Source organism: Perca flavescens, chromosome 5 (genome assembly GCF_004354835.1).
Source record: "Perca flavescens isolate YP-PL-M2 chromosome 5, PFLA_1.0, whole genome shotgun sequence".
In the NCBI taxonomy this organism is placed as follows: domain Eukaryota; kingdom Metazoa; phylum Chordata; class Actinopteri; order Perciformes; family Percidae; genus Perca; species Perca flavescens.
In genome coordinates this window covers 27620056-27740168 of record NC_041335.1, presented here as the reverse complement: position 1 = coordinate 27740168, position 120113 = coordinate 27620056, and the positions used below count along the sequence as shown (strand labels likewise).

At 39.8% G+C, this 120113-nt stretch overlaps 3 protein-coding genes across 12 annotated transcripts; 2 read left to right on the top strand and 1 right to left on the bottom strand.

The window, feature by feature from the left end:
- Window positions 1-5104: 5104 nt before the first annotated feature.
- LOC114555708 (uncharacterized) lies at window positions 5105-15104 on the bottom strand. 3 transcript variants are annotated; one of them, XM_028578305.1, is made up of 12 exons: window positions 14761-15104; window positions 14566-14679; window positions 13710-13904; window positions 13431-13608; window positions 11699-11882; window positions 11394-11491; window positions 10818-11213; window positions 10444-10620; window positions 9847-10034; window positions 8390-8613; window positions 6267-6783; window positions 5105-5768 (listed from the first exon to the last, which is right to left on the bottom strand). In XM_028578305.1, exons 1-12 carry the CDS (start codon window positions 14842-14844, stop codon window positions 5754-5756), a joined length of 2370 nt encoding a protein of 789 aa, XP_028434106.1. In that variant the 5' UTR covers window positions 14845-15104; the 3' UTR covers window positions 5105-5753. The 3 variants fall into 3 exon arrangements, with proteins under 3 accessions (XP_028434106.1, XP_028434105.1, XP_028434104.1); XM_028578304.1 differs by lacking the exon at window positions 5105-5768 and having other exon boundaries at window positions 6022-6783; window positions 14761-14853; window positions 14979-15104; XM_028578303.1 differs by lacking the exon at window positions 5105-5768 and having other exon boundaries at window positions 6022-6783.
- A 14814-nt stretch (window positions 15105-29918) lies between these two features.
- On the top strand, window positions 29919-48613 carry LOC114555124 (kelch-like protein 20). Of its 2 annotated transcripts, none has more exons than XM_028577274.1 (8): window positions 29919-30112; window positions 37755-37912; window positions 40971-41154; window positions 43310-43453; window positions 43765-43898; window positions 44938-45149; window positions 46122-46228; window positions 46939-48613. In XM_028577274.1, exons 2-8 carry the CDS (start codon window positions 37786-37788, stop codon window positions 46994-46996), a joined length of 966 nt encoding a protein of 321 aa, XP_028433075.1. In that variant the 5' UTR covers window positions 29919-30112; window positions 37755-37785; the 3' UTR covers window positions 46997-48613. The 2 variants fall into 2 exon arrangements, with proteins under 2 accessions (XP_028433075.1, XP_028433074.1); XM_028577273.1 differs by lacking the exon at window positions 29919-30112 and adding an exon at window positions 32108-32345.
- Window positions 48364-118105, top strand: kcnt1b (potassium sodium-activated channel subfamily T member 1b). Of its 7 annotated transcripts, none has more exons than XM_028577265.1 (34): window positions 48364-48436; window positions 51911-52043; window positions 52971-53138; window positions 87151-87230; window positions 88714-88819; window positions 89190-89240; window positions 89352-89400; window positions 89615-89674; window positions 91744-91818; window positions 92115-92198; window positions 93592-93686; window positions 95191-95371; window positions 95898-96062; window positions 96397-96533; window positions 97695-97758; window positions 98042-98150; window positions 98249-98357; window positions 99766-99915; window positions 100037-100272; window positions 100570-100590; window positions 101164-101377; window positions 104201-104306; window positions 104484-104656; window positions 105754-105825; window positions 106177-106311; window positions 106672-106783; window positions 107295-107396; window positions 107716-107799; window positions 107895-108023; window positions 108739-108759; window positions 109073-109370; window positions 111622-111684; window positions 115578-115662; window positions 116604-118105. In XM_028577265.1, exons 1-34 carry the CDS (start codon window positions 48370-48372, stop codon window positions 116722-116724), a joined length of 3855 nt encoding a protein of 1284 aa, XP_028433066.1. In that variant the 5' UTR covers window positions 48364-48369; the 3' UTR covers window positions 116725-118105. The 7 variants fall into 7 exon arrangements, with proteins under 7 accessions (XP_028433066.1, XP_028433068.1, XP_028433070.1 ...); XM_028577268.1 differs by lacking the exon at window positions 48364-48436 and adding an exon at window positions 49509-49964; XM_028577267.1 differs by lacking the exon at window positions 100570-100590.
- The last annotated feature ends 2008 nt before the right edge of the window (window positions 118106-120113 follow it).

Below are 120113 nucleotides of genomic sequence, written 5' to 3'. Positions count from 1 at the left end.
TGAAAATAGCACATGTATCCTTTCATGTCATTCTCTAGTGATGGGAACTCTTGTCTGATAAACACAGAGTCTTTTGTTCTACTCCCATGTCGTAGGGAATTGGGGCCAGCTGAATGTAGATCCTCTAACCGGGCACAGCTGGCTCCAATAAAAGAGCATGCCCCGGTGCTATGTTTACCCATTCCGTACATTACAACAGGATATTTAGGTAAAAGTTCTGTTCATTCTTGTTAGGTATAGTCCAAGTTAGAAAGATAGTATCTCTCTGTTTTTAATATACTGCCTCCTCAGGATGGAACTTCTAATTAGGGGATTGTTTTGAATATGTGTAATGGTTATTGGACCGTTACTGTTCTCAAATGGACAAACTATGAACTTAAATGAAAAAATAAATAAGAGCTGAAACAAAAGTTGATTAAATATCAATGGGAACCATTTAAATAGTTAAGTTGTAATTGTTTAAAGGTCCCATGACATGCTGCTTTTTGGATGCTTGTATAGAGGCCTTAGTGGTCCCCTAATACTGTATCTGTAGTCTTTTTCCCGAAATTCAGCCTTGGTGCAGAATTACAGCTACTAGATTTACTACATACTACATTTATGTGTCTGTAGCTTTAAATGCTATTGAAGAGGAGAGTTGGGGGCAAGGAGAAGGGTGGGGGTGTGGCCTTGACCAACTGCCACTTTGCTTGTTTGTAAGCCATGATGTCTCTTTCTCATGGGTGGGCCAAATTCTCTGGGTGCGCAAAGCAGAGAAAGGGGAGGTAACCTTGTTCCTTATGACGTCATAAGGAGCAAGATTCCAGATCGGCCCATCTGAGCTTCATTTTCTCAAAGGTAGAGCAGGATACCCAGGGCTCGGTTTACACCTCTCGCCATTTCTAGCTACTGGGGGACCATAGGCAGGATGGGGGAACTCATATTAATGTTAAACAACCTCATAAAGTGACATTTTCATGCCATGGGACCTTCAAGTATTTTTCCACCAACAAATGAACTGCTTTTCTTTGTTTCATATCGTCTAAAAGTAAATGTATTTGGGATTTGGACTACAAGATTTAAATTACAAGTTTAATATTAACAGTACAAGTTTAATATTAAATATTATTATTGAAGTCTGTGAAATAGTGAGGGTAATTTCTCACTATTTCCTGATGTTTAGAGACCAAACAATGAATCAGTTATTTAAGAAAACAATTAGAAAACTAATTGATAATCAAGATAATCATGAATTGCTGTCCAAAAATAAATACAATATATAGACTGAATGTTTTATATACTGTAAAAAGAAATGTTTTAAGCTGCTTTAATAGTGTTGGTTAAGTCTCACCACTCGCACCTTTACTGTCACTACAACAGGCAACTCATTTTAGTGAAAAGTCTGATAAAGAATCATATTTTCCTCAGGAGTTGGTGGAGAAGGACGAAAACAGAGTTAAAAAGAGAGTGAAAATTAGACTAACATAAGTTTGCTCAATGTGTGAATAGGCATATCAACTTCATAAGGTAAAGTCAATGTGTTAATTTGTGTTAACAGCTAAGTGTGCTTTCCTATGTTACCAAATAAAATCAATAAACGCAGGTTCAAAGACTTGAAAGAAAGAAAAAAACATTGCCTTTACATTATCTACTTCAAGGTTAGTTTCTGCCTTTAAAGCACAAAGGCAGAAAGCTTTTTTATGGCACAAAACATAAAAAAAAAAGAAAGCGCTGCTTTTTCAGTGCAAAAAGAAAAGTTTTACAGCTCAAGTCAAGGATTCATGAGGGTCTTGCCCATTCAAATAATGAGTGATGACATATTAGGAACATGTTTTGGGGTCAAGCTGCATGTTAAGTAAACGCATTCAATATTTTCTTTGTGGCCACAGGTTTGTTACATTCATCAGTAATCTGAGGCACCATTTTATGCTGCAGCAGTTGACACATTTCCTGCATTAAGCATCTGTACAACTTATTTACAACACATCATAAGTCAGAGCATAGATCACAGTACTGTAGTGATGTGGTAAAACAAGATTCTTATATCTTTCCTTACTTCTCCATAAAATGGTCCTGATAATAATTTGAGAAGCAAAAGCGCTTGAACAGTGAACACAAAGTCTGAATCTTTCTGAAAGCCACATTAGATGTGGTAATTATTGCCAGTTCCTTACCCCGCGGAGCTGCAGAAAGACAGACGCTGCTGCCAAGGCAGAGGCATTGTTGTGGTGACATTTGAGTGGAGGATCAAACCGCTGATGAATAATCCATATTGAAAAGCTGCTCTTTCTGCCAAATGTCAAACAGCAGCAGGAGCCATTGTTCAAATAGCGGACTCTACAACTTTCCATTCATCATCAATTTACAATGCTGTGTCAAACACTGTAGTGAATGTGGCAATACAGGGCACACTGGACACACAGTTGTTTTATAATCTGAAGAGTTCAGCATTACACTCACATAGCCTTCTGTTAGTCACGTAATTATATATATAATGGACTTTCCTCACTTTTTTTTGACTAGCTATAATTTTAAAGGCAATGTGATGTATCCCAAACTTTACGTTACCATACAGTTGTCAGAAATAATTCCTCTGCCTTTAAAGAATGTCATAAATTAATTTTTAGTCACAATTGCACTTTAATTATAGTTATTTAGGTGCATCCCCCTCATTATGGGCATCTACATCTGGAAATTAGCGGTCCCCAAACTTTTTGACTTTTGTGCACTTAAAATAAAGCCACTTGTAACCCTTTATAGGATGAATATGTTTACAAGTAATTTTTTTTATGAGTGAACTTTAATAATTTTTAGAGGCCTTTAAAAATATGTTTTTAATTATTCCCTGTCCCATTATTAATCCCCTGATGATCCCTCATATTTAGCTTGTGACCCATTTTGTGGTTTGGAACCAGTGGTTTTACTGCTGTTGGCTGTCCCACCAATATAAGAAGAAAATACAACTGTAACTGTACTACCAATGTAACTGTAGCTTCACATGCGTCATCATCACAGCAGTATGCAGTCTATAAATTGCTCTACTATTCTGGACAATAAAAGGGGATCTGTTATGGAGAGGCCCCACAAAGAGATCTTGCTGCAGCGCCATAGCTCACAAATCTAGAAATCTTCACTCTCATCCTCAGCCAAGCCTTCACCCATTCATCAAGTATGAGCCAACATCAACTTCCTGCTAACCTCTCACTGTTTACTGCAACAGTTGAGAAGAGATTAGAAGATCTTAATACTGCTGTAAATCAAGACCACATCATAGTCCTCTGTGAGCGCAGTTACCTGATAAGCTTTTCATTGACATAAACTTGCAGAGTGACTCTCTTTAGCAAGCCATAAAACTAGGTCATGTTTCAGGGCATGCAGCAAAAAATATGTTTGAATTTAAAATGGCCCTTAAAGACATCTGATTTTGACAGACTAGACAATACAAATTAGCGAGTGCATGTGGTCAGTACAGAGCGGACTTAAATGGTCTCAACAGAGGGTTTGCTGTTCCGACAGAGCTCCACCGCCCCCGAGCTTCCGTAAACACATAAACACCAGCTGGCGTTCCAAATGTGGGCTTAAAACAGGTCCATAGTACACAGACATTCACCCCTGCTGCTCATCCATTCCCTCATGTCTTACACTGGCTGGCTCAGACTGTTCTCATCATGGCACATGGATATAGTCAGTCCCATCACACTTCAGTGTTCATTTTGGTGGTGGTGGAAATGACTCAGTATGGAAGCCTCAGTGCTGATGGAAATGCATTAAAATACAACCTTGTCTATAACTAAAGGTTTTTGTCCCATGAAGTAGCTTTACAGTAATTATACATGCTATGCACATATACAGATGTTTCTTCAGAAGTGCTTGTCAAATGGTCGAATCCATCCAATAATAATGTAATATACATTTCAGCATAAACCACAAATATCAACCTCAATGTGGGACAAGAGGAAAAGAGGAAAAGAGGGGATCACCAAGGTCATCAGGCTTAATGAATGACTGTACAAAATGTAATAGTAATCCATCAAATAGTTGTTGAAATATTACAGTCTGGACCAAAATGGTGGACCGATCAACCGACAGACTAAAAACTCACTTAAAAGTTAAAAAAAGGTTTAACCTACCTGTGTGTATCCATGATAACAAAGACATCAAAAGTGAATGGCTCCACAAACAGATACTGAGCCTCCATAGGCTGTAAGTGGAGATAAATTGCATCACCCTGCCGGGGAAACTAAAGGAAGTCTGAATCACCGAACCTCCCATGAGGGTAACCAACCATTGTTCAATTCATTCACTTTGTTTTGTTTTTGCCCTTTAATCACATTCAACAAACAAAATTCCCAAGACTTGCCTCTCTCCACTTTCCCCCTAGCACAGCATTATTATGTTCGAAACTTGACCCCTGTGTATCAGATTATCAGATGTATCGATGCACCATTTAGCTGTAAAAAGGAGTAATTCCTTGTTTTACAAAGATTAAGATAAGTAACAGTTCACCTATTAGTCGTATAGTTCTTATCAGCAAAATGTTGACGAATTAATCTAATTATTTCTGGGCTCTACAACAGTGGATAGTGCAGCCCTGGTAACCCTCACTGTGCAGCTAAAGCACCAGGAGATACGAGACAGTGACCTACAAGGGCCTGAAAGGGGAAACTTTTTCCCGAGCAAACCTGTAAATTCCTAACAGATTGAGCTTCTGTGATTGAAGGCCGTGTTTTTGGAAGAGCAGTTGAAAGAAGCTGGTAACACTGCAGGATTTGTTTCAGGCCAAACACAGAAAACATTAACAGACGGACAATGTGGTCACTGATCAGAGTTTTACCTGTAACAGAGAAGCATGAAGACCTTAGCGAAGGAGTCGGTGAATTACAGTGCGGCTCTTGTTTGCCAGCTTATGCTCAGCCAGGTATGATGGTGTACCACTTAGTTTTGTGTTCAACCTACTACAAATGTGGCTTTTGAGATCTTAGCGGATCAACCGTCAAAAAGAAAAGAAACTTGGACTCTTTTTTTATTGCTGATAACTAAATCTTACCCGTCTCATCTTGCAAGACTTTAGACACACAGAATCGAGCTGGACAAAATAAGACAACCCCACACTAGACATCTTTTCTTTGCTGTACAGAGTTTTGAATGTACGCCACAACAGAAGCTTATTCAGTCTGATACAGCGGAACAAGACAACGTCTGCAGATGTAATCTTCAGGTGCGCCAGTCTCGTTTATCTGTCATCCTCCCGGGGGTTTCGGAGAGCGTCTTTATCGGGATTCCACAGACAGAAATTCGCAAAGACTGCAGATGAAATATGGAGGGATTGGTTTCAGCAGAGTCACTACTGGCAGCCCTGACAGGAGGAGATAATTACCACTTTGACAAGCTTTGATCACAGGTACAGTTATTCTCAGAATGTCTGTGTTGATAGAACAATGAGATGACGGCCTCGAAATTCACACACCACGCTTAGAGTCTGAATAGATGCTTTGTCTAGCACACGAAGAGAGACAAGAATGACAGAATAAGGGTAGTTGACGTGGCATAGCTTAGATGTCCATAAGTCTCTTTTTTGTAAGAGTGGAGGAACGGGGGTCTCAAGGTGGCTACTAAAATGTTCTGGGAGGGGTGGAAAGTTGTGGGTAAGTCATCCATGACCTGTAAATACTGTGGGTGGAATGAATCACTTTGGTTTCTTTTTAGTCAGGAAGCAGCAAATTATTCAATAAGATGACACTGGAATCAGTTTTAGCAGAGTAGGAGGTGTGGAGTCAGGAGTGGTAATGCTGGTGGGAAGAAGAAAAACCTCGAGGTTAAGATGAAACCCCACCACAAAGAAGAAAGGTTCATTTCATTGAGATCTCTTTGAAAATCCATCCAGACCACAGTGCAGTCCTAAAGCAAACATACCTCCTACACTACCTGCCTGGGCTAAACTAAGATGCAGCATTTGTTAGCAGGGCTACCCACTCACAGGAAGGAAGAGAGATATGTGTGTGTGTGTGTGTGTGTGTGTGTGTGTGTGTGTGTGTGTGTGTGTGTGTGTGTGTGTGTGTGTGTGTTTGATGGTAAAAAAAAAACAACAAAGTCTCTCTGACCTCAAAATGTAAACAAGGAATATTATGAGTTCTCAAAGTCAGTGCATTGTGTATGTTACATAGATTCTCATTCTTTGTATTCTTCCACTCCTGCAGGATTCATTTATATTTGACCTCTTCCTGTATCCTACTCATAAGTCCTGCACTGATGTTGTTCTCCTGAAGGCTCAGATGCGTCAACGGTACCTGCGTCCTGCAAAGCAACGCGCCCATGATGTCGTTTCCTCCCACGTCGCTGATGCCGTTCCTGTCCAGATCCACCTTCCGCAGACTCACGTTCTCTTTCAGCATGTCAGCCAGCAGCCTGACCCCAGGGTCTCCCAAGTTGTTCTCGTCTAGGATGACCTGAGTCAGCGAGCGGTTTCCTTTGAGGCTGTCGAAAAGTTCCTTCCACGCCGCCAGATCGGCGCCGCTATTCTGCGCCAGCCCTAAGTACTGAAGATAAGAGTGGTGCCTCATGTATGATGCTAACACCTTCACCCCTTCGCTGCTCAAGCCGTTTCCCCCAAGATCTAGTTCCAAAAGTGCAAAAACACTGAAAGAGCTCCACCCGGTGGGGAGCTGCAGAAGCATATTCTGCTCCGATGGGAAAAGCATGGCCTGTTGGATGGCAGCAGCAGCTCTCGCTGTTTGCTCCTGCAGCTCAGCTATTCCATTCAACAGGGTCAGCAGTCCATGGTCACGCAGTTTGTTTCCAAACAAGCTGTAGAGAGAGAGAAAAAAAAGGGGTAACCATGGAGATTTATTCTGATTCCTCCAGGAACCGCTCACTTCAAAGGGTATACCCTCGCACCCTGATATTAAGTTTAACCTTGCGTGATGTAAAAAATCACAAGCGCCAAAAAGTTTTTTTTTCACACTGTCAATTTTATATAAATGTTTCTGCTTCGAAGCCATTACATCTAATGGAGAGATTCTCCGTGTCTTATGAATGGTGTGTATACATATTTCCCTGTTATTGAGTCGGATATATTTGTTATCTTTATTCAAAAGGAAGTCTAAGGATTTGAACAATTGCACACGTTTGAAATTATGCATCCAGGGGTTATTGTTAAAATGTATACGTGGATTTTTAACATAATTTGATAAATACTTCTGCTGTACACATTACTGCATCTCTGTGTGGTTTGCTGCGTGTTCCGCTGCAGACAAAAACGGCTCTGCAGAGAATTATCAAGATTGCAGAAAAAAATCATTGGTTGCCCACTCCCCTCCCTGTCTGATATTGCACTCAGCCGCACTCTCTCAAGAGCCAAAAACATCATCAAGGACAATAGTCATCCTGGCCACCACCTGTTTCAATTGTTACCCTCTGGTAGGCGTTATAGGTCTTTGCAATCCAGCACCACCAGATTTAAAAATAGCATCTTCCCAAATGCAATAGTGTCCCTAAACAAATGTAGTTGGACAAACCCAGTCACTCACTGTCACCTCCTGCACTTCGATACTTGCACTTATCTGATCATTGCTCTTTTATTGTTTTTATTCTGTTTTATATGTCCTGTAAGGATTATTTATTGTATTTATTGTATGCATCCAGTGGAGTAGCGCTCCTAATTTCGCTGTATTGTAAAGTACAATGACAAAAAAGTCATTCAAATTCAAATCAAAATTCAAATAAATGAATAGTACATTTCTCGTTTGTTTAATCCATACAAAAACTGTGTGTAAACTACAGTTGGGGTTATGCGCCAGAATTTTTCTTGCCTGAGACCAGTAACTTCCCAGAGTATTTGCTGGTTGTCCTGACAGCGGTGCTAAACTAAACTAATCCAGCTTCTGGCTGTATAATTAATGGACAGAAAACAAAGTGGTATTAATCTATTCCATTAAACTATTAAATCATTCCTTTAAGCCCCACACTATTCTATTGATCTGTATGTAATGCCCAGCTGTGCTTGTGCTGTATCTCACATATGTCAGCATGCACTGTAAGTCTCTGCATCTGTCAAAGTATCAATGGCACAAAGACAAACTCTTGCACTTGCTGTATTTCGTGGGGGAGAAGAAAATAACTCACAGAGGTAAGGCACTGGAGGCATTTCTTATTCACATAAAAGAGATGGATTGTATAATTCAACAGTAAAGGGCTATGATTTTATTCTGCAACGAGGAGGCTGTCCTTAGATTAGCTGCGTCTTTTTACTGTCTCTTCAGTTTTAGTATGTTGTTTTCCAAAGTCCTATTCGAACACTTTTAAAAAGCTGATGTTCCTGGAACTGCTTGTTATTCCGTGTCTTTTCCCAATTCCGGATTGTCATCCTTTTCCAGATTTTGATTACCATGCATCAGTGGAGCCTGGGACTTACTGTAAGCCTCTGATCTGAGGCTTCACTCTCAGAACGTCCAGCAGGATGTGGGCTCCATACGGGCCAATGAGGTTGAGGTTGAGGTTGAGCAGTGTGACCTTGGACAGGCTGCTCTTCAAGGCCTCCGCCAGGCTCAGCAGAAGGTCGTCTGTCAGGTCCGTGTTCCTCAGAACCAGCTGCTCCACCTCATCGGATGTGCTCAGCACCGTCATCATGGCGTGGAGCTACAGTAACAAACCATGAGAAAGTCATAGAGGTATGTGATGTTAGTTTTTGATTTGGTCTGCCTAAGTGCAAGATGTCAGAAACTTTCCATTTTAGAGTTAAGACATATCTCCAAAAGGTTATCTTATCACAAAAAAAAAAATAAAAAAAATAAATGATGGTGATGCATTTTAGAGTGTACTACCCACTGGGCTTCGGAAAGTCCACAAGGCCAAGGGATTATGAACAAATTGTGGGAAATGGTCTCCCACAGGAGAATGCAAGACTGTACAAAAAAATGATGCAAGTATATCATCTAACAACCTCTTAACCTCAACAGCACGTTTTCCTGAAATACACAAATCCGATTTTGTTGCACACATAATTTTTTCCCTCTTATCGAAATACATTTTGCATCACAGCCTCGAGAATATTGTATTAAGTATTTCACTGTTTGTGTGTGAGAGCAGGATAGCTCCAAAATGTGGCTGGGAATGAGATGTGAGCGGTACAGGTGCTGGAGGTTTTATAAACACAGAGACTGGGTGAGAGTCCATAAAGACATATGGTCTGGCTGTCGGCCACATCCACTGTGCCACTTTGCTAGACCTTGAGGAATTTTTCAGGCGCTGTTGGAAGCTTTTTCATCATGATGGCTGCGACCGAGTCTGTCCCAGATAATACTCAGTGACCATTTGTTACAATCATGTGTATTAACCTCCCAATAATGGTCCTTTATGTTAGAATGGATTTTTTTGTAAATGAATCAACTTTTTATTAGTCAAATACAGGTTGCATACCAATGAGATAATGCCCTTTCCCTGTTATTGAAGTACTTTTGATGTTTTTGAGTTTTATATATAACATTGAGATGTTGATGAAATTATGTAGTATACATTTTCATTTATATTACATTGTTTCTGCTTGTGGAAATCTTGTAATATATATAATCTTCCAAGTAAGGCTGAAAACTAAACAATGATGATTATGAACTAAAAGGAATAATACTGTAACTGCTTGAAATTGAGGGGAAATGTATCACTTTAAAGGACAAATAGTTTTTTATAATAACAATATTAACATTGTTTTTATATCATTTATAGCAATGAAATAACAATTTATAACACAAATGAATGCTGCTGTGTAAGGCAGGGATGTGGTTATTTCAATGGCTTTAATGCCAGTGTTTTAATGCCAAGAATGTTTCTGGCAAAAACATTGATTCACCACAGTAATTTGTGTTGGACACACACCTGCGCCTGCAGGTCTTGTTCTTTAACAGGCTCTTCTTTGCCAGCACTCTGGCTGGCAGTGTCCTCTACTTCCTCTGGCTCTCCATCAGGCTGCAGGACTGTATCACTTTCTGCACTGGGCTCCACATCCGAGCCTGGAGATTTGGGGCACGATGACAGCCTCTTCTGGAGCCGGCATCTCTCCAGGACTTGGCATACAAAGGGAAAACAAAACAACTTAGGTGCAATAAAACTGTTTCTCCCAAAGCCAAGTGCACCCAGTGATATTGATGCCCACTGTTGATGTGAGAATTTCATAATAAAATCTAAAATTCAGTTTGAGCATTTGGGTTCGGTAGAGAAAACTGATCTGCTGCGGTGAGATTTATGCATGCATGTGTGTTTGTGTATGTGTGTGTATGTGTGTGTGTGTGTGTCTGTGTGAACAATGTATGCGTAACCTGTCCCACATGTCATCCATCTTCCTTCAAGCAGACATTGCTCAATGCGTCACTTTTTAGCAAATTCAAGCTTTTGTGCTAAAGTGTATTATGTAAATCAGTTACAGCACTCCAGGGGGATTCCAGTACGTCCCTGCTGTGCTGTTTCTTTACTCACTGTTTGCCTTGAACCAGTTGTGTTTGTTTAGGCCCTGCTCCAACACCGTGCTCATTTCCACACATTCTTCATAGAAGTCCTTCAGTCTTTCCCCATCTCTGCTTTTCCCATTTGATCCCAGCTCCTTCTGTTTCTCTCTGTTCTGCTTAGTCACTGTTTCCTCATCCTGCAATGAATCTTTAAAAAGAAAAACTCTTTCCCATTTGTTTCCCCCCACAGAGGATATTAAATGGACATACCGCATGCAGATGAACTAAAGGTCAGCTGTATCTCCACTTGAAAGTGTGGAAGGTTTTTATTCCCCCATATTTCTCAATCTTCTCTTACAGGAATGAAAGCAGCTATAAAAAAAAACAAAAAAAAACAGTGCTCACCGAGAACTTTGCTTGTCATGTTTGATCGCGGCTGCTCTTTCTGCGGCTCTGTGACATTGCTGGTTGGTTTCTGCTGCTTATGTTCTCGTCTGTCAGACGATGCTTGGTTTTCACATTTTTCAGTCACTGTTGACCTGTGCGTGCCCTCCAAGCCCTTGCTGTCCTGTCCCTCTTCCCTCTTATTTCCAGCTGTTTTGCCTTTGCTCTCTTTCTGTTTAGTTTGACCCTTGCGTCGTTTCTTCTTGGAAGTCTCTTTAATCCCAGCTACAGCAGGGTCTTCGCTGTCTGTAGATCCCCTACTGCCTTCCTTGATATGTTTTCTTGTTCTCCTCCCTGATTTCCTTTCGGGTTTGGCTGGGATAAAGAGAGGGGATGATGGACACGACTCGATGGTGCCTGCATTGGAGACATTAGACACAAAAGGAGAAGAGAGAGTATAAAAAAATGCTTTGTGGGACATTTTGTCTTCAAACTAGTCCATTGAAATCACGGACTGGGCCTAATGTCAAAGAAATGTTGATGAATAAGCTTTAGGAAGTAATGGAAAATTGAGATACTCATTTCCAGGCTTTGTACCATTGCCAGGGCTCTTGTCTAGAGGGAGAATTAAGTTGTCCTTTGTGCTGTTGTTCAGCTGCTGGCAGGAGCTGTATTTGTTTCGGAGACTTGTGCATCTGAAAAAGATGAAAAGTGTTTCATCGTGACTCACATTTCCTCCGCGGTACCACCACCAACACCCAACACCATTCCCTGATGTCAAGCAATATGCATCCTTTTCCCTCCTGTGTCTAGCCACGGTACATCATATCTTCAGAGAAATGGGTTTACCCAATCAGTTTTGACATGGTACTAATTTCACATTTTCAGGATTGAAATCTGACCTGTAACAGGGTAGGCCACCTGCCTGCCAAGCCAATCTGAAGCAGCTCTTCCTGCCCTGCTGGAAGCCGGGAGCGTAGCGGTACTCGCAGCACGAACTGATTCTGGCCACCATGATGCCGTTAACGTACAAGGTGGCACTGAAGGGGAAACCTCTGTGTCTCTGAGAGACAAACTGAAACTGCTCTGAAAAGTACAAGGAGAAAATATTAAGTAATGCTTGAAGGTTGAAGATGATTTGATAGATGTAACAGATTGACCGTGGTTATTTGACTTTGTTTGGATCGTTCAGGTTTTCCTTGTAATCTAAGCTCATGGTGCTGTGAGACATTTGGGTTGGCAGCATCCGCGAAATAGCATACAGCAGTGGGTTCTAATGTTTTTGACTTGTGACCCTTGATAGCCATGTGCAACCCATTGTAACAGGTTGCATATTAGAGGTTGAAATCACTTTGTGAATTTGAGTTTGCTTAATTCCGTTCACTTCATTGCTTTCGTCTTCCGTTTAGTTGTAAATTGAGTGTGCTGCTGGTTAAAACTGCCTGTACACACACACTGATGATATGGTTAATAGCTCAGCAATCCCCTATATACAACAGGAGTTATCACATCCAGATTGTTTGTGCGGTTTTCGATGGTAAACTCAATGTACTGTACATCACTGTTAAACTGACAAAATTAAGTCACGAGTGAGCGGAGCTCCGATGCTAAAGTAAAAATGATGATTCAGAATTGTCAGTTCAGCTTGACGATTTAGTGTTAAAGATGTGTCCATACATGTACTGAACACCTGTTATGTCTATGAGCTATAAGCACTACAGTACACTTGAAGAGTGATGTTTCCTACTAAGATTGGTATATTTCAATTTCAGGCTTGAAGAGGTAAAAAAAAAGAACACATTATTTTTTCTGTTTTTATCACGTTATTTTTTTTAAAAGGAACCAAATCGAGACCAAAATCCAGCTTTCTCTAGTCCCATTTCCATCTAATATTTGATATCCATCTCAGATTTCTGTTTCCACCGTTATGAAGGTGAATGAAATTGTGTTTGTGGAGCTCACAGCATTGAGCAATGACTCTGGATAATCTACAGAACACACTCTTTCCAAGCGAATATTTCTTCTTTAATGATTGAGGAAAACTGTTCTCAATAACCATCCTTCACAGCAAAGTCACATACAGTACCAATGTAGCCAATATATGTATGTAGTGTAGAGTACACTATATATAGTGTCAAATCAAAGCAATAAAAGTCAATTAAAAACTAAATATAAAGTCATAACAAATATAACTTTGCTGAATCCTATATAGACTTTTTTGAATGTGTTATTGTGTCTTTTGTTTTATTCCTTCAACTTATAGAGCTACAGAATATTTTGTAAACACAGAAATCCATATCCTCTTTCTTGTACATCTGCCCGACATTGTGATTCTCTCTCTCCCTGACAGCTGTACAGTGTGAATCATCAGGTACCGGCCGCAAAGACAAAATAACTTGTCTTGTCTACTGACTTTTTGAGTAATTGAACGTGTGAAAAGACAGAGAAGCGTTTACACCTAATCACAATCGCCTACTATTCTACTATTCTTTTTTAATGGGGGAAAACACCTTATTGTTCCCTATAGATTAAAATAAAAATGAAAAGACATTTAAAGGCAGAATTAAATTATAAGGGCTAACTTCTCTTTTGTGCATATTCTAGCAAAACAGCTGCAAATTTCACAGCTCCTACCTCCTGGAGTCACCACGCCTTTGAAGACACAGATATTCTCCCCTCCATTGATTTGCTGGAGTACTTTCAGCTCGTCCTGACCTGACCCCAACCCTGACCCCCGACGGCCTTGTCCTAGGTAGGTCATTGTCACGGTGACGTTGGATTTCTTTGCCTCTCTTTGTGCCTTTAGGTGACTCTGATATGTAGCGAGAGAACGGTGGAAAAAGCAAAAAAGGTTTGACTTTGAAAAGAAGTTTTAAAACTGTTACACTGGAAGATAAACAGATGTGAGATTACCTGTTTTTTAGGGTGACCTCCAGTTCTCTGAGAGGCAACTGAGGAGAAAGATCCTCTTCTTTTGTCGTACAGGTAAGGGCAGGAATGACTCAGAGACCCTCCCATTGAGTTTAGACTTGATGCCTTCGTTGTGATGGCTGGGAGGTAAACATCGTCTTTACCACTTCTGCTAGGATGGACTGTTGCATCATCCAGCTGTGTTGGGTAAATGCAATACTTAAATAGGTGAATCCATATTACATCACATTCAACCCTAATGTAAACCCCAATAACCCTCTTTAACAGCGCACAAAGTTTATTCGTTATGAGTGCCACATGTAAAAAAGGATGTAGAAGAGAGAAAAATCTGCCCTTTTTGAAATTCTTAAAGTGCTCGTATTATGCCTTTTTGGCTTTTTCCTTTTCCATTATTATGTTATATATATTTTTTGTGCATTTTATAGGTTTACAAAGTGAAAAAGCCCAAAGTCCACCCCAAAGGTACTTTGTAGTCCAGCCTTTACTTCCGTGACAAACGTGCGTCACTTTGTAACACACGTTATAATGCTCGCCTAGCTGCTAGCATGGCACGCCCTCATACTCTGGTTCTGACTGGGTAGTAGTCCTTACCTAGCTACTGCGCATGTGCGAGTCCCAACAAAGATGGAATTGAAGTGAGATGTCTCACTCTATAGCTAAAACAGAGAGCTCAACACACAGCCTAACCTATAAATACAATTAGGAACCTGAAAATGAGCATAATATGAGCACTTTAACTTTTTTATATTAAATAATAGCTCCCAGCCTGTAATAAAGTGAATCCATCCCTCCCTGTAATAATAATAATAATACACTGTTCAAAAAGTTGAAAGCTGACCTTGTAGATCTCCACAGTGTCAGGATTCTCCAGGACGAGGAGTTTGCTCTTTGCTCTGATCAGGCTGGCGATTGAGTGGATCATTTTAGCATCTCTATCAGGCTGAGCTGGAATCTGTAAGTTAAGCAACCGTTAATTAAGGTTTGTAGCTGAAAAGTGAGACATGGCTCATAAACACGCTAATTAGAAACGTACAGGAGTATCTCTGTCTCCTCCGTGGACCCCCCTGTAAAAGAGATCCTGGAGGAGAGCCTGGCTGTTTCTCCTGATTCTTCTCATTGAGTCCTCCTGATAAAGAAAGAGAAGAAAACATACAGCAAAGATTTTAACATGTACAGTCCTTTTTTTGTATTTTAGTTTAGGATTTCATTTGATGTTTTTATACAGAGTTGCCTGAGTGAAGAAATGCTTACATATAGATCCCACAATTACAGGGTAAGCAAATGGCAGTGCTCTGCTGATATTTTTGTGAGGGGGAAGATTGATACCACTTCAGAGTGGTATCAATCTTCTCATCTTACGCTTGACAAGCAAAAATTTTGTATTTTCCAAAATGTCAATCTCTTTAAATCACTTAAAGTGATGGTTCGGAGTAATTTACCCTAGGGTCCTTTGCACCATGACCTAGAGCCAAACACCCCCCCAGAAGCTTTTTTCACCTAGGTCTAACATTGGGCGAGTTAGCGTAGAGTAGCGTTAGCAGCTGAATAGCTTAGCGCAGGGGCTAATGGACCCACGTTTGTATCGTAAATGACTCCACTAATAATGCCCGAAATGATACCAAACTTCTACACTAGTACAAATAGGTTATGCACTCATAAAACGATGGATTGGAAAGTTTGTAAGTACACCAGAAGTTTATGAACACTTTCCTGCCCTCTTCTGCTCTCTGTTGCTGCTGCTGCTGCTGCTACCTGCAGTTAGACGAGTGATTAGGGCTGTCTACAAATTACTACACCGAAAAGAGATACAACAAAAATATTTATTAATTTAATGATTAAATAAGTTAATGTCTCCAAACTTACCTCAATTATTACTTGTCACCTGCTAGTTATATTACAGCACTTACTTTAAAAAATAAGTTAAATTAAAAAATATTTTTGTTGCATCTCTTTTTGGTGTTGTAATTTGTAGACGTCCCTAAGCACTCGTCTCACAGCAGCAACAACAGCAGAGAGCAGAAGCCAGCAGGCAAGTATTATTTACATAAACTTCTGGTGTACTTACAAACTTTACAATCCATTGTTTTATGAGTGCATAACCTATATATACTAGTGTAGACCTTTGGTATCATTTCGGGCATTATTAGTGGGGTCATTTAAGAGATACAAACGTGGGTCCATTAGCCCCTGCGCTAAGCTATTCAGCTGCTAACGCTACTCTACGCTAACTCGCCCAATGTTAGACCCAGGTGAAAAAAGCTTCTGGGGGGGTGTTTGACTCGAGCTCATGGTGCAAAGGACCCTAGGGTAAATTACTCCGAACCATCACTTTAAATTAGACCATGTGGGCTTTGGCCCAGCCATCTTAATAATAACACTGAAAAAGATCTTGGTTTCATTTTTGCAGTAGGGCAATAAAATAGTAAAACATGTTGGCAATAATGACAAAAAAAAACATTTCATGGTATATGGAGCTGAACATGTTAGCATTGGCATGGTAATAAATTGCTAACAAAATGCTAACATGTGGAAAAACATGCTTTTACATTACCAAGGCAATCCCTTATCCTGCTAATTATTAAAGTGATTGTGATTCAAAGGTCTAGAATCAGGTTAATATTAACCCATAATCATCTTATTACTGAGCTATAATGTAAAGTGCTAGTGGATAATAGAGTAGCTTTCTTTTATCAGATTTAGTAGAGCATGTCAGATATAATTCAGTCTGGCAAGGATGATGTAAAATACTGAGATTAAAGTGTACAGGTGAAATTAGATTAGGTCTTCTACTTTTCATTGGAGTTGTATACGGTCATTCAATAAGGCACATCTGCCTTGGTTGGGGTTTGAATTCCCAGCTGGGACTCACGTGTTAAAAATAAAATAAATCCCACTTGGTGAAACTGAAGATGACAGTAATCTTTTCTTTTTCCACTGTAAACTAACAAGCCTCCATTGTTCCTTTCACAGTCTGTCAGTGACTTACAGTATCTGTAACCTAATCACTTTATCCATGGCCATGTCATCTGCTGGGTTCAGTACTTCTGGGAGAGGAGGCAGCCGGCAGACAGCCATGGCCTGAGATTAGTAGCCTATGTATGCATGAGTGCACCTCAGCCTCAGAAGGTAAATAGCAAGAAATATGGGACTTGGGTGGTAAAGAAGTGTTTGAAGTTTGTTGTAACTCCCGAAAACTTGCATTTTAAGCACTTTACTGCAGTTACCATACTCTTTCTTGCACCCTTTAGTGGCTGGAAAGAGAACTAACTTTTCTACCAGTAAGCTAAATAGACCAACGTGTGTTTGTGATAAACCCTGAGCCGCAATCTAGTCTCTCTTCAGTTTTAAAGCTATAATCTTAAAACTGCTTAAAGGGTAACAACGGTTTTTTTTTAACCTGTATCGTATTTTCCTATGTTTTCCATGTGACTGATGGGTAGGGCTGCCACCTCTTAGTCGATTGGTCGACTAATCGGTCGTTTTGGTCTTAGTCGACTAAGATTTCTTTAGTCGATTAGTCATTTTTTATGCTTATTCATGCTTAATTACTTATTTCCAAGAAACGTCTGAGCACATTTATGGTAAACACAAGATTTAAAGTGGTGCTTTTGCAGGATTAATTGTGGAGAAACTCAGTTTTACAGATGGTTAATTAACTACATTTATATTGTGCTTTTCTAGTCTTAACCACCTCTCAAAGCGCACAGCTCTGTCAATTAAATCAACTAATCGATTAGTCGTCAAAACTGTATAAGTGTTAGTCGACTAAGAATTTCTTTAGTTGAGGACAGCCCTACTGATGGGAACAACAATCTTTGAAATTAGTCCAGTATTAAAGCAAGATCGCTGCAGTCGGCAGCGGCGAAACAAGCTACAATGTAAGTTAATAGGGCAATTGTCCAACTTGTATTTACCTTCACAAAAGTGCTTGTTTTGCCACTGACAGGCTCAGATGTGTCTGACAACACAAGGATTTCGATAAAGAGTAAGATCCTTTTTTTAAACATAAAAACATCCACGAAATTGCGTTCGCTAAACCCACCAGACTCCATGTCAATAAACAGAAATTTTAGCATCGTAAAATACACTTACTTACTTAACTATTTAACAACTGAATAAAAACAGATATAACTGTATATTACTTGTGCTCATTAATCACTAGCAAAGTAACTGTAAATGAGCCAGAGTTAGCTCAGCAGGCTAATATTCACTTGCTGTCACTGGCCAGTTTTAAAATGGCAACCTAAAAAATGTAATACAAAAAAATTACTTAATACAGTCAGCACGTAAAAGCAACACACACAGACCAACATTCAAACAGACACAAGGCAACAAGTAACAAACACAACACATCAGACAGCCCTTCAGCAAGTTTACAGGAGTCAGTCATATTGTCCCTTACTGCTTTTTTGCTGTTAACAGTGCTTAGTAATTCTTTCTAGTGATTATCTGCTATAAGATGTTTAAACTCCTCTGTCTATTTTCGCCCCTCACTAATTTTCCATCAAAGCCTCACAGGACGGATGTCTTACCTGAGGTCTTGTCCGGGTACGGAGCTGAATGTGTCTTTCCACCAGGTGATCTGATACCTCCACAGCTGTTGATCTCCTGTTCTCTGCTCTCTCTTCACACGGCCAGCCGGTGACACCTGAGCAGCCGACAAGCCGACACCTTTGACACTGAACCCCCCACATCTTGGCGCTGGTTCCTCATCCATCTTTAAATGTCCCTGACCTTCGCTCTCTCAGCTCTGGCCACGATGTTATGTCGTTTATGAAGCTTTTTCCAATTTAAAAAACGTTAGGGATTCATCATTTCATTGAAAAGATTGATAAGAATGCCTTTTGTGTCAGTATCTTAATTTCAGCTTTGTATTTACTGTTGTTTGGGAGGCTGATGCTGATGCCAACACTGTGCCAGTTTTCTACAGTTTAATTTCACCACTTTCATGCCAAAAATTGAGGGATTCATCACACTCGGGAAACACAATCAGGAAAAGAGAGTGTAAACCTTTGAGGATGCAGGGCCCACTGTTTTGCAGGTCATGGATTAATCCAAAAAATAATAAAGACTGTAAGTATGGATGATACCCATTTGATTTTTCAACAGGTGAAGCCTCAAATTAACTTCCGATAATTGGAATGTATTTTTGCACAGAGCAAGAACTGTGGATTTTGTTCCTCATCACGTTAAGATCTCTAAACTGCCAGTATAAACAGCAGGAATGATTACAGCAAGCAAAATGAAATATAATTTTAAGACAGACTTCAAAAATTGGGAACCTGTCCTTTAAACAAATCATTTGTATTAAACAAAAAAAACAAATACACAAAAAGTAAAAACTAAAATAATAGTTTTCAAAAGTGTATTAAAGTGCTCATATTATGCTCATTTTCAGGTTCATAATTGTATTTAGAGGTTGTACCAGAATAGGTTTACATGGTTTAATTTTCAAAAAACACCCTATTTTTGTTGTACTGCACCTGCGTGAGCAGAGGGCGCGCACCGCTCTATTTTTTTCAACGGCGCGCGACAAAGCGCAAACAGGAGGCCTAAACGAGTTCACCGACAACCAAATGCCAGGACTCTCAGAGTGACTGCAAATCTCTCTTGTAAACTTACTGGGTTAAGATGAGTTCTCTTATGGTGAATGAAAGGCTTGATCCAAAGAAGTAGGTCATTGAATCGTGCAGACATTCTGAAGTATTCAAAATGTTTCTCTTCGTCTATCATCCTCTTTGGTTTCACGAGGATATTGAACTCACCATATTTATGTCTGGCGTTATTCAAAGGACGAACATTCCACCTTCTTTTTCTTTGTTTCTTTGAAAGCAGGCTCAAAAGCAGCTGTTCTTCCTGATACAGTGAATCCAACATCATCATAGTAGCTGTGGACATCAACGTCAATGCTGCTGCCAGTTCTGCCATTGTTTACCTTTTTCTTCTTCTGGTCCGTAGAAATAGCAAAGTCGGTAGCCTTTTCCTCAGTTGCGACACCTCTGTTCAGGAGAAGACTGCAACTAGTGTCGCGAGCACCAGCGCGGGTATAAATAGTCACAGCGATCCCATGACGTCACATTTGCGCGCACCAGCTGGGCTGCGTCTAGTATATAAGAGCCTTTAGTCCCTTTGGGGTGGACTTTGGGCTTTTTCACTTTGTAAACCTATTACATGCACAAAAAAAGATATATAACACAATAATGGAAAAGGAAAAAGCCAAAAAGCATAATATGAACATGCACTTTAAACAACAAAGGTGCTGAAAAAAATGTTGGCAAAACAATCTCAACTCAGGGTCCACTTACAAGCTTTTTACTGAGATATCAGCCATATCACACATGGCATAGCACATGCCTTGATTACATGGACAAGAACTCCAATAAAACTGCCACAGATAAAAGCGGAACAGCTGAGCTCGGGTGTCAACAGATCCATGACCAGACTGTGTGATACGGATGAAAGCTCTGGAAAAAGATAGTAAATGGAGTTGGGATTGTTTTGTCACATTAAATTGTGACAAAAGAACTATTTCCAAGGCAGATAATGAACTTTGATAGCAAAAACTGGTTATATTTCTGTTGTCAGAAGGGAACATGACTGTTGAATGTTTTGAACTGGCTACAATCCGACTATTGGTCAGATATATTGACAAATTATTACGATAATTAGTTTTAACTGTACACGGCTGGTTGACAGACACACTGAGGAAACACCGGAAATCATCTGATGGATTAAGAAAAAGTCGGACATGTAATCACCATCGTTATTTTCACCAGTGAATAGAAAACATATGAAAACAATCTCATTCTTTTGAAAAAAATGTTTTATTCTATAAATAGAGACCATCAACGTGCATCGCTCTTCAGCTACAAAGAGCCTTTGCAGTCCTTACCATCATATGGTGTTATTGTTATGTAACAGCCATTTTCCTGCTGTTGCCCCAAGAAGACCTGCTCATTCTCTCTTCATCTCTCCTCTGTGAGCTGTCTGAATAGTTGTACTGTGCGCACGCCTCAGCTCTCTCAAAAAGCCTAACCCTCCGTGCATGAACACACTGGCTCCATGCAGTTTCTTATGTGCCATGGCACATCCAAAAGGCCACTGGAGGCCAATGGACTCAGTGTGCCTGCTGGATCCATTACATCTATAAATTGATAGGGGCTCTGAGTGTATTTGGCTTGGCAGTCCAGCATTTGCTTCCATGTTCACTGAAGCAATGTGTCAGTTCATGGGCCCGCCACAAACCTCCACCCTCCAGTGTCCATGATGTGACGCATTATGTGAGAGGTGCTTTCGCATGAGCTGTGAGTTGTCATTTTCCTCTGCTCAGCATCTTTTGAGGGCCAACATTTGTAAAAGTCATCAATGATTAATATGGAAATATAAGTGGCTGCAGTGGATATTTGGATGAAAGGCCAAATTGATTGTTGATGTTGGAGTTTATAAGTTGTGTTAAAGCCATATATCACTTCGTTTTATAGACAGCTTATGTAATATCCTGCTGTCAGGGGACAGTTTAGATTACTGACCATTCATCCCGCCTCTCTTTGTGAATACAAAAGAATCAGAAAATATAAAATTTCCTCCCATTCTTCTTATCATATGATTTGTTACTAATATAAAGCAGTGGTCTATAGCAGTGATTCATAAACTTTTTGGCAGATGGGATGGCCTTCAGGGAATTTGTTTGACAGTTATTCAAGGCGAGAAAACACATGTGACTGTGAATCCATGATTCAGTGGGTTTTGTTTCTTTTTTTTGAGTAGGTTTTGTTGAGTTTGGATTCGTTCTATGACCACTTGGAGTGGCAGAAGTTAAGGAATTCCGAACCATTCAATCTGTTACTTTTAGCTATCCGTTAAGATTTTTCTGCTAGGTTGCTAACTAGTTTTTCTAAACCCTCAATTGCAGCACTTGGCATTGTTACATTGCTTTTTTTTAATCTCTTTTTTCCCCCCAAAATCAATACACAACTTCTACTTTTTTACTTTTTTTTTTGTTTAGCTGCAGAAGTAAACAAGTACCCCAGGTTGGAAATTATTGGCCTGAAGGTTAAAAAAGCAAGATCGTGACCAGAAAGTTCATTCTCCTGACCAGAAGGACAAATCTGGGTGAGGAAAGTAAAAGAGCAGTGTTTTTCCTGCCACATCATCACCATGGAGGTGCCCTTCAGCAAGGTCTTTAACCCCCAAGGAAGAAAGTGGAGCGGCTCAGGGGCCAATAGTTTACCTAGGCAGCCTCCAAGTATGAATAATTGTGTCAGTGTAAACAGAACTTTCCTGAAAAAGAAAGCATTGCTCACAAATATCATATACAGTACAGCATATCAAACACAAGGTTTGGCCCTGAATCAAATGTCACTTATTTAGAAACTAACAATCTTTAGTTGCACAGTTGAGAACTGGTGTTCTTCCTCGGGCCACTGAGGTTAAAAAACACTCAAGAGGAAAACAGATTGTGTGAGCTGAAGTGAAAACAGAGTCCTCTTTTCTTTAGAGTTAATTTACCATGAAGTGGCTCCCCATAGCCCTAAAATATATTGCTGTTCATGCGGAATGGTTTAATTTTAAGGTGAAAATTTAGAATTTCTGTGTCAATATATATGCTGGGTATATTACAAAACACACAGTAAATGCATAGCAGAGCTCTGCCTCTCATTGGCATAATGAAGAAACGCCAGCTGCCATGTCTTCTCTCATATCCTGTCATGTCAACATTTTACCACTTGAGGGTGCAAGAAGACCAATCACATTATCCTCCTCTCTGTCATATTACTTCACTGAATATACTGTGGGAGAGAGGGCTGGCAGCTCTTCTTGAAGCTCTCGCGGTGGTCTCTTGTTTCTCTGTGGCTAATTACCTCTCTGCCTGAAATGCTGCATCATCTCTTCCTGCTGTCACATACATTAACTCAGGGCTGCAAAACAAACTGGCAGATATAGTGGCGTTTCCACAAAATACTGGACCTGCAGAAAACATTACTGTTGTCGCCAGGCAGTCTGGGGATGAAACAATGTGGTGCCTGGTTGCAACACTGTATCAAATTTCATGTTTAGGTTTAATTAATTTAATATCAAAAATAAGCAGTACACAGGGGGGACCATATTATCTAAAAACTGGGAATTGGCAGACAGGAGAAGCAACATTTACTGCACACTGATTTCACACATTAGGAATTAGGAACATTAGGAATAGCATTCCAGCACACACAAGCATACACGTACATGCACGCATGCACGCACGCAGGCACACAAACACACACACACACACACACACACACACACATACATGTATAAATCTATAAACATGCTCTGTCAGCAATCTTGCAATGCTGCACTTTGTCAGGTTCCACTGTGTTTTTCACATTAAGAATTGATTGCTTACAAGTGACCTTTACCCTGTTGCTACAGCCTTTTAACCTCTGGGAGAACATTAGGCTAATATACATTGGTAATACAGATTTATATCCCAGCATAAATCAACACCTGAACAAATGGAGAAGTTTATAATGACTTCATTGTGCTGTAACTGATTCAGAATCAACACATTTGGATCACTGCATAGCAGCAAAACATGGGCCCAAGATGAATTTTTAACCACTAGACTATATTTAGCACTACATACGTATCCAGAATTTAATTAAGAATATTGGATTATTTGCTAATACCTTATGTATTTAAAGCATCAGTGACACATGGCCTTTATTTTATTTTCCCAAATGATCACAACTACTCTGTAAATCACAATTGCAGCTATAATGCCCCTTTTGTCAACTGTTCAGGTCAGGATATCATATCACCAAATGTAAACTTTTCATATGTTAAGCTAATTAGCTTACTGTGAGATCCCTATCCCATAAAGGAACACTTAATTTCTTTCAGTTTAAATTTGTTTTTAAATCAACAAATTAAAAAAAAAACATTTTAACCGGACAATGCAGTATTTCATCATGGGAAGAGACATTACACCCTCGTTATGCATCATTGTTCCACTTCAACTTCACTTCACTTCACTTCAAGCTCCTCACTGGGTGCATATTTTAGGAATTTCTGCTAGTATGTGAGCTCACCGTACGTAAGGTTTAACAATGGTACCTTATGTAATACCACCGGTCTGGGATTTTAAGTCCCATCTGTGTAGAGTAGCAGGGGTGCCGGAGCTGGTCCCAGCTGGAGACTGGCAGAGCCATGTGACAAGCTGGTACCTCTTTGTCTGGGTCATGGTGCAGGTTGTGTACAAAGGAGCAGCTAAAAAAGGAAATAATGCAGCCTGAATGTTGTCTAACCCCCAAAATGATGTTCCATTACTAATTAGACATAAGCAACAACAAAAAATTTAGAGTGAAGTGAAAATGATGTGAAGTTGGTGTATTAGAGTCTATTATAATGGCTATGGAAAACTGTGAAAAACACCCAGTAGTGGTCATGTACCTCCCACCAATGAGACAAAATGTTCATGCATTACATTCACAGAAATATTGCACCTTATTTACTGCATACACGGCAGATGTATTTTCAATGCATGCATGTGTTGCTGCCTGGTTATGCATGTAATTTAGTTTAGTTTTTCCGTCTGCCGGTGAGAAATAAACAACAAACTAACTTTCGGCAAAGATCTTGATCTCCTGCAAATACTGTACATAGGGGCAGCACTCAGGGCTCTGACTGTGTGGTAGAAATTTGCATGTGAGAAGTTTGCATTTTCTCCCTGTGTTGGGTTTGCTCTGATTTACTCTCACAGTTCAGATGAATAGTTATGTTCTTATATATGAATGTACAAGTCTAGCTGTGTGTTAGCCCTGCACAGGCAACTAGTCCTGTGTGTTTGTGTGCTTCTTGCTTTTTGCATGTTGGGATAAGCTCCTGCCCCCCATGAGCCTGAACAGGAAAATATGCTTTATATGGATTAATCCAAATTTCCTGTGGGGTCCCATCGGTTATCTGGGGTTCAATCCCCCAGCGCTTCCTGTCCACATGGTGAGGTGTCCTTTACACTGACACTAAACCCCAAGTTGCTCCTGATAGCCAGGCCAGTTCCTTGCAGTGTGTGGGGGGTTAATAAGAGCCACATTGCAAAACGCTTTGACATATTAGTCCTATATAAATGCAGTCCATCTTATATTAATACATAAATGTTGTGGAATATTTAAATGGGTATTAATTGCTGTATGTCATGAACTATTTCTTCATTTGCATTTTTATAACCATGAAGAAAATTACGTTTATGATTTCAATATATCACATTCTAAATCTGAGTTGGAGTTAGTAACACTGCATTGTACAGTACCCTGGAGAGAGAATGATTGATGTCCAGGCTGCAAGTAGAATGGAAGTGTGATTATGTTACTGCTGGTTTGACCTAAGATTCCAAGACACCTGAGAAACCACCATGGTAATAGCTTACCATCCGCCGGCCTTTTAGACAACAGGACAATAAGAGAGCTAATCACAAAAGAGTCGAAAAAAAGGACTACAAGGTTAAGGGTTAAATCAACATTAAAGGTCACTATGTATCAGTGGACAATTATTGCTTATTAACTTGAGCTATGAATACAATGACATGTGGCATAAGTATATATATTCTCCTAAAAAAAATATATCCTTATAATAGTTAAACAGTAGCCCCCTTTGGAATTTCCCACATTCAAATCCTTACATTACATTAAATTATTTTTAGCACTCAATTCCAGAATAAGATGGTAAAGGTGAGAGTATAAGACCAAAAGGTAAAACCAGGACAGGCGCCTTTAAACCGTTCTCAGCTCTCAGATGATTACTGTCTGATGTGAGGTGAAGTGAAGTCATCAGTAAATCCCACGCCGGCAGGAGTGTTACTGACAGGAGATTAGTGTGTCTGACATGAAGGTGCGCCTTTGCGGGTCTGTATCTCCATTTATCACATAACAGTGTCCTTACTGAAAGAATATATTCTTTCTTTTTTCCAAACAGGCTGAGTGACAGAGAGAGAAAGATCTGGCTATCATGGATACAATAATCTTCTCCAATAGTGATTAAAAACTGTGAGAAAAAAATAGCTTCTAGCTTTTAAGTATCTTGCATTTCAAAGATTATTTAGTTTGGTGGTGATTTTCATTCATTCTTTATCAAAATGTATTCAATTATAATATATTTTGCTATCGAGTATCGATTATCCGTTGATACTAAGGAAATTGCTGACTGAAGGAGAACATGTATTTAGGGGGGAGAGGAGACACATCAAAAAGTCTTCATCATCAGCAGTCTGCATTATAATTTGATGATACAGTATGTAACAGTGTAAAAGCATCAGCGTGATGCTTTCTCCTCTAATCTCTTATTATACCCCGGTATAATGTAAGATGTAGTAACACAAAGCCTTGTGCAGGTTTACAGGGGTGTGTGGGCTGGATGCTGTATATGGCTCTTCTGAGACCTGTCTGGGAAGCCAATCACGATGTGAATCTGATTACTAAACCCTAGCAGGAATACATTAATGATCTGGCTTGCTGTGCAGCATCAGAGCTGCCCACTCTGGACTGTCAACAGGCTGTCTCTCCGTAATTTATTTACAGTATTTGTATAGTAATATGTAATGGTTATCCTTGACGGCTGTTTGTTGATTGATTAGCAATAATGTGGTTATAATAAGCGATCCATATGTGCATGCAGAAGAGTTCCGGGTATTTATGATATTTTAATGAGGAGGTTATGGTTAGGTTATGGTGGTTGGTGAATGAAACAGGTCAGGGTTTGCAGTGATATTTGCTTTGAAAATACTTTATGATTTTGTGTGATTTGTGTCTATATTTTCTTGTTGCACAGGTCTAGGAGAAGGGTTATCTACATGGACTGCTGTGTTGTTTGCTGAATCAATAACGTATTATTTTATTAGTGGGGCTTCCTTTCATTCCATGGCTTAGAGTTATCTGTCTTTTTGTGCTTTGGGAGTACTGTTGTTGATTACAATCTCCCTGCTACCTGTCAAAAAAAACATCAGAGCAAACTAAGGAATCATTGCACCAATAAACTTGCCTTACTCACTTCCAATACATTTTTTTCAGTTCTCAAATAGTTTGAGACTTAATCTGCAACCAATTTCCAACAAGGCAACATTTTAAGTGGCTACACTGCACAATAGTGTTTTCTGCGATCAAGTTTGACTGAAACGTTGCTAGAAATAACACACAGTGTCATTTAGTATGTATGTCCAATTATCCAAATTATTTATTTTTTAAATGATAGCAGAAAAAAAAGGATACCCTAAATCAGAACTTGTTATGGTAGGGTATACTGTTACATGGCTCTTCTTTGCATCAAACATTGTACAGTGTTATAATAGCGTTTTATATTGTAAATTACTTTGTTTTATTATCTTGTACATGGTGGCCATAGAAACAAGAATTAGCAATACACATGCTGAATATCTAGGCTTGTGAGTAACTTTACTATGAACGGTTTTTAGGTGATGAAAGTCCAAATATTTACAGATACGTTTTAAGATTCCTTGTGTTCGCTTTACTTTTACCTCCTTAAATATCCAGCTGGAACCTGATCTTCTGTAGAAAGTGACACCAAATTAAGCTGGGCAGCTGTTAACTTTATAGTGTCCTCTTATTGAGGTCCATTTCACGACCTCTATATCACTTTCCCCTCAACTGGGTTTTTGTGTCAACTGCAGCACTTTTTTTTTTACAACTGCAAAATGACATGCGACAACTCCACAACCTTTAAAGATCATACTTGGCATGCAGGGACATGGTCACCACACCACTGGCTTAGTGGCTCTTTAAACTGAGGATAACTTACTTATGCTCATTTTAGAGGAAGAGGGACTATAAATAAAATATGTACCATATATGATCACTAAATTATTTTTAATTTTCTATCACACAGCAACACAATTATTTCCATTAGCAAGCACTGTGTCTCAGGAATCCATGTCGGATAATACACAATGACATAATGGCCATTCTCCCTTTACTAACCTCGCCGGTTTTTGCATTGGCACTGCAGGAGAGTTTTTGTCTGCCTCCCCAACCACTTTACATGTGAGGTTACATCAAGGAAGATATTTTTAGTACCCAGTACTCGCAGCCGTTATCTTAGTCATCACTTACTTTTCAGTACATGGTGTACAGGGTGTTAGTTAAGGTAATCTAAGGATGAATTTATACCGTACCTTAGACATGTACATATCTAAGACCTCACTAACTGGACCCAAATCTGACATGATTTAAATAAGATGATGACCATTTGCACACCAACTGGCAAATAAACTATGTATGTCTATGATGCAAGTTCAAGTTGTATGTTATACGTTTGTAAATTTTAATAGTTTGGTCATAAAACCATATTATATATATGATTTAAAATATTTACACAATACCAAAAAATGGATACCAAAAAAGTACACAGATTAGAGTATGGGTTATGTATTGCATATGCAAATATATAGAATTTAAAAATAAATAAATACAATATAAATACCAGAAGTTATGTATAAATTTGACATTTGACGATATAATTATGATAACAACAAAAATGTTTGAACTTGCTATAATATAGACTTAAATGAAAGTTGTATGGTCTTTTTCCATTCCCTTTAATTACAAGTATACAGTATATTCATGTGGCTGCAACTTTATTAAATATATTTATCTAATCCCTTCCTTTTTCTATGAAACATCTTAAAACCTTACTTAGCAACACAAATACCCAAGCCGCAATCCTCTTCCAATGCCTCAGACACATTCCAGAGTATATCTTCTCCCACCGTAAGGGGAGATGACGTGTTAAGGATCACTAAAACGCCGTATTGTTATGACTTGTGATTGGCAGGAAAGTCTCCAGAGACAGCTGCAGGAGAGCTAGTGTGTCATCGGCTGGACAGGCCCTCTGGCATGTGAGCGTTCCAAAGACTCAGGAGAGTCAGCTGCCTGAGGTCTTCCCTCACGCAAGACCACCGCACTGTACTGTGAAGTACGTCACTCTTGTCTGACTGAAATGATGGAGGGTCACCTTCGATGCCTAATGCATACGATGAGTATGTTTCATGCACATTTTCTAAACTTTCCTGAGGTCCCTCAACCAAAAAACTGAAGGTGAGGACATTTGTTGCATTAACACCCATAAAATAAGGTCACAGGCTTATGATCAAATGGCAGGACTTCCATTTATACATGTACTCTGGCAAACTTTCTGAGGCTGACTTAAAGGAACACTCGAACATTCTAGGAATTATACATGTTTCAAACTCACAGCAGCAAAGTTCAAAGACAGCCGAGTCGTGTCACCTAGGCATTTGAAGAGCCACCTGGCTTTTGTTCAGATTTATGAGTGTGTGTTCAGGACTTTTTTAAATGCTGCATGCATTCACTAGACCCAGCTAGAGGTAGAGAAATAGCATGTATACATAAGTTACATAACCTTTTTTTTAAATAACATCTTATCTTCTGATGTGTTAAATGCACACAAACAAAAAAGGACAGTTATGAAGCTGTTGGAAGTGGAAGTGGTGACTGAGGATAATTGTTCCGCTTGCTCCCAGGCCTTCAGGTATCACTGTAGAGTACTGACAGCGAAAAGATGGAATTGATATCAATACTCTTATTAGAATCTGGGTAAGATTGTAAATATGCTTTCCCTAAAAGAGCACATGTAGTCTGAGATCATCTTTTCATCACTATCATGACATAGATACTGACAAGATTGCAGAACAAACTCGGGCTCACCACCTGTTCCTCTGTAAAATGTCCATTGGCTGCTGCACAAGATAAACAGTTTAGTTTGCCATCCATATATACTTTGTCACTTTTATTTGACATTAGGGTTTTTACCACAAAGGGATATTGGACCATAAATTATCAGATGTTGACCATAGATCAACATGATTTGTCTTTGACGTCTGCAGCGGGTTGTGAATATCCAGTAACCCACATCCACTGATATATTTTACTTTTAATTCTATTATATTGATTATATTGAGGTTTAAGGAGGAAATGCAGATACTGTAGGTGAAGGACCTGTTTATGGTCCAGAAGACAGCCTGTCAGCAGTTTTTTTTTACCTTCACAGACCTAAATAAACCCTTGACCTCCTAAACATTTTGGATTTTACAGCCAAATAAAATAAGGGGCTCCAGACGGGTGGGTGTGTGACAAGGTTATGAAACTGCCAGCCAAGTGTTTGGGTCTCAGTGTAGATTCTGAAAGGGTTATGTTCAAGACCTTGCAGAGGAGGAAACTTTAATCATCTCAGTAGGGCCTTTGGGGAAGTCTCAGCTCCTCATATCTGGATAATTAGACAAATCTAATTATCTGTCTTTATTCCTCAAGACCTCAGACTCATCTCTTGCTGGATTAACTCAAAAGGCCTCGTTGACAGGAGCACAGCAGCTGCTTCGCCTGGTGTGTATCTATCTATCTATCTATCTATCTATCTATCTACCTACCTACCTACCTACCTACCTATCTATATATCTATCTATCTATCTATTTATCTATCTATCTATCTATCTATCTATCTATCTATCTATCTATCTATCTATCTATCTATCTATCTATCTATCTATCTATCTATCTATCTATCTATCTATCTATCTATCTATATCTATCTATCTATCTATCTATCTATCTATCTATCTATCTATCTACCTACCTACCTACCTACCTACCTACTTACCTATCTATCTATCTATTTATTACTATTTAGAACTATCTATCTATGTACGATTTTTATTCTTGCAGGGGTAATGGTCAATGAAGGATAGAAAAGTCGAATATGTTTATTACAGTACCAGACCTTAAATCATGAGGATATATATTCTTTAGAAATAAATGGAGATAAATGGTAAAAATGGGACCAAATTCCAGGAACTAAGTCTAAAATTAAAAGTACAAAAAAAGGTCAAGTCAAAGATTACAGATCTTATTGTGACTTTAAGAACGTTTTGCGTAAACAGTGGTGAAGGAAGTACTCATATAATTGACTTAAGTAAAAGTAGCAATACTCCATTATGGTGCTTTACTGTAATGTTGTAGTAGGTCGAGGTGGAGATAATTTTACCTGCTTCATATACAGTTGGGTAGTTTACGTAATCTGTAACAATGCTGTTGAATAAATGTAGTGTAGTAAAAATATAAATCTGAAATTCGGTGGAGTAGAAGTATTACAGTAAGTATCATTGCATGGAAATGTTCAATTACGTTACAGTAAAGTAGCTCAAAATTGCTCTTCAGTACGATGCTTAAGTAAATGTACTTGGTAACTTCCCACCACTTTGATTAAATGGTATAAAATGAGGTGATTTACTGTAATACAAATAATATTTTCATCAATCATCTATCTAGTGTATCTCTCTCATTCTCTCTCTCTCTCTCTCTCTCTCTATATATATATATATATATATATATATATATATATATATATATATATATCTGTCTGTCAGCTAATGAGTCAAAATGTGTTAGTCAGCCCTATAGAAGCCATGTACTGACAACAAAAACAGCGGTGATTGGATAGACAGAGTGATAGATAGATAGATAGATACAGTAGATAGATAGATAGATATCTATCGCTCTATCTGTCTGTCTATCTATCTATCTGTCTGTCTGTCTGTCTGTCTGTCTGTCTATCTATCTATCTATCTATCTATCTATCTATCTATCTGTCTGTCTGTCTGTCTGTCTGTCTGTCTATCTATCTATCTATCTATCTATCTATCTATCTATCTATCTATCTATCTATCTATCTATCTATCTATCTATCTATCTATCTATCTGTCTGAGTCAGCTAATGAATCAAAATGTGTTAGTCAGCCCTATAGAAGCCATGTACTGACAACAAAAACAGCAGTGTTTAGATGGAATTTGCATTTGACCTATCTTCCTGACCTACATGAGATGAATCACCATTCCATCTGAGGCGTTTCCGCAGGACACATTTAGTGTATAAATATATGCAACCTGCAGCATAGGTCACATGACAAAAGGGTGAGAGATTTGCAGGAGGGAGCTGACAGGTGCCTTTTCAGACAGTAACATATAGCCTATCTGGACCCCTGTGAAGAGAATCCGAAATGGTGAAGTCTAATGCTTCTGTCACCACTAATGGTGCATTCAGAGTAAAACAGAAGGGAACGCCTCTACAGTAACAAGAACAAGACTAGTACATCAATCTATTGAACCACGACACATGGATGCCTGTCCCTGGTCTAAATTCACACCAGTGATACAGTTACTTACATGACATTGATGAATCTCATCTGAACCTAAAATTAAGTACATGTCGACAATTCTTTCGGCATGACAGTTGTCAAAAGGAAGCTGGAACTAGGGTGTGTGAGTCTTGGGTTTCAGGGATGGTGGGATGAATCACTTGGGGGTTGGTGGTGTTGCTAAGGGGAGGAGGTTTTACTCCTCAGAGCAGTCAAGTACAATGTCATTCCAAGCGGAAAGCTGTGACAGGCAGTAGTTTAAGGACGGACTGTGGGGAACAGAGCTGCGTGTAGTGATAAAGCCCAGGAGGCCAGAGACCTGACTGACACCTCGGTGCTGCTGTGAGGCAGAAGCACAAATCTTGACTGCAGACCCTGAGTAAAATACTGAGGAGATAAAACATGGGAGTGTACAATGAACAAGGGTAAGATACGCCATCCTGATTAAGAGCCTGTGGTGAAGTTAAAAGATGCAAAGTTGACTTTGAGGCATATTTTCCATTACAATGTTATCATTGTTTGTTTATATAATTTCTTGGAGAAAACAGTGTGGGAATTATGACTGTACATCACATATTTTATAGTAATAAATGAATTTCAAGTTGATATCTAATTCAAAATGAGGTATACACATTTTTTTTATACTTATATAAAAAGTTATACTTTATACTGTCACTTAATATATAGTTTACTTACTGTTTCACAACCTGTTTACATCTCTGTATGTGTATATATATATATATATATATATATATATATATATATATATATATATACTGTATATATATATATATATTTATTACTTCTCATTATGCATAGGCCTATACATTTACTACATTCCTATTCACATTCGGTTTGTTCATTTTTGCTTTACAACTGTCTACCATAAACATGTGTTATTTTATATATGTATAATTTATTCCTATATTTTAACTTTTGCACTATTTTATTTTTCTTTACTTGCATGGTTTTGTTTTTATACAGATTTAATGTTGGAGGGAGCCTGAGATCTAAGATTTTCATTGCCAACACTGCTTTTCTTTAAAGGTCCCATGACATGGTGCTCTTTGGATGCTTTTATATAGGCCTTAGTGGTCCCCTAATACTGTATCTGAAGTCTCTTTCCCGAAATTCAGCCTTGGTGCAGAATTACAGCCACTAGAGCCAGTCCCACAATGAGCTTTCCTTAGTATGTGCCATTTCTGTGTCTGTAGCTATTGAGGAGGAGAGAAGGGGGGTCAAGGTGGAGGGTGGGGGTGTGGCCTTGACCAACTGCCACTTTGCTCATTTGAAAGCCATGATGTCTCTCTCTCATGGGTGGGCCAAATTCTCTGGGCGGGCAAAGCAGAGAAAGGGGAGGTAACCTTGCTCCTTATGATTCCAGATCGGCCCATCTGAGCTTTCATTTTCTCAAAGGCAGGATACCCAGGGCTTGGTGTACACCTATCGCCATTTCTAGCCAGTGGGGGACCATAGGCAGGCTGGGGGAACACATATTAATGTTAAAAAAACCTCATAAAGTGAAATGTTCATGCCATGGGACCTTTAATTCAATTCAATTCAATTCAATTTTATTTATAGTATCAAATCATAACAAAAGTTATCTCGAGACACTTTACAGATAGAGTAGGTCTAGACCACACTCTATAAATTCCAAAACCCCAACAATTACAGTAATTCCCTCAAGAGCAAGCATTAGCAGTGGCTATTGCGACAGTGGCAAGAAAAAACTCCCTTTTAGGAAGAAACCTCGGCAGACCCAGACTCTTGGTAGGCGGTGTCTGACGGGCCGGTTGGGGGCGTGATGAACAGTGGTGATAACAGTCACATTAGAAGTCACAATGACTTCGAAGGTTATCGTGGAAGTTCATGTCGTAGCAGGACACATCGTGTCATACTGAGTAGTGCAGTCTCCTATACCGGATCCTGACTACTCTGTGCATAGGAACATCACAGCAGGGCGTTGCGGGATGTAACGTGGCGCTGCAGAGCACGGGTGGGTGCGGCGGGTGCAGCAGGACGCAGCAGGATGCAGCCGGGAAATGCAGAGAATCGCAGAGCATAGCTCTGCGAAGAAGAAACATAAGGACTCCGGGGAGTAAACTCCCCAGAGCTAGATTAGTAACAAGCAAGCATTTCTGGGACAGGATGCATACAAAAGTAACAAGTAGAGATGAGAGAGCAGCTCAGTATGTCTTAGGGAGGAACAGCCTCCCCGGCAGTCTAGAGTTGTAATAGCATAACTTAAGAGAGGCAGGTTAAAGAGAGGTGCCTGGTCGGGCTAGAACTCTCCCCAACCGGATCGGGCTGTACTGGCCTGCCTCTCTCTACTCTCGCTAGATTATTAATTATACAGTATATAAAACTGATGACTACGAGGAGAAGCAGTGGGCCGGGTTAGGTGGACGCTGCAACTCCTCACTCCTTAACTATAAGCTTTATCAAAGAGGAGGGTTTTCAGTTTACTCTTAAATGTGGTGACGGTGTCTGCTCCTCGAACCCTGACTGGGAGCTGGTTCCACAATACTGGAGCCTGATAGCTGAAGGCTCTGGCCCCCAGTCTACTTCCAGAGACTCTAGGAACCATAAGTAGCCCCGCATTCTGGGAGCGCAGTGCTCTAGTGGGACAATAAGGTACTATGAGCTCTTCTAAGTATGATGGTGCTTGACCATTTAGAGCTTTGTAAGTCAGGAGGAGGATTTTAAATTCGATCCTAGATTTAACTGGAAGCCAATGCAGAGAAGCTAATACAGGAGAAATATGATCTCTTCTCTTAGTTCTCGTCAGAACACGTGCTGCAGCATTCTGGATCAGTTGGAGAGTCTTAATGGACTTATTTGGGCAACCTGACAATAAGGAATTGCAGTAATCTAGTCTAGAAGTAACGAATGCATGGACTAGTTTTTCAGCATCGTTTTGAGACAGGATATTTCTAATTTTGGCAATGTTACGAAGATGGAAAAAGGCTATTCTTGAGGTTTGTTTTAAGTGGGCGTTGAAGGATATATCCTGATCAAAAATAACTCCTAGATTTCTGACAGCAGTGCTGGAGGCCAGGGTAATACCATCCAGAGTAACTATATCTTTCGAAAACAAAGTTCGGCGGTGCGTTGGTCCTATCACAATAACTTCAGTTTTGTCTGAGTTTAACATCAGGAAATTGTGGGTCATCCAGGATTTTATATCCTCAATACACGTTTGAAGTCTTGCTAACTGACCACTTTCATCTGGCTTAATTGACAGATATAATTGGGTATCGTCTGCGTAACAGTGATAGTTAATTGAGTGTTTCCTAATAATATTACCTAGAGGAAGCATATATAAGGAAAATAGAATTGGTCCAAGCACTGAGCCTTGAGGAACGCCATGGCTGACTTTAGCGTGCTTGGAGGGTTTATCATTAACATTAACAAATTGGGATCGTTCAGAGAAATAGGACTTAAACCAGCTTAGTGCGATTCCTTTAATGCCAACTAAGTGTTCCAGTCTCTGTAACAGGATTGAATGGTCAATAGTGTCAAATGCAGCACTAAGATCTAGTAGAACAAGAATGGAGAAATCCTTTGTCTGCAGCAGTTAGAAGGTCGTTAGTAATTTTCACCAGTGCCGTCTCTGTGCTATGATTCTTTCTAAATCCTGATTGAAAATCATCAAATAAACTATTGCTATGTAGAAAATCACATAACTGATTAGCAACCACCTTCTCAAGGATCTTGGATAGAAAGGGAAGGTTAGATATAGGTCTATAGTTTGCTAAGACCTCAGGATCTAGGGTGGGTTTTTTCAGAAGAGGTTTTATCACAGCAATTTTAAATGACCGCGGTACATAACCTGTTAGTAAGGACATATTGATCATATCTAATAATGAAGTGTTTACCACGGGTAACGCTTCTTTGAGTAGCCTCGTTGGGATGGGGTCTAAGAGACAGGTAGACGGCTTAGCTGAGGATATCTTTAACATTAATTGTTGAAGGTCTATAGGATAAAAGCAGTCCAAGTATATGTCGGGAGTCGTCGTTCTTTCTAGCGGTCCTGCATTTAAAGATGAACTGTTAGAAGTTAAGGGCAAAAGATGATGAATTTTATCTCTAATTGTTATAATTTTATCATTAAAGAAGCTCATAAAGTCATCACTACTCAGAGCTAGAGGAATAGATGGCTCAGTAGAGCTGTGACTATCTGTCAGCCTGGCTACAGTGCTGAAAAGAAACCTTGGGTTGTTCTTGTTTTCTTCTATTAGTGATGAGTAATAGTCTGATCTGGCCTTTCTTAGGGCCTTCCTATAGGTTTTCAGACTGTCTTGCCATTCCAAACAGGATTCCTCCACTTTGGTGGAGCGCCACTTACTTTCGATGTTTCGTGAGATTTGTTTTAATTTGCGAGTTTGGGAGTTATACCAAGGAGCTAATTTCCTTTGCTTTATCGTCTTCTTTTTGAGAGGAGCGACAGAGTCTAAGGTCGTCCGTAGGCAAGTTGTAGCACCGTCTACAAATGTATCAATTTGAGAGGGACTGAGGTTAGCATAGAGGTCCTCTGTTATGTTAAGGCACGACATAGACTGGAATGCTGTAGGAATATTTTAAATTTAGCTATAGCACTGTCAGATAGGCATCTAGTGTAGAAGCTGCTATCTGGTTTAGTATGGTCAGGTAACAAGAATTCAAAAGTAATTAAAAAATGATCTGATAATACCAGATTCTGCGGAAATATTATTAAATCCTCAATTTCAATACCATATGCCAGCACAAGGTCGAGGGTGTGGTTAAAACAGTGCGTCGCCTTGTGCACACTCTGACTGAAACCGATTGAATCCAGTAATGAGTTGAAAGCAGTAGTAAGGCTATTGCTGTCAACGTCCACATGGATATTAAAATCACCTACAATAAGTACTTTGTCTGATTTAAGGACTACACATGATAAAAACTCTGAGAATTCAGATAAAAATTCAGAATACGGACCTGGAGCTCGGTAGACAACAACAAATATAATTGGCTGTACTGATTTCCGTGTTGGATGTTGAAGATTAAGAACAAGGCTTTCAAAAGAGTTATAATTTAGTTTGGGTTTAGGGTTAATTAACAGGCTCGAATCAAATATGGCCGCAACTCCCCCTCCTCGGCCTGAGCCTCTAGGAATTTGAGTATTAATATGACTGGGAGGGGTGGCTTCATTTAGACTAACATATTCTTCATGGCCCAGCCAGGTTTCAGTAAGGCAAAATAGATCAATTTGATTATCAGATATCAATTCATTTACGAGTACTGCTTTAGAAGACAGAGATCTGATATTTAGTAATCCACATCTAATTTTCCTATCCTTTTCTATCATTGCAGTGATAGTTTTAATTCCAATTAGGTTGTTAAGTATTGCCCCTCTATTCACCACTTTGTGTGGTCTGTTGTTGATAATAACTGGAATAGTACTAGTACTACACGTTACTGGAATAATACTAGTACTACATGTTATCCTACAGAAAACATTTTCAGATTCATCCACTTGTATAGTGCTATCAGGGTCGATACCTGGGGGACATGAATCTGTGATATTTTCAACATAATGTCAATACTTGCCTTCTGTCAGTGTGGTCGTTATGTTGTCAGATAGCAGCCTGGCTCCGTGTCGGTTTGGGTGGAGACCATCACGCTTTAATCATGCACATGACAATAAAGAACTTGACTTAAACTTTAAAAGATATTGTATAATCGTACAAATGGTATATCTCTGACTTTTCTTAATGATACCATTTGCCGAATAGTTCCCTCAAGAGTAAGTTGTGGCATCATAATCACAGCACATAATTTGTTCATGTCTACTTTATCACCATGTGTTTTAGGGCAGCCCTGGAGGAACCAGAGTCCCACCATATGCTGATCAAAGAGAGCAAAGGAGGATCACACCGCCGTCGCCAACCCATGCCAACCCCCCTCGCCCTTCGCAGCCAGCTCAGCAAACTTCCCCCCAAAGACGTCTTCAATGACATGATGTTTGTGGGTCAGTTGATGCATTTGGTGTACATCTCTGACAAGTAGAGTTTCTGATTTTAACGAGTTAGACCTATTACTTTTAAGTGCAGTTTAAGCTGTTCACGTTCTGGATGGAGGACAGAAAAATAGCAAAGTGCACATTACAGTATCATTAGAGCTGATTAGGAGGAGTATTCTTTAGAAATATCGAGAGTTTGAATAAAGTTTTAATGAAGTGTTACTGTAATGGAGTTTGACAGAAATGGGCTATACCAGGCAGTGGTAGTCTAACAAAAGATGGTATTGAGTTGCATTATGGGAAATGTACCTGTTAGACCTACCAATTCTTACAGTAGGGATTTTTCAGCCTCTGTTGCATCAGTTTTGACCATTATTATTTTATTTTTTTAATGTGTATCTTAGAAAGTCAACTTTGGGGAAGTTTGTTGCTAAATTGTTGGAGCACCCCTTTAAAACAGCTTTGACTAACTACTGAGTACTGTGGTCACACTATTGTTACTGTACAGTAATTGCTCCAGTCTGTTAATGAGGCACAAGCCAAAGAGGATCTTTTATTAATATTTAATGATTAGCTAATATATAATTCTCAAACAACTGCAGTCTCCTGTCAAAGTTATTCATCTTTATCTACATCACAGTTACTGTAATAATGAAAGTTGGGAAACACTTTATTTGAAGGGGTGTGCATAAGAGTGACATGACACTGTCATTATTATGATATGACACCTGTCATGAACATAAAGGAGTCATTTTGAGTATTCAGGACTGTTGTCATTAAGTGTCATTCGGTAAATTCATGACACCATCATATAAGCATTTGATGATAAAATCAAACTTCATGACAGGTTCATATTGTTTCACTTTACTTGAGGTCAAGGAAAAATATTCATGACACAATTATAATGCTCTCATGACAGCCAATGTAAAAACCAATCTCTTAATGACATTTTAATAAAGCTAAATAGTTTATTAAAGTTTGATAATTTGGCCTGTCATGACATATTTATTGACTTTATGGTTGTATTGTCTAGTTTAATGTCGAGTTGTCATGACAAATATATCTTGGACAATGCTAACTTTGCATTAAAAGTGTCATAATTTACTGAATGACACTTAAAGGTCCCATGGCATGACAATTTCACTTTATGAGGTTTTTTAACATTAATATGAATTCCCCTAGCCTGCCTATGGTCCCCCAGTAGCTAGAAATGGCGATAGGTGTAAACCGAGCCCTGGGTATCCCGCTCTGCCTTTGAGAAAATGAAAGCTCAGATGGGCCGATCTGGAATCTTGCTTCTTATGAGGTCATAAGGAGCAAGGTTACCTCCCCTTTCTCTGCTTTGCCCGCCCAGAGAATTTGGCCCACCCATGAGAGAGAGACATCATGGCTTTCAAACGAGCAAAGTGGCAGTTGGTCGAGGCCACACCCCCACCCTCCACCTTGCCCACCCAAGTTGGCAAACAGATGTCATGTTATAATAATGAACACCCCTTCAAATAAAGTGTTACCGAAAGTTGTTAAAGGTACCACCACTAACAGTCTGCAGAACAACATTCCCTCCATGCAGAGGCTGGCAACTAGCCTGAAGTCGTCATACTCAGATTCTAGTCAGAATATGAGTCTGATACTGCTCCATTGTGCTGTGATTATGGGGCGTGTTTCAACCGAACCAGGAAAGAAAATGCCTTTGCACTCAACTGGATAGACCTACAACCAATCAGAGCAACGGAGACAGACGTCACAGAAGCTGCAAGTCAAAGGCAGGTTTCGACAGAGCAAAGGCACAGGCGGCAGTTTCTGTGTCGACTCGTGCATACAGGCGTGGCAATGTGTATACATACGTAATCACGGTTCTTTGTTCCTCTTTTAAAATTAATGCGCTGTCGATATCTTCAGACGGGATGGCGGAATCTACTCATCTCAATTCTCCAGCGGCAGCCATCTTTGTTGTAAACAAATTCAACCCAAGCGCTCTTTGGTGACGTGGTAGATTAGGTTATTGTTGATCATCTGTCCATCATTGTATAAAGCCCGCCCTGACAATTTCATTGGTCCGAACAGCTCTGGTTCGAGCATAGTTGCTCCACAACGGACCAGACCGAACTTCTCGACCTCAAATGTTGTGGGCGGGGCTAAGTTCGGCCAGCATCCAGGCTAGCTGGCAGCATGAAACCAAGCACAGAGATCTCCTATGCCAAGACAGGATTACATACCGAATCAATAAATTCTGCCTATAGTATTAAAGGATTTATGGTTTATCATATTGTATGAGAAAGGGAGGGCTGCTTGGGACTAATCAATTAAAGGGTAAATAGAAGTAGAAGCACAAGGAGGCACTGAACGTTAGATGTGAATTAAATGCTATGGCCTTTGCAATCAGCAGATTACTGATGACTGTACATTTTTAAAGAATGGCGATCATCCCTCCAGCAGACTTCCAGAGACTTGTGAAGTCTTTGCCAAAGAGCACTGAAGCTGCTCTGGAGGCTCGTCGGGCCCAGAGACATATGGTAGGGCCTAACACATTACTAGGACAATTCATGTTGTTGTTTTAATTTGTCGCCCATCTGTGCATTTGCATTCTTATAAATTACTCATAATTTTGAGTTCACTTTGCCGATTTTTTCATTTTCTTGGATCCCACCTCTTGCTGACAAGGATCACCATGGAAACCAGACAAAACAGCCCAGTACTGTCGGATCCATGCATTTGTTTATTGCTTCTAGTGCATGTAGAGAAATGCAACAAAAAAGAGAAATGAAAAAAATAAATAAAGAAAATAAAATTAGGCCTACATCTTCTACGATCACATTTTCATAAAATCTGTTTTGCCTCTGTCTGTTGCAGCTTGACATTAGTGTCGTATATTTGCAGTTTAAAGATTCTGTTTCAGGTAATTATTTTCTAGGAAAAAAACATTTGTGTGCACAAAAAAAAGAGTTATTTTCCTTTTATAGCAGCGCCATACAGATAGGCCTGGTGCTCACCAGCAGACAGGAAACAGAAGATATGTTTTGATTTGATTGTAATACTGTAAAACAGGTGCTCTGTTTTGTGTTGGCAGTTGGGGGATGGACCCAGAACGACCCATCCTGTTTAGTAGAACAGTTCTGTCCTGAGTACAACGAGTGGAGAACAGCAGCACGCATGGTCAACAGTCGCGGGAAAGTGGCTGTGGTCACACTGGATGGCAAGATCTACACAGTGTGTGGGGAAGATAACATCCGATGTTACAGCAGTGTGGAGAGGTGAGCGACAGTACAGTTTATAAATGTCTTTTACTAATAATTTGTGCATAGCGGTTTTAATTTGGCAATTATTTTTTATCTCAAAATGTGAAACTTCAATTTTCCTCCCATGGTATTATCACTTTAAGCTCCTTAACGCGAAGGTTTTCTCGCTGTAAGAACATCATATCATCATTGAACACATTTTGTTTTTTTGTCACATGCGCTTTTGAATTTCAAGTTCCAGTGAAATGTAAACATCAAACTTTGACTTTAGCTTTAACTGAAATAGTTTATTTTGGTTTATGAAGATTTTCTGGTACAAGGTTATTCAAACTGACATTTCATTACCTCACATCGGTTCTCATTGTGGGAGAAAATGAAAGTAAGTTGTAGCTTGGCTGACAGTTTGAGATAGCAGCCATATCTTACTGTGATAAGTAAAAGCTGTCTAGCTCTGCTTTAAAGGCAGTATTATGGTATTGTGCATTTCTAAACATAACCCAAACCCTGACAACAGTCTAACCATCAATATCCCATGTGGGTAGTTCCTTAACCCTCCCTTAAGCTTACTCCTACTCTTCTCATTTTTAAAATGCACAATTGCAAAAACTAACATGGACTTGCTGAATATTATTAAATGAAACAAAGTGAACAATTCAAGGCACAGCCACTCATGTTACTTGACTCGACTTATGTTGTGATTTTGGTGTCTGAGGGCCCATACCCACTCATGAGGATAAAGGAGATGGACAAAATGACTCAGCTTCCATTCGTTGCCCTCTGTAGAAATATTACTTATAGTCTGAGGTTTGCTATTTAATTAGGATAAAAAGCTGATGCTAAAAGCAATTATTTAGAACTCTATATTTTTGTGTACTCTATAACTAGACAAGGTGGGGGGGAAAGAAAGAGCTGTATTCATTTGTTGGTGTTGTTGTTGTTTACATCACTGAACAGCAGAGGTCAGCATTAAGGCAGATCTTAGATGCACCTTTAGACATTAAAAACCACAAGCCATCTTTTGTTGTAAGCAAGAGACAACCCCAAATCCTCACTCTACGGGATTTCCCTCATTTTTTTCATGTTGCCAGGGCATTAAGTCCTAATATGTAATGCAAGCCAAAAATAAACTCTCTTTTTTGCTTAGATAAATGACTTAAAGGATCATTGATTCTGACGGTTTCAGCACTTCTTTAAATTCCTATAGGAAAACTCAATTCAAATGTTAAATGCATGCACTTGTTTTTAATTGTGTTATGCGTTAGATCAATGAAAGAAGCTTAAAGTGATATCAATCACTTATTTATGTGGGAATGCTACTTACAACTAGTCAACTATAGTTAAAAATAGTTATTTTGATCTTGGAGGCATTTAATGAATTTACTTGTTTCCACCACTATTTGTAAAAAAACATAAAAAATCTCAGCTTTCCTTGACAGCTTTTTGACGTGTGGCAGAACTTCAGTCACACATAACGACTAGCTTGACCTTTCATTTTCTGTGAGTCGCCCTTATTCGCATTCACAGACAAACACACACACACACACACACACACACACACTCTCTCTTCTCTTGTGTTGCATGCTTTCTAGCATTTCCTCTCCTCCTACTCTATGAGATGTCTCAAAGGAGCTGGCACTTCCCACAGACAGCCACTCCTCAACTGAATGCCAGTCAGTTGACCCTATAATGATCATCCCTGGCGGGTTGCAGACCAGTAGGGAAAGACTTGCTCCAGACTGATCAGCTGTTACATAATGGCCTATACGAGCTAGCTCTCAATTTGGTTACTGGACTGCATCTAATCTCTGAGGGGTGGTTACAGTGCTGATATTCTGGGGAAATTGCTGACATCCCACTCAAGCAAAAAGAAAAGAAGCCTATTAGAAGTGTTGTTTTGTGTGATGTGGGTTTTCATCTAGTGGCCTTGAGCTTTTACTGTAGAGAGGAAACACTGGCAGATGTTTATACAGATGCCCACACATTTCAAATACTTTCTCAGTTTCAATGTGTTCCTCAAAAGCACACAGTTGCAAGCATACAAATCAAAAAATATCAGTTTCTAGGAAAGCTTGTGCCTGTGTTTCTTCTACTCAAGTTGTTATAACCAGCACCAGATTTTCCTTTGCACACACACTTTGACATCCCCGTGCTTTGATCCACACAATGGCAGGTACAACCTAGACACAGACAGCTGGAGTACAGATGTAGCACCCTTGAGCAGCCCCCGCAGCGGAGTGTGTCTGGTGGCGATGGACGGATACCTGTTCGCTATCGGAGGACACGACGGCATTGCTGCCATTAATACTGTGGAGAGGTACTGTACTGTATAGCAATAGTGCTACAAAAGGTCATTTTCTTATCTCAAAATTAACTGTGAATCTTCTTAATACATGAGACCACATTCAAGGTATATCCTCGACATTAAGTGAGTGTCTTACATATATCTAGAATGGAAGTAATAATGACTTTAATTACCTGACATCTCACATTACTTTGAAAGCAATTTGAAGTGGCTGACTCAGAGGAAGGAACAAAGACACGATTCATTTGATTTATGCAAAAACACGAATGACTGTCAGACCATTTGTTGAATTGGTCTTGCTAACGTTTGTTTCATTGCTCTAGGTATGACCCAAAAATGAACACATGGAGCAAGCAGACAGCAATGCTGACCCGACGTACCAGAGCTGTGGCGGCGGTGCTGGAGGGACACTTGTATGTGATGGGAGGGAATGATGGGGACATGGCTCTGAACTCAGGTGAGATGTAAAGAAATAAAAGACTGTCTTTGACATCAAACCTCAGCCACCCACACATTGTCAAAGTAATTTAATCTACAATTATATATAACAGCAAGATCAAGCAAATCCTCACATTTGAGCAGCTGTGACCAACCACAGTCTGGCATTTTTGCTTAGATAAATGACTTAAAGGATTCATTGATTCTGACGGTTTCAGCACTTCTTTAAATTCCTATAGGAAAACTCAATTCAAATGTTAAATGCATGCACTTGTTTTTAATTGTGTTATGTGTTAGATCAATGAAAGAAGCTTAAAGTGATATCAATCACTTATTTATGTGGGAATGCTACTTAGAAATAGTCAACTATAGTTAAAAATAGTTATTTTGAGCTTGGAGGCATTTAATGAATTTACTTGTTTCCACCACTATTTGTAAAAAAACATAAAAAATCTCAGCTTTCCTTGACAGCTTTTTGACGTGTGGCAGAACTTCAGTCACACATAACGACTAGCTTGACCTTTCATTGTCTGTGAGTCGCCCTTATTCACATTCACAGACAAACACACACACGCACACACACACACACACACACACACACACACACACACACACACACACACACACACATTCTTAAGCCCCCTGACCTTGCCAAAGATAAACAGGGGGCTATGTTGTGCTGCCACTTGTCACTGACTATTTCAGTCTGTGAGAAGTGCACGTCAGTGAAATTCCCACAACCTTCTTTGGTTCCCATCAAGTTCAAGTTCATGGGCATGCTAAATGGTTGAAAATTACAAAAAAAAATGTTTTAAAGAGGCATTTGTTGAAAAATAAATATAATGTATATTCACATGATTGGTATCTTGCTTTCTGGCAGACATGTTCATGTTTTTTAAGTACATCTAGAGTTGCATTAGATCAATGTACCCTAGATATGTATATAAATATAAACACTGCCTGTCTGTAAGGTAGTGTTACTCATACAGTGTGTGCTGTTGTAATTTATGGTATATATGGCCTCTTATGACTCCTGCTATCCTCGAAATGTCCCCCAGTGGAGCGATACAACCCTGTAGACGGTACCTGGTCGATATGCGCCCACATGCTGAGTCCCAGGGAGAACGCTGGCTGTGTAGTGTACCTGGGACACATCTATGTGGCTGGAGGCAAAGATGAGCTCAGCCTGGAGCTCTGCGGTGCTGAAAGGTTTAACCCGGACACCATGAGGTGGACTCCTGTCAAACGCATGAAGAGCAAAAGGGACAACGTGAGTAATGGATCACTAAAACACATCAGATATTAGGCCTCCCCTCTGATTTAAGGTCGAGTTTATTTTTACATCCAAATGATAAGAACAGAGACATAATATGACTGACATGACTGAGGGAAGGACATCATTTCCCTGAACAGATTACCTAAAATATTTCAGTAGAGGTTTAGGGTGTCATTACTATTTTTGGATCCCACAGTCTAAAATTCTTTCTCTACACAAGAACATAGTAACGGGGGAAACATTGGTAAATTTTTGCATGCCATGGATAGATTGGCAGGTATAATCTTTGTTCACCATTTTAGTTAAGCCTATTAGCATTTGCCAATAAACACAAAGCAGAGATGAGCTCATAAACTTAATATGAAACCATTATTTGCTATTGCTATAATTGCCAGACTAAACATGAAGTGGAACACCAAAGTTATTTAAATTCCTCCTGAGGGGGACATAAATGTCTGAACCAAATTTCATGGCAATCCATTCAATAGTTGTTGAAAATCTCATGGTGGCGCTAGAGGAAATTCAGTCCATCATCCAGGATTACCAAAATCATTGTCTGGGCACCATGAATGTATAATATTTAGTTCCAATCCATCTACATGTTTCACAAAAAATTGCTGCTGGTATGTATATCACCAAAATTCCATGGTAATCCATCCAATAGGTGTTGAGATCTTTCAGCCTGGACCTTACTATCAATAAAGCCATGCCACTATCGAGGCTAAAAGGTGTCTTGGTTACATATTTTGTGTATTACATGCTAAAACAAATATTGAATTTATGCTGTTACAAAAATATATGCAGTATATGCAACTGTTCAACTCTTTAAGGATATCCCTGGTTTATTTCTGCTTTGCAATATTGAAAACAATAGTCCAAAGATGTCAAATCTATTTTATTCAAACTTATTTGTTAATGCCATTTTATATAATTATTTCATATTCACTCTTGTTTATTTTGCCTCAGATGTCCCTTGTAGTTTTCAATGGCACCTTGATGGCTGTGGGAGGCTCTGACGGTGTCACCAATCTGAAAACAATAGAAGCTTACTCTCATGAAACCAACATATGGAGGTAAGAGGAAAACCAATGGTGTGACATCCTTGATGCTGCTTATTGCTCATTGCTATGATGTTTTTTAACTGGGCTTTAACAATGACTCATCATTCAAATAATATAGAAATAGTTTTTGTTTCCATTCCCTGTTAATGTGGTTTGCAGGAACCATAAAAGCCACACACCCCAGTAAGGTGCAGGGAAAATCAAGCTTTTAATACAGCAGTACAAAACATACTATATAGTGTATAGCCTATATCTGGACTAACAGTCAATAGTTTAGCATTAGGATCTACTCTGTTTTTAACAACAGATAACTACGTAAGAGTGTGAGGAATTCTAATTATTTACAATTGCACTTATTGTGAAATGACATGTGCAGTGTGATGCTGTAAATGGGAAACAATGTTGACTCTGACGTTGGTCAAAGTCATGCAATGACTTTATGTTAAGATGGATAAAGAAAACAGAGCATAGCCTTATCATCCAGAGTATTAGTTACTCCTATTATTAAAGTCCATCATGCCATTATGATGCAGTTGTCAAATAAACTTTAAGTATGCTGCTTACAGCCAGACGCTGGACAAATACATGGTGTCACTTTGTGATTCATGCACCAAACTCATGTAAGGCTCCTATATCATATATATATATGCCTTTAGGCTGCTTACTGAATCTGAGTGCTTCAATGCCTGAGTCTGACTGTTTTCCTCTCCATCTGTTTTTAGACACTTTGGAAGCATGAAGAGCAAGCATCCAGGAGGCAGAGTGGCTGTGCTGTGCTGAGACTCGACATTGCTCGTATTATATGAACAGGACAGAGGTGTTAGAAAGAAATAGCCTAATGGATGTACGCCAGGCTCCAGGACACATTGTGATATGGTTCAACAGTAAAGCAGCATAATGACTGAATAATTGAAGAGTTCACTTCAAAATGAGACATCACTGCATTAGTCAAACCTTGCAGCCGCTGTTACAAAAAGACTACAAGCATTACTTTAAAGCACATTATAGGCTACCAAGTTACCATTAAAGTTATGGGTCTCTTTTAATGTCTCAAGCTTACAAAACAGACCTCTTTAATGATGAGATGAATCAGTGGCAAATACATTTCAGGTTGTATTTTTTTCCCCCAAAACAGATATGTCGAATATTTGGATTTACTGATTGGATTCGGTACCACCATAATTACAGAGTGACCAATACTGGATTTTATATATATCGGCCTGGCCAATTTATCGGTCTAGCTCTAACCATAATATTAGACAAAAACATTGCAATGTTAAATCACAAAATAATCTGGTGTTACACAACATAATACCACTTGTTAATATTGTAATTTGTGTACTGATTAATTATTGATGACAGAGTAACAGTTATGAGCCAGAAAGATGAAGGTAAACATGGAAATAATGCAGGTGTTTGGTTAAAGAATGTGCAGGATTTGTAAGTGACAGAATACTCAATCTTTTGAGTATTTTGAGTCAAGTTTAACCTTGATGTATTACAATTACAATAGTATTGTACACGGATGTTTCAAAGGTGAGAAACGCAGATGGCTGTTGCAAGTGGAGAAAGTGTACTGAATGTTTTCAAAGTAATGTAAAATGGTTTGGTAAAATGGCAACATGATATGCATATAGTGTGTTTTATATGTTATGAACTTTTCTGAATTGCTCCAGTCTCCAGTTTTTGTAAATGTAGATGGTGATCATATCACTACATTTTGTATGTACATCAGCTTCTGTGTTTTTCTGCGATGCTATCATATTTTCATTTACCCCTCAGCATTGACTGTAAACAAATTACTCCATCATATTTCATAATTTAGCTTGCGTAAACAACCACAGAATGGGTTAGCACAAAAGAAATTACCACATAAATTACCAAAATCAGCTGGATCAAGTTGTGGAAAAGATATCTGTGGGAAACAAGATCCTGAGTGATAAACAAGTAAGTGAGATCTGACTGCTGGCATGGGAAAGCATAAGTGGCTGTGTGGGCTTTGAAATGATGACGCTCAGAGCTCTTTCCCCTGGAGAATAATGGACTGAAATGTGGAGAGGCTGAGCACAAGGAACGCACACAGAGCAACGCGGCTTTTCCAGAGACACACACAAGCCAGCTGTGTCTCCCATCAGTCCCTCAGCGCACACAGAATGAATATTTTTTTCAATATGAGGGGGACGGTTGTGAGGCAAATAGCAGAGGACAGAGCTGTTGCAGGTATGTTTTAACAGAAAAAAAACAGATGTAGCCTAGTAAGAGATTGTGGATTTCTAGAAGTTGCCAAGACTTTGCATGCACTGTGTATACTCTCTCATTGATGTTGGATATTGTGAAATTATGAGAAAAATGAATAAATAATTGTTGCGGTCTAATTACAACTCAGTGTGTTTGGCAACTGTCTACAGGATATTTAAAGCCCTGGTAAGACATATTTACTTGTTTTTACTGACTGATATGTAACTGTTGCAGCATTCACAAATACAGTTGCACTTTCCACCATTCACCACCAGATGACTACGACTGATGAAGACACAGTGTACATGGATCAACACTAGCATTTCACACCATTACATTGCTTATAAAACAGGAGCAGTTGTGTTTGTCTAGCTAGTCTAAAGCCACAGTCTTGCATCTTTACAACACAGAGGTGGCTTTATTGTGCAAATGGGGTGGGCAAAATCATGACGATGCAGAATTACAGTTGCTATTGTTAGGTTTATTCATTTCACTAAAAGCCTCTTGATGACTGTCATCATCAAACGGACCAGTTTCCTCAGTAGACACCAAATCATTGCAAAGTTCTACGGTAGATGGCAAAGCACAGTAGGTGAGTTGAGTCACTGCTGCTGCTGCTCTGTCCTTGGGAGAAAGGGATGCTGATGCTGACAGGAAAGCATGGAAACCAGCAGGGAATACATCACGCTTACACGATATGTCCTTGTTTTAAATGCGTTATATGACAGAAGACAGCTTTGGAGAAAGCCATAAGACGCGTGTACTTACTGTGATTTTAAACCAGGCATTGTGACGTAAGAGCAGCTGAAAACGGTTAAACAGAATTTGCCAGCTATGCTAATTAAAAAGAAGAAGGCAAGTGGAAAAGCAGATTTTTAATCGATAGCATGGGACTATAAACACATAACTGTTCGTCATCCTTCCGCAAAACAATGTAGTTCGTCAACACCAGCAAATAAAGTTGTTGCTAAGCGACAATGGTTGCGGTTTTGGGCTCGCGCATTGATCTTTAAATAAACTGTCAGGTGTGCGATAAATTGCAACGTTTCGAAGGCGTGTCAGCCAATCAGCGCTGAAGAGCGGGACTAGTTTTTCCTCATGAAAACCTAAATAACCAAGCATGCAAGCCTACAGATAGTTAGTTAGCTAGTCTCGCATTGCCAGGCTTATGTTCACAGCGTTGTGGACCTAGCTAAGTACTGATAAAGCTGTAGCTTGTCAAGCACCAGTGTTCGTCGCCAAGACTATCTAAAGTGGATTGCTTTGATTTAACGGAACGCTTAAGCTCACTACGTTGGACTCTTGTTTGCTCCCCCTGTTCGCCGGAGTCAACCTCCCTCCCCTTTGTAATTACCATTTTCCAACGATGACAGAGTTTTCGAAGGGGCGCGTTGATGGGACACATCCTCTGTCACACAGCCAATGCTGCTTGAGCAGTGTATGGAGGCTATCTAAACCAAACACATGTTTACGATGATGGGACCTCGGTCAGACATGGAAACACAGCCAGGTAAACGAAGTTAGCAAGAATGACTTCGGGAAGCTTTACTTTACTCTACTCACAGTGACTGTGGTGCACTTTACTTTAAGCTTGTGTAGTTAGCCTATCTGTTATTGTGTCTATAGGCAATAGCATTGCCATTCAAGCTGTTCTAAAGAGATTTGGTATGTGATACTTTTATGTAAACTCTTATACTGACTTAATATTGTGGAAGTTCAACGATACCAAGCTCGTGGTACAGTTTTGTTGCATCTTCTATACTCCTTTTGCAATTGCGCTTAGATGGATTTGTGACATTCCTATCTGATATTTGTATAGTGTCACCCTAATGTTTATGATGGACTTAGTTGCAGATGTTTTGGTTGATCAGCTGTAGGCGTTATGTGAAACTTATGAAAATGCTCTGAAATATGCCTGTTTTACACATTAAAAGTAAAGTCATTTTTGTAGGCTCTGTGTTGTCACTGAACCCTTCTTTGAATATGATGACTGTGTTTAAAAGTTCCAAATTAATTAATTTCTTTTCGTATAACCATATATGGAAACTTATAAGACAGATTGATTGTCAGATTGTCAGAACATGCATGATGTTTAGATAATGTTGATGGTCTTTGCGTTGTATTCTCAGCCTACAGTAATAGTGACATCTACCTGGGCCTACCATAACCCATATTTTTGAAGAATACTGCGTATATTCACAGTCCTTTTATATATATCAGCCTTGATTCTGTTTTTTGTTATTCTCACTCTGGATTTTCTTATTTATTTAGAGACTATTTTTACCTCTGCCCTACATGCATTTCCCTCACTCCATCTGCTTTCTTTGGTCTAAATCTGCGGTATTCTCTCCATTAAGTGGAGTCTCATACTAGGAGCAATTCCGCTCCCTATTATTGTGGTCACTTTGCTTCATCCATTAAATCACCCCCCAGAGGTTGCATTCTCTCAAGACTCATTTTTGCTTTCATGGTGGCCTTGCAGTCATCAGCTCTTTTTTATATTTTATCTTGTCATTTGGTTCTTTTTAACCTCTCCTTTCCCCAAAATAAGGAACACATTGAAGGCAATGTGTTCTTTACACTTCTTCACTGACCTCCTTTTATTTACTGTTTTCTTTCCTCTCCTCTTGTCACCACCAGCACACTAATTTATCATCTCTCCACTCCCTTTTCTCTTTATGTACTTCTGAGGGTCTGTGCTTTCACTGTTAATCAGGGAGAGCACGTCTCTGGGTGCTATTATCCCACTCAAGGTTGCCCACACTGTACTATGATGACCACACACGAATACAGAGCTTTGTATTACCCACTTACTGTTCCCTCTGTAGAGGCTTTAGAGGGGAAATTAAGCAATCTCCTCAGCATAAACCAATACATCCTATGATTGGACGTGTTCAAGCCATCTTAAAAAAACTGAACACTGATTCACTCAAGTAGAAACACACATGAATGAAGCCCATCATGTTCAGCCAGGCAGAACATGCCTTCTTGTACATGCATTGTATGTGTGGTAGAAATGTCAGTGTCCTATTTCTGAAGGTTATTTTCTTCTCCCTGTGTTGCTTCGTGGGCAGAAAATTAATTTAACACACCACCTTGATAAGGTAATCCCTACTCACCATGGCGGCAAACAATAAAACTTAGACCCTAGGGGGCTTTCAGTTAATACATAAGTAGTTACTAGCTGATTAACCCAACTGAAATGCTACGCTACACTTTATCAGAATATACACTATAAATAATAAAACGCCATCCATTGGGGATGTTGGAGTCCATGAACACATTAATATTAAACTCTACAGTGAAAGTGTGGCGGCAAAGAGCAGCGCATTCTAGAGGGCTTGCTGAACTCTGAGGAGAGTTGAGCTGTTTTTTAAAAAAAACTCTTTTTCTGTCCTCTCCCTCTCTCTGTCCTTTCTCTTGCTTTCTCATTCGTCACTTATTTCCCCCCACCAGAGGCAGCCATGAGCCCTCCGCGCCGATCATCGAGCCCTCCGCGCCGATCATCGAGCCCTCCGCGCCGATCATCGAGCCCTCCGCGCCGATCATCGAGCCCTCCGCGCCGATCATCAAGTTCCCATGGTGACAGGTAATTTCCTGTGACACTGAGTGACATGGTGGGAACACATATATGTACATGCACACCACTTTGTAGCCAGTACTGTATGCATTAGACGCACATGTGCTGTACTGCAAGGTGTAGGTGGGTTGTTCTTTCATATTTTCATATTTGTTTCTGCAGTTATTTATTCCTGAAGTTTCCACTTTGATGGTGGAAAAATGTCCGTTTTTCTTTGTGAATAATGCATGCGATTGTATATGTTCATTTTATTTTGTTCAATAATACATGGCGCGCGTGAAATGGGACAATTGCATCAAATCATCTTGTTCAGAAGTTCGCATGACTTGCTTTGACTCAGAGAATCAGCTCCGCGTTTAGCATTTCTGTCAGAAATCAACCGTCTAATCGTTTGTTTTCTCAGCTGTGTTTGACACTGTAGACCGAACAGCTTAGGAGTTTGGCTAGAATCTTCATTCAAGTGTTTGTAGTACTCTGATGACCCACAATGAAAACATGATCAGTTGCTCTCACTACATCATCCTTAATAAATGCATACCATGTTCAGTATTCATGAAACGGATAAATTAGCCTTTTTCCTGGCTGTGGTTTTCATTTGGCCATTTGTTTTGTCCTTTATGAATAAATTGGCATTTGGGGGTTTCAGTACAACAAATAGTCCCCCTGAACTTTGATTGTTTTGATTTCGGACAGTCTGTTCTTACTCATTATACAACCCTGACTGCCTCTAGACTCCCCAGAACATTAAATAATTTCCCCAGTAATGGGCTTTTGAATTATTGACTTATATTCACCGTATATACAAACGATCTCAGGCGTCTTTTTGTTGTTTCCGTTAACTTGGAAAAATTGTGCTGGAATGTCACAATTGTAATGTATCATGCTCTCAAGCTGGCATGTTGATGAGCAGATGCTGCTGTCCTTCTCGTCCCGCAGGCCCTCCAATGAGACCCTTCAGAGAAACAACAGCAGCAACTCTGGCGTTATTCTGGACATCTCGGCTCTCAAGATGGCAGAGGTGGACTCCGAGGTGCCTCCTCTTCCACCTCGCTATCGCTTCAGGGACTTGTTGCTGGGGGACCAGACGTTTCAGAATGATGACAGGTAGCATGAAAAACACTGTTAGTTAATACATGTAAAGTAAATTATTGCTTCCCAAACCGAGGTACGTGTATGGGACGTAGGGGGTATGTGGGGGGAAAAAAATCATATGAGAGTGGGCAGGTTGTGGGAACGTAGGGATATGGAGCTGGAGGTTGAAAGTCTGAAGGGGACTGTAAACTGTTTGGGAAACATTGTATGTGAGAGGCTGCTCGGGGATATTTCCGGTGTTTGTGTGTGAGAGCTGTGCATACACCTAATTTATGTTCAAATCTCCCTGCATACTTGAAAAAATGTACTCACATGTTATTTTGCACACATTCCCGGGGTTACTTTGTGCTGAATGTTGTAGTTTATATTGCTGTACCCACATTCCCTTGAGCTGCCTCACCTACTTCTACCTTGATTACTGTTTTCCTACATTTCCCAGAAAGATTTCTCATGACAACCCCCTAGAGATGTGGCGCGTCTGGTATTTTGCTGTATTAGCTGTTTTTATGTGTAGGTGGTGGATAGAGCAATGGAAATAGAAACAGAAGTGAGGTTTTTGTAATGAAAAAGTCTTCCACAGATCTTCAAATTGTACTGTGGACTATTTGGAGTACAAGTAACAAAGTCTCTATAATTTTTACATTGTTTTAATTGTCACATTGGTACAGTTTAGAGAAACAATGCAAGGTAGGCTACATTACAAGTAATGTTAATATGGTCTTGACTGCTTTAGTGAAAGGGTTCAGTGGTTTTCTTCTAAGTATAGTCTGTTTAGACTGTATTTTTCTCTTTCTCTGAACTGAGTATGAAATGGCCTGTTCCTTGGCCCTTGACTGGTGCTACAGTCACTAGGGTTAAATTATTGCTGCGGTTGTAGAGGCAGACCAACAGATGCAGTTTGCTGCCCAAAAGGGGAAGAATTAGCCAAGCATTAGCCACGGCTGAGTACTGCGGAGCTCTCCATGGTGCTGAAATGAACTATAGGCTCAGCAGTCACTTCAGTACTGGCTTGCAAAGAGCAAACGGAGAGCACTGCTTTATAGTTTCCCTGTTGCTTTGTCATTAACTTTAAATCTAAAGCTAACATGAAATTAACTACTTGTACTACACTATCACTTTCTCAAATCCAACTTCATTGTGTTTGTTAAAGGTAAAGGTGTTAACTGTTGTAGTCCATTAATATTGGCAGCCGCAGCATCAAACTGATGAATCTGATTTATACTCCGCCAAGACTGTTGCCTTAAGGACCGAGGTTAGCCAGATTCTGTTTAAATAAACTGAGCAAAGATAAACAAAAAAGGGAGTCGTTTTCCCTTACAAACCCGTAGAAATTGTATGTAAGTGTATCAACCTGTGTCTGTATTGTTACACCCTTCTCTTTCCAACCTTACTGGGTGTCTCACTCAGAGAATCAGGGTTACATTACTGAATAAACATAGTATTTTATTGATTGTGTAGCTGGCCCCTCCAGTAACGGTACTGTTCATTTATAATATTATCGGCGGTTGAATCTGACAGATAGCACATTGTGTATGTTATCTCTTGACTCCAGGCGTTTGGTAGCAGCAGCATCAGCAGCAGCCATGTTTCAGAAATGAGTCAATCACCTTCCAATGGGTTTTGTGTTTTGCAATTAGATTAGTTTATTGATCTGCAGCTTGAATGAATGGACAGCAAATATCTCCTCTGAAAAATCCTTTTGAACAAAGAATTTAGTATAAAAGTAAATATAACATTTGGTTTTGCCACCATCCTCTCTTTCTCCTGCTTACTCTTTTTTTTCACTCTGTTCACTCGCCCTCTGCCTCCAGGGCTCCCTGCAGTAAATTGCTGTCAGTATGTTTTATATCAATGCAAGGCTTTTTGTCTACACTTAACATTCAAAGCAGCGGCCCAGTATTTGATCATTTCCCCCACACATTGGTCTGTGTGCTTTCCAAAGGGATGCAGTCATTTCTTGGTATTCAACTACAGATCTGCATGGCTTTGTTTTTCTAGCTGCATGCTGGTTTTATCAGTAGTGTTGACATAACACATGGTTTAAAACCAAAGCCAAATAAAGCAACATTCAGTAACATTTATCCAACACACTATTACACGATGCTTGTAGACCTTGTGATGCTAGAATATGGGAATCAGGCTGCTTGAAACTGCATGTGTAGTCTTATGTTTGCGTGTAAGAGTGTGTGTGCATGTTTCATGCAGTAGGTCCCCTGTAAATTGTTTTGCTGATCACTATTCAATTGCAAAGGGTAATAAGGGTTTGGTGTGTGTCTGTGTGTCTGTGTGTGTGTGTGTGTGGACATACAGTCATTTACAGATTCCGCAATACAAACACAACTTCTTTTGTTTCTTTAAAACAAATAACCGCTGTAAACTGCAGCATCTCACACACACCTCTGCACATTGTGTGTTAAGAAATGGATGAAGATGCAAAAGAAGACCACACCATTATTGATAGTGTTGTAGCACTGTTCTGCAATTGCTAGTTTCCGAGCTCTGGAGTGGAAACGGAAGCAGAGGATGTCACTGGGCTTTGGTGACGCTCTATTTCCTGGTTGATGATCTTCTGCTGTTTATTTCCTGTGCTGATGCCGTGTTGAGTGTAAAGCCTTAAAACTAATTAACCCCCAGAGGGAGAGTCTGCCCTGATGGTCTTTTGCATCTGTTTCCTTGCATCTGTCATATTGGGCTATGGGAGTAAAAAGCAGTGGGTGGAAAGACTCTGGCAATGATAACTCACTAAACATATTAACATTGCTAGAAGGGAATCCCGTTAGGCAGTAACAAGTGCAGTCAGATGCTCAAACAGGTTGTCAAAAAGACAGTTTTACCTAGTTATCCAAACCAAATTTTCCTTTGCATCAATGTAAAACAAATGCACTCATTGACTGTCTTTGTGTGTTTCTATACGTTTTTATAAGTTCCTTAATGTGTGTCACTCCAACAGTATTCAGGCAATAAGCCCTTCTGTGCTGTGTGTGCTGTGTGTGCTGTGTGTGCTGTGTGTGCTGTGTGTGCTGTGTGTGCTGTGTGTGCTGTGTGTGCTGTGTGTGCTGTGTGTGCTGTGTGTGCTGTGTGTGCTGTGTGTGCTGTGTGTGCTGTGTGTCTCCCTTCCGAGCTATCATTATCACCAGGGTTGGGTGTAAGAGGGCAGTAATTATGGCTTGGCTGTGTGGGTGCTGAAGAGGAGCAGTCACGCTGAAGTCATGAATCTGACAATGCACACAAGTGTGTTTGTGTGAGTATTGTCTGTGCAAGTGTTTGTGTATGTGCTCTTGAGTGTAGACACACCGGTGTGTGCGCCTGTGAGTGTCTGATTATACATCCGAGTGTGTATGTAGGTTTATTTCTTGGTGTGTCAGCCAGAGGGAGGCCAGCCTCAGTCAACGTCACAAATAGAAACAAGCCACCGAACCTTCTTTATACACGCAGACAGGGTTGAAAACAGAAATAGCAGGAAGAAAATTGGTTCCATCTATCTTTCCTCTGCATGTCTAATCTTGTTTGGGGATTTTCCTCCTCCTAATCGAGGCAGGATGCTGATGGGAGTAATGTCGACGGAGTGAGGAGTGTTAATTGGTCACTGAATCAACTCTTAAACACCTCCTCATGAGTCAAATAGTGGCACTTGGAATGGTGACCCCGCAATGACGCATGTTCTCTTGTCGAGCAGCTAGAACGAACAGCTAGTCCCAGACACAGATCATTCACGCATATTGCCGTGAAAATGTTTTATCTGTAATATGACAGCATTACAGCAGTGCAAAACAGGACTTGATTTTAGCTTGGTAATAATCTATTCCTGAGTTGATTTAGATTTGATTCTGAAATGTTAATAAACCAAAGATGTTGATGTGGAATTTTCTGAATCCACGGGTTTTCCTCCTCCATAATATGTCATGTTTTGATATGAGGAGAGGGGTTGCATCTCCTGGAATTTTCTTATAGAATTTTTTTTTTTTTTCTCCAGACTGATATCACAGAATCAAACTCCAAGTGGAATAAAGAGACAACACTTGTACAGTGATGCCGGCAGCAGCTGTTTGTTTTCACTGATTCTGTGGCAGAAGCGATTGCTGGGATTTCATGCCCGGATGATTTCCATCTAAGTTTAGAAGCCTGATGATATGATGGAGAACAAAGACAAAAAGGAAGATGCAGAATAGAAAAAAAAACCAAATCCCAGAGGAAGGGAAGGCCTACTCCATAGATGACAGATCCTTAAGGGAGGCAGACGAGTGATGAGTGACACCGATATGAAGATGAGGACGATAGGTCCAATAGCTCAATTCAAATAACTTTATTGGTCCCTGAGGGGCAATTAAGAGGCACAAAGAGCAGCACACAAAGGACAGTTCACAGACAAGATACTAATACGAACAGATATATAAATAACATTGTCATTAAAGACAAGGTCAATAAAAACAAACAATTGAAGGTCAACAGAAGACTTAGTGCTCACAAGCTATGTTCACACTGCTGGCCCTCATGCTCAATGCCAAATTCCTGCTCATTTTACATACATGATTAGGGTTGGGTATTGTTTGGATTTTTACGATTCCTATGCCGAACCGGTACTTTTAAAACCATACCGATTCTTGAAAAACTGATGTTTACTAGTGATCACGTGCAGCGAATGGTTAATGTTTTTACGTCTGTTTTGGTGAGCCCAGAGGCAAAACATGGCATTTTAAAAGTAGCCTACATTTATGGTAGCTTGCCAACGGTAGACTACAGAAAAAGTGTGATATTTTTACGTCCTTTTCGGAGCGACCGAGGGAAAATATTTCAGTCGACACATTAAGTGGAACCGAAATGAGGAACCGGAATTTGCGTTCTAATCCAGTCCAATTCCTACCAGTTGTGTAGGAACCGGTTCCATAGTGGAACCGGGTTTTGGTACACAACCCTATATATGATAATAGTTTTACAACCCTGTATGTGTGCTGTCTGTTTATACCGGTATCATAAATATACTGTAAAGACTTAGCCTCAAGTGTTTCTTGGTAGAGTATCATGGTAGGGAACTTTATATTATCATTACACAAATTTCTGAAAATAATGATTCCAAACAAGATGTACTAAGAAAATGTTTTTTTATTATTACATACAAAGAGCTTGGAACGCTTAACAGTGAAACAGCTGCTTTAGTTGCTCAATTCATTTGATAGTTTGATTTTTGTATCTATAGAAAATGCTATATTGTGCATTGTACATTTTATTACTGTAGAAATATAATGTGATAATAATTTCACACGTCGCCCAGTCCTTTATAATACTGTGTGTGAATTCCAGTGTTGGCTCATGGAAGCATCTCCTTTAACAAGTGAGATGCTATTTTACTTTCTCTTTATTGTTGTGTCTGGTACTCCTCCATAATGGGAATGGTTCAGACAAAGTTGCTTTGAGCACTGAAATTATGGCACCTGTGTCAGGCGAAGGTTAACCTGTGGTCAAGGTGATGCAGAGTGATGATGGACTTTGGACTTCAAATTGCATGGAACATCTCAGGTAAAAGCCGAAAAACAACTTGGACATTATGAGACATACGGTCATGAGCTGTGACCCTCTAGTTTCCCAACGTTATCTCACTAAAAACTCACATACTTGAAAGGCTGATAGGTTACTGGTGACACACACACACAGTTCCACTTAGCAACTAGGACTGGCAATTTAGACCATAGGTGGCATTAGTCACCACCATCAGCACAGTGTGGGTGGGAGACACTTGATGGCCGCTAAACTTGTTCTCATCAGCAGCACAGTGGCTGTGTGTCTTTGGCACGTCGTTATCACGGTGAAGCAGAGGCCCCGAACATGTCCACATTCTGTCTGTTTTGTCCCATTGTATGGGGGTAAGTTTCTCTAAGGATTTGTGCAGCCAGTGAGCAGGATCTGGAATACGAACAAGTAAACAGCGAAAGTGCGGGTGAGCCGAGGCATTGCATTCCTGAAAAGCTCAATTTGGACAATTTCCACTCCAATTGATTTCCCCTTAACACAGTGGAGGTATTAGTGAAAGAAGCAAAGCGTCCTTAAGCTGAAAAGAAATGAGCGTGTATATCTACTAAAGTGTTCATATGAAACCACATTACATGTAAATGGACTGTTCTTATATAGCGCTTTTCTAGTCTCAACGACTACTCAAAGCGCTTTAACATTGTACAGGAACCATTCACCATTCACGCACATTCATACACTGTGGCCGAGGCTGCCGTACAAGGTGCCTCCTGCTCATCAGATAATCAGTCACACACATTTACACTCCGATGCACAGCATCGGGGGCAACTCGGGGTTCAGTGTCTTGCCCAAGGTACTTTGACATGGGACTGCAGGGCTAAGGATTGAACCACCAACCTTCCGATTGGCAGGCAACCGCTCTACCACTGAGCCACAGCCGCCCCGCCCTACATTACAGTGGCTAAGTGCAGAGTCTCAGAGGAATAGCTCAAATGGGATGGACAATTAAAGGTAGGCTGCAAACAGAGAATTATGGGAGGGGTGATCAGGGAAAAATAACATGTCTTTCAAGATTTTGTTTCTCAACTGGACCATAGCACCATTGTGCCTAGAAATCGCATTTGCCATTTAGCACCCATGCTTCATGTTGCCAACTTAATTAGCATCGGTAGAATTGGCTTGTCAGACTTCAATAGGCAGCTGTGATGATGGAGGCATTTGGATGAGGTTGTCAGCCCCGTAGAGCGGGGTTCCAGTACTGTGAGTGATTGCTGAGACCTACAGCGTCACATAGAGGATTATTCAAGAGTCACAAAACACATTTTCTTCTTTTTTTCCTTTTTTATTTATTCAAATGTAACTCTGAAATTCATTAGCCTAATAGACCTTCTTGTCAACACAAGGTTGAGGTAAATGATAAAATGTTTTAGCTAAAAAAAAAACATTGAATGTGATCTAAGTGAGCAGATCTGATTATGTCACCCTGCCTTTTTGGGACATGTGGGACACAGAGTAACTACGCCATTATTCAAACCATTCAGGTAGCAGGATCAATACAGGGCTGTGATTTATAACTGAAGAAGATATTAAACGCTGTTGCTACTATTAAATTATGACATTTTGCAGCTGTTAAATGTGCATCTATATGAGCTGGCAAATAAAAGCTGATTGTCCTATTTTATGCAAATGAGGATGACGCCACCACTGTTTCTGGTGCAGCTTCAAATGGGAGCGGTTGTTTGATTCATAAACATGGCCTGTTTGTTTTGGCATAATAAAAGTGCCTACATATTATCAAAGAACTTTCAAAGGAAAATGGTAATTGTGTCCTAAAACCCCAAACAGTCATATTCAGTAGTTTGTTGGAGGCAAAGTATGAGTAAATGCTGCAAATGTTTCTGTACAAGCTGAAGTAGTATTTCTTCACGCTTTTAAAAGGGACTCTCATCTTTTCAGGGCACATATAAGAGATTGAAAGAAATGATTTAATGGCCCCACAGGCAATTTGAAGACAGCATTTTTTTCTTTTTAATGGATGAACCATTGGCACTGGCAACCCCACTTTACCAAAGTGAACATTCCCTGAGACACCCTCATTTTTGGCAGAGAACGTAAGGTTGTGACCAGTAAATGGGCAGTTAACTTTTTGCACGAAACAGCCTTAGGCAAAACAGCAGTTGAGTCGACAAGCAAAAGCAGCCCTGTGTGTGCGGTGCTCGAGTGCGTGTGTACACTAGTGTGTAGGCCTGCCAGTGGCATTGGCTAGACTTCCTCCTTCTCTCTGGCTATGCTGTGCACAGGCAGACAGCTCGCCCACAGCAGCGCCAGCTCACTGCTGTAATATGTCTTGACAGAGGAAGCATTATTACAGCTCTCGACGCCCATCTGCAGCATGAAGCTGATGGGTTCCCAATGATGATGCAGCTTTAGAGGGAGACCTGATTACTCACCAAGACTTTCCTAAAAGATCTAGCCCATCAATGGCTTTGGTGTGTTCTCACAGGCAGATTGTAGCTCCCAAATTAAAGTCACAAAAAAAAAGGAAATGTACCCCTTTTTATATGTTCTCTGTATCAAACCTACGCATATTCCATTAATGATAATAGAACATCTTGTTGTTTCCTTTTTATGTAATACATTTTTATCCAACACTATTATCACATATTTTATAGCAATGCCCTCAACTGTATTTTTCTGCATCAGTACCACTTTAAATGTGACAGCAGTAGCACTTTGTTACAGCCAGCCCTCTTATCAGCTCTGTACCGAAAACTTAGTTTTCTTTTTTTTCCCCTGTTCTCTTTTTTGATCTCAGTGGCTCATCTTGCCGAATCTGGAATTCGCTCAAATTTACGTGCCAAGCGTTTCAGAGTGCAGAGTGAAATGCTCTACCAGTACTCCGCTAAGCTTCTCTGCAGCTCTCTTTCTGTGCATTATATCCCTGAATTTTGCTGCCCTCTCCAAATCGAGCCTGGATTTATTATGAATCTGAAGCCACTTAATTGGCTTTCATGCTGCAATAATTACAGAGCTCTGGCTACGTTAGAAATAAACTGCATCCTGTAAGCACATGGCCAAAACGCCTGTATGATCATATTATCAAGCTGGCGATGAGTAATATTAACCGATCTTAGAATGCTACTGTATTCGGAATTCATCTCTGGCACAAAGAAGTGCAAACTGGCAGCTAATACCAAGACATTCTTTAATAAATGTAAATTTGAATCATGTTTCATGCTTTAGATTAGGTTTCCTATGCTTATTTTTTTGCATCATTGGGGCATAATTTGTCTTATTTTCCTCCTGGTTGGGAAGCAGGTTCCAGCCGCTTTTGTGATGTACTTGAAGCATGTAAATGGGTTGAGCAGCTTGTTCAAGGGCGCAGCATTAGTACGACCACACAGGAGATAAAACCCAGGGCCATACTGCCATAAAATAGACCGTACTAAGCATCGGCATTGGCTGATGCTTGTTTCTCCTGTACAGTGTGTTTGCCCTGCTGCTGTTGACAGATCAGTCTCCCACAATCTGCAGTTCCCTACTTCACCACAAAGTGTCTCTGTGCTCAAATCTGTGCTTCTACACCGGTTTCCGCTCCTGATGAACTCGTCTGCATCCTTTTTCTCTATCATTTTCTGGCTCATGTTCTCTTTCTTTCTCAATCCATTCATTTTCTTTGATTTCTTTGCACTGAACTGATACCAGTCCACACACCCACAAACGTATGGGCACATTCTCACATGATTAAATAATACCATTTTAGGGCTGGGCGATATGACAACATGTATCGTCCAAATGCCGTAAAAATGCCCATCGTATATACTTTTATTATATCATTTCTATCGCGATGTTGAGAAACCAGCAGCCGTACTGCGTTACAGCAATATTAATGTCATTTGGACGATGCTTTATGTCTGATCCTTGCGCGTTAAGTTCATTTTGCACTAAAGTTCTTAATAAAAATCAGAAAATACTCAGTAATTTGTCTAATATTGAATTCACACAGGAGTAAACAAAAATAGGCCTTACTATGTGGTTATTTTACAAAGACAATTCATTTATTGAATTACTAAAAAAAAAAACTGTCTCATAATCAAGATATGAAGTGACCTATATTGGGATAGAAGATTTTGGTCAAATAGCTCAGCCATACCACATTGTTCATTGATCGGCACATTTCCATTTTCGATTAAATGCCTTTCAGTTTTAAGTGAGTTTGGCATTTAGAGTGGAGGTGGAGAATACCCTTACCATTATTTATACAGAGGAAGTTTACTCTGTAGATACACATACAAATATCACCAATGCCTTTTACAGGCATACTTATACACACACCAACAACTTGGGGTTAATCAGTACAAGCAGAGTCTGTTTTATACCAGGGACCACCAAGCTATGCCACTCGAACAGTTGGGGTTAAGTATTGCTCAAGTATATATTTATACCAGCTCTAATCGTCCTCACCTCCCAATTTTTCTGTCCCGTTGGGGATTAAATATGCAACCCTCTCTTCACAGGCCCACCTCTCTAATCCCAAGGCTACCATCAACAGATAATTGAATGTGTTTCCTGAAGGCTGAGCTCAAAATACCATGTACAGTGAATGTGGATTGTTTTATGTGTTTCCCAAATGCATTACTAATAAGAGTTCAGCTCATGATCATGAACAGGAGATGAGAAATATGAACCGACTTTACAAACAGCTGTTCTGCATGTCTGAAACAGTATCAGACGTGCATTGTCTTCCGTCTTGTATGCCTGACCCGTTGTACAACCAGCTTCCTGGTTGCTTAATGTGAAAATCACCCACAAGGCTACTGACAAAGACCCCTCACAAGTTGAATACAGGATGTATGTTGAAGTTCTTAAACATGTGTTTTAAACACCTGGGAGTTGCAGTGCCCCAGTTAAACTATCACATCCCAGTTGGGAGGTGTTGTTCACGGTCCAATCTGTGTGATGTTCTCGCCCGTTTGCATGTTTCATTAAGGTGCTCCAGTTTCTTCCACATTCCAAACACATGCAAGTCAGATGGATTAGAAAACAACAAAACACGTTTAACTGACTGACCGTAGACTGGCAGCCTGTACTGGGTATTTTCCCACCCTCTGCTTTATGTATTCTGTGCGGTGCTCCAGCCCTCTGTACCTATGAATTAGTGAAACCACAAGGACACTTTATTTGGCTTTGAAATGTAAAGATGTTGTGTTGGCTCTTGTGGCCCACAGGCTGTGAAAGAACTGAATCAAATTCACACTGGCAAACTAGATTAGCTTAAAACACATTTTTACATGTGGAATTTAATTGATAAATGTGTCTGTTTCATTGTGTGTCTTTGCTTACTGAAACTGCTGCACATTTTCAAGTTTTAATTTATTTTATAGTTAGTAGTATAAAATATATACCAGTATAAGTGCTGCTCAGTAAGGGTTTACAAGGCTGCACCTGTAGTATATTTGGTACAACTTTGCTCTATTCTTGTTCTTGATAATAGCCTACACATACAGGTATTTTGTTTATAAGTGTTTCCCAGGATCCCACATTATTTAAGAAACGTGTGAGGAGATATGGGGGGGTAGCTTATTAACTTTCTGGCTTGTAGGTTGTAGCCTACACTCTACTGTAGGTGTCACGATATGTTTCCATGCAAACGAGCGTGATCACACCATGGAGCGAATATCTAGGCCACCCGCTCATTTGTCTGTGGCATATGGCATTATTCTGGGGATTGGTGTGCGTCAAAACAATAACAATAGCTGAAAGGAGCTGAATAACGAAGATTTCATATATATATATATATATATATATATATATATATATATATATATATATATATATATATATATATATATATATATATATATATATATATATATATATATATATATATATATATACCCTTTGAATTATTAGAAAGATAAATGTGCTTTATTCAAAATACTAATAGAAATGAACACTATAGGCCATGATGAAGGTGAATGAGTGGCACGTTGGTCACATCAAAAAAGGAGTCACGGGTGAGTTATCAGGTTATGTAACCCGTCGGGGTGCCCGTTGGTTTGTTTAGCCGTGCGGGCGGTTTACGTTACATCGTGACGACGCGTGGATCTACGCACCGGGACCTCACATCTCCATCAGGGATGGAGGAGCGCTCGATTAGCAGAAGACTGGCTGATGCTCCCCTCAGTGCGTCTGAGGAACCCGTGATGCGGCAAGGAGGGAGACGCTCTCCCTCCGCCTTCTTGCAACACCAGTGAGAAGGGGATCTGCGGTTTTCTGGCGGAGTGTGAGCCTTGTTCTGACACCAGGAGGAGGAAACCTATTGGCCGCTCGATCTCTGCTGGAGGTATAACGTTCGCGGGGGAGGCAGAGCCATGGCAGGCGCTAAACTGACCCCCTCTCCCTCCGAGATCGACCCAGATGTGAAGACCGAGGCGCAGAAAACTCCAGAGCCCACCTGGGTCAACCCCTCCAGCCCTCTCCGGACCATGGGCTCTTTCGGGAGCGATGCTGGCCAAAGGTAGCTGTCGCAGATCCGCACCAGAGTCGCATGTTTCTTTCTGAATGCCGCTCGCTTGCACACATGCAGCTTTCGCGAAATAACATGATGCTGCGAGCGCATGGTGCATCAAGTCTTCCTAATAACTTAGCTCGCTCTATCCTTATAGGCAAAAGTTGCGCCATGATCAATATCTCATTGCCATTAAATCGGTTCACCCGTTAATTGCTATTCCCCACGGTAATTTGTAGGAATGTGTAATCGTTACGTGTGGTGTAAGCTATATGTTCCCCATTAATGGTAAACATAAATGCATCCCATGCTGAATGATTGCAACGCTTCTGCCGTCAATCATTTTCCTCTCAGCATCACTGGGATTCATTTAATAGCTGCAGTATATAGTGATTACATAATTCAGTGGATACTGCATTCCCATTACAATTTTATGAATTTTATAGAGTGGGGGAAATGTTATAATGCCACTGCATTCAAAGCTGATTGTTATTTTTGACCTAATGCAAACCGATTGATGGATGAAATACTAATGCAAACCACTGGAGATTATGTTGACATACCTTCAAAAAGACTACATGTTATATTTAAGCACATGTCTGCACCACTCAACAGAATTTGCATGCAGACCTCCACCGTCAGGACACTCGCCTACCATTTGGTAGACAAATTAGATTAGGGTTTGTGTGAGATGGGCTCAACCAGTAACGACTGAGGGAGACTAAATGTGTTTTTCCTATTAAGAACTCGAGATCTGCAGAAATGCCACCATTAAAGCTCAGATTGGTACTCTTATCTGCAAATGACTGCATGGTTGGTTCGGCCGAAAACCCGAAAGATTGTGCTTGTTTGGCAGTGTTTCAGACACCACCGCACAGCCAATATGCTGGTGGTGCATTGTGTTTTGTCTCTAAATTTACAGCACACATTTTTCGTGTCAATATTTATTTGAGGGCATTGACATTTTTGCGTATGATTATTATCCGGAATTTGGGCTCTATAATGCAGTAGCATTTATTGTGTAATGCATCAGTTTGATAACAAAAAAACAGTGGCATGGGAAAAAACTTTCATTCTATACACAATGTCAGTGTTATCAAAGATGGATAAGATTGTATTTGATGCAAAATGCTGTAAAGTAATCTGGCAAACTATCATAACTATGAAGCTCTACTCTGCGACGTCTCTTTAAATATTAATATAATGCAAACTCTTCCTACTTCATTATAATTTCCTGTCAATAATAGAGACCCAATTGGGAAAAAGTCCACCAAAAATACTTAAGCACTTTTCAACTGACTACATGTACGCCTCTGCAAAGCTTTCTCCTGGGGCAAAATGTCCGTAGTTTACCTGCTATATTTTGGACCACAGACCTGGAAGCATGTCATCTGTTGGAGAGTTGACGGTGTTATCCCATAACAAGAGAAAGCAGATGGATTGACCTCAGGGGCAGACTGGGACAAAAATTCAGCCCCGGCACTGTAGCCACACCAGCCCACATTACCACGCCTGTGCAGCCCCACCCACGGACACGTGCATTCACTAATTACATGTGTGTACAGATGGTGAAATAATATAAGCAGTATCTTTATATGTAACAGATTTTTAAACATTTAATGTAAGTAACTGGCAAACAGTGCTTACTACTTTTTAAAGAGCACACGTTTATAACAAATTTACACATACAGCCTGTTTATGCCGTTTGTATGCTGTTACTGTCATTCTCTACAGTATGTGGTTCTTTGTTGTCACTGTCTGTCTGTTCGCTTGTCTGTGTTTCTGTCTGTTGACCCTGTACATATTCTGGTTCTCCATCTTTTCATTTGTCTTAACTCTCTAATTCTGCAATTTAAATATGTTTTATATGACTGTGATTATACTTCAGGGTTTTTCCTTGCTCAGAATTGGCCTTTGGGGGAACACATAAAGTTTTAAGGGTAAAAGACTTCAATTCCTGCATTATTATACATTTTTAGGCATCAATTTATGGTAAAAACTTCTCTCTCTTTATATATATATATATATATATATATATATATATATATATATATATATATATATATATATATATATATATATATAATATATAATATATATATATATATATATTATAAGGAAATCACAAAATTCTGGTGGCAGGTAACAATTCAAAATACAAAATATAATGGAATATTATTATATTCAGTAGTCCAGTAAGGGGGCTTTCACATCTGGGATGTGGGCCAGATACGACAACACTTGACCCCAAGGTCCAGTTGTTTTGAAATAGCATGAACAAGGCTTTATGGTCACTTTTTTTCCCCAAGGAGCACATTTTGCTCCCAAGTTGAAAAATGTAGGACGGACTTACATAGGCTATTGCTTTTGCTGCTAAATTGTACAATAACATGTTATGGATACAAAACGTGAAGTGTAATGTTTTCTGCATTCTATTGATCAAAAATGATCAGTGACGTTGAATATAGCCTACAGTGTAATGGACCACCACAGTTCATGCATACATGTGAACCGCGGATTAATCGCAGAATTTAACCTACATAGTGTAAAACTAAACACTACGTGAATGGGGTACAGCAGAAAGACGGAGCATCAGGCGTTAAAACCAACTACTACTAACGTTACGATAGCCTCTCTGTCTCTGAGTGCAACGTTGACTCTGTCACCCACGCAACTTCATGAGGGGAGGGAGGGGCTGGAGGCAGCTTCTCTGTGTGCGCTATAAAAAGAAATACACCATTGTGTATATACTATATTTTTACTTATTTAACTGTCTAGTAAAGTTCAAAGACAGTGTTTAAAAAGTGCAATCCACAGGTTTACATATGATTATTACAGTAAATAATAATTAAATAATCTAAATACTACTAAGTGTGGTAAAGCCACATATTTGTTTTTATATTTCTACAATCTGCACTTTAGTTTGTGTGATTTGTTTCTGACTTTCATATGAATGTTTACACCAGGCTTGGTCAGTGCTGAATATACTACTGTGATTGAAGTAGTTAAATAAAAGATGTCATTCATATAAATTCATGCATCACCTAATTTCATTATCACATCCAGGCCTGTCCTCCGTTTGTTTAATCTATCTAATCTTGTGTTGTTCATACTATACAGTGATTTATTGCTTGTCTTTGTTGAATAATACAAAAGCGAGCTAAGCTAAGAGCTTAAAAAAAATCGCATATTCAATCGCAATATTAAAAAAAAAAATTGTTCAGCCCTATGTCAAGGCTAATGATGAATGTAGGTTTGAGAATTTAGATTGACAGAACAATCTGGTTTCTGTTGGCTATTATCACCTGACAACTAAAAGGATGTAAAGATGAATGTGTAGAATGTATATGGTGAGCATGATAATAGAGCAGATAACAAAACACTAAATCCTACCAATCATCGCAATGATGGATGTTATTACAGTGATGATGAAGACAGGGGGCAGCTGACCATCACTGCTATCAAAAACTAGCAAGAGTTTAGACAATGATTATGGAAACAGGATGATACTGACACTAATGAAAGTGATGATGATGAAGCTGACAGCAATGGCTATATGTGCTGATGGAGATGATGAAGCTGGTGGTGTTGCTGGTGTATTGTAGGTGATTGTAGTAATGATTGCACAGCTGTCAGAGCGATCAAAGTCTTAGTCCTACAAAAGCCAGTGAGTCAGCAGACAACTGCTCTAAACAGGCTGAAAGAACAAGAGATTGGCTGCCAATCAGTTTTGAGAAGTTGAACAATATTGACAAGTGGCTATATTGCAATGCCATACTGTTTGTATGGGGATCTAATACACAATATCTGCAAATGTCTGAGGCTGTAAAACCTATTTCATCAGTTGCCCTGGGCAACAAGACTTGGACCACTGTCAACCATTTAGTATGGTTAGGTTGCCACTCTTGGCAACAATTCCCTAAATGAATGGATAAATGTTTGCTTTTGATCGTCCTCCTGTCCAGTACTTTACTCTTTTAAAAATGACAAAACTTATTATTTTATTTCCACACAGAGAACTGGATGACCCCTGCAGGCTGACAGGATGTCAGTAATCGGAGAGCTTTATAGGTTGTGAAATGTGATCACCGTGGGATTTGTGTCCCGCTGGCTCTAGAATGAGAGGATGTGGAGGGAGGAGTGAGAGAATCAATAATCTGGTCCATTGTACAACACGGTTTATAAATAATTTCTTTATTTCTGCATAATTTACAGAACCTGGGCATCCCCTTGTTGTTTTTTTGTATTTACAATTATATTGACATATACATACAGTAGAGAGTAAAGAGACTAAGGGAGACTTGGAGGATATTCAATAACAGAGGGATTTACCATCTTTTAAACACAGGATGTGATCAAAACAAATAGACTTACGCAGATTTATTTTGGCTTCATCCAGTTTTGTCACCACATTGCCTTTCCGTGAAAAAAACGTCTTAAAAATGGGAAATTGGTTTGGTCTGTTGGTGTGCAAGTATTTTCAGAGCTCAGTGGGAGCTGTTAGTCATATTCCCATTATGACTTCACCAGTATATTACACAGGATTTGCATATTTTACTCAATATACTGTAGGCTGACAGAGTAGCAACTTGATAAAAAGCAGGACTTTTGATTGACTGATATGCAGCATATACTTTCTATCATTTGCTGACGTTTCATCATCACAATCCTTCTGCAGAGCTTACATGTCCGTCAAGTTGTAATAATTCTGTACATTTTGTTTTTCGCCATTAAGTCTTCTAAAGTCAGCAGCACCTTCTCAATATCAAAGCTACACAGTAGACTTTGATATCTGCCATTCATGTTGTCCACGGTTTGATTGATGCTTTGATTGATGAATTAATTAATTTTTCTTTTGATGTGTTTTTCCTTAATTGACAGATAAACAGGAAAGGTTCTTACACAAAGGGAGATATCATGCAGCAAAGGTCATCTGCAGGTTATGAAGCCAAGCTATAATGGGCACATGATCTGTGCTTTAGACAGGGAGCCACTAGATAAAGTAAAAGAATTAATTTGTGTAGGTTTTTAGGAAGAATTAAGAGAATCTGTGTAATTTCTTCTCCGGGAAATGGTCATATATAAAGGACAAATCTGGCGCAAAACGAACCTAGGGGTTAATAACACATGCGTACCGAGTCGACAGTTCTTTGGGATTTATTTTCATACTAATTGAATGTGACCAGTTTTAGCGCAAACCGCTAATTAGCTTATAACGCTAGTCGTCGGGCACGGGTAAAGTAAAAATAAATCGCTATTTCTATACCACTAACAAGGCTCATAATAGCACCACACTTCCACGGTAGCATAATGAGGGTCCCTGCATGTAAACCGAAGCATTGAGATTGTACGGCGAATGTGAAATGGTCACATTCGATTAGCATGAAAACAAATCCCAGAGAATGGTCGACTCGGTACACGTGTTATTAACCCCTAGGTTCATTTTTGCACCGGATTTGTCCTTTAAGGACATCTGTTGTCAGACTATCCCTGGTAACTTTAATCTATAATATTTTTTTATGTTCATCAGTATTGCCAAATAAGATAGCAGTTGAACTGTGCATATATGGGAACCATAACTGGAGTCCACTGAAACCTAATTTTTGATACCTTAAAGACAATTTTTGTATACATTTCCCTCTTTGTAAATGTAGCTTCCTGACAGATTTGATAAAAACCCTTAACTCAGTTTGATTGCACATTCTTCTGAGCACAAATGCCAACTTTTGTCTTTAGGTCCACTTTTCATATATATATATATATATATATATATATATATATAAAAATGCATCTTATACGGTAATTTCAATTGAATTATTATATATGTAAAAAAACAAAAACAAACAATATACATAACAATTATACATAACACAACAAAAATTAACAATGCTTGTCAGAAAAGGAGTAGGAAGAAGCAGCATGCCTATAGTATCTAGTCCTACCCCTATTCTATATCAATCTAATCAATTTTTGCAAACGTCTTGTCCTCTGCTTGTTTTCATTCTCAATTATTCTATTCTCTTTATAGATTTATGCTGGCCTTAATTTTCTGTTTTTTCAATCCATTTTCCAGCTGATAGCTTATTCCATTGCTGCCCAATTGTACTGTGGTTGTAAATGATTGTACAGCATTCTTTATTGCACAGACTGCTCAAGTATGGATGTGTCTTCCACCCTTTTTGTCTTTGTTTATTTATAGCGCCCTGCTTTCACGGCACAATTACGCTTTCATTTGATTAGAGTACCCAGGGTTTAATGAGGGTTTTAATGTGGTCCTTGGGGTAATTTACATGTTGTCCATCATCATTGTTCGTTAAGGATGAAATCTCTCAGCAGTCCGACGAGTTCGCAGCTTGAAAATAATGAGTGCTATGGGTTGCTATGCTTGCCCCTTAAAAGATCTTAGATATCAGTAGGAGACACCTAAAAGCATGCAAGTTTAAAAGCAACACAAAACAACCAGAGAGAGATTGTGCTTGCGGCCCATGGAGTGAATTTAATACATGACAAATACAGGCACATAATAACATATAAAAAGTCCAGTATAGCCACAAAACTATTAAACTAATACAGTACATATGTAGTTAGTGACATACAAGGGTACTGTTGCTATGGTTACTTGCAGTTTAATAAACCTGCAGAACTGAGGTTTAGTGTGTGAGGTGTTCTATTATAAGGTTTCAATGGACACCTGCTGGACAGTCAACAGTAAACGGGCATAGTTTGTGAGAATGATACAATAGGTAAAAGGTTAAAAAAAAGAGAGATCGACAGACACACGCACGCAGTTGGATGCTGTCCTGCTCTCCTACTTCAAGACCTAACAAATCTGTCTCTCTCTCCCTGACCCTGTCTTTCACTGGTTGAAGCCTGAAAATATTGTGAACAAATTAATAACATAACTAATTACACTGGTGGGACTGTTCAGCTCTGTTTCAGACTGATACCTCCGGTTCAGCCTGGTCCTCATCCTCAACATGGGCCTTTTTCAGTCGCGGAAAATACTTTTCAATACTAATCTGGATTGAAGCAGCAAACATTCCGTGTAAGAGTAAAAAATGACATATCATTATTTATAATACGTTTATTTGATTCACAGCTGCAATATAGTCCTCGACAACCCAACTGCATTTTACCGCAAACTTGCGACTAGTTAACTTTCTAAAGCAGGCGCAATCGCTTGTTTGCTAAGAGTCGGGTCGGTGGTTGTGAATGTGTGATTGTGTAAAGGTGTTCACGAGATAGATACCAACCTTTCGTGAAGTTGTGAATTTCGCCAGCCGTCTTCAATCTCTCCTTGATGGAGACAGACGCTGAGTGCGCAGTGGGATCGATGGTGTTTTAAGCCTCTGTCGTCTTATAGGCACTAACCCTCACCGTAACCTTAAACATAACCATTGCCGCGGTGCCTGGAAGGTGACGTTTGGGGGCTTAAAAAAACCTAACACCGCACGGTGGGAGGAGGTGTGTGTGTGTGTGTGTGTGTGTGTGTGTGTGTGTGTGAGAGCGGAGAGCAGGGAAAGGAAATGCAGAAGAATGTATTTTAAATAGCGTTTAAAATACGAAACGCAATGTGCGGCGGACCGCCACACAATAGTCTATGTGTGGGAAACACTGTAAAAGAGAGCTCAACACACAAGGTGAAAAGAGCAGCAGCAGCAATGTTTTTGAAAATTAAACCATGTAAACCTGTTTTGATATAACCTCTAAATACAAATATGAACCTGAAAATGAGCATAATATGAGCACTTTAAGTTACTTTAACCGACTAGTCATAATTTTCGAGTGGAGAACTTGAGCTGCCTCTGTGACATGTGACGAACAGAATGGGAACTGTAGTATATGACATGTTGGCAAGCTTCCCAGGGCAGGTAAACAGATTGAAAACTACAAATCCCATTTGCCCTTGAAATTGCTGCAGAGATGGTGTATGTTTGCTAGGCCCTCCCCCTTTATATCAGCCAGTCCTTGAGGCAGTTCTCAGTGAATGTAATTGAATGCATACTTTGAAAGTGCTGGTCATCTCGCACTTGTTGTCTCACATGCTCAGCTCATTTTTGTGATTCCGGATCTGCTGCAAAGAAGTGAGGATCTATTTGCTTTTTCATTGTATGTATTTTATCATAATTGAGTAAAATGTGAAGGGCATCATGATGCTAGCTGCATGAATATTAGGAATTCTTTTTAATGTATTTGTTTTTTGTGAAGAAACAGAGGACTGAACTGAGTCAGTGTTTTAAGTATATCAGTTGTAAGCTAATGGAGGCAAAAGGAGCCTCTGTTTATCTTAGCTTCTACAGTGCTAAAGCTCTTAGCAGCCAGATTAAATATGGTAGTATAATAATAGGAGCAAATGAATAGTGAGATCACAGCAGAGGAGTTCATCTTGTTCTTGTTTGTTGTTATTCTTATGTACGGTATCCATGATAAGCCAACTAATACCGTACATAAGAATAACAACAAACAAGAACAAGATGAACTCCTCTGCTGTGATCTCACTGTTCATTTGCTTCCAGATTGCTCTTTCACTTCTGAACTTTAACTAAGAGGCAGTTGGCACTTAGCAAATTACACTGGTAGAGCAGTCTTCTGTACAGTATGTTTTACCAGTCAAATAGCTGGAAAATAAATGGTGCTCTAACACATTACTGTACAGTTTGTTACATTTCCTAAGCAGTTGAACTCCGCTGCCAATCCATCTTTTTTGTTCCTTCTATCTCTCTCTCTTTTATGCACTACAGATCTAGAATAAAACATTTTTTTCATTGAATCTGGCTTTTAAACATGTGAAACTCTGTCATGCAATTTGATAACTAAAACCTACATAGAAATGATTTTCAGTTAATTTAATTTAAAAACTTTGAGCATTTTTTTAAACCATCTTCACTTCTATGGTCCCATTACTAGAAAGTTACAGCTGAATGAGCATAGTGGACGTTAATCTTTTGTCAAAATTCCACTAAAAGCCATTAAACTGTAGTGGAATCCCACAGCTGACGATGTCATTGCTGCCTTGGGACCGTAGTAATCGACTGTGCTCTGTTGTTGAGTTGGCAAATGGTTCTAAATTGATTACTGGAATGGTTCAGGTCCTCTCTTGTAACTAACTACTTCCTGGGTATAATGAACACTCCATTAGTCTTTTTAGAAAGGCGTAAATGGGATGATGATGTTTCTTGTTTTGTGAAAAACTTTTCAACTAAACCGCCTGAACTGCCAATTTAGACGTTTTCACAACACACCAATTCCATCAGCTTTCCTCCTACACTTTTGACCAGCAGACAGGCTTTTATCATTCACAACCTTCAAAGGGATATCAACCTACATTATATTTTTATCTATCCACCTCTGCTGAAATTGATATTTTTAGACACATTTGGACTGGACCTTGACACATCTTTCTCACTAGACTTACAGTTTACTCACACATGCAATATTTTTGAATTGCAAGAACAGTACAACAACCTTCAGACATAATACTAACTCAATTTAATAATTCAGTTTACTGTGTTTTTAAGCTTTGGTAGATATTACTACAGGTTACATGTAAGGGTGAAGAGCTCAATGTACCCAGTAATATGCTTCACTTATTACACAAAAGACCAGCTGAACTGTAGGGGTTATGCAGATAATATTTCTGAATGGATTAAAACTAATAGTACTAATAATATCTGGGTATGTCTCTCTGTCAGTTCCCTCAGTGTTACACACCGCCCTTTTCTCCATGGTCATCTTAACCTAGGAGATTGACCACGAGGGTGTGTCCACTGATCCCCTGTGGTTTGCATTAAGTGTCCCATCTGTTCTTTAGTCAGCTGAAGCATCATTTTTGATTAACTTGATGTGTAGTGTTTGCCTTGCATGCGCCCTGTGAATGAATAGTTCCGAAATGCATTTTATAATTCCCATCGAGCTCGGATGCAGTCAATTACCACTGTAAATGTTTATATTTACTTGTATGTGGAGTCTGAAGGTGACTCCATTAACTTTGGGGGAAAAGTCTTAACAGTAGGCTTCAACTGTGAAGTAAGAAGCAGCTGAGGGGTCTGATGCAACCAGTATTTTACATGTTCTAGTTTTTTACCGATATTCCAAAAGGAACATCAACAAGCTAAAATGGTATCAGATCCCATCTTGGACCTTCTTGCTGCACAAGTTGTGCTCAGATTCCCCTACAAGGTTACGAAATGGTTGCATTCTGACTCAAGATGCAAGTAAATGCAAATCAATTTCAGTGGTATCCAGAGTGGCATCCTTTTCTTGGTCTTTTCTTCCCTTTCCTGCTTTTTCAACCCCACTCTCTACTAAACCTATGCCTATCTGTGTCCATGTGTGCTGCGCCCAGGTATCAAGAGGAGTACAGTATGGACTCAACCAATGCCCAGTAAGTCCCTGGCAGCATCATGGTTGCATGGCATGGATTGTGTCTGCAATAGTAACTGTACACAGAACTGATTTGCGAGCACCAAAGCACATACAGTACGTAGCAGTGTTCACTTTGGATTTTGCACAGACTGGATGTGGACATAATGCCTTGGAGGTAATATTACCATTACACAATATCTGTAAAGTGAGCAATGATTGTTGTGGTAATGGTGCAGAATGCTGAGAACAACCCATTTATGTATAGCTACCTTTTCAACAATTGTTGTGGCAAAGACTGAAAACATTTAGCTCAACACATTGAATTCACATTGAATTGTTGTCACATTCGATCACACCACAGTAAATGGTGAAAAGGCAGCTTCTGTGTTTTTATCAACTTATTCCAGGTGTATTATCTGTCCCTTGACTGAATATGCACAAGAACAATTGTTGTCAATGTTAGATCTTGGCTTACAGAATTAATCATGTGAGCAGAGATGAGAGCGTCTTTTGACAAACTAGAATCTGCGGGTTATATCGGTGAAATAGGTGCTGAAAACATCCACATGTCAATCGTCAATCCTACGTCATCATCGGGGACTCCATCATAAGGAATGTAAAAACATGATCCTCTACAACTCTCTGTTTCCCCGGCACTACTGTCAGCAATATCTCTGCCAAAATTTGTGACGTATTAGAAGTAAACCCCTCGTTGAACACATTAGTAGTTCATGTGGGTACGAATGATACTCCGCGGCAACAGTCAGACATTTCAAAACATGATTTTATCCAGCTCTTTGACATTCTTGTCCAGAGTGTGAACCTTCAACTCCGGACAGGCGCCCGTGCTGTGGGATGGGGCGTTTCTCCAGGCTTCTGAGCCTCCACACATGGCTTTCCGCTGGGTTCGGGGAGCATGGTGCTGTTTTTTTATTGACAATTTTAATCTTTTGTGGGAGCGCAGTGACTCTTTTTTAAGCACAATGCCATTTTAATTTACTGGGATCACGGCTACTCTCCTTGAACATTAAACACACCATCTTACACCACATGGACAATCATCATCCACTTCCTCACGTGACTGACTACTGACCTCACATGAGCCAAGTGCACTCTGCACTACCTCTTAAGTATAGTGACAACCCAAGCTCTTATTTAATCATTCCTGTCAGACATAACACCACATGAACTGATAAATTAACAATCTCAAACCGCTATTCGAACGCAAAACGCCAGCTTCTAATCCATCCTCTAAGAGAACGTTTCCAGTGACCCTGCTGTTGCTGCCGTTACACAGGTTAGAGACCCCACCAGCCCACTGTAACCCCCGGGCACTGGGCTTTGGGCTGGCTAAATTTGAGTTGCTACAGCTGCTAATTGAAGGTCCATCTCTGGAGCTTCCGCCCGCTTTCCCCTTCCGGTGAAGTAGTCTCAGGCAGAGGGCCCGCGGGGAGCATTAGCTGGCTAATTCATTTCTCATTTGTGGTCCGATAAACAACCGGATTTCATAGAATCTGCACTGTATTGCTCATCCTCAATGACCAAATGTGTTTCTCAGTAAACTGAAATTTAATTGCATTAACAAAATTTAGATTGTGAAAACTGGATGTGAAAGTATATAGACAGTTGAATTTTCAGTGAGGATCAAATTCAAATTTCAGACAAACCAACAAAAATGTTTCATAATTACATTCAATTTTAAGTTTATTGTAATTTAGTTCAAAACTAATACATTCAATTTCAAATTACATTGTTCAATGCAATTATTCAAGTTGAACAATTAAAATAAAGTATTCAAATTCAGTTTGTAGCGAACCAGTTTTCTACAAACACTTCCTGTGGGGACAGAAAAAAGTGCACCTTCAGGAAACCACAACGTTTGGTTTCAGCTGATATGAATTGAAGAGCAGCACAAACATCTGTACATGTTCAGCAACAGCATGTTATGAAATCTTGGTTAAGGGTGCTCGAGGTGCATTCTCAGCAGATGCTCGAACCACCTCGGCTGGTTCCTCTCAATATGGAGGCACTCGATACAGAGCCATCCCTAAGTAGCTACACTAGGTAGGTAGCAGGTTTTATAACGACATACTTCCTCAAATGCATTGAACATCAAACCGATGATATGTATCATAATGTGAAAGAATTTGAAGGCTTTATTTGACACTGCATGACCTTGATTTATAATGCTGTTACTGTCCCAACTGTGGTCTTTTCAAATGGCACACATATTGTGTGTGTGTGTGTGAGAGAGTGTGTGTGTGTGAGAGTGTGTGTGAGTGTGTGTGTGTGTGTGTGTGAGAGTGATACGAGAACAGTTTTTCTGAAAGTGGTATGGTGAAGAGAGAAGATGCATTTTCAAGTCAGTTGAGCTGTTGTAGAACCAGGTGTGCTCCCCTATGAAGGATACAGACAACAGTAGATCATATTTTCAAGTCTCTTTTTTTTGTTAAACAAACCAGCCTTCCATTTATACATTTGGAAAGGAGTTTTTTCTAAATCATCAAAATGACACAACATCTGCATTATTCCTTTGAAGTATATTTCTTACTTGTCTTTTCCAATGTTAACAACTATGCTTGACTTTTTTGTCTCACTTTTGAGGAAATTTTCTGCTTAAAACGCTGATAAAAGTTGATTCTGCCTCAAAATGTGCCTATTGTAGGTGTATACCTTTTTTGTTCTAGTGGTTGCTGTTAGTTTGAAACATTCAAATTTGCTTTTACTGCACTTTCATTAGGTTATGTAATATTTCATATTCAGGTGAGAATCTCTGCCATCATCATTTACTCTACAAAATAGAAGACTGTACTTCAGGGGAGGGAGAAATGAGTTTCAAAGGCATCTTTCTACATCATTGATATTACATTGATAATCTTATGAGGTTCTCTCTAAACGTTCTTGCTCATTTCAAGATTTTAGCCTCATCATTTTTTTCTTGTCAAATTGCTGCACGTTAGCAAGACGCAAGACCAGGCCCCATGTTCTGGAGCATTCCAGCTTTTCATTTAAAACAATGCCACATGCTTTGTCATTTTCTTATACAAGAAAATGGCCTCTTGGGCTTTCTAAAGTTTCTTTCTTGGTTATAATGTCTTGTCCCATTTCTCAGACACAAGTTTAACTTCAACTGCCATTTCCTGACCTTTACTATTAATAGTTTGATGCCCTTTATGTTGGGATTTCTGCTGAGAAAGACCAGCAGATCTTGTACAAAACCCTTTGTGGCCTTTTTACTACATCCCAAAGATGCCATTGTCCAGATTTACAGTGCTGAGCATTAACCTCAAGAGGATGCGATTTGGATCTGTAAAACCACTTTGCATATTAATTCTGATGTTTACAGAACTGTCCAACAATTGTTATATAGTTTGTTTAATTTGCTTCTTTGTTGATAGTACTCAACCAGCATCCTCTTAAAGCTGCAGTGGGTGGAAAGTAGAAAAAAAAAACGCCAGAATTTGAAGTAGAGTGAGACCTCTTCCTGCAGTTCTCCCTCTCCTCTTTGTCGCACGGGCCATGCATACACACAACAGCCAATAGGAACACACTCTATCTCTCTCTGAAATGACCTGTGATTGACCAAAGTCTCCCGTGATGGCTAGATTTTCTGAAGCCTGAATACAGAGCCAAGAGGATGTGCAGAAATCTAGTTTTCTCTCTGGCTCAACAATGCCAAAAATAAAGTGCCTACCACAGCTTTAAAGCCTCTTAAGTTTTTCGAGTTGGACATGTTCTGTTTTTCTGAGCTTTTGAGGAACGAGTAACGTCTTGTTAGTGTAGATTTGCCTTTTCTCAGGGACTACCTAGCATGTTATCTAACTATTCAGCAATTTATCTTCAGTGCTTTTGAAATCTTCACTTCAGTCAACAGGAAAATGTATTTGTTATTACACAAACAGTGTAGTCAACCATAAAGTGAGCAGCACTCTTATTATAGCTGCACACTTCTGTCAGAACTTCCTGAAAGACCTTGAAAGACCACATGACAACGGCTTTGAATCAGCATCTTTGACATGCTGATTCAAGGCTAAAATAAAATGAATTGTGCTGATGTGCACTTACACTAGCAAGTGATTTAGAACGGAATGCTTCAGGGATTTCTTGGTCTTTGAACACATCATGTGCACATACAGAATAGCCCTGACCCTCCCCACAAGTCCCATGCGTATATACAGCAGCTTACAGAGTGCATGGGCGCTTTAGAGCATCTATTCTCGACCACTGGTGGGCTTCAGGCGCCTACTAGTAAATTACATTTGTTGTTGACAACAACAATGCTAGTAGTTTTGTTTTTATACCTAAATGTGCCTCACATTAGTAAATAACAAGTCCAGTTGGAATGCATAATTTCAGTTAAGTTTGAATATTGCCAAGCCAATCTCAACACATCAGGGAGAGACGAGCGTGTTTTGCCACTGTTAGCTAGCTAACGTTCCCTCAGGTGCAGTGACACAAAATGGATTAGTTTTTAATGTGAAGAAGGGAATGTGGGAGACTACCCTGTACCAGTAAAACCTCAAAAATGTCTGGTGAGGAAATAATAATAACAATAATAATACAATGTCTTTCACACAGTGTTCGAACTATACCGTGGCCTTCGGGGGAGCCCACTTTTTTTTCCATGGGGGGGGGTCGTGCGCTTGCGACTTACAATGAGGAGCAAGAGGGGTAAGGATCATCGTGAGCCAGAGAGGACATTATTTCTTCAGCTTCTTCTTGCGTTGTCACCCCGGCGGGAGGTGTGCTAACAGGGCTTGCAACAGGTGAATTTGTCGTGCTATTAACGTCATCGCTACACAATTTCTTAGTAAAACCAAAATTAATTAAACAACCTTGTTTTCTTTTTGCCATGGCTATATGATGCTTACTGCAGAATGGATTTCAAGGACTTTGCGCGCCGATTAATGGCCTCCAACGTTTATATTTTTTCTGCGAATCTTTGAGTTAACATGTAGCCTACTAAACATGAGTTGAATTTGCACCGCAGCAGCACCGCCACATTTGGTGTAGTGGTGTAGTGCAGTCATGCTGCGTTCATGAGCGTAGGGTAGGCTCAGGTCTACGTCCGTAGTGGCCTATATTTTAATTTAACGTCTTTAATGGTAAGATATCGCACAGGGATGGATAATGAGCGTTGATTAAGATTAAATTACATGCCACATATGGCAGACACCTTCAGATATGAGAGACCCCCTCAGATATTTGACTTTGGTGCTTTCATGGGAGCCAGTCCTCACTCTATGGGAGCTCGGCTCCCTCTGGCTCCCACGTAATTTGAACACTGCTTTCACATTCATCTTTTAGCCTACACAGGCCTACCTCCCATTAAGGTGATTATCCTCCCCACAGCTGACTTTTACATTTCCCTCTTGTGATTTCTAAGTTTAGTATTCATTTGACGAAGTACTTTCCCAGTTGCAATAGCCCATGTCTGGCCTGATGCTCCTTTCAACAATTTTTGCACTGTAATGATAAGGCTATTGGACATAGTATGCACCTTCGCCATGGGAAGTTTTAGATGCAGCTCGGTAGAACACAAGCAGAGGATAACTAAGATGTCCACAGCTTTTAAATATTCATCTCCAAGTGTAATATTTTTAGAATCCCTGCAGATTTTATATTGGGGCACATGTCTGAGGGTGGTGCATGGGAAATTTTAAATTTTCAACTGTTTGCTTTTTCAGGGGGGTGGGAGCAAACCTGAGATCTGAAAATAAACTGTAGGCTTCAGGCTTTGATGGGAAGGACTGTTGTTACTGTTTACAAGACGAGATGCGCTGTTATTTGTCTGTGTGCTACTTTCATGCCCCAAAGCCTGATTCTTATCGTAAACTATGATACAGTGTGCAGTTTAACTCTGATTGGTCAGAGATAACCGGGCTGATAATTTCCACATTTGTTGCTATGCCAAAACTTGTGGTAATTTAGTTAAACTGGCATGGGTACTTAATGGTGATTGTACACTATATAATGCCTTCTACAAGAATAGACACTACAAGATTGTACAAGATTCAATTGCTGCTTTGATCAGAGAGTGTACAGAAGCATCACTGAGTGCACCATCTCAGTGTTTTGTAGCCACCTCTCAGAGTTCATGTGATCATTTCAGCCCCAGGAGAAGTTGTAGTAGGCTAACTGATACTGCTGTTCACCTATGCTTGCCCCTGCAGCACTGTGACAAATATTCCATATGGCGCAGAGCATCTGGCGGCTGTTCAACAATATATTGTTTTTTCATCACTAGAATTAACACAGGCTTTTGAATAGCTCTGTTCAGTCAGCCAGATTATCCCGAGGTCAACAAGCTGTTTGATGTTTATTTACTGATTCTACAGCAGTTGGTCTATGTTTCAGGCAAGGGTGCATAAAATTATAATCCTATGACTGGCAATGTTCATGTTGTACTTTGTGTATTTGTGTTTGACACTGAAAGCTTGATCACAGGTTGTTCCCACCAGACTCAATATTTCTCTCTGGTTGCACTTTTATTCCTCCACACTTTAATTTTGATCATGAACTTGTCATATATTCTGAATGGCTGTTATATATACTAAAGGCTCTACCTACCATGTACACTAGCAAACATTGCTGGCTTGTGTCTTCATCCATCCATCCATCCATCTTCATCCGCTTATCCGGTATCGGGTCACGGGGGTAGCAGCTCCAGCAGGGGACCCCAAACTTCCCTTTCCCGAGCAACATTAACCAACTCCGACTGGGGGATCCCGAGGCGTTCCCAGGCCAGTTTGGAGATATAATCCCTCCACCTAGTCCTGGGTCTTCCCCGACGCCTCCTCCCAGCTGGACGTGCCTGAAACACCTCCCTTGGGAGGCGCCCAGGGGGCATCCTTACCAGATGCCCGAACCACCTCAACTGGCTACTTTCGACGCGAAGGAGCAGCGGCTCTACTCCGAGCTCCTCACGGATGACTGAGCTTCTCACCTCATCTCTAAGGGAGACGCCAGCCACCCTCCTGAGGAAACCCATTTCGGCCGCTTGCACCCTGGATCTCGTTCTTTCGGTCATGACCCAGCCTTCATGACCATAGGTGAGGGAAGGAACGAAAACTGACCGGTAGATTGAGAGCTTTGCCTTCTGGCTCAGCTCTCTTTGCATCACAACGGTGCGATAAATTGAATGTAATACCGCACCCGCTGCGCCGATTCTCCGACCAATCTCCCGCTCCATTGTCCCCTCACTCGCGAACAAGACACCAAGGTACTTAAACTCCTTCACTTGGGGTAAGGACTCATTCCCTACCTGAAGAAGGCACTCCATCGGTTTCCTGCTGAGAACCATGGCCTCCGATTTAGAGGTGCTGATCCTCATCCCAACCGCTTCACACTTGGCTGCAAACCGATCCAGTGAGTGCTGAAGGTCACAGGCCGATGATGCCATCAGGACCACATCATCTGCAAAAAGCAGCGATGAGATCCCCAGCCCACCGAACTGTAACCCCTCTCCACCCCGACTATGCCTCGATATCCTGTCCATAAATACTACAAACAGGTTTCGTGACAAAGCACAGCCCTGGCGGAGGCCAACCCTCACCTGAAACGAGTCCGACTTACTGCCGAGAACCCGGACACAGCTCTCGCTTTGGTTGTACAGGCTTGTGTCTTGCCTTCCATAATAGGAGTGGGTCTTTCTAAGGTTAAGAAGTACCAAGCTGTTGTAGGTGCTGTCTGGCTTCTTGGATATTCAAACTGCTCATGTTTATATTTGCCAAGTCTGGCTGATGTCCATATAGATTGGTGGCGAGTGATGGAGTGTAGACTACAGAGATGCCAAAGAGCGTAAGTACTTAAAAGGTATTGCTGTGGGTCTGCAGTTGCTGGCAGTCAAACGTGTCTATTTGTAGTGTCTAGTCCGAGCTACTTGGATACATGACAAAAGCCTGGCTGAGATTTATCATCATTTATGTTCTAATGTTTGTTAATTGAACATAAATTAATTGTACAGTAAATAAATACAAGTGAAGGGCTCAGCTTTGCCTAGTTGGTGAAAAACAATAAAACCAACACTGTGGTCTATACATGTCTGACAGTGACACATTTTCTTCATTTGACTCTGTATGTATGTCTTTGTCTGTATATAGCTCACTTGGAGCATTTTAAATCAAATGGCAATGAAATTGTAGTGTGGACTACAGACTTTAAGGTAGGGCTGGGCGATATGGAGAAAATCACATCACGATATTTTTTACCAAATACCTCGATATCGATACCGCAACGATATTGTAGTGACTAGTGGTGCTTTCACAAAATATTTACACAATGAGATTTTTGATAAATAATCATCAGTAATGTAGATATAATGACTAAGTGGGTAAATGGAAATAATAGAACAGTTACAACAGTCTGGTAAGTTCAGAAAATGACATCACTTTACTGTAATGCAGCCTTTAAAACCAGGAAAAGACAACATTTATGCCATAATACGATATTACGATACCCAAAATCTAAGTCAACTCTTAGTCCCTCTATACAGTCCCTCCAATTTGAATCTGAACAATAATCTTAAACAAACCGCAATAATAAAGCTAGGTGTGTTACAGTGGCGGGGAGTAATAGGACCCAAATGCAGAGAAAGGGCAGGCAGGCAGAAGGTTTGAGCTTGAGGGTTTAATGGTAACAAAAGGCGGCAGCACAGAGACTGGAAAAACACAGGGAAAAACTCACAATAGAACGCAGGGAAGATTCCAAAAACACACTTGACAGGATAAAGGCACAAACTAACCGGGCAAGGACACAAAACAATCTGGCAAGAGACAAAGGGAACATAGAGGCTAAATACATGAGGTAATGAGCAAACAAGGAACAGGTGAGACAACAGGTGAAACACCAGGGTGGGGCAGGACAATCAGACAGGCGGGAAAACACAGGAAGTAAAACTAGACAAGACAAGACAGAAAACCAGACTATCAAAATAAAACAGGAACCAGAAATAATCACCAAAGAACAGGAATACACAATACAAACAAGAATACACAGTCAAAACAGGATAAACAGAAACGCACAATGAACAGGGGAATAATGAAACAGAAATATACACAACAAAGAACAGAAATATACAGAATAAAGATACAAAACAGGAAACGGCAACAGAAATATACAAACAGGCAACAGAAATGTCCACAACCACAACAAGGTGCTAAAGCAAGGAAAAGCCATCTTGCTAGTATGGCTAAACATGTTACAATTGCAACATTTCATGGATAAAACAACGTCAAACTGAGCTAAAAGGCCTTGATCATTGTTTAATTTGATTTAAAATGTGATGGAGTACAAGTAAAATGTGTCTCTGTCCAAATGCTTAGCGACTGTACTCCAGGTGTCATACCTTACATACAGATAAGCAGGGAAACCATCACCTTCAAATATTACAAAAGAGGGGACATACAGTACTACTACATGGCTGTCAGCCCTCACCGTACATTTCAAACATACACCAGGCTCAGTAGACTTCTTTTTACAGTGTCAAGCCAATGCCAATGCAATTCTCATGTAACATAACACAATAAGAATTATGTCGCTGAGTTTATTTTGGAGTCACATTTCAGGTTTTGCTGTTTTCTATGTGAAGTGTAATTGCAGGTGCCAAAGTAACACTTTATAATAACCATCACTAATACATGGTAAATTCATTGTTAAGTAATCTTTAGTTAATCGGTATTTTACTGTTAAAAGACAAAAAATGATGATTCATAATGTTTACTAATTATTAGTAATGTTATAATTAATGTAATTTTATCATTAGTTTAGTGTCATATACAATAATAAGTTTATAACTTCAGATAGTTAATACTTTGTCAGTGGTTAATAATTGTTTTGTAAACCGTCTATAAACATTATTTTAATGGCTATTATAAAGTTGCAACTAATGCTTATAATAATGAGTTAATGATTAATAAATGGTTTATAAAGCATCAAGTAACATTAATTTTGACCCATTAAATCTTTTTTTGGCGATCTATAAAAGAGATGATTATTTGAGCACTGATAATAGCTATCTAAATAATGTTTATAGATGCTTTACAAAGTCTTTATTAACCATTAACAAGGTATTATTTTCAGCAGATACAACTTTATAATAGACATCCAAATAATGTTTATTGACGGTTTATAAACAATTTCTTAATCATGAACAAAATGTATATAATATAAAATGTTTTAATTTATTTGTTAAAATAACAAATTAAAGCATAATTAATAATTAGTTAACTTTATTAATTATGTTGTTAGTTAACAGTAAAATAACTATAAATTTATCAGTTTACCATTTATTAGCAATGGTTATTATAAAGTGTTACCGGTGCCTGTAGGCAAGCTGGGTAAACATGAAGCCTGTGTAGCTGTTGTGCATGTCTGTTCTGACAGCTGTGTCAGTGGAGACAGCATACATTATTGATTGACTGATTCGCCACCATGAGCCATTATGGCTGTCTTTTACTGCTTCTCGGTGGTGATGGTGCAGTCGATACTGCTTTGAAAACGGTCTCCATGGCGATACAGACAGAAGAGGGAGACAGGGGAATAGCTGGAAGATGGTGCATATCTTCTTCCACCTACACTCTTTATCTACACATACAGTACCTTGGGACTTGGCTGCTGTAATTGCCCTCCTGCTCTCTCCTCTTCCTGCACCCTGTACTCATCTTGTCAGACAAGGTAGAAGGCTCTATGGGTCCCTGCTGGAACTGCAAGGCTATTATTACATCGCCTCCCTGCTCATTAGTGACAACAAGCTCTCTACATTACGTAACCTGTTAATAGACCTGTCTCGCTACCTGCATTCATCTAACCTATATCTACAGTAGCTATATCACCATTAGTGCTTAAGCTGCCGTTTGGTCAAGTCCCCAAGCCTATTAAAGTGTATTATGTCTGCTCAAATGTTTAATAGCTTCAGATTTGCCATTGTATGTGTAAGGAAGAACACAGGCCGTTTGATGTGAAGTACTGTAGTCTTTAATGGGAGGTGATAGTCAATTATTAATGAACACTTTTGTGTTAATGCTCAATATAAATCAGTTCATGTTCTCACTTGTTTACTGTATGAGAAGAAAATTGTCAGAATGTTGGATAAACTGTGAACAACATTTGTTGTTGGGTACTAAATGTGTGTATAAAATATTAATACAATATTAATCATTATTAAACCCTCCCGAGTGCTTGTTTCACCCACAATGATCAATTTGGATTAATGTCTCACCGCTGGGCATGGTTCCTTTTTACCTGTCCAAACAGGAATAAATAGCACATTTGTTGGGGACTGTTTTCAGTCGTGGATACCTGAAGCATTGAGATCTTGTAAAAATTGTGTTTTGACGCAAAACATGTTTATATTCTTGAAATCAAGTATATAATTTTGGTATTAGTACTGAAACTCGGGTATTGTCTTGGTGTGTAGCCCCTATACAAACATGATAACACGTATGAATGTGCCTGGACCATAACAATTTGTACATGTTACATTTCATACTGTTCACTGGTTTCAACAATCCAATATCAATGCAAATCCATGTTTCTTTCCCCACAAGTAATTACATGATACCTTGAAAGGTTTACACTGTTTGGTCAAATATTTTCTGGTCATTTCTGTGTTTATACTGTATATGTTGGCGGGAGGCGCTGCGTGCATGCTGCTCACACTGACATCCTGTCACTGCTCCCCACAGGGTGCAGGTGGAGTTCTATGTCAACGAAAACACCTTCAAGGAGAGGCTGAAGCTTTTCTTCATCAAAAACCAAAGGTCAAGTAAGTACAGCCGACAGGGAACATCACAGTGTTCTCCTCTCTTCCCATAATGCAAATGGTACGAGGCGTTCTGCCGCTGGATAGGTTAATCTAAATGAACAAATAAAAACGTAATGTTGGAAATTGCAGTGAGTGATGATGCATATCCCATTCCAGTCTCAGTTGGGTTATTATATTAGCTCATTGTAAAACATTGTGTATATAGGTGTATAGTACACTGTGGCTCAGCAAGGACAGAAGAGTATGGCTCATTTGTTTAGAAATGAAGCAGGGCTGCAGTGTTTTTCTCAATAGGAGATAAGACAGGCAATGCCACAACATCTCTGAAAAAGACATTGGTGCAGCTCAGCGGTTTGGTGCAGTGTCTATGGAAGCCACTTATTTGCATCTAGTTGCAAGTCTGTCTCTGTGGTAGAACATGTCGTTAACATATCCTCAAGACTGACATGGCTCTGCTGTCTTTCCCTCAACTTGTAATTGTCACTAAGCCACCACGGTCTTTGACACGAAACAACATAATCTAATAAAAATGTCACACTAGGCTGCAGGGGTATGTTGCTCTATTCCAATGCAGTTTATCTAGTTTCAAATAATTGTAACATTGACCCTGGCTTCATCCGAAGAGGTCGTGTCATGAGAGATTAGTTAGCTGCTGAGGCTGATTGGACTTGGACCCAACTAGCACCACTCCGTCTAGCAAGCATGTCTGCAGCCAAGATTCTGTTCTGCATATTTGGTGGTGTGTGCTTATCAGTATACGCCTGCACATATTCGAACAAGCAATTGTGATTCCACAAACATTATTATCCCTCTTGCCTATTTCTGTGCAATCCCACCAGTCGTGTATCTTTTATATTATTAGTCTATAAAAAGTGCTGGTGTTATTTTGTGTTCCTGTTGGAGGATTTGAAAGCTATGCGTCAGAGGAAATCCATTGTGACAGGGTGCTAGAGCAGCGTAGAACTACATTAGTCATGCTTCAGAGCTTCAGCAGATCTAGTCTCTTTAGGCCTTTCGCTACAGGCATTTTATTCACCTAAACAACTGGTGTTCAAGCAGTATTCTACTGAGGAGAAATCTGGCTGCATCTGTTGTCAGCAGCAGTCTCACAATGAATTGAAGATGGTGGAAAAGTGTGAGACAATGATCAGAGAGGGTGCAGAGCTTTAAAATAAAGCCTGCAACCAAAATAGCAGAGACCTAAACAAATTCACTTTACATTATTACATGTCATTTAGCTGACGCTTTTATCCAAAGCAACTTACAATTGCTATATATGTCAGAGGTCATGTGCCTCCGAAGCAACTAGGGGTTAAGTGGCTTGCTCAGGGATACATTGGTTGATGTATCACAGTGGGATTTGAACCTGGGACTCCCACACCAAAGGTATGTGTCATATCCACTGCGCCATCACCACCCCATCACCACTTTAACGTGATCATCACTTACATTAAGTACGTATGTATGTATGTCTTTGTCACAGGCCTCAGAATCCGCCTGTTCAACTTCTCACTGAAGATCCTCACCTGTGTCCTCTACATAGTAAGAGTCAGCCTGGATAACCCAAAGGAGGTCAACGGCAACCTATGGTGAGCGTCATACTCGGCAGTTGCCACCAAACTCATCCATCATCCCCTATTCGAGATGTGTCCATAATTTCTGGATTGTAGCTTTATAACATTTGCTGCTGCGCTAGCTCCTTTTTCGGTTTTCTTTTTTTTTTTATCATTTTTAATGCCATCTATCTTATACTTCTTGTATTGTATTACAAACCAAGCAGATGACTTCACTCTATGCAGTCATTTAGAAGTAGTGCATTGTTTGTGTTGTGCTCACTGCCAGCAGTTTTTAGAGAAACATTGGGTTTGTTCTTTATGGCAACATACCAACTGATGGAAATGTTTCCCAGCAGGAATGTTTTCTCTCAAATTCACACTCCTTTTGTGTTTTGCTCCACAGTGCAATATGTCCAGACAACAACAACACAGCAGACTCAACAGAAATCAACTGGTATGTTTCAGTCAAAAAGGCATTTCATTGTGAAAAGTGTTCATTTTCTATGTCACAATTACATGGAGGTGCACTGAAGTGTGAGGAGAACTTTCATATGGTTTTTGACAGGTCGTTGATTTTCTGGGTTACCAGACGGGAACCCGTATGGGCGATACAGGTAAGACTAATAACACTCCAATAAAAGTGCACATAAATCAAATTCTGCTGCATTAACTGAATCCTAATGCAGGATTCAACCCAAACACACTAGGATCCATTTATTAGATAAATGCATTGTAGAGCACATTAGTTCCTCAGTGAAGGTTGACTAGCCAGAAGAGATGAATTTGCATTTGCTGGGTACATTTATCTTCCTCTCCCCTCTGCCCCAGGTGACAGTGGCCTTAATCAGTTTCTTGGAGACGATGCTTATCACATATCTCAGCTACAAGGTAAGGAGCTGGTCCACAGTGCACAGTTTCTCTCTTAAATCTGATTTGATTTGATCTGACAGCTTTCAACGTCCAGTCCAAGTGTCAGTTCCAGGGCACCTGTCAAAGACGGGAAGAAGACTTGTGCCACTAATTTTAGACTCGGACATCACACACTCTGCCTCAGAAACAAGTTACATAAACCAGTTCACAGAGCTGGAAGTGTTATTTTTGTTTCATTTATGCAAGTCCTCTAAAGGTACACGTTGGTCCTCACATTCATATGAGTTTAAAAAGGAGGACTGCGCAAGTAGTGAGTAATGTCAGCATTATGTATTCAATGGAAAAGTTCCCACAAATAGAAAGGGTCAGTCCTCGTGTGAGATCCCTCCGCTGCTAATGAGCAGGCATAAGCAGAGGCAGTTTTGCCCTTCATAAACAGTAATGTACAGTCTGTTAATGAGGTGGACAACATATTAAAAACAGCTTGCAATGTAATGCAGTCCAACCCACTATAAATACAACCTGAAATATGGTCACACAAAACCACTCTCACACAGCAGCAATCAGAAATGTGAAGTTCCATAAAAGAACAATAAAAAAGGGGGGCATGAACAATAAAAAAGGGGGCCATGACCCCTAGAGGTTAGTAGTTAGTTAAAGGCCTAAGGCCACCCTACACATTATTATAGGCCCAGTTTAATATGCAACTCAATTTTATTCAATATTAGTAGGTGGTCCCTGCTCTGTTATTCTTTTAGCTAAGGGGTTCTTAGTCTAAAATACGTTGAAGACCCCTGGTTAAGACATTAAAGAAAAACTCCCACAGTTTGCATCTGAATACAATGAGGTTAAATTACCTTGGGATTTAGGAATATGGGGACCAAATATGTAGACAGACCCTTCGTATTAACACCACCCACACCTTTTAAATATTAAGTCTGCATCTTGTCAGGGTCCAGAGTCCTCAAACTACTGCCTGTCTCAAAAGAAGCTGGAGTTTGCTTGGAGATATTAGTTTCAGCTGCTCTGGGACAGGAAGTGTTTCCCAGACATGTTATTTCGTAGCTCCTTCCCCTATGGTGATCCTGAAGTTTGGTCTGGGTTTTATTTTTTTCAATTGTTTATTTCTTTTTCTGTATTTCTTCTTCTTTTTCTCTCTCTCTCTCTCAGAAGGCCGTTAGAGACTCATACTGCATAGATTTTATGAGGCTAAAATGTAGCCTTGTAAAATGTTTTTTTCACTAAGCTTTTTAGTACCTCCATCATAGACAGAAGCCACCACTGAACTGCACCTTTTTAACTCAGCTGCACTCTCAATATGTGATTAATATTCAGTCCCACTTGCCAATTTTGCAATTAGCTGCAGCCATACTTTTACTGTATGTATATATTATATTATCTTTTCTTTTTTTAAGATGAAGCCTACATCTTTAAAGTGCCATGTATTTTCAGTCTTAAAATAAATTAGTGTTTTTTTTTCATCTGTTCTTTGAAAATAGGTTAGCTTTCCTTCATTCAAATCCTTATTGAATACATATTTCAGCATGCAATAATGCATCGATACTAATAAACTTAATTTGCATAACACATATCCAGAAGCAAGAGCAAAGAATGCAGTAAGCAGTAGTTTACAAAGTAAACTCTTCGGGAAAAAAAAAGCCTGGAAGGATGTACAGTATTTGTGATGAAGAGAGATTTAATTAAAAAGATTATGATAATAATTCTGTAAAGCATCATTAACATGCTCCAGAAACAAGCACTTACTTTGAATGCCTCAAGAGCAAAAACAGGTCAGTGAGTGTTGTTTCCTGACCCAACATTAATTACTGACCTCTCCATTCAAGCTTTGATAAGCTCAGATTATTAAAAAAAAATGTAACATACCAAAGAAGCATGTTTTCTTTCTCTCAACCATTAGAGTGACATGGTCTTACAAGTCACAACATTCAAAACTGTAATACAGTATTGTTTTTGTGTCTCAGCTGACTTCCTCCAATGGTCATTATTACTGGGACTATGTTTCTCTCTAAAACAATCTGCACTTTTATTAGTTAATTGACTTTTTTTCCCCATCAATTTCCTTCCAGGGGAACATTTGGGAGCAGATCTTCCAGATATCCTTTATATTGGAGATGATCAATTCAGTGCCATTTATAATCACAGTGAGTAATTCATTTTATCAACTGAGCTGTCAGTGTGTTCCATAAGAAATGGATCAGCACAGGCTCATTGTCATTTTGGTATTGTATTCCTCTGAGCAATAAATCTAATGTTAATGCCCCAATACCACGTGTTCCTCACCCAAGGCAAATTTAATTTTATCTTTCTTTCTTCCCTGTATTGAGGATAATGATTTCCTATTGTGTCTCAGGTCCTGTATGTTAACATATTAGTATTTCACTGATATACTGTATTTCACCCTTTCTCTCTTCCATCTTTCATTTCTTTCTTCCTTAAGATCTTCTGGGCTCCATTGAGAAACATATTCGTTCCTGTATTTCTTAACTGCTGGCTAGCCAAAGGTGCCCTGGAGAACATGATTGTAAGTATTTTCAATAATGTATTTATTGTACTGTACAAACTGTATTGCATATTGTTTTCTTTTTTTTACCACTGAGGGTTTTGAAGGTACATTATCCACCCTGAGACAGGCCATTAGCTCATGAGTAACGCTGGCTATAATGGCTGTGAATGAGTTTATACAATTTAGCTTTCTGGATAGAATTATATTGAGCAGGGGCATTTTTTTCTTGGTGGTTAGCTGACACTGTGCACCAGCTAATGCATATTTTTGAAGCTAGTGTTCTCAGCTCCATTTGTTTATGTAACATTGTTAGCATTAACGCTGTTTACTTTAGCTGTCAAAGCTAACACCAACCATTTGCTCAGGTTAACTGAGCTGACACTTGTTTGAAGAAAAGATAAGAGGGGCTAGAGATAGAGGAAATTTTTTCACAATAGCCTTAAAAATAATAGTAGTCCATCTCGGGCTTTCAGTTTAAGATTTGAACAGATCCACATACATACTACATCAATTTTCTCAGGTATGCCTCTTGTATGGATTGATCAATAGAGAGCTGCTGTAGCTATGACTCACATTCAGTTGATTTTCATTATCCAACCAGCTGCAGTTGCTCGAGGTTAGTGATGCAACTGCAAAGCGTGCAAATACTTAATATACTGTAGTTCTATACTGTACATGGACACATAACAGCAGGCAAAACAAAACTTAACAGACAAACACTGCATTGCAGCACAGAAACACAGAAGGGATAAAAAAAAATGCCTAGTGCACAGAATTCTGTTGTTGTAGTATCAATATTGTCCAGGATTTACCATAGGTGCAAAGATACTGGTACATGGAATTAAAAGCAATTAGATGATATCCAACTGGTCTAGTGTGTCCCTTTCGCTGTCATTCAGATGAGACTACTGCCTCACGCCAAGATGTTAGTTGGGCAGATGGTAGAATCTGATGCCAAGCAGACCAGCACATGGAGAGAAAGCAGGGACAGTTTGGAGAGGCGGTGAAGGCAGGTGGTGGCAGGCAGAACATGCAAACAAGGTGCAACTGAAAATGAGTCGTGAGCTCCTACTGTACATTGCAAGACGTAGTAAGAGAAAGTGCAATATAGTTATACAAATGATCCAAGATTAGAGGACAGTGGAGTTGAATATACAATAGGTTATGTGTAAAGAATGTAGGGCAGATTCTTTTTGTGTTAATTTGTATCCAGACCATCGTCAAGGCAAGATTAATACATTTAAAGACAGTAACTGACTTTTTCACGCATTGTTTAAGTTGTGTTTTGATGCAGTTTTTATTGAGAACTTTCCGGTATTCCAAAATGGAAAATGTATTTTAATTTGCAGTCGTTAGTCTAGATATGGTAATAAAAACCTGGTTTTCTAGTAAGGTCTTTTCCTGTGTCCAGAATGACTTCCATCGTGCCATCCAGCGGACCCACTCTGCCATGTTCAACCAGGTTTTCATCCTCATCTGCACCTTACTGTGTCTGGTTTTCACTGGGTGAGTGAACCTCTGTTCTTTTTACTCACAGACATGCTATCTCTGACTTCTCTCTGATTGAGGCTTTTAGGCCTTTTTATTGGCCCTCACTGCAAAATCTGAACTTTCCTGAACTGTGTACCAATGGCTCAGAAAAAACAAAATACTTTTGTCATGATACGATGTTATAGCGATTTTAATTATAATGCAGTATTCTTCGATATATTGCAATTTATTACCTGTTTGCCATCTTAAAATGATGTGCCCAAAGGAAAACTTCTGTCAACATCTGTTTTGCTGTATCTAAAAAGACACATTTCTCTGTTTGTTCATCTAACAATCTAGTGGACCGAAAACCCAATTGATTTAATTATTTCAGTACTAAAAAAGGTACTAATAAAAGGTTGATTCTTGGCGTCCATGTATCGATACAATATATCCAAGGATGATATCATGATGCTTTGCTGTATCGATTTTTTTTTTCCCCCACCCCATCTTGGACAAGGCTGATTATTTGGAAGAAGCTATTTATGTTGTAAAAGTAGAGATTGAAAATGTAGTTTTGTAAGCAGACATACTGTGCTGTTATTTGCACAGCGGTGGAGTGCACAGTTTTTCTAGCAAGATAAAATTTAACTAAAAGATACCATGAAAAGGCAGCAAAATGTAAACAGCAGGAGTTAGCACCAGTTAGCTACTGTTACTGGCAAAAACAAATAGTAAATATGAAAGCTATTTGGAAAATGTAAATACATTTTAATGCAAATAAAACAAAATAAAGACCCGGACATTTGTTATCTTAAAGTTTAAACTATTTTGTGACCAAATATAGTGATGAGCAGCAGGCTCATTGATTTCCACTTTTATAACACAATTGGATTTAAGCTGTCACTTTAACGTTAACAGCCTTCTTGTGCCTTAGCCACCAGCCAGCACCCACCTCTTCCATTTTACTCCGTCTTGTTAGACATCCTCATTCCTCTCTGCCTCGGGGTTTCATTAAATCTCCATTTTATCAATGCAAAAAACACAAATGAATTAGCAGAAGCCAGAGAGGTGGAACCAACAGAGCAATCGACAGTGTTACTTAAAATGAAATACTGATCAGGAGCCTCCGCTGTATTTACTCTACTGCCCTTTTGATCTGGGGCAAATTGGATATGCAGTCTACCAGGATAAAACTAGGGATCGACCGATACTGTTTTTTCAAGGCCGATACCGATCATTAGTTAGGGAAACCGATATTTGGAACCGATATGCATTTGCAGTGAAAATTTAAATCTTTAAGGCAAGGTAAGGCAGCTTTATTTGTATAGCACATTTCAGCAACAAGGCAATTCAAAGTGCTTTACACAAAACACTGCAGTATAAGAAATGAACAATTATTTAAAGAAAGGCAAAATTAAGATTTTGGAATGTTACAAATTCTAACACAAAACCTTGTTTGAATGCTGTAAGCCATTATTTATTAAATTATTATATATATATATCATATAATATAATATAAATGTTCATCTCTCTGCAGAGCTTGTGGAATCCAGCATCTAGAGAGAGCCGGGAAGCACCTGACCCTGTTTGACTCATTCTATTTCTGCATCGTCACCTTCTCCACTGTGGGCTATGGGGATGTCACGCCACAAATCTGGCCCTCCCAGCTGCTGGTGGTCATTCTCATCTGTGTGGCCCTGGTGGTGCTCCCACTGCAGGTAACCATTGGTTACTAGGGTAAACTAACCTTGTGTTGTTTTTCCCAAAGTGCAGTGAGGGGTTTGAACATTTAGTAAACGTTGTATTAGGTCCTGTCTTAAATGAATGATTTCTTATGATGTTGTGCATCTAGTGATGACCTTCGTTGGACTGTCATCAAATATCAAATGACTTTTTCTCGCAGCTATGAAAGGCTACAAAAAATAAAAAATAAATAAAGTGCTTACTTCTTTAGACATTTTTAGCTGCAGAAGAAGTCTGCAAATTCTATAATTTAGGCCATGTCATGCTGGCTCACACTTGCTGCGTGATATATCCACCTAGTCTCTGTGTTATTTATTTTTTAAAGATCACAAACATGTTCATCACTTCATCATGTTCTGGGTAAGAAATAGAAATGAACTCCTGCTGCTAGCAAACTACTGCATCAGCAGTTCTCTCTTCAGCGCTTTGACCGTCTGAGTCCAGACAGCAAATATTCTTGTTGCATTTGACATCACGTCGATGTTGTTGTCATTGTGTCAGTTTGAAGAACTAGCATACCTGTGGATGGAGAGCCAAAAGTTAGGAGGGAACTACAGCCGCCACCGGGCACAGACAGAGAAGCATGTGGTGTTGTGTGTCAGCTCGCTGAAGATTGACCTGCTCATGGATTTCCTCAACGAGTTCTACGCTCATCCCAGACTACAGGTACAGTACCAAGACAAAACCGTGGATCAGTATAAATATTCCACATGCAAAACCAAGGCTGCTTTTTGCCATCAGCATGGGGATGGTTATGTGATAAGCAGATTGACAACAGATTCAGATTGTTTCAGTGTGCACATTTTGTAACATATAATAATGTTTTCTGTACTCCTTTGGAATAAATTAGGATATGCAAGATAGATGCATGAATGGAATGTTCCCCAATAAATGATACTTCTTGTAGTGTGTGTTTGTGTGTTAAGTGTGTTACTTGTGCAGTAACACACTTAACTTAAGCATGCTTTTAATAAATGCTTTCATATCCCTTGTGTTGCAGGACTACTATGTGGTGATCCTGTGTCCAACAGAGATAGATATTCAGGTTCGCCGAATCCTCCAAATCCCTCTGTGGTCCCAGAGGGTCATCTACTTGCAAGGATCTGCCCTCAAAGACCAGGACCTGATGAGGGCCAAGTGAGTAAATTGCATATGCACCAAATAGTGTATTTATATCAAATGACTTCCTCCTATCTTGATGGTTAGTTGGTGAAGCCTCGTTCTAGACCTCTGTATCGCTGCCCACATGTGTGATTTTAATGAATGAAATGAAACAAAATGGCAATTAAATCTGACCAGGCCCTGTGTTTATGTCTAGTAAAGTGATTGAACGTGCATGTCATGTCCTTTTTAAGTCTAAGGGACCTATTTTAACGATCTAAGCACACGGCGTTGGTGCGTTTAGGGTGTGTCCAAATCCACTTTTGCTAGTTTGACGGCGGAAAAAAGGGTCCGTGCGCCGGCGCATGGTTCAAAAGGGTTGTTCTTAGTGTCTTCATTAATTCATAGGTGCGTTTTGGGTGTAACATGCAAGGTGCAAGGTAGGGCCCTAAAGAGTTTAAGTCTAGCACATCATCTATATTTTATTCATTTTAGATTCTGGATAAGAATCTTGCAATTACTTAAAATGTAAATGTAAAGTTCAAGTCCTCCACTGGCAAATCAGAGTCCTTGAAGTGCAATGAGGTACTTACAAGTCCACTTGGCTGCCCTGCCCTCTGCTTGCACATCAGTGTAATGGGATTTCACTCTGCACTGATCATCTGCTCACATCAAAGGCCACAGACGATGGATCGCATTGGAATATGTTTGACCTGTTGGATTAGTTTCTGTCCCTACAAAATATTACGGGACCAGTGTGCCACTCATGGTTATTAGATGCAATGGCAATTTCCCACACTGAAATGTAATATGTAATAAGTAAAATCACCCAGCCAGGTAAGCCTCATATCATCCCTGCTATGCTGAAAGATTTTCTTGTAATCACAACATATTGCAGTTGTCTTAAAATTCACAGAACATGATTTTTCTGTCACACATGACTGATCTTTGCCCCTCGGATGTTGCTAGCACTCTAATGTCAAATGACAGTAGATTGATTTCATGCTAGAATGCAGCTTTTCACCTTTTCAGCCATTGTCACAGGACATTCACACTCATCCCTGCGTAGCTTTTCTTTAAGGCATTGATTCCCGTAAAATAATCATTTTTTACGTTTGGTTGAATGTCCTTTTCACAGTCGCCAACCCATGAACCATGTCTGTGTTTCTTTCTGTTCGTCTCTCTGTCTATGCTCAGGATGGATGATGCTGAGGCCTGCTTCATCCTCAGCAGCAGGAACGAGCTCGACCGAACTGCTGCTGTGAGTTACATCAACAGGAATCAGTCTTGAACTTCGTTTCCAGTATAAAAACTCTCACGATAACAATAATTTAAATGGAGCATTTTCCCTTCACACTTTACTTCCTTTGTTAGTTAGCTGAGAGAGTTTGAGATATTCAGATGATGTCATGATTCTATTGCCGCTGAATATTGGTAGCTCATTGAGTGGCTGAGGCAAACGTTATGGTCCATAAAATTCAGATTGCATTTATTTACAAATGAGTCAATGGATGAGTCAACTAGAACTATGTCTTGTCCCACAGGATCACCAGACTATTTTGAGGGCTTGGGCTGCGAAAGACTTTGCTCCAAATTGCCCTCTCTACGTCCAAATTCTCAAACCAGAAAATAAATTCCATGTTAAGTTTGCAGGTAAGTGCAGGAAGAGTGCCTACCTACAGTTTGTTTTCTTACAGATACATTTCTAAGTCATACATGCTGTATTATTGCAATTTATCCATTTCAATCAGATCATGTAGTATGTGAAGAGGAGTTCAAGTATGCCATGTTGGCGCTGAACTGCGTGTGTCCCGCCACATCTACCTTAGTCACACTCTTGGTTCACACCTCCAGAGGACAGTGAGTACTCGCTACTATTTTACAATAACTGCAAATTAACATCAACATTTATTTACAGTGATATCCACTGTCAGAGGGTCATTTTTTCACAGTGTGAGTTATCATTATGATCCTGAATCTTTCTCACCAAAGTCATACAGTATGCATGTATTGCATTTAAATCATTTGAAAGTTATCAAATATAAGAAAGCCAAAGTAATCTAATTGGGTGTATTTTGACATGGACAGGAAATACGTTTCATCACTTTCTTGCAGAGAGTCGGATGAGAAGATGGATACCACTCTAATATCTGTCTACTAGATATGAAGCCATGGTCAAGTTAGCTTAGCACAGGCACTGGAAACGTGGGAAAGAGCTAGCCTAGCTCTTTAACAAAATGTGCCTCCCAAGAGGGTTTTGAATGGATTGAACAAAAAAGGATAGCATTTTTGGATGCTGGTAGGCAGATTGTGTTACTCTATAACAGAGGCAGATTTTTGCCCTGTTTCCATTTGTTGTATTAAGCTAAGCTAACTGTCTTCTGGCTCCAGCTTCTTGTATACCTGATATACATCTCTGTCCATTTAGATTCAACTGAACCACTGACATTTTTTCTGCTTCCAGAGCAGCTCAACCTCTAATAAATACCTTTTATTATAATTCTTTGAATCGTTCAAACTTTGGGTGATGTGAATGTTAAATATCCCTTTGTGTCATTATTCTCGTGGACAGATTCAATCCTACTTGATTAATATTCGAGAAATATGATTGAAACTCCTGCAGCAGAGTTTTTAGCTATACAGACTGGACCTGTTTTTTGTCTCTGCAGAGCTAACTACTGTACCGTCAGCCACTGCAGAAACATGTCACTGTCAAGTCAGTAAACTTTTGCCCGGGTTCTTGTTAGGCAATAAATCTGGCTGTTTGTCATGTTTGCAAGGTGACCACTTTATCTTTCCTGCTGTCCACAGCAGCACATCCATTTTAATTTCCATTATGGGAACTTGCACTGGCTTGGGGCTATTAAGGGGAAAGTGCTGGGAATAGACTTCTTGTTGGCAGGTGTTAATTTAAATTTTTTCTCATATTGATTAAAAGTAATACTGTAAAGGACATGAACTGATTTAATAGAGTGATCTCACAGCCTTTTCTCTTTTGATCATAACTGTGACGAGAATTAAGGAGGCTGGGGAGTATAGGGTCATAAAAGGTAATGAAAGGTCAGACAGATGTATCAGTCTATGGGGAAATGAGAGCTGGTGAGCTGCGCATGAAGTCCAAAATGTAAAATGTTTTTAGTCATTTATATCATATTCTGACAATATTTCAGTATTTTATTTAAGAGGAGGCTGCTGTTTGCTAACAGTAAGTTGGAAACTTCATGTTACTGTCATTTAAGTAGTAACTATTCTGATCACGCTGTTTCAGGGAGGGGCAGTTGTCACCGGAGCATTGGCAGAGGATGTATGGACGCTGCTCTGGAAACGAGGTCTACCACATCCGCTTGTGTGACAGCAAGTTTTTTGGGGAGTATGATGGAAAGAGCTTCACCTACGCCTCTTTCCACGCCCATAAGAAGTTAGTAAAACTTCCACTAGCTTAATCTTGACACGATAATAATGACATTTTATCTCATTAAAGTCTCTGGGAGCAAAACACAACACATTTTAAACTTTGCACACTCCCGCTCACCTCCCAGATATGGTGTGTGTTTGATCGGTGTGAAGAGGGAGGACAACAAGAGCATCCTTCTGAACCCCGGCCCCCGCCACATCATGGCTGCCCCCGACACTTGCTACTACATCAACATCACCAAGGAGGAGAACTCAGCCTTCATCTTCAAACAAGAGGAGAAGCACAACAAGGGCCTGTCCGTCACCGGCCTCTACGACGCCCCCTCCAGGCTGCCCGTGCACAGCATCATCGCCAGCATGGGTGAGACCGAGAGCCAGAGGCAGGGAAAAAAATCTTGTTTGGATGTTGGTAAAGAAAGGAGAAAATTAAGGAGGTGTTGCAGACCGTTACATTTGTTGGGTTGAAAGGGTTTTCGTGTAGGACGAAAAAATGGATGCTTTGTTGCCGATGTTAATTTACTCACACTGAACATTGTGGTGGCTGCCTTGGTGGTGCTGTGTGCTTTCGCTGACTGTTATGCATGACGTTTTTCTTACATGCGTTTTTACTTTCATGGCTGACATCATTGTGTTGTGCTTTTTCTTTGACCTGTGAAAGTTGATCAGGCCACTGCATATGGTAAGTTTGTGCATGATGCATCACTTTTTCACACTTATCTACTAGTCCTGTAATTTGATGGCGTACACATTTTGCTATTAATAGGATGTTATGCACTGTACAAGACACAGTCATATTTCATTATTGTTCTACTAACAAAATCACATTTTCACATAAAAAATGATATATGTATTGCATATATTATGTATCTGATATATGTATTGTGGATATATATCATATTACAAACAGCCAATATGATTTGTTTCAGGGACATATTTATTGACAAACACAATGTCAATACTGTTTGCATGCCATTTGTTGTAGCTTGAGAGTACTATTACATGATTCAGAAAGCAACACATTTTCTCCTCAAACTCAGCTGAGCTAAAGATGATGAGTGATAGGATTGTGTGTGGCAAAGATGCTGAACAAGCTAAACATGGACCTTATTACTTTACAATATGAAAAAGCTGCGTTTTCTAAGACGAACATTCACTGTTGACTTAACAACACATTACAGTAAAAGTCTCACGCACCATTTCTAAATGGCCGTGTAGTTCGCTGCTACCTACGATAACCTTGTGTCATTCTCAGGCACTGTAGCCATAGATCTCCAGAACCCTGATCCTCCCGAGGAAAGCGGCAAGCTGACCTTGCCGACTGAGAACGGCTCTGGAAGCCGCAGGCCGAGCATCGCGCCTGTCCTAGAGATCACCGACTCCTCTGCCATTCTGCCCTGCGACCTCCTCAGCGACCAATCAGAGGATGAGACCAACCAATCTGACGACGAGGGCTCCGTAGGGTCAGAGTAAGTGATGTTATTGACCCAAAGAGATTTGGTGGTTAGTGTACAGTCCCCTCTTTTTATTTGTGTACATCCTCGATTCCTTTCCTCGCCTCCTCTCCTCACGTTTTAGTCCCTCTAACCTGAGATGCGAGCGAAGGAAGCAAAGGAAGATACTCGAGGAGAGAGAAATCGAGGCAACAAGCAGACATGGGATGTCTTAACAAAATGAGACATTTTTGGTAAAACGTCATTTTGAAAGCAACGTTGACTAAATATGACGTGTGACACAGCTGCCATGGTTTGTATATTACAGCTGTGTGTCATGGGCATTTTATACGTCACTGGTGCTACAAAGACTTTCCCTCATAGCTCCTCTGGCAAGCCTCCTCTCTCCTTTTGAGATGCATTTTTGGAATTGAGACATCCTTCAAGATGGCGCGCTGATATTGATTTCCGGGTCACAGGCAGGATGACGGAGGAGAGAGTAGACGAGGAGTTACAAAATAAAGAGAATTGAGAAGAGCCCAGCATGTCTTGTCTTGCGGCAGTAAAAAAGTGAAATGTCCTCATAGTTCAGGCGTCCTCTGCTCTATACTTGATGGATGTCAGCTGTCCTCCTCTTCTTTATGGCTCAGTGGTTGTAGGAGGAGAGATGGATGGGTTGGGTATAGGCATGTAATCTGTGTGTCATGATGCCGTAAGGTTGGGACATGGCGGTGATGAATGTGTATGTCATGACAGGGAGGGTCAGCACTTTCCCCTTTTGAGTGAAGCTCATGCTGTGTGTCCTTACATAGATCCTCACCCCTCAAGGCTGACCTATCAGTCGCCATGATAGCAATTCAGCAAGTCTGAGGATTCAGCTTCTCTCAGCAGCTTAAGTTCTACTCTTTTCTCTGTATGTGGTTTCATTACAACGGAGTAAAGTTTAGGATAGATTGCTTGTGCCTCTGTGCCTCACAGTCTGTACCTCAGCTCATACAAGTCTTTTTGAAAAGTAACTGTTAGTTAATCTCACAAAGTTGGACATAACATTGTCCTCTTACCCTCTGAGCCTCTATTACTGTGCCCCATGACACTTGGGTAGTTTTTCTTCCTTAAGAGTTGTCAGACACAGTAGTTGGGGAGATAAAGACAACAACATTGTCTGTAGGAAACACAACACGCATCTTAAAGTCCCACAGTGCCATCATGTGGCGATCCGGTTTTTGATGACTTCTATTAACAAAGTAAGAATCTCTTTTATTGGCAAACTAGAGGGCACCATGAAACTGATCTGGGCAATAGCAGCTGGCACTTGACAAATCATGGGACACAGGACCAAATTGACAAACAAAATAAGTCACGATTAAAACTAAACTGACTACAAGAACATTGCAATTGTTGATGTAGTTGGTGTTGAGCAGGAATGAGTCCTTCAGGCTAAGAGAACTTAGTAATTTAAAACTGCAGCAGAATCTTAAAATGAACAGCAAGGATGAAATTCAAAAACATTGTAATTAATGGTGATATTTATTATAATGAAATAATGATAGAATTGATGAAGAAGGATTCAGTGATATTCCCTTTATACCATCATGTATCAGTACATTTTTTAATTATTTTCCCTCGTTAAAGTCCACACTATTACTGTGTGTTTAACAGTGTTTTTAACTGTGGAGAAGAAGGAAACTCTTTTCATAGATGAAGAGCAGCATTACTTGTAAATATCTTATACTAAGCTAGTTTTTGCAGAATATATCCGTCAAGGTTTTCATAGGGATGGCTGAAGTGAAACTGACGTTCCGAAGCTTTGTCGAGATCCCGAAGCGCAGATGTTTCGAAACACTGATTCAAAGCGTGATTCAAAACACCCATGTCACGTGACTACGGCTAAATGAAACATCGGAGTGTTTCACAAGTGTTTCAACAGGTGGCATGAATCAGCGTTTGATTGACAGGGTCGGGAACACACAATCGCACATCAGTATAAAAGTGAAGTCAACGCATCTTGACCTCGTGGGTTTTTGTGAGAGGAGTTTGATTTTGAGATAGCGGATTTTTGGTGATATAGTGACATTCATAGTGCGAGTTGTTTAGTTATATTTAGGCTTACATTTAAATTTACACATTGACTGATATGCTAGAGACAGACAGAGTATACATAGTGACACATTAACATATTGATAGGTAGATACATATATAGATACACAGATAGATAGATATATAGATATAGATAGAGATATATAGATATGGATAGATAATTAGGATTGAAATATAATAAACTGTTGGGACATTCATATTTTTGAATAAAAATCTATAAAGAATTGAGACATTGTGGCTTGATTTCTTTTATTAATATTATTTTGTCATGACCAAAATAACATTATGCACAGTGAGGAGCCTACAGGTTACAAGCTTCACATATTAGAAAAATACAATAATAAAAAATGGCTCATTGTCAAGGTTGTTTTAGATCAACACCTGCAAGTGGCCACTAGGTGTCATCGTTGAGACGGGTGTCGGATTGTTTCGAAGCCTCGACACAATATGGCACATTTGCTTCAACGGTTTCATTGTTTCACGAAGCCTCAATCTGCCCACCACTACTTTAGCCTCGTGAGACCGTCCTGATCTCGCGAGCTCCAGTTTTCCACTCGTAGATCAGTCTGGCATCTTGAGGCAGAGAAAATTTGGAGCCGTTAGCCAAACGACCGGGCCAATCAGCGTTGGTTTTGAGGTGGTTAGCCTTGATCTGCCCACCACTAGGTTTTCACTCCAGTTCTTTAACACTACGTAATGATAATGTTGTTAAAGTTTGATAGGAGTTTTTCCTCAGAGGCATTTCTTGTTTTTTTCCGTCAGTTTTGTGAAGGGCTACCCTCCCAACTCGCCCTACATCGGCAGCTCTCCAACTCTGTGCCACCTCCTGCCACAGAAAGCTTCATTCTGCTGCCTTCGTCTCGACAAGGTGAATTCACACGCAGAAAAAAAACATTTAAAAAAACAAACATGCATTTTCCTTTTTATCACCATCTTTTTTATATAAAAAAAACCCTGTTATGTTATGTTATGTGACGTATCTCGTTAGAGCACAGCACAACTAAAACCTGACTGACTTTCTGTTGAATTGTCTGTCTCCATCCAGGGCTGCACACATAGCAGCTTCGAGGATGCCAAGGCATACGGCTTCAAGAATAAGCTGATTATTGTGTCTGCGGAGACGGCCGGAAACGGTCTCTACAACTTCATCGTCCCTCTGCGCGCTTACTATCGGCCCAGGAAGGAGCTCAACCCCATAGTGCTGCTGCTGGACAACATGTAAGACTTTTAACTGCCCTGTTTGTTTGTTTGTTTGTTTGTTCCTACTCCTACAGGGATCTAAACTCCCTGACATTTTCACAATAACATCAAAAACTCAAGAGTAATGTGTTTTATGTAACGGGCCTCTAACACATGTACTACCTATATCTATGATCATGTACACAATAAAGATGAGATCACATGTTGATAGATATTAGACCGATAAACACAACTGTACATTGATGTTGATAAAGGTTTATTGATAGGAGAACTTTGTTTGCAATTGCCTTGTTTATTAGTACTTCAGTGATTTCAGAGTTCGACATTGATAAAAAATCATCTGCTACTTTAATATGAGCACATGACAGAATTGCCCGCAGTATAGTAGAGTTGGTCATTATGGCTTGAAGTATATGGGGTTACCTCAGGATATAGAATTTTTTTTTTACATTATTAATAAAAAGCCGTTCTGCATGATGTAAAGAAATGGCTCTATGTGTGCCTATTTGTGTGTTAGCATATATTTGCATTTGTTTGTGGACGCATGAGATTTTGAAAGAGGAAAAAAAAATGTGCCAGTGCTTTGTATGCTTGCAATTTAAAAGAACAAAACATCTTTCAGTAGAGCAAAGCTGGAACTATGGGTTAGCTTGCTTCAAAATAAAAGAAATAGCTTTTTGCATTATTCATAAACAACATCTCTCTGCATAAGAAAGCCTATTTGTGTGTTTGGGTATGTATAGAAATGTGTGTGTATTGCAGTGTTCCATGCCGCTCAAACTCCCTGTGAGTTTCATTAACTTCAGCCAAATCTCTACAGTCACTGAAGCTGATAAACTACACAGACAGAGAGCCAGGAAAGCTCTGGCTAAGTGACAGCCTCGTGGGTTTCCATAGCAACCAGTGAAATCCTCCCATTGAATTTAAGAATTAAACATATATTTGTTGGCTAGTAAACCATCAATTAATACAGTTGAAAACGGCATCTGCCCCCACCCTGATCAACATGCAACTTTCAGGAAATTACAGCAACACTGTCCTATTCTGTCACTGGGGTTTTACAGAGATAATTAGTGTGAGAGGCTCTTATTTGTGATGTTTCCTGTTTTCCGCAGGCCAGACAACCACTTTTTGGAGGCCATTTGCTGCTTTCCAATGGTTTACTACATGAAAGGCACGATCGATAGGTATGTGTTTTGGATTATTAAAACCTGCTCACTGTTTTTTTTTTTTAATAGAGCTACCAGCAGTACAACACAACACAACTTGCATGCATGCATCATGAATAAAATGCAACATAATCCTTAGTGGGCTAAGGCCATCACAACATCTAGTTTCAGGCTCTGACTAAAGGAAGGATTCACAACAAAAATAAAGAGCAGCTATTGCTGATGTGCTACTTAGTCGATTTCTTTTTAGACATTACAGACATTGCAGACATTACAGATAGATGTTATTCCATTGTTATATTATCCAAGGGGAGACATTTCCTGACATGTCACGCGGTAATAAACACTGTTGTTTTGTGAATGGACCAGCTTGGACAACCTGCTACAGTGTGGCATAATCTACGCTGACAACTTAGTGGTAGTGGACAAGGAGAGCACCATGAGTGCTGAGGAGGACTACATGGCAGACGCTAAGACCATCGTCAACGTCCAGACAATGTTCAGGTAACACATTTCACTCGGTAGAAACATACAGGAAACAGTTGGTACCGTCAGTGGCTGTTTATGTTTGAGGTTCCTAGTTCTGGATCAAATGTGCACCAGACCACTCCACTTGATTAACTTCCTTATCTATTCTCAGTAAGAAAGTAAAGTAAATGTTGTTGTTGTTTTTTTCGGAGTTTGCCAGAATAGTGAATGAGTTCATCTCCGAGACAAACTACAGTTGCCAAAAGTTCTCTTTTATTTATTTAACAACCAAAATTAAAAGCATGCATCACTGCCACACAGGGTCTTCCCCTCAGCACAAAGCATTTCATCTCTCCACTAACATCCCCTCTTTCTTTCATGCCCCCCCTCGCTCAGGTTGTTCCCCAGTCTCAGCATCATCACTGAGCTCACACACCCGTCCAACATGAGGTTCATGCAGTTCAGAGCCAAGGACTGCTACTCACTCGCTCTCTCCAAACTGGAGAAGGTGAGCTGTTGAGAAGGGAGAGCCATGTTATGGCTACCTGGCATTGTCTTTGAAATTTCTTTTTTCTTTTCTGTGACAAGTGTGTTTTCGAAAGACCTGTCAGAGCTGGATAATGTATAATAATCTGTAGCAGTTTAATGGTTTTTTTTTTTCTCTCACTCACATGTTTTTTTCATGTTTATTTGATGAGCTAATAACCAGACTTTTTACCAAAGTTCATGAGTTTTAGTAGTATCTTGACTCTCGATCATGGTTGCTTCTTTTTGCCTTCCTGAATCTTTCATGTGTTCCTGCCTACAGTGATAGCTTTCATCTTCACAGTGTTTTAAAATCGTGTCTCTCCACTAAAGATTTCAGAGCTCAAAACAGGCCTTTTTCATTTTCACATACTGTAAGTCTTCCTGGAGATAGCGCAAAAGAGCAATAGTCCAGCAAACCGACAGGAAAAGGTGAGATTGTATCATCTGGTTGCTCTGTTCCTAAAATATTTTCTTTGTGTTTCTGTCTTCAGATAGAGCGTGATAAGGGCTCCAACTTGGCCTTTATGTTCCGGCTGCCGTTTGCTGCAGGCAGAGTGTTCAGCATCAGCATGTTGGATACACTGCTTTACCAGGTGGGATAACAAACGGTCTGACTTGGCTTGCACATGGGGTTAATTATGAAATATGTCTAAATAAATATTGAATTATATTTCATGCATACAAATTGTACTTGGGAAATCCAGAGTAATTTCTCGCCTGCAATGAACACAGATGTATGTAATGAAACAGTGTGGGAGCATCTGATTGTTTTTTAAATTATTAAATAGGCTTGAGTTGCCCAATATGTTAGGAAGCATATAAAGATAATTGTCTAACCCTAATTGCTGCAGAAGTTGTTCATGGCTGGGCTTGTTTACTACAGTTCAACCCAGTCATTCTCTGTTTTTGCAGTCGTTCGTTAAGGACTATATGATCGCTATAGCGAGGCTTCTCCTCGGTCTAGACACCACGCCTGGCTCTGGGTACCTGTGTGCTGTAAGTAGGACTGTTCATAGTGCTAATAAGCACTTGTAAGTTTGAGTGAATGAGTTTGTGCTTGTATCTACTTGATTCTCTTTCTCCGTCCTCAGATGAAGATCACGGAGGAGGACCTGTGGATCAGGACTTACGGCAGACTCTTCCAGAAGCTTTGTTCCTCCAGCGCCGAGATCCCCATAGGGATCTACCGCACCGAGTCGCACATGTTCTCAACCTCAGAGGCAAGTTCAGTTTGATCAGATAACTAACATCTGAGACCTCGGTTTGGCTTTGGCTTTTGGTTTGGCTTTAGCCGAGACACTACTGCCGCTTTAACTTCCTTCTATTATTCATTCCCTCATTTTGTGTTTTCTTCATTCCTTCTTCTTTTTCACCTTCTGTCTTTTTAAAAATGTCACGATGTCCTTCCTTGCGTTGCATTTTTTCTGCTTTCATTTCTCTCCTCCTAAAATATCTTTCCCTCATGGTCACTTTTCATTTTCCTCCTATTTTGCTCTCTTTTCCAAATTGAAATTTTTGTCAATTCTTCCTTGCTATATTTGTTTTTTTAACGGCTTTTTTTCTTTTCACCAAGCATAAGGAAATTAACATTTTCTCACAGTTTTTGATGCATTGCCAACAAAAAGTTCCCAGTTACTTTTAACTAGTTTAATAACCAGTGTGTGATTATTAGAATAGAAATCTGCCTCTAAATAATATTTGGCAGGTTACGTAGGTGGCTAGTATAAGACATAAACTCACCAGCCATAAACCAGAAATGTACCATTGCTGGCTAATGTTAATTTCCCACCATTTTAATAGTGAATATTAAAATAGTAAATACTCCATATTTACTATTTAATGAGCTGACTTTTGATGATTTTGTTCGCTTTGGATGCCCCTGTCTCTCATTGCATCTATTTTTGTTTGGATGTCTGTTTGTCCGTCTCGTTTCAGTGCAAGGGCAGTAACGCACAGGTAAGATCCAAACGGGCTTGTTTTTAGTTTGGATATTCACCTTCTGTTTAAAGCATGCAAAGATGAAAAATACCTGACTGGCATTTTCCTGGCTTTATCAAATATGTAAAGCTGATAACCTCACATCTTTATAATGCAATCACCTGGAAATGGCACCTACAAAAGCATAAAAGATGGAAGTTTGCTTTTAGTGACATGCAGGCAGATATTTCTTAAAAAAAAAAAAAAAAACACAAATGACAAAACAGTCAAGCCTACACAAACCCATTCACCCATAGTATCCAGCGTTAACACTGTCACGATGCTTTCCCAGTCTCAGGTGTCCATCAACACACAGCAGGGCGAGGAGCATCGCGAGCACAGAGAGTCCTGGAAGGAGAAGACCGCCCACAGAAACTCCTCGGCGAGCGACCAATCGGAGCACCCTCTGCTGAGGAAGAAGAGCATGCAGTGGGCCCGGCGGCTGAGCAGGAAGAGCACCAAACCGTCCAGCAGGGCAGAGCGTATCTCGCAGCAGAGACTCAACCTGTACCGACGCTCCGAGCGACAGGAGCTGTCGGAGCTGGTCAAGAATCGCATGAAGCATCTGGGCCTGCCCACCGTGGGATACGGTGAGTGGAACAGCTGATGGCGTGAGATTTAGAAAAGTGATGGGCAGTCTTATCTTTATGTAAAAGTTGATGACTTAAGGTAATTCAATGCAATAGTTAACTATATTACCGGTACTTGTTTTATAGCAAGACTAAATACAGTAAAAGTGGTTATTAACTATAAATGAATTCAATTATTTTCATTTTGTTTATAATTATTTAATCATTAGCTCATAATCATGAAAATGATAATGTTTCTTGCAGATTGGAGTTTCAGTTCTTTAAACATTTCTTTAAGGCTGCAGCAGCACGAGGCAGAAATAATGTAATTGTTGAGTGAAACCTCAGTGGGTAGAGCGTAAGAATCTCAGCGCTTTAAGGTGAGAAAACGTAAGAGAAACTGAAATGAAAATGATGAAAAAGAAAAAAAATGGTGGTGTCCCTTTTTTATACATTCATGATCATAGTTATGGAAGGTTTAGCAGGCTAGCTACCAATGTTACATGTGAAGCTGTGGGCTTGTATGGCTGGTTTGAACTACAGTCTAGGGTCAATTAGCTAATCTACATTACAGTATTTTTCTCTTTTAGCAGCAAGAGCAAGTAAACCGCATAAGCCATGTAGAGCTGAAACAGTTTGTTGATTAATCGATTTATGATAATCAATTAATCATTTAAAGGTGGAGTCTGCGATTCTGGATAAAGATCATGGTCATATGTTCATATTTGAACTCAACACCCAAACAAATGCACCCCTCCCATCGCCGCTCTTACAGAACGTTAGCATGTGCCAGATTTAGTGTCCCTCTCGCTCCCACTGCCTTTATACATCCATGTGCTTTCTCCTGTCCCGGGAACAAGCACAAACGGAACAGTGTTGTGTGGCTCGTCTGAGCCACTTTGTTTCCCATTTGCAGTGTATTGGATTAGAATTGCAGACTCACCTTTTTTTTTTTTATATATATATATATATATATATATATATATATATATATATATATATATATATATATATATATATATATATATATATATATATATATATATATATATATATATATATATATATATATATATATATAATTAGCTGGCTCCAGCTTCACTTGTTTCTATGATTATTAAATTGAATCTCTTTGTGTTTTGGACCGTTGGTCAGACAAAAGATATTTAGATATGTCAATTTTCTGACATGTTATAGACAATACGATTTATCAATAATAATCATTTAGTTCGGGTTTTATCCTTTTATAATTTTACATTGTTTAGATTAGTAGCCATGTTAGCTCTACTTAGGTTGCATTCACTGACTCAAAAAGGACCAAAACTAGTCATAGCAAAGCATGAGCTCCAATCAGACCTGCTTCTCTGAGCAAGGACAGACTCAAATCTACTTTCTACTCAATAGAAAAAGCTGAGTTTAGGTGATTATTTTGCCTCACCCACTCTCAACCAATAACATTATTTCATCCATGAAAGCAGCCGTGTTTGGAAAAACTCCAATCTGTATTCCAGTCATTTTATCTCATTTGATCTCATCTTACCATGTGCTGTGCGTCTTGATAGTACAGATCAACAACATCGCAGTACATCATCATTAACCTTCAGAAAACATCATTTTCTCAAGTCAGTATCGCACTCATCAAACTCTTGCCCCACGTGCCATCACACATACACACCACTTCAGTCATGGTCATACCACTATGTAGATGTGAACACGTCACGCATGGAGATGCAGCAGCACCAAACCTTGTCTCAATTGCATTGGATCACAGACTGCAATTGCCTGCACTCTTATCTGCTCACTTCTGTACTTTACTTACTTCTTTAGTTTTTCTCTCCTCCCAGCTTCACGCTTCGAAACAAAAGCAGAATCATGCTCCAGATGTGTTGCACTTTACATCAACTACATCACTAACTAAACATTATGTAACGTGTCAATTAAATACGTTTCAGGAAGAACCGTAAAAGCTCAAGATCATCTTATGAACCATGAATGTCAGTGAGGATTACTGCAACAGGATCACAACATGTGGCAAATGAACAATTTGGAAGTGATTCTGTGCACACACCAATGCATGGCTTCTTTGCATCGCTCTCACTTTTTTTTTTTTTTTTTTTTTTTTTTTAAAGTTCTTTTTGAAACTTCAAATGCATTCGCTGCCTGCCTGATTTATTTCTTTTTCTTGTTTCCCCCCTCCTCTGTTCCTCTCCTCCTCCTCCCCTCTCTCTCTCTCTGACTCTGACTCTTCTGTCTTCCCTCCTTTGGCTTGTAGAGGATGTTTCTAATCTCACTGCGAGCGATGTCATGAATCGAGTAAATCTAGGATATTTGCAAGGTAATTCTGTGTGCTGTTTATAACTCATTTACGACAATGTGAATGGTTACGTTCCATCTTGAGGAGAAAGGAATTTGTCCTTTCACCAGCATCCTTTGAAGATTAGTGCACTGCATTTATCCACAGAACTAGATATATCCATTTTTAGATGTTTTTTTTTTTCTTCCCCATTTAGTTTGATCTTTTTTTGGTTGATTATAGTATTTGCAGTTAAATATAAATGACCAAATTAGGATATTGAGGTTAACAGTGAATACCATTGCTTAGAGTTGCAGGACATTTCAGAGCACCCGTATACAGAGGGGACCAGGCCTTCAGGTTAGCTGGTTGATCGCAGTACCGCAACTCTACTGCATGAGTGTGTTTGCGTGTGTATGTTCTGCTAGAATGAGTGGTAGATCAGCAGCCAATCTCTCACTATCTCGCTCTACTATCTCTCTCTCTCTACCTGGTCTTTTCTGTTCTGTGTTTCCGTGAGGTGACGTTCCAAATGGCTAGAGTACAGCAGGGCATCAGAGTATGGCTTAAAGAGTGGAGCGGAACGCATTATGTCTGTGGATGGAAGGTTAGATGTAAAATCTAAATGTATAGCTTAGATGTATAAAGAATAATGTGGGTATCGGAGGTGTCCTGATGCAGAAAATAAAGAACTTGGTAGACAACATGGCATCATGACTTTGCGTAAACGTACACGCCACTTTCCTAAAGCCAAATGGCGTGTTATCTGTATGCATTTTGAGCTATCCACGTGTATGTCTATGCTGTATACAGCGGATGTAAACATACATACCGTACTATTGTGAGAACAACGTCACACGCGTGTAAAAAAAAAAAAAAAAAAAAAAAAAAGGTTGGGTTTACATTGGGAAAGGCTTTAGTAACACAAAAACACGACAGTGACCAATGTCACACGCTTAGGAATACAATAAATGGTTGGGTTTAGGAAAGAAACATTGGGGAAGGCTTAAAAAAATGTGTTTTACCCATCCACCACCCCAACCAACCTACCTCTGCGGACTTACGTCCTTTCATACTGCTCGCTACGGCGAAAATTCACACGTAATGTAGGTCAACGACAGCCGAACGGCGTTGATAAACACGCTAAAAAGCGATTATGCGTCTTGATAACACACCAAAATGGCATACAAATTGCGGTGTCATACATACGCCACTTTATGAGATCAGTCAGCGGTAGAGGAAAATGCGTTCTTCACCACCATTTTGCCTCTTATTTCCATATATCAGGACACCTCTAGGTGTATTTTCGCACTTATACCATGGCCATGTAACCACAGGCAAAAAGAGATTGTGATGGATTGTCATTCATTTCTTAAAGTTTGTTTTCAGTTAATGTAATGCATGATTAGCACTGCTGCTTTAGTTCAGTTTAAGTAGAGCTTGTGCACTGATTTATAGTGGTGGTTGATTAGTTGCCATGGCTCCGTACTCCAGCACATTGAACCTAAAGAAGAACCTATATCAGCTGAACATTTTGTTTTTGCTGACCTCCAGTGGTTAAACTTCTAAAGTGCACTCTGGATTTCCAAAGAACAATTTGTGTGCGTGAAATAAACCCGGTGGTTTAACTTCTAAAGTGCACAATTGAAGTGAGTTAGCAAGCGGCCAGGAAAGTAAACAGTTAGCGGAAAAGCTGATAAATGGCTGAAACCTCCAGCTTCTGCCGCCCCAAGTGGTAGCCGTACGATCGCAATCTTGACCAAACTTACTGACAAAGAGACCAACCTAAACACTAATAAATTCCAGAATATATCTTGTTAGTATTTATTTCATTACTAGTGTTGATTAACACCCACCATAATAAATATAATATTAATTTCTTGCATTAAATACTCATTGAAATCTAGACCATTTTTATTTCTTACTTGTTTGAGGGGCTTTTTGCCTTCAGTCTGGTCTTTAGTAAGGGCTGTTGGTTGGTCGGTGTGGTTAGGATCTATAGTCTGCTGCTATGTCCTGAAATTAAGCAAGACTGTTCATGAACAAACAGCCTCAAACACCAGCAACTCAAAGTCACAGTTTCATCGTCCTGGACTACAGAGCCACAACTATAAAAAAAGAAAATATAAAAAAAACACCACTGACTTAATACTTTCTGACTGCACTGTATATGTAAGGTTTCTTTGTTTTAACTGCCCACTAATCAGAAAAGAATATTTTCTGTGACCATGGTATAATCTATAGTTAATACACCGAGTAGTCTACAATAACAATGTGTGAATTAGAGTGGGAAACAAATTGGTACAGTCCTTAACATCACTCCCATAAATCATGCAAGCATATTTTCCCTCCACTTGCTGATCATGTTTAGTGTTCTAGAAAACAATGTAACTTACAAATGAGAGGTTGACCTCTTCCACTCTCACACTCCCAATGTGTTCTGCTTCACTCGGTTTGGTTCGAGTCGCTCTGCGTTTGGTTTCAGTCTTGACGGATGCTGGAGCATGTCTCTCTCTGTGTCTGTGGGGGTGTCACTCTGGGCGGGACGGGCGGGTGGGGGTGGGATTGGGGAGGGGGGTCGTGGGGGCTGAGTGTTGTCCGTTGGCATGGCAACCTGCCGCCTTGGTCCAGTGTGGAATGCGCAGAAGAAAAATACAGAAAAAAAAAAAAAGGAATGCGATGGAGATCGACTTGTGGCGTAGCCGCGGACGCTGTCTGCATGTTGGCTCTGTTCTGAAGCTGCGCATGGGGTGCTGTTTCAGTCAGCAGGCAGCATGGGCCTCCCCCTGTTCCACAAAGTGCCCTGTCAGTAACGGTTAGCCCTTCTCTCTCTTCCACCCCGCCTGGCTTTATAAAGGGCCACAAGCAGGTGGGTTGTCATGGAGACACATGTGCCCTCCTTTTCCTTTCTCCGTCCATCACGTAACGCAAGTAGGAGCCGCCGCCAGAGAGCACACAGCACACATACATAAATAACACACATACTGTACACACACACACACACACACACACACACACACACACACACACACACACACACACACACACACACACACACACAGAGTAATATGACTCATCAGGTGAATGAATGTTAAGTCAGTTTCCTCTTATTGATTCTTCATAAAATATAAGATCTCCGTAGTGTAAAACACTTTCCATGGCTAGCTTAACTATAATGTGAAATCAATAAAAGAATGTTGTTGCAACTGTAAATGTTCACTGTTTATGTAGCCTAATGCAGATTTACAGGTAACTGTTTATAGAAAGCCAAAATATTAAAACATAAAAAAAACTTCATTACATATACTACTTAAAATAAATAAAAAAGATTTAATATTTAGTTAAATAAAAATTCATAGCTAAATTAATACAATTGATAATTATATGAATTCAATATGATTTAAACCCAAAATAAATAGTTAAAAATAAATCCATTTGCTGTATTGGTTGTTGTATAGGCCGATGTGTTATAAGAAACTGGGGTACTAGGTTTGAGGTAATTCAGTGTTTTAAACCCCTAGATGTCAATATCGGCCTCAAAATTCCAGTATCCGTCTGGCTATAGTCAAAATATTAAGTGAATGAAATGCAAAACCAATTTGTAAATGTAGCCGTTTGTTTCCCGTCAAAACTGTATTATTAAAAAAAAAAATCTGTTGTTATAGTATGCCATTTAATTGTTAAATTGTAATTGTTAACAGTTGTAACAGTCATCTCTTAGATTAACAACCAGACTAGGAAAAGAGCATCTCCCATACTTTCTCTGATACGGTACGTGGGCTACTTTGCCTTCGTCCTCACTAGAAGCTTGAAAACAAGAGTCTCATATTTCAGTGGTCAGAGGGCTCATTTCCTGGCTGATGTACTGTATAATGAAGGAGGACGAGGGAGGGCACCAGAGTGCCTCTGAAGGTCTCTTCTGTCTCATTTTCCAGACGAGATGAACGACCACCAGAACACACTGTCCTACGTCCTAATCAATCCGCCTCCTGACACCATGCTGGAGCTCAACGACATTGTGTAAGAACCCCACTTTCTCTTTTTTTTTCCCCCCCTTAAGTCCAGCAGATTTATCTTTGGTAACAACATTATTTCATTTCAAATGGAATGAGGAGTTATTGAATGCAACTAACACCGGCCGTCTCACAGAGCATCATTGTATCATTTAAATAAATACAACTGCAATTATACTGTAACTAATACGCTGTACTTCCTCTAAGTAGCAATAACTTGGCATGTAAAGTCGTAAAGATCCCGCGTTAAAAACATGCATGACTAATTATACTATTTTGGCCACTTAGTATGCGATAGATGCATGCCGACCAGTAGACCGCACAGGTGTTTTGCTGCGTGTCATACTGTATGTAGTCTCGCATTGCCAGACCTTCCTCCACAGGGCTGCGGGGGAGGGTCTTGCTAGTCCACACGGCATTCCGGGATGGGAGAAAAACGTGCTCTGGTTTATTGGCATTTCTTTAAACCAATCACAATCGTCATGGGCGGCGCTAAGATCCGGACGGAGCCCCGATGCTGCTGCAAAATAGCCTCGGGAAGGAACTTGTTTTGGTGGAACGTGTACGTTCAAAAGTTGTTTTAGTCGTGCAACCACAGATTGACAGTCTATACGTGCAACAGGAAACTCCCAATTGGACAGATAGTCTAGCTAGCTGTCTGGATTTACCCTGCAGAGATCTGAGGACCAGATATAGTCCTCATAAATCCACCAGAGTTTAGAACGCCAACACAAAGAAAGCGGAAGGTAACTGACATCCGGCAGAATTTCCGACGGCTCCAGAGCAATCCCGGAAGTGGAACGTTGTGGATATAGTCTATACTGCGTGCCACCAGTGAGCTACCGTTTAAGTTGCGACTGCCTATAATTTTCCAGTAAATGGTGCTGCCCAGACTTTAATCCATACTTACTGCTTCATGCTGGCAGACAATGTTAACTGTCTTTACAGGTACATTATCCGGTCAGACCCGCTGGCACACATGCCAGAGGACTCCCAGGTGGGGCAGGCCCGCAGCACCAGGAACCAGCAGGACTTTGGCACAGAGACAAGAGACGAGACTCACCTCTAAAAAAAATCAATAAAAGAAAACATCGGTCCTCGACACCCTGACACCTTAATCTGTAAGCCCCGCCCGGGCCGACAAAGCATGTTTGTCACACCCAGATGGAGGCTTGTCTCTGGCCAAGAACAGCAGTCCATAGTACATGTGCGTTACGTGTCTCTCAGCCTCGGATCCGAAATAATCAACCTTTTAAAAGATGACCCTGAGAGACCTGCTGTTTCCCCAGTGAGCTGCTACCGGAGGATGCATGAAGAGTGCCTCGCTATCGACCATGACTCCCCTCGCACACCTCCTGTACTAACACAGTCCACCGTCGCAACCAAGCACAGGAAACGGCTAACTCCTTCCAACCAAAGGACTCGGAGATTTTAATGGATGTTGTGAGAGGTCTTTGAACAGTCGAAAGCTTTTTGTGCACATACCGTACCATCATTTCACTTGGGGGGGCGTGCCACATCTCAGGCCGACTTCCTCTACGCCTGTTTCTGCCTAAACTCACAAAGAGTTGAATCTCGTGGCAACTGCACCCTCCACCACATCTTTTTCTAACAATTTAAGCATTTACCATGAAATTACAGTACATGTGCACTCTATTTATTACATATGTCTGTTTTCATTGTTGTTATCAGACAGGATTTTCATTTGCTTTATGAGCACAAACTTTTTTTACAAAAAAAACTGTCATCTGTGAATATATACACACTGTAGTGGCTCTTTAATCAGCCATATTAGAATTGTCAGCATTTCTCTCTTTGTTGTGTTGGACACTGATTTCCGTTGTGGTTATTGTTTAAGAATGAATATTGTTATTTTATTTCACTATTGTAAGTGTCCCAAATCATCAGTGTGCTATACAGTATGTGCCATTCTTTTGTTTATTCTACTGCTTTGTAAATATCTTGAAAATGATTTGTACATGATGTGCCATTTTGCATCCGTTTTGTGATATCAGTGTTAGTGTTTTATTTTTTATTTTTGAGCCTGGCCGATTTATTGGCTGGGACGATATTATCAGCTGATCTGAGCTTGTCAAAGATATGGGCAGGCTCATGTCATGGTGGCTATTTTAACGTATTTTGAGTTTGCCCACAACACTCTACTTCATTTATGTATGTTTAGTCTTATTTTTCTTAGCGAAATTTAAGCATATTCATGTATTTGTTTTTTTTATTTATAGTTTTTTTGATGCATTTATTTATTCAAATGTAAAATGTCTCACTCACTACATATCTTGGTAACAATGTTTTCATAACCAGATTTAAAGGAATAGTTTGAAGTGTGGGTATAACCCTATTTGTTATTTTGCAGTTAGTTGAGAAGCTTGACACCACTCTTATGCTGTATGATTATTTTATTTTAATTGTATACTTTTTTATTGATCCCTAGGGGGAAAGCGGGGGAAACGGGTAGCAGCACCTCTAAAGCTTGCTACTGTAATAAACATGTTATCTCGTTTTAATTGGTAAAAAACAAACATGTTGACAACAATTTGTTTTTTTACACGCATTTGTGCAGATTAAAACGAGCTATTAAGTGTTAGTGAGTTTAAAGTGCTGGTGATTTTGGGGCAAACCAGGCCAGCTGTTTCCCACTGGTTCTAAAGCCCCCGACACACCAACCAGACGGCCGACCCTCGGCAGAAAAGGCAGTTGGACCAATCAGTCTCCCCGAGTTGGTCAAATAAAGTGCCTCGGAACGCACCAAAGCGACGAGACGTAATACGTCTCCATAACAGCAGGCGGCGCTAATCTGTATTGTCGCCCCAAAAATGAAAACCAGCAGCTGATTGGACAAACGCGTCACGTGGGTCTGGTTCCTCTGGAAATTCAAAGCCAGGCTGTCATGGCGGCTTGTTCAGAATACGATCTCATATTGTACTAAAATATTTCACCGAAAAGCAGATTTTGAGAGACTCTTAGTCACGCTCATCCCGCTCCTCGTTTGCAGGTTAGCACTCTACCAATCAGATTGGTCATTTGAGTCAGACTGCCGGCAGTGCCCGCCTTCCGATTCAACATGTCAAATTGGCCAAAATGAAGACCGATGGCTCCTCGGACGGACGACAGCACGGAACACACCGAACAGACTCGAGTCACTGACCTCGCCAGACTGTCCGACGGACGATTATCGGGTTAGTGTGTCAGGGGCTTAATGTTTATGCTAAGCTAACAGTCTCCTGGCTGTGGCTTTATAATTCACTGACATTCTCATCTAACTCAAGCAAATAAGCGTATATCCAAATTGTCAAGTGTGTGTGTGTTTAAGGTATTCATCATTTTTATCAGAAATACTTCAAATGACATTGTCCGATATAATCATTATCAAATGGCTTTAACTTTAATATCGGCCTCACGAATCCAGTATCAGCCAGGCTCCAGTGTTTTTATGAATTTAATTTTTAAAATATGTATTTATAATGTAATCCTCCAGTTTCATAACTCTTTCACAAGTTGCAGTTCAACTGGTAGCAGAATGTTTTGCACAGTCAGTCAAGTCCATTTCTATCCTGTAATCGGTTTCTGAATCTCTTCGGAACGTACTTGAGCTGAAAACAAAGTGCTCTCCTCTCCAATCAGTGTGCAGTATTTAATCCTTGTTTATCACTTCTCAGCTCTATGTTGTTCACTGTAAATAGTAACTTTATATATTTAACATTTGCCGTTTGGTTTCGGTCTCGTCTGTGTGGTGAAAGAGGACTTGAACTATTTTTTGCACTAAGCTCTGCAGGGGTGTGTAGAGCATAACAGCATGACCCTTTAATCTGAATGTGTACAACACGGTGGACAGTATTCAACCATTGCTGGGAAGCAAAGACAAGTCAAACGTGCAGTAACGTGTCATGCGTTTTGTTGTTTTGATTTACATTGCAGATGTTTGAAAAGTGTATTTTTATGAATGTCATTCTTATTTATCTGTAAAGAAATATGAAGCGATAGTAATGATGATGAAGTATTCTGATCTGCCATTTTTTTTTTTTTTTTTTTTTTTTAAAGGAATCAGCATAAGCTTTTTTTGTGTTTAACAGTATGTATTTTGCAAAGAGTCCCATTGAAATGTACTGTTGATCTTTGCTCAGAAGTGTCAGCTTACAGGGCAGGAGAGCCGAGGAGTGAAAGCGTGAGTGACTACGGTGGAAGATACGATCGGTGTGCTGATCCATTCATTTAACGTCTTCCTTGGTCCTCACGCCTGCCAAATGTTAACACTCCGCAGAGTTCACTTCAGATCTCCTACTCGTCACACTTACAACTACCACAAGGGGCACGCAAACCCTAAACAGCATGTTTTGATATACAAGCTTGCCAAGAATGATACATTTTGTACATTTAGTGATGTCCCATGGCTAGAGAAACATAACAGGTCAGCTGCTTGCAAGTTGGAGCCATTATTTGATA

Coding starts and splice junctions, on each gene's coding strand:
- LOC114555124 (XM_028577273.1), top strand. CDS start 32,323: ATGGGAGTGTACAATGAACAAGG. Junction 41,155..43,309: donor TGTTACAGCAGTGTGGAGAG/GTGAGCGACAGT, acceptor ACACAATGGCAG/GTACAACCTAGACACAGACA. Junction 43,454..43,764: donor GCCATTAATACTGTGGAGAG/GTACTGTACTGT, acceptor TCATTGCTCTAG/GTATGACCCAAAAATGAACA.
- LOC114555708 (XM_028578303.1), bottom strand. CDS start 14,844: ATGAGAAGAATCAGGAGAAACAGCCAGGCTCTCCTCCAGGATCTCTTT. Junction 8,614..9,846: donor AACAAGACCTGCAGGCGCAG/GTGTGTGTCCAA, acceptor TTGTTACTGTAG/CTCCACGCCATGATGACGGT. Junction 6,784..8,389: donor CCTCAGATCAGAGGCTTACA/GTAAGTCCCAGG, acceptor CTCTCTCTACAG/CTTGTTTGGAAACAAACTGC.
- kcnt1b (XM_028577265.1), top strand. CDS start 48,370: ATGAATATTTTTTTCAATATGAGGGGGACGGTTGTGAGGCAAATAGCA. Junction 88,820..89,189: donor GAGGTCAACGGCAACCTATG/GTGAGCGTCATA, acceptor TTTGCTCCACAG/TGCAATATGTCCAGACAACA. Junction 115,663..116,603: donor CTGGAGCTCAACGACATTGT/GTAAGAACCCCA, acceptor CTGTCTTTACAG/GTACATTATCCGGTCAGACC.